At 37.6% G+C, this 144,179-nt stretch overlaps 1 protein-coding gene across 2 annotated transcripts; it reads left to right on the top strand.

Annotated features, from left to right (window-relative positions):
* The first annotated feature begins 32,037 nt into the window (after nt 1-32,037).
* Nucleotides 32,038-89,594, top strand: BMP5 (bone morphogenetic protein 5). Of its 2 annotated transcripts, XM_042017103.1 has the most exons (8): nt 32,038-32,265; nt 32,877-33,244; nt 56,993-57,185; nt 62,966-63,114; nt 73,456-73,653; nt 81,562-81,638; nt 83,497-83,607; nt 87,284-89,594. In XM_042017103.1, exons 2-8 carry the CDS (start codon nt 32,995-32,997, stop codon nt 87,431-87,433), a joined length of 1,128 nt encoding a protein of 375 aa, XP_041873037.1. In that variant the 5' UTR covers nt 32,038-32,265; nt 32,877-32,994; the 3' UTR covers nt 87,434-89,594. The 2 variants fall into 2 exon arrangements, with proteins under 2 accessions (XP_041873037.1, XP_041873036.1); XM_042017102.1 differs by having other exon boundaries at nt 32,038-33,244.
* Nucleotides 89,595-144,179: the final 54,585 nt, after the last annotated feature.

The following is a 144,179-nucleotide window of genomic DNA, read 5'->3' as shown; positions in this document are numbered from 1 at the left end:
TTTTCTTCTTTCCTTTCAAAGAAAACTAGCAATTTTCTTCTTGGCAAAATATTCAGTAGTAAGACAGTTGTTTACAGCCTGGCTTGCACGGGGGCTTTTGAGCTGTGCTTACAAATCATCTTTAAGATACAGTGGTCAGGATAGATGAACTGCAGTTCACAGTGGGGTACAGTATAGTCTTCAAATATTTATAACTGACACTCTACAAATACCTAGTTTTTAAATAAAATCAAGAAATCCTTGTATTAGCAAGAGCAGAGAGGGTGAAATAACACAGAGGATTTATTGGAAAATACTTGTGAGTGTTCAGGACAGGCTTAAAACATGTAGCCATATGGTCAACATATGTATACATTAGCTGAAACCAATATGTAGTTTCCACTGTCCAGGAAGATAAAATTTATTTTGTAAAAGCATTTTTATGCCAATAATTGTAGGACATAATTCTTCATATCAGTTATTTCTGTATTGACCAAGTAAGCAAGAGGAATCAGCACTTGTGCTAGCAAAACTTAGATGGCATCCCAGCGGCTCAGTTTCTGAGCCCAAATTTTTAATAACTGAGAGTGATATTTTGAGAAAGAAACAGTAAGACAAAAATACTATGTTTGTTAATATATGCTAAAAATGGAGGAAAATGAACCTGCTTTTGAAGATGTGTGATTTTGCTTGGGGATTAGGGTTTGGGTGTTTGTGGGGTGTTTTTTTGTTTGTTTGTTTGGGGCTTTAAAAATTTTAAATAGGGGATATCTTTGTGAATAGCTTTACATTTTAAAGGTATGTGGTTGTTTGTTTGGTTGGTTTTTCGTCTAAGCTGTTCCTTCTACATATATGCCACGACTTGAGAGAGGTACATCATGGCATTAACAATGGTTCCTGGTATATTACTCCTGGAATTTTTTTAGTTTTTGCTGGGGGGAAGTTTGTTCGTTGTATGATCTTCTAAGTGAATGGAAGGTTCACAATTCTCTGCAATGGATTTAGCCACTGCATCTTTTTGTCTCCACAGCCATGACTATTTGCCTCCAGGTTATACCTGCTCTTCAGGGACTTTGGAAAAGAGGTAGATTTAAACTGTTAGATATGCAGATACTGATTACTAGTAAAACTGTTTTAGAAGGAAATTAATATCATCTAAAATTTTTCAGAGCCTAAGAAGGTCTTTCTTATCTTGTTCCAAAGAACCCAAAGAGGTGTTTTGCTCCTAACTTCATGCACACACCCATGATTTTGGTTTCAAAAGTTAAGACAAACAAATGTGGCCCACAATTTTCCATTGTATTCTTAAGTGGATGAAGAATTTTTGGACATATTACCCTGAAAAGCCTTTTTTTGCAGAAAAGGTATAATTTGAGTGGACCTGAAGTAGCCATAAAGCAATACATACCTTAGGAAGCTGAAGTAGCAGTAAAGCCGATATTTGTGGTATAAATTAGGAAGAAAATGAGACCTGCAGTTCTTCAGTGAAAGTCTGGAATGTGCTGTGAATCAAGATAACACCTGAGATGCAAGAAGCTTTGAGCTCTGATCCCCTAAGAAAAAAGCAGGACTTCTGCTTTTTCCGAGAATGAAATTCTGATACGGGACAGAAATCTGTGGCAAGCAGAGTTATGGTCTAGCTGGGTGAAGCTGGTAAAAAGTGAAAGATAGGAACCTGTAATTTCAATGAAACAGGGCAGTTGAGATAAGCAGGATTAATACTGACTTCCAGCTGCGTGACTAAGACAGGGCCCTTAAAAGAGGCCATCAGGGGGTTTCCCAGCCACAGCTGTAGAAAAATAAGATCTGATTAAGAATCTGGAGAAAAAAGCTTGGATCCACACAGACTGTCTGATGACACATAAGTCCCTGCTACTGAGAGACAAAGATCACACGAACTGTAAAGGAAATGTTTGTGGCTGGAGATGGTGAAACTACAGTTTGCTGGAACAAACATTTGTTTGGATTACCCTTAGTGGGGAATGGTGTAATTCTCATCCCCACGTCTGAAGAATTTATTTCGGTTTTCTTCTCCACAGGAAGAACAATGCTAAAAAAAGTCACTGCATGGAGATCAAGGGAATTTCTGTGGGAAACAGTTTTAATTATTATGACAGTCTGCTAAATACTCGATTTGATTTTTAGGATTAAGCCTCTCTTTCCAGGATTGTAAAACGCACAGTCACCACGCAAAGCTGTATGGTTTAGCTGTTAGCTGTGTTACTCTGGGAAGAAAAAACTAAGAAATACTTTCTAGATTTTTTAAAAATTTTCACATAGAAGGAGATTTTTAGGTTTTCACATATGCCTTGACCTCTTCTGCTGCATATTGCTAGGCACCCTTCTTCGACAACTTTTTAGAGATTACAAGGTTTAGTACAAGGCTGAATGTTGTCAGATGAACCCTTGTAGATTTGCTGACTTGCTGCTGTCACTAACATTAACATTCCTTTGCTACAGCATTTTGTTCTGAGTATCCTTTTTCATGAGATATTTTCATTTTAGAAATTCTCCAAAAAAAAGTGCCTACAATGCAAGTGTTCATATAAACCTGAAATCTCAACTTGGAGTAATTGGAGTATATAATACCAAAAATTACCCTTTAAAATAGGAAATGGAAATTCCACCCTTTAGAAATAACATCTCTGCTGAGAGTTTCAGGTGGAGAGTCAGGTGAAATCTGTGCATTGGAGCAGTTCGATCAATGTCTTCTGAGTTGGTCTTATTTTCAGGTTAAGTACGGAGTAATAAGCAGCAATGATCTAACAATCTCCATGAAACAGTTCATTTAGACATTTTTAAGAATACATTGCCATCTGGTGTACAAAATTTCAAATTTCTTTATCAGTTTATTTAAAATCTAATGTTCTTGGGAAGAAAATCTTCCATAGTTTGATTCTAACTTTCTAAAATCAACCTATTGGCCTCAATGATCTTGAATCTACTGTACTTTCCAATGTGATCGTTTTGTAAAGGTTTTCTGAACATTTGTGAATTCACACTATGGAAATAGTACATTTAAATTGCTACAGAGACTACTTACATGTAGCAGCTTTGGTTCCCTGTGGCTGAAATATCTATCTTGGTTTATATCTAAGCTAAGAGAGGAAATCAAACACAATCCTACAAAAAAAAATCATGCTTATATTAGTAAGACAGGCACTGCACTGGAGTGCAGCATCCTTACTGCTTGTACCTTGTGCAAAACGAAGTTTAAAAACACAAAAAGCAGATCTTCATCCCAGACAGATTTTAGGGGATGTTTCACTGATTTAAATTAAGAAAAGGTTTGATTCCTAATTTCTAGTTTGATTAAACAGCAGATTTTGAGTAGGTATTTTCATTTGGTGTCACAATAAGCAACTCTGAGTTTGTATCAGCTTTTTAGTATATGTCTTTGGATCTTCCATAAGCATTGACCAAGGTTGATCATGGTATTATGAAAGCTAGTAAAACTGGCTCCTGAAATATTATGTTTGTCACATGGTAGGCATCATAAAATGATTTTCCTGTTAAAAATATTATCAATAATAATAATAAAAAGATGGCTTGCTTAAATATATACAGTTTTCTGAAGTGTAAATAAGATTCTAAATTCTCTTAAAAGCAAGCAAAAACTCACAGCCCTCAACCCCCTAATTGCATTCAGTCTGATGAGAAATGGAGCAGTTGCAGAATCACAGAATATTCTGAGTTGGAAGAGACCCAGAAGGATAATTTTAGGATTGTTTCTGAATTTCCATGTAAAGAATTTTTAAAATTATTCTAATGAAGTTTTCAAAAGTTGCTCTTTTTTTTAACAGTTGATTTCTAGTTTGGATAAATTTAAGGTAAACTGGCTGAGTGACTTTCTAATAATGGCACTACCCATTCTGCTTTGTGCCTCTACAATGTCTATCTACTACAATGGGGTCCAGCTCTCTTTGGTCATGAAAGACTGCCATGCTAATAAACATGTTTAGTACTAATCTTTCTTATCTTGGGTTTCTGAGGACCTCTTTTTCTCTTCTCATGGAATCTGAGGAACAAACACATGAGGTTACTGGGTCAGGCTCTAGTTCTTCTAACAATGAACTTTGATTTGTTTAATTCATCTGTCAGGATTTGTTTGGCTTTACATAATTACTTCCAGACTTATCTGTGATAACTTAATGGCTTACTTTTGTTGTGACCTTTTGGTAAGGTTGTATATAAAAAAAATTTCATTGATTGCTTAAGAGGATGTGGGCAGAATAATAAAAGACATTTGTTTGATTAAAAGGTAATTAAAAAGTGAATCCAATTAAAAATACAGTTATGACCAGCTCTTGTTCAGTATGACTTTTGTGGAGCTTAGAGGTCAGTTTATGCTCTTGCTTTTAGTGGTTATTACTATTTATTATGCATATGCTAGAGTAAGCACTGCATAAATGAAAAACTACAAAATACTTATTGCAATCCCTTTAGAAAAAATAATTGTTTAAAGTAAACTTCTAGTGGATTGCATTTTAAAATTCTACCTCATATTTATCCTGAAATTGTTTGCTGAAGTCAAATTGGAACTCATGGTATAAATCTGACCCTTAAAAAGATAGCAGTTTTCTACACAGAGAAATGCTTTGGCACAGGCTGCAGAAAGCTACAGTTGCCTTGATTTTTCTATGTTCTCTTTTGGGATTGATGCCTTTTCCTGGTCTTAAAATCAAGAGTCAAACACGGTTAGAAGGGAAAAAGGGATTTTACCTTGGTATTTAATTAAGGATCCCTAGGTGCACTACGTCCAGGTCATATGCACCAAAATGCACACCCCCAAAAGATCTGGTATAACATTATAGGTCTTACTAATTAGCATATCTATCAAAGATTCCCCAATGAGAGGCTCAAGTGAGCCCCCCTCCCCAAGGAACCTTCCCCTGGATGGTTCTATCTTAGTTTACAGAATGTTCTCTGGAGAGGAGCTTGGAGTCTGGGGCACACTAACCCCTACCTACGAAGCTTCTAAAATATTTAGTCTCCTAGCTGAACAAACAAGTCCAAGAATGTAGGCAAAAGCACTAAGAATACAGAAGTTGTAAAAAGGTATAACAGGGGTATAAAAGAAAAGGCAAAAAATCTTCACGGCATCAGGATAATTAATACTTCAAGGAAATCTAGTCCTGGCTCTGTATGAGAATATAAAGATATGGTTGCACAAGTATGGTTTGCACTTTCTGATGTAAGAAGGAAGACTTCCTAGATCCCCATCTCACTATGACATCTTTATCTTATCCCCATTAAACTATGCTTTGAACCTGATTGCTGGTGAGTCAGGAAAAATAAGGAGGAAAGCTTAGTACAAATTAGAGTTGTTTAATTATAAATGTAAATAAGAAAAATTAAAGCTGTTTGATCAGGCAAAAGAATCAAGAAAAAAATCAGTTTTAAGATCAAGTATAGACCTTTATTTCTGCTCCCTCAGAATGATTTGCAACATTATTTCTAATTCTATGATCACATTGTAATTTATAAATGAGACAGCAATCTCTTTTTTTCCAATATACCCATACAATCATACCAAGTTAATCAAGACATAAACTGAAGCATTTTATTTTCTCACTTGACTGCCTTTTCATGTGGGGCAGAAGCTAAGGTTGGAAGGAAGCCATGAAGTCTTGATTTCTGTTTCCACACTATTCTTCTTGGTCAATTTTAATACATTTAAAAAGTCTTACCTCATGAAGCTTTGCAACATATCAGACACGGTTGCAACACTTACATTTAACAGGGGAACAGAAAATTAAAGTGACATGTTCATCTAGAAACATGTTGCATAAATTGAAAGAACTTCCAGGTCATGGAATAAACTAGTTTTTCCTATTATTTCCAGGCCTTTTATTTGTTTGTTTGTTTGTTTTGTTTTGTTTGGTTATTATTATTTTGTTTCTACTTAGTTTTCATGGGAAAAAAATGTTTTTAGCCTACGCCGGTCATTATGTTATTTGAGAATAGTAAGTATTTGTACTTCTCTGTCAAAGATTTGTAATTCGCCTTGAATGGCAAGCTAGTTCAGTTATGTTTGGATGTTTAATGAAATAAAAGTCTTAATGGATCTGAAAATATTTAAAATAATAGTATTTTTTCTACAGACTCTAAGATGAAATTTTATTCCCTTTTGTGTTTTGCTAGCAGTTTTAGCTGTAAATTCATCTTGATCTATATCTTTAAGTAACTTTAATATTATAGTGCTGTTCCTAATCTGCTCTGCCAGTGCCAGATCTAGATCTCTCCTCATCTATATTTCTTCTTCTGGAGTTAAAATCCTAATTCAGGCCAGCTGCACAGGTAGCTTATGTCTAGGATTTTTTGCCAGTGAAAAACGGCAAATAGTAATAAGTGCTCACTGTGGATGTGGGAGATGGGCAGTTGAGTCTCTGCTCTAAATCAAGTGTGAGCTGTAACATCTGTAGCAGGTATTCACACGCCAGATGAATTTCCCAAATATTTTTGTGTTGACCTTTGGCTCTTAGTGTGCTCTGAACAAGTCCATAGGTTTAAGGTCCACTAACAAATCGGGTGTTTTCTATAACGTTACATCTGTAAATGACAGTAATTGTAAATTGCTTGAGAAGCTTCTTAGTGGAAAGCGCACCTTTCTGCATGACTTGAGAGGATGGCAGCTTTGAGACATAAGCTAATGCAACTTCGGCTGTCCCTTCCTTTTTCTTTGGATCATCTCCCATTAGAAGAAATATGTGATGTGAAGTTCAGATGTCAAAATAGAACAGTTTGTTTCATCTCTTCTTTCCTCTTGGAAGGCAGGGCAGTCGGGTAATCCTCATCTGAATGTTTGATTTTAAGTCATGTTCTGGTATGCCTCCACTGAATCTGCTTGCCCCCATCTCTACACGGCCACTTGAAAGAGAATTGTTCCTGTGGAGTATATAGGGACTTAAAGACTTAAGTTCAGAAAAGGGATCTTCAGGTGTTTTTCTTGAGCCTGTTTCAGAATTAGAGAATTGTCAAGATGGCCACAGAGAAGAGAACTGGATTCTGCTGTCATACCCAAGGCAAAGATGTTTTATCATCCAGAAGAAAATAATTCAGCCAGTATACTTGAAAATTTTGTTTCTGTTTTTACATTTGTTTGCAAGATTTAGAGTAAATGCTTAGACCATTGTGTCGCTTAAAAAACTGTGGGTTTGAGCCAGATAGGAACAGTAAACAAATATTTCCCTGATGCTTTTAGTTACTAGGGACCCCATGGAGGAAAAACAAATAATGCAACCTACACATGTATGGTTAGCTTTACACTAGGATTAATTTTATTTCTACTGTAATAACCTTCCCATGTAGGATGTATGATTTCCTTTACTGCTGCTTTCAATATTATAAAAGATAGCTATTTACAATCTAGATTGATATTAGTCAGCTCCTCTAGACCCCAAGGCTCCCAGTGGGGGCTCCATGAGGGGAGGCCGGGCTGCCCCAGCCAGACGAAGCCAGTTCCAGCCGGATCCAACCACCCACCGCAGGGCGCGGCTGAGCCCACGGCCGGGGCAGGGGCACCTCGGGGAAATGTATGCAAGAAGGAATAAAACACTGAGGGACATCCAGGGAGATAGGGAGATGGAGAGAGAGAGAGGAGGAGGAGGAGGAGGAGGGGACTGAGAAAAGGACAATCGAGGGAACATGCGGTCAGAGGAGTAGGAGGAACATTATGGCGGAACAGGCACATCCCCGAGGGACTCCAGCCCATGGAGCCATGGAGGGGACATGTCACGGGAGTTTGCATGGGCAAACTGAGAGAAGGAAGGATTGGCAGAGAGGAGCCACTGTGAACTGACCCCCATCCCCTATACCACCCCATCACCTCCACTACAGGGACTGAATGGACCTGCGGCAAGAACAAGGAGAGAGGAGAAAGGACTGGAGGGAAGAAGTGACATGGGGACCAGCTGAGGGGAGGAGAGGTGCCTGAAGAGGAGCTGAGCGTGGGAGAGGATGAGGGGTGTTTTTTTTCCTTTTTTTATTTTTGCCTTTTCCCCCCATTCTCTGGATCAGTTATTAAATGTTTATTTTAATTGACATTAAATCCCCCTGGTTGAATCTGTTTTGCCCAGGACAGTGCTTGGTAATTGATCTCCCTGTCTTCATCTCAATCCATGGGCTTTCTCTCTTCAATTTGTCATCTTCTGTCCCTGGTCCCGCTGGCTCAGGGGAATAAGCATGCAAGTGTGTGTGAGGGCTGGGGCCATCCCACCATACGAACCCTTTCTCAATGGCTGTTGCTGTGACACCAGGGTCTCTTACACCTTCATCCTGCAGGTGCATCCTTGTGGACAGAATTTGGCCCAGTTCTGGTGTCAGTGAGAAATAACAGCTCTCAGTGTTCAGAGAAATAACACCTCGCTAGTCAGCGGCACAATGAGGATAAAATCTCCGGTTTGGATAGGCCTGAATTGCGGTTCTTCATAGCTGGATGTGAATTGGAACAACCCTTTCTCTGCTGAGTTCAGAGCTCCTGAATCTAGCATTGGCCTTTCTCTGTGGACAGTCTTTATGGATATAAGCTGTAATTTCCTTTATTGCTTGACTGGGAATGTGGAGGAACGTTGCAGGAAGTCTATTGGGTTCCTGTCACTTTTCTCCAACAAAAGTCCCCAGCACAGCTTTCCAGGCTACACTGTGTATGTAAATACCAGAATCTATTGCCTCTTAGGACTGACAGTTCTGATTTGTGTATCTGAGATATTCAATCCCTTGGAAGGGATCTACAACTACTGGAAAGGAGGTTGTAGCCAAATGGGGTTTGGCCTTCTCTCCCAAGGAACCAGTGATAGGACCAGAGGACACAGTCTTAAACTGTGCCGGGGGAGGTTTAAGTTGGACATTAGGAAGAATTTCTTCATGGAAAGGGTGATTAGACATCGGAATGGGCTGCCCAGAGAGGCTGTAGGAGTCACCGTCTCTGGAAATGTTTAAGAAAAGACTGGACATGACACTTAGTCCCATGGTCTAGTTGACAAGGTGGTGTTCAGTCATAGGTTGGACTTGATGGTCTCAGAGGTCTTCCAACCTAATTGATTCTGTGATTCTGTGAAAACCAGCTAAGAGGAAAACTAATTCTTAGCTGTGCTACAATTATTATGTCTTCTAGCTTTGGACTAAATGTAAAATTCTCATCTCATTATATACTAGAGTATTTCTTTTTTTAGGTGGAATATATTGTATGTAATCATCTCCAAGAAACTGGGAGGATTTTTGAAAACACTGTACCATTATTTGGAAGAGGTTCTAACCAGTATATAGGTACACTAATGTTTAATCCTTTGCATTTTAACAGCAAACCATCTCAGGCTTTTAGTTGAAACTGAAGCTATTATTTTGGATTCTTCCTTCAGATTTCCTGCTATTATGATGTTTTGGTCCTTGGTACATACTTGATATCCTTAACTTGAATTATGCTCTGAAGTATTTCAAGAGATAAAACTATGGTAATAAACATATCCCGTGTTTAAATTTTGCCTTTATAGAATCCAGTATTAATGAAAAATTTTCTGGGTAGATACTTATCTCAAAGAAGATTTCTGAAGTGAGGCTGTTTTTCTGCTAAAGCTTTTCCAGTCAGTGCAAGTATTTATCTGCGACTTTTCCGAGCAGCAGGGAAGCAGTGCGCCTGAAGGCAGCCTGTGAGGAGCTTTTCCCACTAGATGGCAGAAGATACTTTGGACCAGAATGGTTAACAATTTGAACAACATAAAGAATTACTGGACTTATATACTATGTTTTGCCCACAAGTACAGGGATTTTATTTATTAAAAATTTATTTGGTTATACATTATCCAAATGCCTTTGAGTATACAACCCCACTCTCTTTCTACAAATAAAGTAAGTAATAAATAAATTAATAAGTAGAAAAGTAAGTAAATAAGTAAAATTAAGTTGCAAAAGTTTAGTTGCAAAAATCTCTTGTTACTTATGTGGCATTGAAATCAGAAATGCTTATAGAATGCTTATCTAAAAGAAGCTGCAAAGAAATGGATGCAAATACCATTGTTACAATGTTTCCATTATAATATGTACCATGTTTTGAGACTGTACATATAATACAATATTTTTATTTTAAGTGCTTTGTATTAGGTAGCATACTGAATCGATAAGCTTTTTACCTTGTAATAGTTTTCACTAACTTGTGCATGGATATTCAGTTTAACGTGGTTTAGGTACAGCACTGTGACAAGACAGCAATTCTTGTTTTGCCAGCTCTTCCTAGAGCATTTGCAGCTCCAGCAGCTGGAATCTTCATTGCATAATGCAGCAAATGTGCACTGCACATATACATAGATATAGAAATCTCCCTCTCTCTTGCATACATGCATTTATGTAAATATGGATCTGTGCTTTGACTTATTTTTCCCTAAGCGTTTCTCTCAGCATCAGACAAACTCCACCGTTGATAATGCAATGTTTTACTGTGAAAGTTTTTCTTACAAGTTTGGCTTCAATATCGTCTGCAGGCTGGAAACACTGAAAAACCCAGCTACCTCTCAGGCTGAAGGTGATAGAATGTTTTCTGAAAAGGTCAGTGGAAAGCAAAAGCATGTCAAAGACCTTAACTCCAGCTAAAATTATTTTATTGTTTTATATCTATTGGAACAGATGGACTGCTGAGTGTCAGTAGAAAGTTTCCAAACAGAAAAATACTTGGAGGTCAGTTTGATTTAATTAACTGATAGTTAGTTAACCTGTCTCTGTGACTTAAAAAATATCCTAGATATTATGTAAATTATTTATTATTCAGAGTAGTTGAGTCACCCATGCTTTTAATATTGCCAGTTCTAACCCCCATTTTTCATCTCCTTATGATTTCCTAAAATGTAACACTTTTTCAGGGTACTATTTTATATCCTGTGCCTTGGGCTGAAATTCCTGAAAATTTTTGACTGAGAAGGTTCAGTCATTTCTAATAAGGTCTAGGGAAGGTGAATTATTTGTTTCATGTTTTTTAAAAATAAAATCTGGGATCTTTTCTTTGAATGAGTCTTGCTGTCTGGTGCTCTGGAGTAAGGGATTTGAAATTCTAGTGAAGAGGAATTGTTAAGGAAAGGCATTTTGGAGTCAGAATGTAGTCTTTGCTACTCAAGGGGAAGTCTGTTACACAGGCCTCTGCAAAACCTTTCTTGCACATAGGTTGTATAATCTCCGTGGTTTTTCTGGGTGAATGTGTCCAGGAAACATATTTATGCATCCCAGGCCTGGCAGGAGGGCACACAGCACCCCCACAGCAGGATTGAGCACCCTGCCCTCCGTCCATCGTCCATGGGACTGTGGCCAGAGACAGGAAAGGATCAGGATGGATTCATCACTCCCCATTTAGTGCATCCATGTCAGCCACTGTGTGCTGCTCCCTGCATAGGCTTTCTTAGGCACAATACATGTCCTGTCTTTTCAAGTCTGCTGCCAGTGGGTGGGGTAACTCAGCTCAGATATATATATTTCTGATCTGGATGAATCTGATCTGATGACTCCAGTGAGAGAACTGGATGTGCAGTTCTGCAGAAGGAAAATTGGGCTGACTGAGCATAAAAGAATGCGTGTTCTCAGCATAAATTGGTTTCAGGTGCAATGTTTTGCTAGGCAAAGGAGACATCTCGACAATACCTGAAGGCACCTTGGTACTTTTGGCATCAGGCAGATGTAGCTCCTGCGGTTTAGTGACAATCCTCTCCTCTGGTCTGAGAAGGGCAGGCTGCTTGGAGTATGCTGGTCCATCGTGCCTTAAGAACTCCTAAACTACCACATCTCTTTAAGAATGGAAAATCTCTTACTCTTTTAAAATAAAGGTTTAAAGATTCATTTAAATGAAAGGAAACAGTTGCCAAAAGACAAGACAGTGATATGCTGCTGGAATTTAACTATGCTGTTTTCTCTCTAGCTTGTTTTGAGCCTTAGAAGGAGACTGTGTTCTTGCAAGAACTGTCTCATGCAGAATGATGTCAGTACCCTCACACTACCCTGAAAATTCTAAATTCTTGCATTGCATATGAAATAGCAAAACACAAACGTTTTTTCAAAGGATGCCCTTCCCCCATTGTGTAGTTTGAGGATGTCCACTGTATAACTTTTAACTACTGAAATGATATCCTGATACAAGAAAATTATTTTGTAACTTTTGGAAATTGCCCTTTATTTTGGATTTTGGTTTTATGCTGTTGTTTCTTAATCCTTTTATCAGGCAGAAAACATAAACATTTTCAAACTTGTTTCCCTTAACTCATGTCTCTTGTAGAATCATTGTGCTGCCAACCATTTTCTTAATTGAGCTCAACCTTGCTTTCTCTGCTACCATTTTCAGATTTACTATTTCACAAAGCATGCATCTCAAGAAACAACTCTTGTATAGATATCTTAACAGCACTGTAGACTTCAACACCTCATAGAGACCAATTAGGCTAAATAAACATATTTTATTCCTAGGTTGAAGAAGATTCTCTGGATAGTATAATGCTATTTCTCTCTACATTGCTTTAGGGAACTTTTTCAGTGAGGTCTGTAACACAGAATGGTATCCATGTCTAGAAATAGCCTTTCTTGGGTATGAGAAAATGTTTTAATATATATAAATAATTTTGTTGAAAAGATTGTCTAGGTGGTTTGGGTTTTTTTCTAGTTTTCTATTTGTAAACATAAAACAGAGGGCAAGTGTTCATCAAAGGGAAATTCCTTCTGTGAAATAACATTTCCAACTGATTGGGTATCCATTACAGTTCTGAGCAGACAGTAATGCTACATTGGGGTTGTGGCTCTAAGCAGATTTTAATGCTCTTGCTGATACCATATAAATATTCCAGAAATACTTACACTTAAAACCAGTTGAAAAAATCAACTATGTCACTTGGGGGTATATTTGGGTCTATATTCTCTTTGTTGTTGTTGTAAAAGATAACACAGCACTACTTTAAATATACGTTTCCTGTCTCCCATAAAAATCTTGGCTCTTAGTTTGCTTTCATGTTAGCAGAAGAGATTAGTTCCAAACAACATTAATAATCAAAGAAACTCGGCAAATTGAGGTGCCTTGAAATATCTGTCAAATAAATCCAATATAATGGGTTGTTTGGTCTTGATAGTGAAACAAAACAAACAAAAACAACATCCCATGTCTGCTAAAATTTCAGTACGGTGCTGGAATGGAGGTCAGAGCTTCCTCAATATGAAAAGAAATCTTGTTACGGGGATAAGTAATCAACCACCTGGGAGAATATAAAACTAAAATGAGAGGTGTCCATGGAGACACAGCAGTGCTGCCAAGTTAAAGATTTAAATCCAAATAAAATATTACAGTAGTCTCAGGTGATAGCATCCATAGAAGTTTGGACCTCATTAGGGGAATTGAAAAGCTTAGAGCTGTTTCCAGTAATAACACTCAATTTAGTTGGCTAAATTAAAGCCAAACTAATCTCCTTTCCATGAAGTGTTTGAGCAAGTTGTAGAAAACTCCCCCATCAGTTTTCTTGTAGGAGAAAGAAGTCTCATATAAATAGTGCTGCAAGACTGAAAAACTCTTTGCAGCAACCTAGCAATTCCCATTTACACTTTGGTGTGGTCTTATCTCTTCAGCTATTAAACAAATCTAGAGACCTTGCTGTTTCATCCTTCATCAGAGCTTATAAAATGAAGCTTCTGGGGAGTGTTGGGGTTCGCAAGTGTCAGCTTTCATAAAGAAAGTGGTGAGTACACGATTTCAACAGAAGCTGGTGGAATTTGGTTTGAGGGAACTGAAGTAGAGTTTTCCTATTCATGTGGCATCCTCGGTGTTTTTTCATTTAGACCTCAACTGCTTATAAAGATTCTTAGGAAACATTTAACTAGCCAGAGTTAAAGTGAAGAGATGACTTTAAAGGAGCTGTTGAAGTAAGGAGCAAAACATGTTTGATTCATTAGAAATCAGAGTTAAACTGAAAAATCAACCAAACTAAGGAAAAGCTATACTTCTTCATAATTCAAGGAATAACAATTACAGAAAATGACTCTGTACATACAGTATATGTGAATATCCATCAACAAAGCCTTTTCTATGAACCATACTGACAATGTGACGGTAAAATTATAAATTTTAAATGTGTATTGGTGATTACACTTAATCAGTCAGTCTTGGTCTACCCCACCTTAAACAGTACTATTGCCTCTCACCTTTTGCATTTTTCCATTTTTCCATGACACTTCCGGATCAAGTGTCAGTGGTACTGACAAATTTGGTTTTCCCATTTTCCTTGGCATTTTTGAATATATATACAGCCAGACTGAATAAATTTTCTGTGTTTAGATATACCAGATATTTTACTCTGACTAGAATTAGGACAATACAGCAAATGCTGGAGTGATATCATCATAGTAATTAGTTGTGGACACCATGAAGGCAAAATTACTTTGTTTTGTATACAGAGTTTTAGTAAATGTGTATAAATAAATCTTGAAACATATGACATATCTGTTGTCATTTTTTGTTGCTTACTGTGTTCTACAACTTGTCTTGGATCCAATAAAGTGCTTAAGAGGAATTGGCCTCAGTGGATTTTTGCATGTGTTTAAAGGTTAGCATATGCTGGAGGGCTTTGCTGAGCTAGATATCTTGGTTGTATCTTATGATTTATCATGCCTTTATTATGATGTCTAAGTTTCTCATGCTTGTCACCTTTGCTTTCACAGCTTAGATAATTTCCTACTTTAAAAATTCACTTTGCTCATGATAAGTAGTGAAAAATGTCACTTTTCAAAGCAAAAGGCATCCCATGGAAGCTGTGTACAGCAGGGATGAGAAACGAAAGACGAGAAGATCAATGAGAACTGTTGAGTCAGCCGGACTGAAATCAAGAAACTGCTTTCCTATCTTCTGAGATAAGGAGGCATTTTACTAAAATGTCTTGATCCTTCAGTGTGCTGCCACCATCATGTCAAAAACTCTTCAGTGTGGTCCATTCAAAGCTTTTTGTATGTCTTTGAAAATACGCTAAATGTGGTCAGGGATGAGGCTAGAGTAACAGAAGCCTGCAGAAATGAAGACATTGCACCATTAATGGATCCAACCCCCCCCCCCAGTATTCTTCTTGGGCAAGTTATGGTTACTTTTCATAGGAGAAATAGAAGATTACATGAATGGGTGCTTGAGACTGACCTATTCAAGTCACCGTTGCTCTGCATTTGTCTACAGTTTAGGTAGACTGTGCTGTTGATGAGGGCAAAGCTGTTGACTTTAACTTGCAAAACTTCAGCTTGACGTAAGTCTTGCAGGTATGGTCATGTAGTCACTGAACATACCAGTGATTTTAGAAAAAAACAAGTTTCTGCTTCAGTCACAGATGGGAAAAAGAACGTGTGAATGTGCTGTATGGGTTGGACTTAGCAGCCTAGAGTGTGACAGGAGCAGAAAGGCTCATTCCGGGGCCATGAATGTTTCTTTGCTGGCTAGCCCAGGCAGACCATGACCAGGACACTGCTAGTCATACCCCGAGTAACCTACACATGTGTCTAAAATCTATGATTATAAATGCCTTAATAACTTGAACAGTTATAGAGAAGAAAAATAATTAACAGCCTCATTTAAAAAATAAAGAACAATGTCAGAAAGTTCAAAGGTTAAGCTGATATTCCATTAAAATATACCCCGAGTTTTGCTTTTCAAAATAGCTTGTGTTAATCTATGTTACACAACACAGCCTTAAAGGCACAATGATGTTGTGTTGTTGATTCAGTGGGGTGTTGTTTAGTTACAAAAAATTTCCATGACTTCTTCAGTTCCCTTATTAAAGTCTATTTTTGCCCTTTGCTAAGTCTGCTGGTACACAAATTGAGGTACCATGAGGTAATTAAATAAATTTATTTTTAGGGCACAATTATTCCAAAGACTCATCCTAGATAAAAAATATTAAAATTAAGCTGTACTTACTTAAAAGCTACCCTACAAAAAGCCCAAGATAGCACTTCTCATTGAGACAAAATTTAGTGAAAGCTGTGCTGTTGAAAGGAATGCACACTTGGACCCCAAATAATCACAAAATTATAATGTGATTTCATTTTATTCCTGAAATTGCTAGTCAAAGGAATTAGATTATAGGTATGAATCATGTGCCTATGGAATACAGCACATTGGGAAACTAACTTCTCATTTATGTTTTATTCCTATTGTATACAGAGTCTAGAATGTTTTGGATTTTTTTTAATAACCATGTGTAGCTCTCTTAAACTGTGTGAGTCTCTTTGGAATATAAGCCTGTTTATTTTATTGTGCTCTGTTTAGTTATTCTAAAAGAGAGTTACAGACACATAATTGTAGCCATCTGTTGTGTTTTAAGTCCAATCTAGCCCAAAAGTCAAAAAAGTCATGGCAACAACTTATAAAAACAAAGGCAATAATATGAACTCACTATGGTTACTGGTGAACCTTTATTTCTCCCGTCAAATGAAGTAAGTTTCCTCAGAGAATTATTTTAATGTTTGATTTATTTCTTTATTAAATATGCCCACAGTATGACCAGCTTCTCTATAAAGATTGTCATATAGCTGTCTCCTTGATTATAAATCTGTGTTTCTCCAAAAACGTGAGCTCTCTTATGATAAAAAATGAAGCTCTAAGTTAAACCCCAGTGCTTGCCATATATTACTTTAGCATAAACCAGCAAACAGGATTAAGATTGTTTAAGAAAATTTATTAGTGGTGATGAATAATATTTATCATATAATACATTTAACCCATACTCTGACAGATTTAAAATTCATTATTTATACATTTTAGATATTTGATGTATTGGGTTTAATAATTCACTGAGATATTTAGTAAATAGTTTCCGCAATTAACTTAATCAAAATGTCAGCGACTTTTATGAGACATTGTTAATTTTCAGTATTATTCTGTCTTCTAGACATACAGAGTTTGTAAGTGTATCACATTTTTTAAGTGAGGAGCACTGCATTGGTACTTCCACAGTGATATATAAATGGCATGCGTGTGTTGAAAATGACCTCTACATGTATTGGATAAAGTCAGATAAATGCCTTCTACCACTGCAGATTATTGACATGGTATACCAATTCTCTTTTCTCTATATTTATGTAAAAATCCTAGCATAGAAAAAACCATGCACAACTATCTTTACTGAATCATTCACACACCTAGCTCCTGTTAAACAGAAAAACTGGAGTGTTGGGGGAGCAGCGCTGTCCTTTGAGGAGAATTACAGACTTCAGAATTCTACTGGCTTGTAATTTCTTGAGAAGGAATGAGGATGCCTGAGGAATGAAGTGCATCCTGGCTAGACCCATTCCTCTCTTTTGACTGTGAAGAGCCTAGCCTTATGCTTACCATTGGGCGGGATGGATATAAGTCCCAGCCACCTCCAGAGAGATGGTGGCCCAATGACAAATGGCTCTCTGTCCTACAGAGTTCCCTAATGGTCACCAACAGGGAACTAGGCTGTTTCTCTCAAACCAAATTGGGCACTGGAACGGTGAAGCTAAGATGAAAAATAACAGAGACCAATTTCCAGTTGTTCAAGCCACCTTAAGGGAAATAAGGGGAGATGTAAGCAATGGACAATTTGTAGATTGGTTTATTCAGGTAGTAATAATCTAAATAAAATGGCAGGTAGTTCACACTGCTGTAGATTGGAGGTGAAATAAGAAGCATAAATGATAGTGTCTGTGCAAATTTCACTCACAAGTATAAATGTCATGTTAAAGTGAACTGTTATGTTTTAACTTCTCATTTATTGAATTAAATGTATGTGGATATCTGTGCTTTTACTCTTGATTGTTTTGTTAAATATGCCTAGTGAGCATGGGAGTGAACCACTCCCATTGGTATCAGCCTCATACTACCATTAAATGTGATGGTGGAGACCTGCTAGTTTTTTTTTTCAAAGGTGTACAAAAATATTGGTTTGTAACCTGAAGGTGCCATATTTGAAGCATGACGGTAACCACAAAGCTTTGGTTCATAACATCAACTCTGATTTTCATTTTTTTCCTTAGAAACTTACACTGAACAATTTCTGTGTATTTTCTTGAGCTACAATGAAGAAATTTCTATAAAATATAATCTTGTTCAGGTGTCCTTGGAATCCCTCCCCTTTTTTTTGCTCTCCTACTTTTGCTTTTAACAGACTTTTGGTTCTCTCCTATTCTAAGTATTTTCCAAGTCTACCATTAATTCTTGTTTGTCTATGCATTTGTTCATCTCTAACTGTCTGTAGCCTCTAAGTCTTAATGACTGAAGTTTTTTTGTTTGATGCATTTATTTTATCACCTGTTATCAAATAGCACAGTAATTAAAAATAATATTATTTTTTGTCATCCATACAGGGCATTCATTTCTTTACTACTTTATCATATAAATATTTCTCTGACTTTGAATATTATTTCATTACAAATAAATCAATGGGTAAAAGTAGGGTGTGCCCATGGTTGAGGAAGTGAAAGGTTTGTGTGGCTGTGGAAAAGAAGCTGTGCCAGACTGGAATCTGATCAGTAACACTATTGCTAGCCTCACTCAGACATCACCCACAGACAGCTGGGGCCACCTGCAAGAGGTCCTGATTTTATGGATATTGTGTCATCTACAGCAGATAGGAGAAATAATTTAGGAAAAGTAAAGACCTTAGGACATTTTCAGTATTCAGCCCAGGAAACTGAAATACTGATGACACCAACTTAAATGCAGAATGGTTTGGGATGACTTAAAAATGAGGTTATTTCTTAAAAAAAATTGGTACTCCTCAAGACCAGAGACTTAAGTTTCAAATCAGAGATCTCATCTGTTAAGCAGGTGGTTGTACAAAACCATTTGAAAAGTATTAGTCGGATTAAAATATCGCAGTTGTGTGTTGCAGTGGTTGGAATGGCAGTTTGCTCTAAACCTCTCTCCCCCATTTCATCTTTTTCAGTCTCTGGTTAATACTAATCCAAGCTAATGGTGCAAACATTCTGGGTGTGATGGAACAAGGCATGAAAGCATGTTCATAATTTGGAGTATTTGAGTTATCCTTTCAACCGATAAGCACATGATTGAGTGCTCTGCTGGAATGGGGCCAGAGTACATTTTGCTGCTGATTAGAATGAGTTTGAGCATGTGCTGTAGCACACACCTTTCTATCCAACAGCACCCCTGCGAAGGATGGAGTTGGTGCATTGTGGACAGGGTTGTTATTGCATTAAACAGCCAGACAGTGTTCATATAATCCTTCAGTGCTGCACAAAAACAAACAAACAAAAGGTAAGAATCATGATCTCTGGGTGAATAAAGGCAACAGGCCCATTTCCACAGCTCAAATGAAGGGAAAATTTCTCACTGACTTAATTAGGTGCACTGCCTGACTAAAGCCTCCATGATTTGGCCAACATTTCCTATCATTCCAACGTTATGACGGAAGTTGCCAGAACAATTCCAGCTGAGAAGGAGTCATGCTCCACACTACATTCGGAGAACAAATGGAAGATGACTGTAGAACCTGAAAACGGATTCACAACTGATAATGAGAGCACATAATCTTGTTGCTCAGCTCCTGTTGAACTCTCAGGTGTAATGATCCTTCTATTTGCACATGACATGAGATAGAAAAGGTTTCCTGCCAGGTAAACAAAACGAAACTTTTGCTCTTACCTCTTGTACATTTTGTATAGGAAACTATGTTTTGACAAATCCTGTAAAAATAGTATTATATTTCCAATAAAAACCCTTAGTCTTTTATTCTACTTACTATATTTTTCCTGGTTTTGATATCTGGTGGCAGACATTTAGGTTCATCAGTTTTCTATTTGTATATAATTCTTGGGAGACTGATATCTAATTCTTGTTTTCTAGCAATCACTCCTAATAGTATTTTTAATTATCTCTCTTTTCTTCTTGAGTAGCCTAAATCTTTACAATAACTCAGGTTCACATTGCAAGATGCTTCAAGAGGAAATGCTGTTGGTTTTCAGGGACTTCTTTGTCTAACTGTCTTCCTCTTGATCACAGAAGAGACAATTATACTCTATTTGCTTTTTCTCACACACCTCTTTTTCTGTAAGTTTTGTTTCTAAAATACATGGGGTTTTTCAAAAATTTTTGTTGCTTTTAAAAGGGCTTATGAACTTCCCTTTGAACAAAATAACAAAGTGCTGCAGTCAAATACATACTCCAAGGAAATGGATTCTACTTGTTTCTACTTTCACCTTTGTAGGTATCCTTTTCTGGGAATTAGAAAAAGTTTCCCCGTAAAACATGTGGAATTGATAAACGTGATGTCAAGGCAATCAATCTATTCAGTTAGGATAAAGGAGTCAGATGATGGGGCTGGGCTTTTTCTTTTTCATTGTCACATCCAGCCTGTTTGTTGGTCTCTCTCATTTCCTGCATGATGAAATATTGCTCGAGCTGTATTTGGAGAATCAGATTGAAAAGGTCTTTTTACATATGACCAAGCAGAGAAAAAATTATGGTACTGAACCTACATTAGCACTTTCTGCAATAATACTTCATTAGCAGTCCTCAAATCTACTGGCTTTTGTAAGGTCTGGTGGTCATACCCCACCCTGATTCCTTGCTCTCAGCTCCATAACACTGCTTGAAAGATGCTGGGTGCCTCTCTCACTGGACAACTTGCCTGGAAAAAGTTGTTCCTTCCCTTGTGTAGCATCAGCTGACTGGAACTTGCTTGACATCTCACCTTACAACCTTCCCTCTTTCTCATGATTAAAAGCAGCATGCATGTCATCCAGAAAATGACCCACCAGTACATCAAATAGACTTTCCTTTTCCTAGGGACCCCACTAGGCTTTGACTAGATGTGGGCTTTCTAGGCTCAGACTCCAGCCTCTCGAGTCATCCCACAGATTATTGCTTGCTCATCAGTTCTTCTGACTGAACATTATCACTGAGGTATATTTTCCAGCTTTTTTGCCCTCACACAGTTGAAATCAATGCCACCTAATAAATAGCTGGTGGAGAGTGATATTTAAGATATTTGATTTCTCAAATATAGATATTTGAGAAAGGCTTGTGATATAATTTCTGTGTTTTCTATGAATTTTTTTGCTATTTCTTCCTTCACTTACCTTCACTTTGGATTTGTTCTCCAAGGACACAAAATATAAATAAAATTTTTTTTTGCATTTTTACTCATATGTTTGGCCAAAATTATAAATCTTTGGTAATGTAATACTGATAACTGCTTCAGAATCCAAAAGGAAATCACAAAACAATGCACTGTTTTCTAGATTTTTTTTTCCCTCCCCTGCCATGTAGTGGTAAATTATATCCTATGCTCTTCTTCCTGTGCTCCACTTGGAAGATCCAAAATCAGCAAAGTCTTGTGGAAAGGTCCTCTTGGCAGGAGGCAAACTTCTGTAGGTGGAAGCAGAGAGAGATCTGCTGGTAAGGCTGACTCCTTTGTCTCTTTTCTTAGTGTGCAAGTGTGTTGGAGAAAAGAAAGGAAGTGACATAATTAACTTTGATAATCTCTCTGGTTGGTAGACAGTCCTGGGGGAAAATGACTGAATAGTGTTAGTTAGAACAGCATTGTTCTGAGGCCAAACAGAGAGAGGGAAAAGGACTGTGAACAATGCTTTTAGCTGAGTCTGCTGTACTCAGTGCCAGTCAGGCATAGAAAAAAATTAATAATTTGAGAAAAATATTCTATTTGTTCGGAACTGCTTTAATTCATATGTTGTTTCCAGTTAAAAATGCTGAATGTTTCTATAGATCTCATTTGTACATGTGCCTGTGAAACTACAGCATATAAAAATGCAGATGTGCTGGTGTGACCTGCTTAATTTTGTGCATATCAAGGTCCTTCTCTGGACATCTAATTACCTCCTGTCAAAATTAGACACCTAGTGCTTGTGGACCAGGCATGTACGGAGCAGTTGCTGTTTGTGGAGGACACACACTCCTGCAACATGAACAACTGAAGAAATCAGGAAACAAAGGCAAAGCTGAAAAACTGAGGGCGTATGTTTGTAGCAGCAACTGCTGCAGAGGTAAAGAGCAAGGGTGAGGGCAAGGCAGGGGAAGCGTGGCCAGCAGAGGCCACTGAAGGTCTGAGGTACTGGCAGCAGCCCATGTGGCATTGCTCCCCTGCCTGGCTGTCTCCCCCCAACACTGACAAACAGCTGATGTTTCTCAGAGCAATAAGCAATTTTTTATTTCAGCAATGTACAAGGAGCTTGTAACGAGTAGGAAATATGCCTCAGTGCCAGGAATTGAACTTCTCTGTGGCATCTCAGAAGAGATGCCACATGGTGGGAGCTGACGCAATGCTCTTGCTGGGACAGCATGGAGACACTTTAAGTGTTTTGGTATCTCTGGGTAACAGGGTCTGTAGTACCTGCCTAGGGCATTAGGAGAGCATTGCCAAAGAACATGCTTTCTTATGGAAGGCCTGCATGGTACAGATTGAGGCAGATAACACAGATATTATAGTATTATACTTCTCAGAGACCTAAACTGTAAACCTTTTCTGGTCACAGATGAGAGGAACAAAAATCTCCATTAAAAAAAAATAGAACAACTGAAGTCATCAAGACAGTCAATAATGACCTATAAAATGCATGCAATCTTCTAGTCAAAATTATAAAATGTATTTAAAATATTTAACAAAGAAAGACTACTAGAGGCAAGAGTCTCTTGTAAAAGAGTGTCCTGGCAAGAGGGGCAGCATAACAGTCAATTATTACAAACAAAATCCAGGTTTCTTAATTAAAATACAAAATACTGGCTCTGCTGTGTAGCCTGTAATAAGTTATGTCTTGAGAAGACTGTAATTATGCTGGCGCCTGCTAGTGCTTGCCATAGTTAAGTTTGTCACCATTTCCATAATAAACCCCATTTTTAAGCAATTTATAATGTAGCCATAAAACATAATTTTAGATTGAACTTGGAAAATAAATTCTTAGACTGAAAAGTTTTGGTTTTTTTTTTTTTTAAATACAAATAATCTGTTTGATCATCTTTATGCTTTTTAGGAGAGCACTAAACAAGCCAGAAATTTTATGGCTTTGAGGGTCTCTGGCCATTCTGTAGTATAAACATATTTTATTTTTTTTCATCTGCGTTAGCAGGATCAGTCATTGCTTGAAAGCAGAGAGTTTTAGTTCTTTACACATCCATAAATACAGGAAAACAAACTTCACGATTCTTTACAGAAATAATGAAGACTGAGTAGCTTTGAATTACAATGAAGAAATGAGAACTCAGTTAACCTTGGGCCTCAGAACACATCATTGCAAAGTGCTTCTGCCATGAGACTGACCTTTCCTTTCTATCACCATGTCAAAGAAGGATGTCAGAGCTAGGAGGCAACAATGTCTCAAAGGTGGAAGCTTTCCTGGCAGGCCATTGCATCTGCTTCTCCGAGCAGTGCTCACAAGAGCATAAAGAAAATATCCAAAATCCCTGAAGGTCATAGGAAATTCTCATTGATTTGTCCCAGTGTATACTTCATCACCAAAAAGTGATAAAGAGGAGAAAATGAGCACAGAATATATTGGGCATCTGCTGTGAGAAATCATGGTGGGAAGGTACACCCATGTGCTCGGGCTATGCAGAAGTAAGTTTATCATGTGTATCATGCTAATCTAAGCTATTCATGAACAAGACTCTATTTTTTATGATTCAGTGCTTGTTTATAGAGAGGCAGGTATATTTTTTGATGATTAGTGCTAACAACAGATAGCAAAACCTATGAAAGTATCATTGGGAATCCACTTCCCAAAGGAAAAGACTGTTCTGCAGTCTCAGCATCTGTAGCTGTTTTAAAATTTGCATGGCTTAGCTAGAATTCCTTCAGGAAATACCATTTTTTCCAATTTAAATGTCTAAATATTAAGAAACAAGAACTGAAAGTAGTAAAGCTAAAAAAGCAGAAATGAAGGACTGCTCGTGTGTCTCTTCCATGTTTAGATTAAAATGCAGCTTCAGATGCGAGGGTTGCAATGTAAATCATGTTCCTCTTGCCTAAGCCTGCTTTACAAGAGGCTTGGATTACTCTATTTAATATCATGCAGGTCATGTTTTCAGACCTCTGGCTACGTAAAGGAAAGTTTAGCAGCTACAATAATCTTTCAACTTCAATGTAAAGATTTTAGTGCAAATTTACTGCAGATTTTAGGTATGTACTTTCTCCAGTATTTCAGTTTTTCTCAACCACCACAACAAATGTCTGAGGGAAAAAAATGGATTTTCTAGACCAGCAGCATGAACTGGTTTTCCACTTTATTCCTTTGCTTTGCCAGTTTATCAAATTCTGGTTTGAACAGACTGCTGTAGTAAATACTGGCAATGGTTACCCATTAAATAAATTTCATCAGCTGTTGCTGATAAATAATTTTGCAAGATCAAGGCATTAAATGCTAGAAGAGAGTAATATTTGAATGAGAGAAATCCAGGAAAACAGTATTTTATTTTAAAGACTTTTCTTGATCTGTGCTTTGACCATTGCCACCACAGTGCTACCACATGTTGGCTTATTAAATAGACCCCACACTGGAAACTTCAAATAGTTTCCATGACATATTTACATATCTGCCTGTCTCAATGCTGCTTGGTTGCCACAGTCTTTAAGGTTCTTATGATGATAATTTACTACAAACACATTGATAATATTTGTTCTGTCTGAGCTAATGTGGAAATGGTGCCAGCAGAACACCACTTACTAATATTACTAAAGAGTTAATAAAATCTCTGTATCGTATTGTCGATACTTAGCTGATTGCAATGTTGTCTTTTCTCTTTTTCTAAAAATGCCATTGTGGTGAAAAGCTTACAACATTTTGTAGCTGGGTTGTTGCCAATTCCTCGGCTGGGTCTGCCCTGCTTCCCTGATGGATCCCCATACCTGAAAGAGTCTGTGTCATGGGAATCAGCAGAACTGCTCCCTTGGACGCCCAGATGGCAGACTTTGGCCTGTTTAGCAGACTGGTTTGCAGAGTCCCTTGGGAAGCTGTCTTGAAGGGCAAAGGAGGCCAGAAAGGCTGGGTATAGGTCAAAAAGGAAATTGTAAAGGTGCAGGAATAGGCTGTCCCCATGTGTAGAAAGATGAAACGGTGGGAAAGAAGACTGGCCTGCCTGAACAGACACCTTTGCCTGGAACTCAGGGAAAAAACTTAAAAGAGGAGAGTTTATTCCCTTTGAAAGAAGGGGCAGGCACCTCAGGAAGACTACGAGGATGTCATGAGGCTGTGCAGGGAGAAAATTAGAAGGGCCAAAGCCCAGCTATAACTTAATGTGGACCCTGCTATAACAGACAACAAGAACAGTCCTATAAATATATTAGCAAAAAAAGGAGGGCTAAGAAGTCTCCATCCTTGACTGGATGTGAGGGGAAACATAGTGATGACAAAGGATGAGAAAAAGGCTGAGTTTACTTTACATTTACTTAATGTCTTCTCTACCTCAGGTTTTAATAACAAGACAAGTTGTACTCTGGGTACCAGCCTCCTGAGCTGGAAAACAGTGATGGGAAGTAGAGTGAAACCGTCATAATCCAAGGATTTAGCACCTGCTACACAGCTTAGACACACAAAAGTCCGTGGAGCCAGATGGAGCCAGATGGAGCCACCCAAGGGAAAGGAGGAACTGGCAGAAGTGCTCACAGAGCCACTTTCCATTATTTACCACAGTCTTGGCTAACCAGGGAGGTCCCAGCTCACTGGAGATTAGCAAATGTGATGTCCATCTTCAAGAAGGGTCAGAAGTAGGATTTCGAGAACTACAGGCCTGTCAGCCTGACTTCAGTGCCAGGCAAGGTCATGGAACAGGACACCTTCACAGAAACACACAGCACCTACAGGGCAACCAGGGGATCAGGCCCAACCAGCACAAATTCATGAAAGATAGGTCCTGCTTGAAGGACCTTATGTCCTTCTACTGACCAGGTGATGCCCCTATTGGATGAGGGAGAGTCTGTCGATGTTGTCCATCTGGACATCAGTAAAGTCTTTGATACTTTCTCCCATGATATTCTCCTGGAGAAACTGGCAGCCCACAGCTTGAACAGTTGCATTTTTTGCTGGATTAAAAACGGGATGGTTGGGCCCAGAGAGTAGTGCTGAATCCACTTGATAACTAGTCACTAGTGGGATTCCTCAGGGATCAGTATTTGGACCAGCCCTGTTTAATACCTTTATCAATGATCTGGATTAGAGTATCTAGTGCATCTCAGTCAGTCTGTGGATGACACCAAGTTGGGCAGGTGTGTTGATTTGCTGGATTGTAAGAAGGAGTTTGGACAGGCTTGATCAATGGGTCAAAGACAATTGTATGTGGTTCAACAAGGCCAAGTGTCGAGTCCTACACTTGGATTACAACAACCCCGTGCAGAACTACAGGCTGGGGACAGAGTGGCTGGAAAGCTGCCCAGTGGGAAACCTGGGGGTTGTGGTTTACATTTGGCTGAACATGAGCCAACATGTGCCCAGGTGGCCAAGAAGGCCAGTGGCATCCTGGCTTGTATCAGCAATAATGTGGCCACTAAGGACTAGGGCAGTGATTTTCCCACTGTACTCAGTACTGGTGAGGCCACACCTTGAATCTTGTGGCCAGACTGGAGCGAGTCCAGAGAAGGGCAATGGAGCTCGTGAAAGGCCTGGAGCACAAGTCTTATGAGGAGCATCTGAGGCATCTGGGGGTGTTTAGCCTGGAGGAGGCTCAGGGGAGACCTTATTGCTCTCTACAACTGCCTGAAAGGAGGGGTTAGCGAAGTGGGGGTCTATCTCTTCTCCCAAGTAACAAGCGACAGGACAATGGGAAGTGATCTCAAGTTGCACCAGGGGAAGTTTAGACAAAAAAATTTTTCGCAGAAAGGACTGTCAGTCAGTGAAATAGGCTGTCCCAGGGAAATGGCTGAGATACCATGCCCAGAGGTATTTAAAAGATGTAGATGTGGCACTTCAGGATACGGTTTAGTGGTGGACTTGGCAGTGCTTCATTAATGGTTGGACTTGATCATCTTAGAGGTCTTTTCCAACCTAAATTATTTGATGATTCTATGTAGGAAGATCAGTTAGCACATACCAAAGATTTTAGGGTGTATGTAGACTAGCAGTTGTCCCATGCACATCTTTTTCTTTCACAATCCTCCTCCAACAGCAGGAGATTACTAGTCTCTCAAGGACTGTGTGATTCATGGTAGTGATCACTTTCAATTGAAAGTACTGGAGCAGCAGCTCTTTTTTTACTGCCTGAGAGGCCAGCTGATCTCTTACAAAAGGGGAAACTTTGCTAAACAAAGGAAGTAATTTTAAAAGAAGAAAATAACATCTGTCTACAGATATGTGGGGAGGGAAAGAAGAAATGTGAAAATGGAGATGGTGGGGGAAAAAGATTTAAAGTTTAGAAAGCTGAAAAGAAAGTCCATGTGGGATCAGAGGCAGCACATTCAAGTGGCACACTAAATGTAGAGAGACGTAATAGGAGAAAGCATTGGGAAGAGAGGGAGAGTGTGTATAATATGAAGCACAGGAAAAAGGTATAAAACCCCCAATATAATTTAGAGATTAAAAGGCTGCTGCACCATCCCATTGCCAGTAGAGGTGCTAAAGCCACGGCTATGGAATAGAGTAGCAAAATGCTCAAGGGAAGAAATAATTCCTATATTTAGATAGGTAGAGTATTTCACGATATGAACAATAATGCAGTGCAGCTTCCTAGAAGGCATCTGTTTAGAAATTAATTTCTGTATGGATCTGTAGTTGAAAACAAAAAGAACTCCAGCAAGAGGCAGAAGAAGTTCCCTGGAAAAGCACTGCAGCCAGCCCAGGAACAGCTCAAGACACTTCTGGCCGTGCTGCAGCCAGAGAACAAGGAGACCAGCAGGTACCAGTCTGCAGCTGGGGCACAATAAAACCCTTCTACAAGCTGAGCCAAGAACAATCTTCTTTAAAAGTGCTTTACTACTTGCAAATGTTGTTGCTCTTGTCCAAGTGCTTTGTATTTGCTTCAGTGCAGTTCCTTTTTTTTTTCTTTAAGATAATTAGAGGCTTATTGTAAACCGAAGGGGATTTCTGGGAGCTCTTTGGGTTTTTAAATTATGCAAATGACAGTGATGTGATGTTGAATCATATTATTAATTGTATATTTTGTGGTTCTCATTTCTGAAGTGTATGTGTGAAACAAGAATTTTTATTTCCCAGTCCTTGAGTACAATAAGTTTCAAAAATAGTCCTCAGGCAGACTGCAAAATTATTTTTCTCAATTTTCTTAATGTTAAAGAAAAGTATAATTTTAATGCTGCAGAGTATTCTGTGCTGATAGTTTTACAGCATCATGTATGTACTGTGAATAGAACAAACTCCACAAATTATTGCACTTAAAGCTGGAGCCCTTCCTGTAAATTTTAAACAAAGTGCTCTATTAAATGCCATCTATAAAATGCTTGATGACTTACCTCCTAGGCTGATTTGTGATTTTGCCTGTGCTTTTGAGCGCCTGGATGAAAAACTCTTTTGCTACAGGAAACTGGTTGGTAACTGAATAAATAACACTATAATCTAAGTATTGAACACTTCCACATAGTAAGTGTTACTTTGCAATGCATTCCTCTTGCAGTAGCATAAAATGAAAGTACTCTATAAATAAATAATACTCTGAAAAAAAGGAGTTTACAAACATCATACTTAATTTATGTCTCAGCTGCCAATTTCTGCAGTTAATTCTACCAGTTTTCAAACTGTGCCCGTTACAAATGGATTTCTCTTTGTATGATGTATCTTTCAATGATGCAGAACAATCTATTTGTGCTTCATTCTTATGTTAGTAGGGTAAGAATACATCTGTCATGCAACATCTAACTCAATAAAATAAAAAACTGAGTGAAAGCCATCATACATGTTTTTTTGATTGGACATTTGGAACATTTGGACATATGCATACTTATGTCCAAAGGCTCAAATGCACACCTTATGCAGTCCATACCACTGTAAATCTTTCTTGGATACAGGCAGTGTAACAGGTTTGCCAAATTATAGTGTCAGTGTCATGTTTCTGCCCCAGGAGAAGTCCAGACTACTTGCTTTCTTTTTGCTGGGGAATCTGTAGCTTTAACAACTAATTATTCTCCAGCTCTCATGAAACCTTCTTATAGGAGTCTTTCTCCATGTACCTTTTGCAGCAATAGCCTTGCAGAGAGATAAGAACATCTCTCTTGCAGAGAGATAAGAACAGATTTAAGTATTTTTAATGCTGGGTCATCTGTTTATGCATAAAATTGATCTGAATGTCAAATTTAGCTGGTTATTAAGGCGGGAAAGAGCCATCAGAAACACTGTGTGCATGCATAGGTTTCAGATTTAGACTGCAAATTTCCTGAAGAGGGTCTGCATTTTAGCCTAATTTGTCAAATAGTTGCAGAGAACCATTGTGGTGGGGAATCACCCTCTGTTGATGTGATATTGAGAACCAGAAGGATCCTGCATGGAGTAGCTATCCACTGATTTTTGCATATTTTTGAGTAGTAGGCATTGCCCACAAAAACACTTGTACCTTTGACGATTACGGTGATCTGCTGGGTAGCTATAATTTTTTTCACCATTATAGCGAATGGTGATCCATTGGAATGCAAGATTGGCAAGATCTGGATTCCCAGGTTTCATTACTTCCCTTATGATATTTTCTCTAACATTGTTTAGATTAGTACAAACGTAATGAACTCTGAATTCACTCATCATGTACATACATGCCACATTGTTTAAGAAATTCATGCAGCTGCTTCCTATCTCGTACTGCCAGCGGTGCCTGCACGGTGCTCTGCTGCTTTCCTGCCTCTGAGTCCCTGCTCTCCAGGTGCACCACTGGTTATGCTCCTCTGTCAGATATCTGTCCCTAAGGGGAACTCATTTCTGGAGTCATTTTAGTCTTCCTTTTTTTTTCTAAAGGGCTGGGTAAGGGCTGGTCGGGCGATTTCTTATGTTGCTACCAGGTTTAACATCTGGGGAAGAAAGAAGACTGTCTATGTATATCTTGACATGCTGAAATTGTGCATGGTATTTTTTCTTTCGAAGTTCATTGTTTCACATTGGAAGTGCAAAATGGGGTCTACCAGCTATTACAGACACCTTTCACTTCACTAACAAAGACTTTCAGTTTTAGAGCTGTCTCTCCCCTGTATGAAATACCCATGCTAATGAGTGTTGATGGAATATACGATTATGCAAAAGGGCATTGTGTTTATAGTAATAAAAAATTATTTTTTATTTTTGTATTCTAGTGTGGGACATTTGGTGCCTCACTGTAGTGCAAGTTAATGTAAAATAAATGGTTTGTATTTACGTTACTTGTTTGGTTATGGCTCCATCAAAAAATAACAGGAGCTGTTTTCATCAAACATATGATTACTACTTTAGATGTGTTCTTACTTAGTTTCTGTTTGGAAAGATGTTTGCTACATAAAAGCATCCTCAAATTCGAGGGCATTTTTGGCTTCTTTAATGAAAAAAAATTAACTAATGTGGAACTTCAGACGCTCTAGTGGGATAATATAGGAAATTTCTCTTGCCGGACTGTAGCGGGTTCAGTTTGTAACTGGGCAGAACTGAGGGGCTGAGGACTTAAATCCTGGGAGAAATCAATCCACTGGCTTTTATGAATGCTTAGGGAAAAAAGGAAATGTATAGCTGGAAAAGAAGAAGAAATCTTGTTGCAGGATATGCGATGGCCAAATTCAAAAAAGACATATGGTAAAGTCTCATGTATCATTGCAACTGACCGAGCAGAACAAGTGAAAAGAAGAAAAAACAGGAAATAATACTTATAATGAATAGATTTTGAGGGAACACCTTAGTGAGGGAAAAAAAATGTATTCTGATTATGATTGTTCTTCTGCTAAGAAAAACAAGACTTTTGCTAAATATCTTCTTAATTTTAGTGCCAATTCAGCAGGCCTAGCATGAGAGAAATCCTTTCTTGGGACAAGCATTTTTCATTACATGTGCTGATTTATGACAGAGAATCAGCTGTATTTTGGTGATGGCTGGACTAGACTGTAAAGCTTGTTTGTGCTTAATATACTAGATAAATTGTTCCTGGCCTCCTAGGGCGTGACTATACTTGCTGTCACACTCCCAAGTTTACTCAAGGACTGTGTGATTTGCTGAGTAGGTGTCATGTAAAGGAATGCCCAGAGGGATGGATTTTATATACCTGGTTTTTCCCCCTAATTTCATCTTGACATAAAACCTTTTTTGTCCCTTTTTCAAAGGAAAGTCTCCTCAAGGTTAAAGACAAAATTTAGCAGCAAGGAAAATGACCACTAATAATCTGAACAATATGAAATTTAACACAGTAATTTTGTTTTAGTGAGAGGAAAACACCAGTTACTGGCTGTCAAAAAATTCTACACTGAACCTTAACTTCATGGGCAGCAGCTTTAAAATCTATTTAATATTCTTATTTCTTCAGTTAAGCTGTTTCCTTCTTCAGTTAAGAACAGGCTGTGGGATTAAATCTTAGCTTTTCATATTTAATGGGAAAAGTAGTATAGCAATTTATGAGTAAAAATGTACTTTGAATAAATTATCATTGCAAATTACAGTTTATGAAAGTTGTGACTATAACCATAATTACAACATTGGCTGTGCACAACTTGAAATCTTGCTTGCTGGATAAATTTGTTTTCATTCAGATTGCATTCCCAACATTTTTTAAAAAGAGTAAATCAAACCTCACTGATGAAATTTCCTACAGAGTTTATTAAAAAGGTCACCTTTGTTTGCTAAATTTACCTAAAACATAAACTTTTCTTGAATTAGTGAGATGCTATTTTAGTATGTTATGCGAGTTTCCTACTCAGATTTACTAAACCATAGACCCATAAGGAGACTCACAAGAGCTTCCATATTACACCATCTATATATCCTAAAATTGTTAAAATTAAAATTGATTGTGCAAGCTGTTACCAAAAAACAGCCGATAGCCAAAATGAGGTATATTACTGTAGATTGGAGAGACGGGGGAGAGGTTTAAAGCTCTATCTGGCAAGAGAAGGGTTAAGGACTTTTTTGCTATACCCGTTTCAAATTACAATGAGAAGCCTCTTCTTTCCCAGCAGGGTTGTGCTTACATTAGTCTTTAGATCTCTCTTGAAGAGAGCTGTTATATTTGTGCCTGCTACAGTTGGAAATAACAGTTCAGAAGCTGAAAAGGGTTGAATGGATTTACAGAAGGTTATTTTTTGCAAGTAAATTCATGGCAACACATTAATTTGATTAGTAAATGCTTTAGAATTACTTTACACTCAAGCGATTCAAAAGATGTTAAAGTTATCACCAGGCTGCTGGACAAATATGTGTTACACCACCAAGGTACAGATCAAGACAAATCTGTGACTCAGGATTTTATCTTGGGAAGAGCGCAAGGTGTACGAAGAACTCAGGATAACGAGGGAAGATAACTCTGGGAACTACAATGTGTCAGAAGAACATCTCTTGCTAATACAGCTCCCCACCAAAGACCTGGTTATCTAAGGTTTATATAGGAATGCCTAGGTCAGCTGACAAAATACTGGTCTTCTGCTCCATAAATGCAGAAAAAACGATAACAACAGTGGAAAATTGGAAGTCTGAATTTCAGCTTTCTTAGAAATAACTGCAACCTGACACATTCCATAATATTTAAACAGGGTGGGGGGAGAGGAATCACCAAAGATGTTACGATGTTATGTTTAGAGATGACATTGACATGAAAAATAGGTAAATTTTGTTTTTCAACTACTGGGAAAGCAGACCTCATAGGAACTCAGAACAAGTAGGAGCAAAGTTGTCGGTTTTTTTTTTTCCTTGTTCTTTTTCTTTTCAAAGATGAACCTAACTGCGCTCAAAACTTTCGTGGGCTTGCTCTGGAATTGCTGGGTTCTGGTGGGTCACGCACAGGGAGGTTTAGGAGACAATCATGTCCATTCAAGTTTTATTTACAGGAGGCTGCGGAACCATGAGAGAAGGGAGATTCAGAGAGAGATTCTCTCTATCCTGGGTTTACCTCACAGACCCAGACCATTTTCACCAGGAAAGCAGGCTTCTTCTGCACCCCTCTTCATGCTGGACCTGTATAATGCCATGACAAATGAAGAGGATTCTGAGGAGCTGGAGTATTCACTAAAGGGATCAATGGCAGGGGAGAGCAGAGGGATACGAAAAGGATACCCTGCCTCTCCAAATGGATATTCGCGGAGAATACAATTGTCTCGCATGACCCCCCTGACCACACAGAATCCTCCCTTAGCCAGCGTGCACGACACCAACTTTCTGAATGATGCTGACATGGTCATGAGCTTTGTCAATTTAGGTATGTGGAAATATTTTTTGTTTTTGCTCTCTTTGACAAACTGTTAGCCTGATCTTGTAAAGGGCAAACCTCTCGGCCGAACTGTAACCTGTTCTAAAACAGCAGGATTGGGCCCGGGCTGCTGTGCCACTGGTAAAAGAAAAATCATAACGGATGGTAAAGTAGCTACATTGTAGGTGGCCATGGAAAAAGATTTTTCTCACTGTTTATATAAAGTCAGTTTCTATAACTTCCCTCTGCTGGCTTCTGTTTTCTTTCTTTCATTGATGTAATGAAAATTCTAGCCTTAGGCCAGCTAACTCCTTTTTTTTTAAATCTCTAAAAATCAAACACTTATGCCTATTGCTCAGTTATTTCCCTCAGTGTTTTCTTTAAAGCTCACACATGAACAAACATCAGTTGTTAATATTTTAAAGCCTGGAAAGGTATGAAAAGGGAAAAGTGAAACCATTAAAAAAACCCCATTCTTAGGTTATTTAGTGGGGTTTTTTCTGTTGTTAAGAGTCAGAGTTTTACTATCTTTTCAGCTGGATGACTGTATTTGAAATAATCTGTTGCTGTTCCTTTGTTATTTCTATGTAATAACAACAGGCTGTGTTTTATTATACTGTTATGGTGCTCAGAATCTACAATGGTTCTTATTTTATCTGTCATAAATATGTTAAATGACAAGTGGAGTATTAAACACCAGAAAAATGCAAGCAAAGAATGCTTTTGAAAATTATATCAGTTCAGATACAAAACCTGATAAAACTAAATTATATTGGCTTCTGAGTGTAATAAACATGCTTGCCAGTTACATTGTAGGTAAAAAAAAGTGGTTACAGATTTCTTTACTAAAAGGCAACTTAAGTCTCATCTAGAAAGATGCAAATAATTAATGAAATTCATTTAGTATTTTTATAAGTATTTTAAATGCTGCAGGACTCATAAATTTGGCTAAAAAAACCCCTTCTCATTCGACCTTGAATAGCAAGAGATTTAATTGAAAACTGGAAGTTTCACAATAAGCTGGTACAAATTCTGATGAACTCTTGTTTTCCAGGATAATACTTTCTGTAGAAACTTTTTAACAGCAGCATATGTTCCAAAATACCTTCAGTTTATCACACACATTCTGTACTTTTTATGTCTACCCGGTTTTTAGTAAATACTAAATACTCCAAGTACTAAAATTCAAGGAAAGTAACACTCTAGAGTTTATTTGCTGTAATAATAAAATCACTTTTCATTAATTATTTGGCTGATAAGGAGGTGTTCAAGTCTGAGATCCTTTACCTTAAGAGTAACACATGTCCACACCTCTAAATACATTTGCTTGTTGTTTTTGCTCCGGAAATAACAGGTTAGGAAAAAAATGGAATCCATTTTTTGAATATGTTTTCCTTATCATTAAGAAACAGCTATATATTGCCCATGTATTACTTTTAAATTAACATTGCATGCCTCTATTTACCCAGAGTAACTGGAGTCAGCTGAATTTAAAATGGAAAAGTTATACAGAAAAATAGGAAATGCCCTTATCCTCAGCAGTAGTAAAGGCACAGATCCTGCAAAAATTTTCCTTGTGTGTCCTGAGAAGTACCATCTGTAAATATGTCAGGGACCATTCCATCAGCATCCCTGAGGACTATTTACATGGGACCTAGCCTTTGATTTCTTTGATTACAATAGGACTTCTTGCAATGAACAAGTAGAAGTCTTTGAAGTTTCAGTGTCAGATATGTCCTAGGCTGATCCTACTGTGCTTCCCCAGACAAAAACCTTCTCTGGAAGAACTCAAGTTTTGAGTGTCTTACCTTGGGTGGGAAATTTCTAATATTTGTCTTATTTTGTTGGGAAGCCACTGTTGCCTTAAGAAAGTAATTCTGAGAAGCTAAAGCCCATCTTATGTTTCGAGACTGCGAAAACTGGGGGTGAGATGCTGTATTTTTCTAGAGGTAAATATTAATAGACACCATTAACTTATAACAAAATACTGTGTAAATATCGGGTTTGATTTGGCATCTGTAAAATTAAAATGTGTCTCAGCTCTAAGTTAATTTAAATGCTAATTCACTTTAAATGCCCTTCCATACAAGTTGGATATTGTGGTATATCACACATTCCACCGTGTAACATGCGTAAAAAATATTGATGACCAATATAGATTAGCTTCAACATTTTTATTAAACAATCCTATGTTTCAGTATAATTAACATAAGAATGAAATAAATCATGGAAACAAGTAACCATTTTATATGATTTATGCAGTATGAGATTGTGACAGATGAGGGCAAGCTCTTTTAATGGAGAATGGGGAAAAATATGCAGTGATAAGTGAATGCTAATGCTGTACCTTAAAATCAATAAATGCTGATGAAGCACAGTAATAACTTAAATGGATTTAGAATTGAAGCCTCAGACAACTTGCATCAAATAAATCTGCTCTGAAAATAATATTCACCATGTTCATACTTGCACAGCATTAATTACAAAATGCGGAATAATAAAACTCTATTAATCATCATGATATTTTAAATTGAAATTTTGTACATAATTGTACCAATTATAACAATTTAAGACATATATATTGAAACAAGAAATATGTGGCTGAGATGTTGGATAGAAATTATTAAGCATAAGAATGGAAAAGACTGAACATGATTAAAAAGTAAAGAAAAAATAGACAAGACCAAATAATTTTATATTAAAGAATAAAAATTGGAACTTCTATGCTAATTTTGATTAAACCCACAACCTGTCAGAGCTGCAAATGCCTCAATTTCAAAAACAAATTTAGAAAATAGTCATCAAGGGAAGTGCAATCATAATTCTGTCAACCAACCAGGGAGAAAAATAAGAATGCATTTATTTCTCCTGAAGTTAAAATTGTAAACACCTGCTCTTTCTACTGGAATTTATATCAGAATTTCCATCTCTTTTTCTCTTGAAAGATACAGCAAGACAGAGACTTTGTCTTGTCCTGTGTTTTGTGTAAGACTGTGTGTGTTGGCAACTCTCCATAAATATTGATGAGTGTAACAGAGGAGTTAACTGGGTTTGGTCCAGCAGTCAAAAAATAAATCCTCCACTAAACACACTGGGATTTTCAAAGATCTGATTATATCACCTACAAATTCAGAACTTTGTTTTCCTAACTGGGTGTTTTTTTATCCTATTATTATATTTTATTATATTATTGCAAAGCCCTGACTCCTAAGAGTTCTGGCATCTTCTTTGTGGCTGGTCTCCCAAAATGACATATATAGGATACCCTGTTCCCCAGAGAACAGGCAAATAATACTTATGCACTCCTATTGCTTTTTGTCCACTCAAAATTTAGTCGGGGAAGGACTTTTTAAAGATAAATGTTAGTGTTCCCACTTCACCTCCTACAGAAAGAGGGGGATTGAATAAAATAGATCTACATGGATGAGGCTTGCAGAAACAGCACTTTTGTAAACTGCATTTAAACATTTCAAATACTGATTTTTCCATTATCATCAAAGTGATCATTAAATCTGCTATACTTAAGTGTTCCTTCTCATGCAATTCAAATGGTCTGTATTTTCATTTTTTTAATAACACCTCTGTTAGTTTTTCTCCTAACAGATTGTTTCATTTGCTAAGCAAGTCTGTTTGCTTTCTTCATGTTTTCCTGCTAATTGATATGAACCTTTCATAAAATGGGAGATATATATCTGGGTTTGTGGTTTTCTGTTATGTTTTCTTTTTTAGCATATAAAGTTAATTTCAAAAACTTGAATGTGAAGATCACAATAAAATTTGTGACCCTGATGTACACGTGCTAAGAAGTATACAATATTACTGAGATTTTTAAAGTAACCAGTATGCCCTAGAAAGACATTTTTTCTTCTTCACACACAATGTGACTGATTCCACAATCTTAGAATAATTTTAAAACTGCTCGTGCTGTATTCAGTTCTTAAACCAGACACTGAAATCAATGGAAATTTTGTCTGAGGCACGGAAGACTGTTCATATTTCTCCAACTTTTCTATCCCAAGTTTGAACACTGTTTTACAGATTATATTCTTTTTAAAAACCTGAATCATTGAGCAAATACGTAAATTTGAAAGATTTATAGTCCATTGTGTTCACTGGAGAACACTAACATGGCATAGAACAACTTTTTACAGCTACTTTGAGAAACCTATAGTCCATCAATCCACACCAAATACCTGTACAAATATATTTTTGTTACACACAAAAAAGAAAGGATTCCTTACTGCAATCAGACCTTGAGCATACATAGTAGCTCGTTTCTTAAATTAAACTAATTCAGTTTCTACAACCTTCCACTCACAGCTAACATATCATCAGCGAGGGATATGGAGTGCTAAGCTATAAAATGCCAGGAGCTGAGGAAGGGGTTTGAAGGATAGACGCAAAAAGGCCTCAGGATCATTAACTTCTGTCCTAAAGCTTAGGAATGAGCACACTTTCTTTCTTTTCCACAGGATTTCAGATGTAGCTGTCTTAATTTTAACCGTACGTGAATTTCCTTGGCTGTGGTACAGTTTTAGTATATAAATGCAGGCTTCTAATGAAAATATTGACACAGCCTTAGCTGAAGTGATGGAAATAGTGCTATTATCTTGCCTTGAACAGAGGGGTGCTATTACAGAGATAAAACTTGTTAAATAACAAATAGACCCCATGTCTTTAATTGAGGATTTGAATCAATACTGAGAAAAAAATGAGAAAACGTTTGTGAAGCTTTTATTTGATGGCAACCCCAAATCAATAAGGCATCATTTTCACTCTTTTACATTAAATTTAGAGCAAATTGGATCAAGCAGGTCTCACTTAATTTTCATCAGAAATAGACATCAGTTGGCATCTGGAAATCCTAAGATGTTTTTTTCCCCTTTATTAAAGTTTTGTCACCCAGTCAGTGAACACAATGAATTTCTTGTGACCTATTGCAGTCAGGCATTAGAAATAACTATGAATTATGAAATAATTTTCTATGATCCAGTTAAATATTAAGACAACTCTCTGCAAAAGAATTTTATTTGTTTTCAGAACAAAAGGACTTTACTCACAGGATGACATAAAAACTCTCGTCTAATACTTATAAACTCATTAGAATTTTAACCCATTTTTGTGCAACGACAGAGCAGGTTTTTAGAGATTACTTTTAATTTTTAGCAAGAAATATTCCACATATTCTTTTTTTGAATTGCACTACATTTGTTGTTTTATATTGAAATATTTTATATTTCCTTTGAAATCTCTCAAGTTACATGAATCTTAAGAACTACATAGCTCTACCTCAAAATAGGTTTGTGTGATCCATAAATATCATCTAACAAAATAATGTTTTTATAACTGTCAATTAATTTTTTTGCCAAAGTTAACACTTTAAATCCGAGTAAATTATTGTATCTACCCAGCCAAAAAAATGTCAAGCTCTCCATTAACTGGGGTATAAAACTGTCTGACTCTCCTTGCCGACAGGTTTGAAAGAAATTGCAGATAACTGAAGAGAAACTGATTTAGCAGATGGTTAGACGTGCATGGTGAAAAGCTATATATATGTATGGATATATATAAATATATATTATTATTAATATATTTCCCATTGGGAAGAATGGCTGACCCAGTTCCGCTTCTTCTTTAGAAAGTGTTCCTTTCCAGACTAAACACAGACTTTGGGTGGGGTTTTGGGGATTGTATGTATTGTACAGTGCATATTTTCCCAGGAAAACACAATCTGGCAGTGACTCTGGCTAACCATGAAAGAGAAAGAAGCAGGCTTGTGGAGACATCTCTGTGTGGAAATTATTAGGGGAGGAATCCTGCCATGGATTGGATGGAGAGTCTCTTGGTTCTCTCCCCAAACTCTGGGTTGTTTTCTTAGTTAACTGGACAACTTTGGCATCTCTGTCATCTCCCACACTCATTGGTCCTGTTGTTATTTTCTCTGGATGTTAAATTATGCAAAGAATTTTACCATGGCTACCTGCCTACTTACTGCCTGAGTTATGGTGGTAATTATGACAGGAGCAGTTCCTTTTTCTTTTCTTTTTAGCCATGGCAGTTCCTTTCAGATTGCTTTCATAGGCCCACAGACTAATAGAATTTGGAAAAAATTGATTGATTGCAGTCTGATCATTCTAGGTGTCGTCTGGTGTTTCCACATAGCTGAGAATGAACAGTTTATGAAGTGCCAATTGCAGCCTCCAGCTAAAGAAAGGCTCCCCAGGGCTTCAGGAGAGCTCTGGCTGCTACCAGACTTTATAATTATTTCCCACACTTTTCCCTATCCTCTCCTCCTTATCCTTTCCCTTGTCTCTAACCCCTGCTGTCTAGGCAGGGTCACTGAACTTTAGTTTTATGTCAGTGGCATTTGCCTGTAGAAAGGATTAAAGGCCGAGAAATGGTGAGACCAGGCGACAGTGCAGGAGGTGGAGAGAGAAGGAATGAGAGCAGGCATGAGAGAAAAACAGCAAAGCACAGGCTGGGCTTCAGAAGGAGGACATCCCTCTTCTCAGTAGGCAACAGCCAATGTGCAGGGCTGGATACAGACCTGCTGGGCATGGGAAAGGCTCACAACAGAGAAACAGCCTCTGCAGGAGCTGGTATTGCTGGAATATTCAGTCCTACTCCTCTGTGCCTCACATGGAGTGTGATGTAACAGCACTGAGATCATTTTCCATGCCAATAGAATTCCAAAAATAGAAGTTCATCATGATAGGGAGAAGGTGAATGAAGACGGAGAAAGAGCAAAGAGCATGATAAAGACAGATAATGTACAAATTAAAGGCAAAATTAATGCCAGTATGGGTTTCCTCTCTGAGTAAGTCTTGAAGGCAAAGGGAGCACTTTTCTTCTGAATCCCTTGTGGCAGAGCAGCTACCTCAGCCTTCTGAGGCACTTGGCTTCCTGGACAAAACTTTTCATCCTTGCAAAACAAAATGCAGCTTCCCCCACCCTTCGGTATGCGTGTGCCGGGAGTACACAGACGGGCTACTAACATTTGCAGCCATAAATAACTTAGAAGCTGCTTTTAAAAACCGCAGGTTAAAGGATGAGGGCTGCCATGACGCACACAGAGGTTGAGATCAGAGGAGCAGCTAAGAGGGGTCGAGAGAAACAATGAATCCCCTTGTTCTGAGTCATATTTATGAGTGCTCCATTGCACCTAAAGTTCATATTTATTGGCTAGGCCATGGGGTTTCCCCATTTGCTCATCTCTTAAAATAACACCCCTGGTTAAAATTTCCTATAAAACACAGAAATGCTACAGCAGGCAGAACTTGTCAACCCTGACAACTACATTATTTAAGTTTGTGGGTGGGGTACACCTAGCAAGAGCTGGTTTGTGTTTTGTACTGAATTATGAATTTGTTTCTATTCAAAACACGACTGTAATATAAGCAGAAAAGGAGAGATTTTATAGCTCCGCTCTCCACTCAGAAATTTCCCAGTTATTGAGAGATGCTACAAGAGGTGAATTCAAGTGTGTATTTCCCAGCTCTTTTTGGGTGATTATTCTGGTGCAATAGATCAAGAACCTGGCTTTATCAACCACTGCTATACAACTTAATGCCACATGTGGTACCTCACCAAAATGTGGTTCTACTTTTTTTCCCACTGTAATTCAAGGCAAACTGAGGCAAAAATTATTAATGAGTAAGAACCCAGAAAACTCACCAGGACAGATAGTGCTGGTTCATGATGTGTCTCTCTAGCTAATAACCAGTGACTTTGCAGAAGCAAAATTCCACATAATTCTTTTTCAAGGAGAATCAGGATGAGGAAGAAATTTGAACAACTGAAATTTCTGTAAGGTTTATCTTTATCTGGCTTAACAATATTACCTATGCAGACTCCATGAGAATCTTAAGTTCTTTTCCAGCTTCAATGATTCTGTAATTATATCCCTTTGTAGACTGGGTCAACTAAATGAAATTATTGTTGTTTTAATTCACAGGTATTTGATTGTAGTCAAGTTAATGAAGTTAAATTCATATGATCTGGTAAAGCTGTACCCCTATTCCAGAGTAATTATTGTAAATTAAGAGCAATTTGAATAGGCATATTCATTAAAACAATTATTTTTTTAAAATGGAGGAGAAATACCTGTGGGGTATGAGCTATAAGAAACTGCAAAATAATTTCAAAAATTTATTGTATTGGACTTGTTCAATGGTGAATGGCATAATTTTTGGAGGTAGAGGTATTAAATTCTGTTCTGACAAAGAACAAAATTCTGGAAAAAAAAAAAAGTGTTCTGTTTTGTTCTTGACCATAGAAAAAGAAGGAGCAGAGACACTGAATGAGCAGGGACTCTGATTTTGGAGCAGGGGGCAGATGGTATCTGATGGCATCTGGTGCCTAGAGCTGTGGGATTCTGGTGGCACAGTTTTCAAAAATACTAGCTGAGAAATTGAAAGAGTGGGAGAACAGTAGTGTGGATGATATTGCTATGGGAGCAAGTCCAAGCCCAGTGTACAACCCCATAACAGCTGTAGTCTTTGGGGTGATTTATGATGGTGGAGATCCAGCAGGAACATAGCTCTGGGAAGGTTGTTCCCAAGGTTAGCTCAGCTGGAATATTTGTCAAAAACTACAAGTCATAACATGTTAGTGATCCCAAAGGTTAATCTGCTGCTCCTGACCAGGTTACCCTGCTGCCTCATACATGCAAAGGAAATGTGTGCAAAGGTTTTGCAGTGAGTCAGTCCCGCCCCCAGCCAAGTCAAAACCTGAAAGTCAGAGAGTGAAATATCAGAACAACCTAACACGAGAATCCTGAAGAGCCTCAGATAGAGAATGAAAACAGTGTGCCTCTGTTTTCCAGTCCATAAAATGAGGATGGGCAAATACTCCTGTGTTCATTTTCTCTTCTGTGTGATGTCATTCTTTGAAGCTGCAGAGTACTGGTATAGCTTTCTTCTTGTGAAGCTGCTTTTTACTCTGGCTGTGTGCTCCGTAAAATACTTTGCTTCTAAAAGTCTCACACCACCTTGCATTTCATCATGGTGATCTCAAGTGTTATTTTAGAAAGGGCTAAAAAAGGCTTTCCTATAAGGGCAACAAGTTTGCTGTTCTTAGAACAGACAGTTTACAAAATACTGAAAATGAAAAAGAGACACGGGAATTTAAGCACCAAAACAGATTTGTCTTCTGTTGTAATGGAGAGAGGAAGTGTGGCTAGCTTAGCTGTTGTTCTTAGAATATAGGTTTGTGTCTCCCTGAATCATGTGTGCATGCATATCAGCCTGTGTGCATGGCTTTGTGTATGTAATATAGAAAGCATGTAAATCTCTTCAGTTTTAGTCATTGGGATTTTTTCCCCTTAAATCATAATATTCTTTCCCATCAATACTATGTGGCTTTAGCAGCCCTGACCTTTCAAGCTGCCTGTTTGGACCGGTGTTTATCAGATGACCATTTGACCTCCTTGTTAATTGTACTTAATTACATCCTGTTGTAACATTTTGAAATAAGGAGGAGAGTTTATGGATCTGCTCCAAAGACCTGAAGACTAAAATGGCAGCTGAAGTCAGTGGTATGAGGTGCTGAGTAATCTTGTAGTGAGGGTAATGAGAGCTGTGGCTCATCCAGTTGATGGCAAAATTAGTTCCTTAAACCAGTCCTTTCCCATTTAGGACCATTGGTACTTCTGTGAATAAAATCACACTTTTTTTTTTTTTGCTCTGTGAAGGGCTTCTCCTCTCTGACTAACAGCTTGGATATTTCTCCAAAGAGATCAAGAAAGGAGGGAGATATCAACAGTACTGCAAGGGCTGAAGTTCACATCTGGTGATATATAAGACACAAGCCTCTATTTCCACAAGTGATATCTTGGGTGGTTTTCCAAAACTTCAGAGTTTCTTACGCTTGCATAGACTTGCCAGTTGCCACGAGTTTTTTGAGACTTGTATAATATTCGCTACGAGATTTTCTGTGCATTGATGATTTATGAGCACATCTAAGGTTTCATTACAGAGCAGCAATTATCCCCTGTAGCTGCAGAAAAACAAAAATGAAAACAAATCAACATTCAGAAAGAGCCGCAGTTCTTGAAAATGGTCACTCTAAAGGTTCAGAAAGCAACTTCAAGCACTTTTTACAATGCTTTTCATGTAGTCAGTGGCTTTTGAAACACTTGGCATTGACCATATCACTTTTCTTCTCACTAGTGATGAGATATATATACATCTATATAGATATATATATATGCTTCTTTTACTGTTATTGTTCCATAGCTTACTTTCCACAAATTTTTAGTAAACTTGATTTCCTAACATGAATGAAGAAAAAAGGGAATAAAAGCTACAAAATTATCATTACCAAGTGAAAGTCTAGTCCCAAAACTTTAAGGAGCACAAGGCAAAAGAATACACCTTCCATTTTGTTTTATTATAACAGCGATATAATAGACTTATTGCAGAATGAAGTGCCATAAAGAATTAATTGTTTTTAGTGGTTAACTGCACATAATTATGGCATTATTGCAATGGTTTATCATCCAGCATGAGTCAAAATATAGATAAAAAAGACAAATTACTTAGGGCAATGCTGTGAGCCCTTAGGCTGATGCAGTACTGCCCATGGTTGTCACCGTGAACTGAACACTACTGTGAACACTAAAAGTCTGTACTGTATTTCATGTAGCAAAGGTTAAACCTATGGTTCAACTTGACACAATTGTTTTTACATAGTGAAATGGTTTTGATGTATTGATTTAAATCACAAGCTTATATGATTAAAAATAAAACACAGAATTTGCTGGATGTCATAATAAGGTATTCAAAAGATCATAATTTTTAAGTTCTTTTTGATATTAAGCAATAGAAAGTATACCTGAAAACATACTATTAAATATGATGACCTTCAGGAAGGGCTGGTTTATTTTTCAGAATTTTGAGAGGTAGTATAATGTGACACTATATAGTATTGTGCATCACAGGAATTTAAAATTACTTATTTCAGAACAAAGTTTTTTCTTCTCTTTAATTCTTTGGTTATCTCCTATATTATATTCTATAGCTATCAACTGTGCTTCTTCAAAAGGTAATTTTTTTCCCAGAATTTCTTAAACTATTGAATTAATAATCATGTTTAATGAGGCTGTGTACAATAATGACATCACATTTACAAGGACAAGCATTTTTAGATATATCAATTTTCAAAGTAAGCATATCTTAAATATATTTATAATTTTAGAAAATATATGTACATATATATTTTTCTATAGAAATACAGATATGTGTTAATGCAAAATCCAGAGGCGACTGATGCTGTGGAGTGAATTCTAAGACAGAGATCACAGAATATTCAGAGCTGAAAGGGACTCGCAAGGATCAAGTGCAACTCTTAAGTGAAGGGTTCATACGGGAATTGAATCCCCAACCCTGGTCATGTTAGTACCATGCTCTGACCAACTGAGCTAATCTTGAGGTCAAGTGGTTCAAGTTCATGCTGCAATTCATTGGGTCAGAAGGAAGAGAGTAATGTCATTAAGATTCACAGTGTATTGCCACCATTTTCATTGCCCAGCAGCTGTATTCTGCTCCCTCCATATTGTATGTATTCCTTATAAATGCAAAATACAAAAGATGTGCTTATTAGCATATGTGTGTGTACAGGGAGACCTCATATAAAAGGGGTTCATCACTCAGCTGGAACTGGTACACAGGCACACTCATGAACTGAAATCTTGGCTCCATGGGCACAGCTCCCAAACAAGTTATGAGATGTTCATCCTGTGTTTACATTACCATCTGCTGCTGCACAGTAATTAAGCTTCTTTTATTAACATACCACTATATCACTAACTTTACATCATTATATCAGTGAGATTTACCACAAACTCCATTAAATCACGCTGTTTCTCCTTGTCTGCAGGTAGGCAGTGTGTTTTCATTAAAATGGGAATAAAAACATGTCTCCAAAAGGAGAGACTGTGATACTCCCAGTTTTGGGGATGGACAAATGGAGCTGTCTATCCCCAAAGATTAGAGCAGTTGTCACTTCCAACCCTAGTGGAAACACAGATTTAGCGCAAACATGCAAAGGCAAAGGTTGATCAGCTGCTGCAAAAAGAATGTGAAATATTCTTAGTGGTGTTGTACCAAAAAGATTGCAGATCAGGTTCCCACTCCCTGCTCATTCTTACCTTCTGCTCAGAAACACACACAAGCTTTGTCTGGGGCACATCAGCTCAGCAGACAGTTCAAGCTTCAGGAGGCAATCTTTGCTGTTCCAGAGAAGTATTACACCTAAAGATACCTCTAGAATTGGATTGGGTGTTGTGTTTGTAAGTAACTGTGTGAGGAATATGAGAAATGCAGTCCCAGGTGGAGTAACAGTGAAAATGCAGAAATGTTAGAAGAATATCCACAGTCCTGGGCAACCAGCTCTAGGTGGCCGTGACTGAGCCAGGAGCAGATGACCTCCTCAAATTCATTCCAACTGCAGCCTCTCTGTGACTCTGTGACAGAGTAACTACAAAGAAGGGGGACCTTACTCTTATCTCATATGTATTGACATCGACCATTGGTTTTTTTTGGAGAGGAGTGATGATCTTGCATCAGACAATTGTTGGATGAACAGTACTGTGTGTGCAAAATGCCATACTTTCTCTTTCTAGTTTGGAAATTGTTTTCTTGCTTTTTATGTAATTTTGAGACTCCTGTGTCTCTCTGCCCAAGTCTGTCCAAAAGAACCTGCCGTGAGGGATCACGACCTACTGTTGTGTTACCTGGAGCTAATCTGAGCTCTTTCATGGCACAAACATTGTTCATGAAGATTATTTTTCCTTTCCTTTGGCAGTGCAGGTGTAATGCTGGATGGCATTACAGACGTATTTTATTCACTAATGGTCAGTGAGTTTCTGCCCAGAAAGAGGGTTGAAATGATCGTTAACTTTGGTAAGTTTTAAACTTCTTTCAGAAAAAAGCCCAACCCAAATGTTTTTTTCCTTCTTGTTAAGGGGACTTACTCCATATGGGGGTGAAATAATCTCTGTGGGAGTAAATCATGGTCAGATTAGACCGGCAGAGCTGCAGAGGAGAGGGTTTTGTATCAGTATTAACAAGCTGTTAAAACCACAGCCAGATCCCAAACTGGCTGTTAAAACCTGCTGTCTGAAAGTGCCGTTCCTCACCACACCTGGCCAGTCTTCTGTCTGCTCTTCCTCCTCATCTTCCTCCTGTTTGCCTCCAGTGTTGTGTCTGGGAGGGCCTGTCCCTGCTGTGCTTCTGTCCCCATTGCTGTTTCTCAGCACCGCTGCTTAGGCTCTCTTAGGTGGTTTCTTGGTGTTGGCCAACAGCAAGACTGTGCAGGACAAACCTTCAAAACAAGGGCCAACAGATTATAAAAGATGAAGTTTAGTCTCCCTACATTTTTAATTTTAAGGTGATGACTCAGTATAGTGATTAGCCCTGTATATATTTGTGCAACGAAAGTATAAATCAGAGGACCTCTGAATTTATATGAGCCAAGCTGACATAGTAACTATGTACATGGCCTGCGAGCAGCTATTTTTTGCAATTGTATTTAACATCCTATCTATAATATAGTCTGAAAAAATGTTTTGATTTGTTCTATGTAATGAAGCCTCCTTCTGCTCTCTAAATGAGACGTTCTTGAGGGCTTCCTTCCTTATCCTTGTTATGGCTGGACTGTTTTTATGAGATGTTTGGTCAGTGTTAATGGGTATGGGTAATACTAAAATACTCAGATGTGAGCACATAGTGAGCAGAAAATATTGCCTATCCAGTCGTATCCAGTTTAGCGTGCAGACACAACTTCCATGGAAGCATTTCCAACAAATTCCACAGCAGAAAATAGATGGAGTCTATGAGACAATATGAGTGAATGGTAAATGGTAGAGTGACTTGCCACCTCTGGGTGGAAGTGAGCAGAGGGTTAACATGAGCAGAAACTAAGGAGATGTGAGAAGATAGAGTGCACTTTAATGTTTAGCTTTTCCTCCCCTGCCAGTTGCCCTATGATGATATATGCCCTTTCACCCTCCTCAGAAGTTATGTTCCATCTGTATACTTTTACAGTGTCAAAACAGTTATAACTTACACCTATTTGCTGACCATTGGATCCCAGAGGTATAACTTTTGTTTCTATTCAGTTGCAGCTGCACCCAAGAGGGATCTTTTTTTCTGTCTTTTGCTAACCTTGAGGTTGTGTTGATCTGACATCCTGACTTTCACACACAGTCAGAAACCTGGCAATAATTGTTAGTTTTCTTTGTGATGATCTGTGATTATAGAAAAACAAAATTAAATGTGAGAAAAAAAAGGAAGTCTATTTACAGATGGTATCAAAATTTACTGGCTTTGCCAAAGGTGAGGCAAAATAGACATCATTGAAAACAGTAGATAAAATTAGCAACCTGAGGCATGGTGGTGTAAGCATTAGCTAATTTACCTATCCATTAGCTCAGAACTATGTAATAGAGGGATCTTTTCTCTGATTGGTTCTATTTTTCCAGGTAAAGATTTATTTATCACTGATGAAACTGAATGCAATCAGAAATTTAGTAGATTTAGATTAACATATGTATTTGTGACTGGACTGCCTTTGTAATACAGTGTGACTTAATAAAGAAACCACGGGGTCCTTACTTGTTAAAGATTAAATAGCACATACGCACAGTTGTATCTTTTGTTGTGATTTGTGCTACAGCTGAACAACTGGAGTGCATAATTTGCATTTGTGAGGTTGAAAGATACAGTGCATCATACTGTCAAAACGATCAGAAAAAGAGGATTTTGAGGAATTGCTTCACCAGCTATCTTTTATGTTAGGATTGTGATAATATCCAAACTTAGACCCTCAAAGTTCTGTTCACTTCCAAAACTCAATCTCTTTGTCTGGTTACTTACTCCTCCTTGTATTGGCTGGGTTCAAGGCAGCATAAGAAAAGCAGGGTGTTGCTTTCCCACTTATTTTGCATCAACAACTGAAAGCCTTCCAGCATTTAATTATTATTGGACCAGCTGCAGTGCAGCACTTGTTTTGACTTGTTGAGCAAGTGCATTTGACTTCGAAGAAGGGTAAATTGAGTGAATAACACGTTTAGCAATGAAATTTTTAACAAAACATTGGCTATTGAATGAAGACCAGCAATTTCATTAAAACTTCTATTTCATTGCATAATTTAATGTAAAGTAACAAGAAGGTATCATGGGTAATCTCACAGTATCCAGATCACCTGGAAGATTACATGTGAGAAAGCCAAGCCCAGTTATGCCTCTTTGATTGAGGCATTTCTTTATGTATCTGCTTATAAAAGTTGCTGGCAGGCACTGTTATATGATTTCTGGGATCTCTTTCTTTCTGGAAAAGCTGGAAGCTTTTAACTATTAACTGAGTTCTAATTCTTAAAATAAACCTTGAAAAAAAAAGAAACTTATCCTTTTATATATTCACTTATGTTCTAGTATGGGTGTGACTTTCATTATTTACCTGGGTGTGTAACTTTTATCATTTACTTTCTATCACTTACTAACAGGAGAACATTGCATGTGCATTTTGAGGGGATTAGAAAGTAGAAATCACATTTTCTCAAAGTACACCTTAATAATATTTTAGTCTTTCCACTATTTTGAGTTTTTCAAATGTGTGTTAATTGGTAAGGATCTATGAGATCTTATTGACTACAATAACAAAATGAAGAAATGAACATTTTAGTAACAGAACAGCACTCTCAAAAGGTGTAATACTAAGTGCTTGGTTAAAATACATTAATATAGTCGAACTTCTTCGTTTTTTATAAAGAATGGGATATTGAAATGCATTTTTTTGAGGGTTAAAGAAAGAAAACCAATAGGTGAAATATTTGCTTTGAAAAACGGCAATGGGATTTTTGTTGGTTTGATTTTTTAATTTGCTTTCTCTTTTCATTCTTGCTCTAGATTCTGTTGCCATTGTTGAAGGTTTTATTCATTGACTTTATTTTGATTTGAATTCCTTTGCAATTCAAAGAGTTCAGTAATTCTGTTCAATTATGGAAGGGATGTTCTACCGTAAAAAATTTGGATTTGATAAACAGTATTTCATTTACTAAAACTGTCACTAGCTGCACAGTATTTCATCAAACAATTTTCATACTGCCTCTAATTTTGGTAAACAAAATAGGAAAATGTTGGTCATTGATGTCAGTAGCTGACCTGAAAATACAGAATTTAGTGAAATAACTCTAAATTTACAGCAATAGATCTAGCTGCAGCATATAACTGACCAAACTTTATTCTTTTTGTTTTGAAAAGAAAGTATATTTCATGTGAAAGTAATTTACATCATTATTTCAAAACCACAACTCTAAATATGTAATTACTTTAATTACGACCAATACAATAATAATAAATGCAGAGAAACTCAAATATAAAGTACTGCAATAAAACAGTTTTTAAGAAACAGAACTGTTGCAATTAAAAAAAAAAATCTCCAGGCTTGCCCTTTCTAATTAAGCAAAATCCCCACGGATAATGGAAACAGCTTTTCTTCAGTTTGAGGGGGATCCAAATGTAGGTTAAGTTTCTGACGATGACTTTTGTGTCCAAGATAGGGTATGTGTGGAATGTAATTTTGGGGACACCTATTTTCAACCTCTGCCTACATATTTCATGTGAGATATCACAGAATCATAGAATCATTTCTATTGGGAAAGGCCTTTAAGACCATTGACTCCAAGAATTAAACATTCACCAACAAGTCCACCACTTTGAGGGCTTCGTTTTGCTCCCTGTACCTGTCTTCCATCTCAGGTAGCTTGCACTCAGAGGACAACTGGTCCAGCTCTATTAAAGGGTGAGGCAAAGATGACATTAAGTACCTCAGCCTTTTTCTCATCCTTTGTCACTCTGTTTTTTCCCACATCAAATAGAATGGAGTTTCTCCTTAGCATTTCATTTGTTGCTGATGTATTTACAGTAACCTTTTTACTGTGTTTTAAGGCAGTGTCCAGATTACATTATAGTTGGGCTTTGGCCCTTCTAATTTTCTCTCTGCATAATCTCATGACATTCTTGTAGTCCTCCTCATTTCCTGCCCCTTCTTCCAAGGTGCATAAACTCCCCTTTATTTTCTGATTTCCAGCCAAAGCTCTTTCATCAGGCAGGCTGCTCCTCTTCCCCACTGGCTGGTCTTTCAGCACACAGGTCTTTAAGATTTCTCTCTTGAAGGATGTCCATCCTTCCTGGACTCCTTTGCCCTTCAGGTCTGCCTCCCAAGGGACTCTGCCAACCAGCCTGCTAAACAGGCCAAAGTCTGATCTCAGGAAGTCCAAAGGAGCAGTTCTGCTGATCCCCTGCTTTACTTCTTCAAGAATTAAAAACTCCATTAAAGCTCCATAATTTTGTGTTTGCTGTGCCCAAGAGGCCTCCAACTATCACATCACCCACTAGTCATTTTCTGTTCACTAGCAGCATGTCCAGCAGGACACTTTCCTTAGCTGAATCCCTCACCATCTGTGTCAGGGATTTCTCTTTCACACATTCCAGGAACCTCCTAGACTGTTTTGTCTCTGCTGTGTTGTATTTCCAGCAGACATCTGGTAAGTTGAAGTCCCCCACGGGAACAAGGGCTGGTGATTGGGGGACTTCTCCCAGCTGCCTGTAGAACATTTCATCTGCCTCTTCATCCTGGCTAGATTGTATCTAAGAGACTTCTACCAAGATATCTGCCATTTGCCTTCCTTCTGATTCTTACCTATAAACACTCAATCCTGCTGTCACCATAATTAAGATCTAGGCAATGAAAACATTCCCTAATAGAGAGGGCTACCTCACTGCCTCTCCTTCCTTATCCCTTCTCAAGAGTTTATAGCCATCTTTTACAGCACTTCAGTTGTGAGAGCCATCCCACCATGTTTCTGAGCTGACAACTACTTCATACTAAAAGGAAGACACACAATGGGGTGCATGACTCTGAAGTTTTGTAGTTAAAACCCTCACCTGAATGATTATGGTAATGTAAATGGTAAATATCAAATGTCAAATAATAAAGAAAAAGTCAAGTGTGGGAACAAAAACTTATTTTATTCTCATTTTGGCCCTCAACCCCTGCATTTCTTCTGTGCAATGGCTGAGGATGTCCCACTGCTGGGCTACTCAGCATCATGGCAGTTAGGATCCAGTCATTGAAATCAGCTGATAAGGATTGAAATGTCCTTTTACTGAGCAAAGACTATCTCTTACTCTGATTCTCTGGAGCTGCAGCACACTAAAGGGGAAATGTAGATAAACTGCTTTGCTCTGTTTACTGGCTGGTACAAGACAGCTGACCCTTAACAAACAGAATTTTCTCTCCACTGACTGTATCAGGCAGGTATCTCTGGTGTCCAAAGCAATGCTTTAAGGACAGGTGACTATTTTATCAGTTCCAATGTCTAGCTCAAAACAGATTTCCTGAGTTCAGATCAGGAATCTTACCATTCTAAAACACAAATTAAATGTCGTAAAGCAGTAGTGCTTAGAGAAGTAGAATTATAGTCTGCTACTTTTTTGTCTTTTAATCACCAGTTCGGGAAGTTATTTTTCTTCATTCTTGGACTTTAAAATCCACTTGATTTAAAATCTTTTTTAGAAGACTGTATTGCTCATTCAATGACCAATGAGCAGAATGAAACAGCTGCTACTGACTTCAATATTAACTAGATTTTACATTTTTAGGACTTCCAGGGTGAAAAGATGAAAGGGATGCCTGCTGGGATAAGCTGATTTTCTAAAGTTGATATTAATTCTCTACAAGCCAAAAAAGTTACAAAGATTAAAAATATAAAAATACATCTTTTAGAATCTGTAACCTGGTGTCTCTCCAACTGAGAATGACATTCTAATGAATGTCCTTCTCTCAGATGCACTTCAATAAAATGTTTACACCTAGCATAGCTGTTTTATTTTGGCAGATTTTTTAAACACTGTATGCTTTTCTAGAATTCCTTTTCTCCTTTCCACACACCCTACAAAACATTTGTTGCCCTAATTTATAAAAGGTGAGTCACTTTAAACAGTCCCATCTATGATACTGGAATTTGAATGAGAGAAGAACAAGAATGAGGCAAACAGCTATTTGATGTCTGTCTTTTCACAGTAGCACAATAGCTAATTCCTAGGGCCTCTGACCTTTCAGTGTCCTGTAACAGAGTACTTGCATTAATCTGTTGCTTATCTGTCACCTACCACATTTGATATTTCCAGTCTCTGCTTTCAATTATCAGTCATTAGAGGCAGCACTGAGTAATTTCAGGAGAAAATGCCTGGAACCTTTGACCTGTTTTGGTCAGATAACCACAAATGTTCACTGTAGATAAACTATCATTTCATTATATTCAAGATGTAAATGAGTGTCGTTTGTAGTGTATCAGCTTACTGTAAACTTTATCACCTTGGAGTGATTAAAACTGACTGGTTTACTTAGTACTTATACAAAGAATTTCGAGTCAAACAGTGAAATCCAGTGAGATGAGTGTAAATGACCCTTTATAGTTACACAGGTCTGTAAAACCCTCCATTTTGCCTTGGTACATTTAGTAGTTAAAAAGTGACATTAATTTGATTAGTGAGGCTTCACTGTTTGTGAACCTCCTTGGGACCCTGGGATCTTATATTGTAAAATCAGCTTATTATAACATATCTTTCAGCATATCTTTGGTTTGTTACTCATTCGCCAAAGCAGCTTTCACTTCACCTATGTGTCACAGCCACACACCAACATCTTCAGAAAAAGTGAAGCACATATCAGTGTGGAGCTAAGCACTAATGAAAGAGCACATCTAATAGTCCCTCATGCACTATGACCTAAACTCTTTGCTAGCAGTTTTTATATTTTTAAGTTCAGTTAACATAATCAGATACTTATAGCTGAATTTCTGAAATACTGATTACTAGTTATACAGTCTATCCATATGAGTACTTTGGATATTTTTTAGTTGTTGTTTTTTTTTTTTTTCCCCATAAGATAAATAGTTTTCTTAATGAAAATCACTGCATGATATTTTCTCTTGGTGTAAAAAGGTATTTTTCCAAAATACCTTTTTCATGTAAATTTGACTTTTTTCTTGTCAGAGTTGGACTTAGTGTTAATACAGTGTGAATGTTTCATCAGTTTGCCACATGGGTGGAAAATATCATTCTTTCCCATCTTACACACAGGTGTTTGTGATATTCCCCTGAGCCATGATTTGTCTGATGTAACCATAGTGCTGCATATATTAGTTTCAGGTGGTATAAAAATAATTTAAAAGTCAATGCGAAGAATCCTCACCAATGAGAGCAAAGGAATAATTTTTTTGTAATCAGCATTTACCCTAATATTCAACATACTTTTTACTTAGAAAAATTATATTCCTCCAATGATTAAAAGAATACTTACTGATTTTCTGGTCAACTGGTTTTTAGATGCTGTGATTTGTCCCACAGAAACGCAGATGTACTGAGCAGAGCTGGAATGACATGAGAATATTCTGAAAGGATTGAATACTTGAAAATCTTAACCTGTGTTTTTCAGGCTGCCAGTGCTGAAAAGCTCTCACCTGTGAAATAAAAGTATTTGAGACATGATGCCTCCCTGCACTTCATGCCTTTTCAGCAGGACAAAGGACCTGAGAGATACCCTACTAAACATTCACAGTCTTGCCTAACTAGGCATTTATTAGATGCAGAAAGGATCAAGATTTGTGTAGTATTTTCAGTATTAAAATATTCAGTATCATTAAATAATATTTTACTTTTTTAGCTTGGCTACCATTCTAACCATTGATCATTATTGCAACATCACCATCACCATCTTTTTCAGTCTGCTATGTAATGCAAGATTTTAACTTGTCTACATTTGTGCACAATTTTTTTTTTTTCTTTGTACATTGGCTGACATAAATTTGCAGTTAGAGATTCTGGCTTCATTGTGGGGAGTGGGACCTCCTTGAACTCAAGGGTTTTTGCAGTGCTGTTCAGTGCCTGTTTCCTACAACACTTCACTTCTGTAGACTGTTGCTACTCTGAAGTCCTGGCCTGCCTGTGAATGTTGTCTTGAACCAAAGAAATGTTGAACTCATATCCCTTTCAGATGACAGTGCTGCATCTTCCTTAGGTATATACATGGAAACACAGACTAGTACTACATGTGTGAGTTGTAACTATTACTTTGAGGCCCATCAGAAAGTGGCTATCAGTATTCTTTCAGCAGTTGTGAGTGGTCCTGAGAGGACCCCACTGATGCTATTAGGGGTATTATGGAGGTTTCTGTCCAAACTATAACATATAGGGAGACAACTACTGTTTCCAAACTGATGTTACTAATTAGAAAGTACTTGGTAGAAACTAGACAAAAAGAAGCTTCAAACCCAAATAAAAATCAATCAGTCCAGGAGCAGTGGCATTTAAACCTTTTATTCAGTGTCTAATTATTCAGTGTTTACTTGTAGTGAGTAGTGCTTAGTTACCCATGCACGCTGGTAAATACTTTTTGAATAAATACTATCCAGAGACAGCAGAAAGGGTTGCTACACTAAGTCTGTCTTACATAGTTCTCATTTGAAGGTTACTGACATATCTGTTCCATGACAGTTTTGAAATGCTCAGTTATAACCTCAGAAACTTGCAGCAGACTCTTTGTATTAGAAAAAACCCTCTCGGCTCAGTGCTTTTGCATATGCTAATCTCTGCCAAGTTCCTCTGAAATGAAAGGCTTTACATGGGTATTTAAAAAAAAAAGCAAACAACTCCCAAACCTCAAGTCAGATCTCTGTATATATCTCACAGTTTAGAACCGGGCAGTGGAGCTGCTAAATAGACTGTATCCTGTTTCTCTTCAGCAGCAGCCCATTCATCTTCAGGTACAGAGCAGCCAGTTTACATGCTTCTGCTGCTTTTCTGCTTTACTTTTTCTACATAGTGTTCGATGGCAAACCCATGTAAGCTAAATATGCGCTTGAGCCAAGTGAACCTCACACTTAGCAGACAATTTTCCTTTTGTCAGCCAGGAGAAAGTTCATTTTCACTGAAGATAAAGTGTTCTTATTGCCTATATATTTTATTTTTGGTGGTTCTTAAGGCAACACATACTTGTACATAAAAACAACCTAATGAAAACAAGGAGAGTTTACATTTTTGGAAAGGTGACAGGGAATTACACTGTAAAGGGCTAGCTACGTGACCACAGGTGATTTAACTCGCAACTACTGCTCTGAAAATAATGTTAAATCCTTTTTCTTCAATAGCTCTCACTTTAATATGTCCATAACTGTACACTTGTATGTACAAAATCATTTTTTTTCCTTTTAGTGCATTTCTATTTTGTAAGACAACATATACATTATAATAATACAGATATGCAGGTTTATATAAAAAATTATATAATCATATGTATATACATACGAACACATACACATTATGTATGTAGAAAAAATTGTTTGGAAGAGATGTATATATGACCATGTAAATATAAATATCGTAATAATTTACACATTATTTATACATGTAGCATTTAGTAATCCAAATGTGTGCTTTTTCAGAATTGACATTGTTCCTCCCTCAGATCTGAGGACTACAATGCAATAAAAGAGCTGGAGTTACAGGAGGGAGTGTTTAGTGAAGCTGGGTGCAGCCATAAATGCTTAGTTGGTTGTCTAAACCAAATTCCAACTCTGAGTTTTAGACTTTGTCCACCATCAGTAAAACAACGCACCTATGTCATGAGGCAGGTAGAACTTTTCCAGAAGAGAGAAATTCTGTCATCCCACAGAGCACAGTTTATTCATAGGTCAATGATACATTGTACTCAGTGGAAGTGGAAACCATGGATCATTATCCTTTCCACATCCTTAAAATCTGAAGTATTAATCCCATAAGGTGATCATTAGCCAGTACTATGGCCTGTAGTGTCCATTGCCACATCAAAACATATATTCCATTGCAAAAGTTGCTCCTAACTCAGAGTCAGAACTGCAGCAGACAATGGAATTAGACCCAAACCAGTTGTAAATTAAAATCCTCTGGTTTGTTCCTCTTAAAATTCTGTAGAAACCTCAGTTAGGCAATAATGAGATTTACTTTTTTATTTTAAAAAGTGGCAGTGTCAGAAGCAGTAGGAGCTGCACCTGCCCACCCAGAACAGGTTTGAGGGGACTTCTCAAGCCAGAATTTTACTTCCTGTGCTGCTGGGATGCCAGAACCACTTGGCCCTGACCCTCAGTTCCTTCTTCTGACCACTGGAAAGCTGATGTGCATGCCATTAGAGTACAACTTGTGTTAATTTATACGACTTAACTGCTTCTTAAGTATAAAGTTGTTGCAGTGCACTTTAGTACCACTTTTATTATGTTAAACGGAAATGAGCTGCATTCCTCTCATCAGCCTGGTTATTAGTGGCAATTAGTGTTTTCCAAAGTCATCTATAGTTCTGACATTGCTATTGCTGTGCTTATGGCTACACTGAAGTCCTAAATCCTGTCACAGGTTTCAGTTTGTCCATATTTCTAGCTACTTTACAACATGCCCCCTTTCAGCTTTTCTTGATATTCTTTCCACTCCAGCTTCTGGAATTTATGTAAAAGCCACAGAGGTTTTTTCCTTTTGAACTGAAGACACTGGGCTGCTGGAATTTCCTTTAACTGGAAGTATGTCTGGGCTTGTGGTTTTATTATTTGCACAGTTTTATATTGTCATGTTTGTTTACCCCCAAACAGAGGGAATGCTGAATTAATCATGGGAAATAGGCATTTGTTTCACATCTTTAATTTACACTGAATTCTCTTTCTCACAGTTGAAAGGGACAAGGATTTCTCCCACCACCGAAGGCACTACAAAGAATTTCGCTTTGACCTTACTCAGATCCCTCACGGAGAGGCAGTGACGGCAGCCGAATTCCGGATATACAAAGATCGGAGCAACAGCCGCTTTGAGAATGAAACCATTCAGATTAGCATATATCAGATCATCAAGGAGTATCCCAACAGGTACCCTCTTGGCATGAACTCATCACATGTTGAATACCATCCCATTTGCCTGTCTTAAGTGGGAAGCAATAATGAATCGTAAGCGTACACCTGACAAGGCATCGTTGTTACCACTGTGGCTTGTGCAGTATTGATTGTTAGGCAACAACAGTAAACACTGAACAAGAATAACACTTATCTTAAATGTGATTTATTCCAGCTTTATGTCCAAGTTCAGTTCACCAGATAATCTGCCCATGCACAGAGCAGGTGAGGGTTAATGTTCTCAGTGAGCAAATGGTGGTGTCCTGTGCACAATCTAAGTGTCTGGATTTGGGAAAAGCACCATTTGCTGACACTGAGGTACTACAAGCCAAGATTCACTTAGCTCCTTAGAGGCAGAAAGACTGTGTAACTTTGATTACTTTTGAAGAAGCATGGCTTTTTTGCTTGTGTTTTACAGTTCTGCAGAATGTAATTAAAAGATAAACTCATGCACTAACTTTAAGATGACATGTGCATACTTGACACATAACTTTCACCATAACTGAAAATCATAGAATCATCTAGGTTGGAAAATATCTTTGAGATTGAGTCCAACCATAAACCTAACACTGCCAAATCTGCCATTAAACCACATCCCTAGGTGCCACATATGATGTTGCACATGAGCAAATCCCTGAATTTGAGTTTGCAGAGCTCTGTGTATGACATGCTTCCAAGACTCTACAAGATCTCAGTAAATTAGCGGATTTCACCAGGCAAAGTAGCCTGAAAATTATGATTGAAAACTAGTATCAATTCCAAGATGATTCTTAAAAAGCTACATAGACCCAAAATGGGGGGATTGAAATTAAATTAGTTTATGTCTTTTCTCAGAAAAGTGGGGGAAAAAAGTTCTGTTTTACGATAAACAAAAACTCGCCTTCATCTTGGAACTGATAAAACATTTCTATCCCAGGAAGGTTTGGCAAAACCAAAGAAAATGTCAGCTTAAACTTGCAGAATATCCTGGAGGAAATAAAAGCCCCATCACCAGTTAGCTTGAAGGCTGGGCTAGAATTCAAATCTCTTTTCTGCCCAAAGAACCTTGAGCTTGTACCCTCCAGAGATCTCTGAACATCAAGTTATAAAATATTTATGGCTATAAACAGGGATTCATTTTATACCAATGGAAACAACAGGAGGGAAAGCACTCATCCTTCCAGAATACCTAGTAAATTTGGGGATGAAGAAAACAGTGTGGGTTTTATTTTTTTTTTTACCTCTATCTTCAGCTTCCCAAAAGTTCTTTTGACATAGGTTCTAAAAGAAACTTCTTGGAGGGAGGAATAAAGCAGGAAGGAACAAAACACATCTTTTTGAAGCATACAGGTCGAGGCTGAGGTGATGAAAGCTCTTCACTGGAACACTCAGATTTTTTTATTGAACTAGTAGGAAAAGTTATCTTTTCTAAAACTTTTGATGTTTTCTTTTTTAGTTTTTTAATATTTTCACAGTAGGTGGTTTGTATTCTATTTCAGAGAAAGCAAAACTGTTTACCACTCTGATGAAAATCACAGTTAATATTATCTGACTTGTTCAAATGACAACTGTCTCTGTGAAGCCATTAAACAAGGCTTTTGATTTCTTTCAAGGCATAACCAGAAATTTATAAATGCTTTATATTTGCATTTATAATCATAAAAGTCCCCTGTCCTTTAATGGAAGCATGATGCTGAAAGGAGGAGCAGGGAATGATATGCCATGCACTTGATTTCATCAGTGTAACTACAGAAACTTTGATGTAGAATAAGTGTTTCTCTCCTATTGTTGATTTTGACAGTTTCTACTCATATATAGAGATATTATAGGCAACTGCCTCAGTGGAACAGGATGGGAGAAGATCTCAAGCTCTTCACAGTTCAAATTAGAAACAAGAAAACTTTTCCACAAGCCCCTTACTGTTTCCAGACAGAAGAGACCCCAAGATGAGCTCCCAAGAATTTTTTTTCCAACAAAGCCACACCTTTTGTTTTTGGGCCCAGACTTCACTCCTTCTTTTCTTGACTTTGTCACCTCAGGTTTGTCCTACATATGTACAAATTTTCAGAAGCTGCAGCTACAGAATGGGAGAGTGAGAGAACTGTGAAGATGGGGAAGCACTGGAACATGTTGCCCATGAAAGTTGTGAATACCACATTCCTGGAAGCTTTCAAGGCTGGTTGGATGGGGTTTTGAACCACATGTCCTAGTGGAAGGTGTCCCTGCCCATGGCAGGGGGGTTGGGACTTGATGATCTTTAAGGTCCGTTCCAACCCAAACCATTCTGTGATTCTGTGATTCTATGACGTCCCACAGTCCTTACTAGTGACATTGCACAGCAAAACTGCTCCTCCCCCCTTCTTTGCTTTGAACAGGAAACATGGGTGTCTGACAGGACTCTGCAATCCCAAACACAGTCCTCTAATATTTTCAGGCAAGGAATGATCAGGGTTCAGGTCTTCCAAGTTGCATACTAAGGATTGTGCTGTAGTCTCAGGCATTTTTCTGTCTCTATGGCAGCACGGCTACTGAAATGGGTGTGCTTAATTCCATTGGAGTTTGCTGAAGTTCCACTCTCTGGGATTGAAGTTTTCTATTTGGTCTAAGGAAGCATGTGCAGCACAGCCCATGGCAGGCTGATTTCCTATGGAGCCTTGCCAATGTTCTCCTACCCAGATCTTTTCTCATGACAAAAGTATACTCCAACATGCCAAATCTTTGTTCATGTTTTGGTGGCAGCTAGCCACTAATTTAAGTAAACCCTGAGGGCTCTTCCCGCATTAGGGAATCCTCAAGTGGCAGTAAGATACAAAAGCAGGTTTCTGGAATGAGGCGAGAAGTAGAACAGCGTTATTGGGATGGCCTATTACACTGTAATGATTATGTGATCTGATCAAGAACTGTTCTGGGTTTCAAGGAACATACAGATGGTTTGTTCCACCTTTACTTCCTTAAGTGACCCAGGAGATGTGGAGCTACTTAGACATTCTGCCTGCAGCCTCTTTGCTGAAATTCTTGACTGTGGTAGCATTTCTCCTGGAGACAGCTGGTCATTGGGGACCAGACTGAAATCACTAAACTTAAACAGCCTCCGTAAAGGTAAAGCCAATCAGCTGTATTCTGCCTGAATATATTCACTGTAACATTTCAGGCTATTTACGACACAATGCCTTAGTTTTTTATTACGTGTTGTGGGCTATTTTTTAAATAGAAATATTTTTTTAAATTACAGCCAAAATTTGCAGCTGTTTTTCATTTCGAGTGTGACTGTTTTTTTCTTTTCGCAGAATAAAGGAGAATTTTAAAATTAAAAATGTCACAAAATGTGATGAGCAGTTTGAATGAATGACACGAGCTAATGGGGGAACCCTGATCCCAGAACTCCTGCTGCCTTTTCAGTGGTCATGTTTTCACCCTATGTTTGTATCGATTGGGAAAGAAGTTGGTTTTTCCCTAACAAATACTTTGAATTTCTGTAGTAGCATGCTGTTATGTGGGCTAAATCATTAGTATTGGTCCAGATACATTTTCTCTGTTCTCCTATGTGCTCTCAAGAATCAGTTCTGGTTTTCTCTAGGTAACCCCAACTCACTTTTTTTTCATTTGCGAGTTAATGAGTAAGAGCAATCTGTCTCTATTTAAAGTCTATTACCTTAGCCAGATCACTATCCTTGCAGGAGGACAAACAAGAAAATTGACATATCAATACCAAAGACACTTTAGTTGGAGTTTCTACTACAATACAAAGTAATAAAGTCACATTGAGGAAAAATTTGTCCTTCATAGGAATTTCTGGACTGTACCATTTGTAGCGCCTTATTGGGCATGGGAAACATTGTGCATCCTGACTTTTGAGAACATTTAGTATCAATCCTGGATTTGGAATGGAAAGACTGTATATGGGAAAGCATTATGTATTCTAGGAGGAGAAAAGACAAGTGTGGAATTATATCACTGTGATATTGTAGTATTTTCTATTCCAAACAATTTTACAGTTTTCTATTAAATATACTGAGTGATGCAAAAGTATTTCTAAATAAACATCTCAAAGACTACTACAGTCAGAATTAAACTTTGCAGGTTTAAAGTTCTGATAAAACTACTTATTAGAGAAAAAAGTTGGCATTTAAGAGTCCAGAGAGTACTATTTATGAGCTTGTGGTACATTGTTAATTTGTTCAGTGCTAGCAGAGCAGGTCAGGCTCTTTTGAATGGTAAGATTTTCTTCATGTTAGCTCCAGAGGGGGAATGTATGTTTTCTCCTTGTGTGGTCATTAGCACAGTTCTACTAGAATGGAAGTGATAAGAGCCCAGCAAAAGATTGTCCTTTAACAGAAGGAATAAAAAAGGTGACTTGAATAAAAGCCCTTTCCTTTTCTTTTTCTTTTAATAATCTTCTTTCATAATTTCTGAACTCTTTAACCTGGTTTTGCAGATATATCTCACATGTAAGTAAACATATGCTTGTTATAGTTAATTTGGTCTTATTTTCCTCAGTATTTAGCAACCACAGTTTCAAAAAGTGCACTTGAAACTTTTTTCAGTATCAGACCTTCTAGGTGCATTTACTGTGTTTAGATAAGACAGGAACTAAGGTGTCATTGCGATTAAGCACTGTAAGAATACAGTGACAAGAACACTAGAAATTTTAAATCCACTTTTTACACAAAAATTCTATTCTATTCTTTCTGTCTGTCTTTCCTTTTAAAGCACATATTCATTCTGTCTGTAAGGCAATGGTACGATTCCCAGATCTGTGTCAGCCAAGTCTGAGTTCAGCTGACTTGTACAGTAAAAAAATAGAATAAAACATTTTTTCTTGTATCTTACTGTTTTGACTACTATTTATGGCATAAAAGACATAGATTTCTGTAACTATAGATTTAGGTTTAAAAGGTTAAATGGTGAAAACAGCTTTTAATAATGCACACTGCTTTGTAGAAGCATGTAAAATGAAACTGATGAGAGTTAAATATCTTGGGTTTAGTCTGGTCATTGTAGTAAACTATTTGTAATAGAGACGATGATCTGGAACCAATTGTGTCAGGAGATATGTGAAAACAGAAAAAATAAATGACCCATGCAAAAAATTTAGTAACACAATTATACTAACTCCCCTGAGCAGCCCTTCTGAATTACTGGAAGATTTCACGGGAACAAATTTGAAAATATACCAGGGAACTGAGGGTTAAAATGTAATAATTATATTATTGAATATATATGTAATTTCTGCTTTGATATAGAGCCTTATTTTCTAAACATCTGTAGTAATAGGAAACGGTCTGAACTGCCATCTATTCTAGTTTTGTCATAGGATACAGCTGCTGTGATATGTTATTAACAACAGATCTTTTTAGCAACGCTATGCCTCTGAGTTTTAGTTGAAATTGGAATGTGATTTTGACATTTTTTGTCTTTTACACTGAAAGGTTTATAAAAGTTAATTTTCCTGAGACTTTCTGATGTTGAAAGATGAATTTTTTATACACAGCCTTAATTATGTATTTTGTGTAGTTATATCAGGAAACTGTATTTTTCAGATTTTCCAGAGCTGTAGGTTTTTACATGCTGAAACTTATTTCAGAAAGGCCTCTTAGGGGAAATACCTGTATTATACTTAACAACTACTTGTTGACTACAGCACATGCTGTACTGTGTCATAATGAGGATATGTTAAATGATTATTAATTTGGACTCCAAGAAGTTATTGTCAGCAAGGAAATTCAGGACAAAAATAATAACATTTGAATGCCTTAACTCTATTTTCTTTAACTTAGGGATGCAGACTTGTTCCTGTTAGACACAAGAAAGGCTCAAGCTTCTGATGTGGGCTGGTTTGTCTTTGACATTACTGCGACCAGCAATCACTGGGTCATTAATCCACAGAACAACCTGGGCTTGCAACTCTGTGCTGAAACTGGGGACGGTAAGATTGAAGCCACAGATCATAATGCCATGTATGCTCTTGTCATACCTTGCTGGGACTCTTTTCTGGATGGGTGTTTTTTGACTTGACCGGGTGATAATTCACTGAGAGTTTATAAGCAAACAACACAAATCTTATCCTGCTGTTGCTGTGGTCTGAAAGCTTTCTATTACTTTTAATTCTGTAGAAGATGTCAATTATAAAACTAACTGAATCAAGTGAAATTGGGTTCAGGAGAAGTGCTCCTACACATGAAATTCAGTTCCATTTTAATGTTCTACCACTGATGACTACACTCATGAAACTCAGACAAATTTGCAGAACTTTCTGGGCGGAAGCATGGAGAAAGTTAAAAAATAACCTCAGAGCTGTTCAGAAGGCATAGCATCTGTTGATATTGATGTTGGAGAAAGGTTAACAATAGGGAAATGTGGGAACTGTTTTTCTTTAATTTAAAAAGATATTCTTTTTTATCTTGAAATGGGTTAGAAATTTGAAATCTTGAAAATTTTAGTTAGCTGAAAATTAGAAAAACCACTATCAAAACTGAAGTCCAAGCTGTGCGAGGTTTTAGTACAAATTTACTGGGCTACTGTGTTATTCATAGTTATGCTCTTCATTAAATTTGAAAATGCATCTAATGCAAAACAATATTTTTAGAAGAAATGTTCTTTACTTAGACTTTTTAGAAACTAATAAAAAGAGACTTATATACTGTTTTTTCTGTGATGGTTCACTTAATCCATACCACTTTACAAGCAAACTCAGATTTAACTCTTTTTGTCAAAAAGCTTTTTATGTCAGAGGTCAAGGGATCTATGATGCCAGTTAATCTAAACCTTAGCTGACATAATGTTAATGAGTAGCAGAAGAAACCCTGGTGTAAGGATTAGTGTTTTTTTCTTTGTTCTGGCTACATTTTCTCATTGGTTTTGATCTAAATTCTCCCTCAGGCTCAGCTGGGCTGTGAACAAAGCATCTCATACTTTTTCAGCAAGTGCCCCGGTTGCCGGAGAGTTATGCAAAAACTGTCCTTTAGGCACGATGCTTAATAAGGGAGCTGGCAGGCTTGCACCAAAGCACATGGCCATTTCATCTGATGTTACCTTTACGGTCAGAGTACAGTCAGTGGACAAGAGAGGCACCAGTACAAAGTAGACCACATTGTTGCTGCCTTCAACCAGCCTTTAAAGGCACCACTCCTGAGCCTGGGCTGCATAGGGAGTACATCTCTTAGGCAGCCTGGTTTAGTGAGGCCATTTTAAAGCTCTTACAATTCTGGGGACACCTCCGTCAGGAATCCAAATTAGGTGGGCTGGCTTCTGGCCAGCTTTCCTGCTCCAGAATAAACTCCATCCTTGCTTTTTTTTTTTTTTTTTTCCAGGAGATTTGAACAGAGAAATTGTTGAAAATTAAATATCCATGAAAGGCATTCATTAAGAAACCCTGCCACCAGCAATTTTTTGGTTCTAGCCTCAAAATTACATCCGTTCGGTAAACTACAGGGAAGTTTGTATGGGTAAAAGGAAACCTTTAGGTTAATACACTGAAGAAATTGTAAAATAATAGCTCAGGCAAATATTTCCCCTGTCCTACTCCTAAGATCAGAAAGGTGATAGATAATTTTCTATTTTAAGTTCCAAAGCCACAAGCAGCTTTACCTTTTGCATCTTACCTCTTTGACTTAATATAGCTGCTTCACTGAAGAAGGAATTTGCCTTTTCCCTCACTTTCTGTTCCCTTTTTCAGTTTATTCGTCCAAGGAGTCCAGTTCTGTGGACTAAAGTTTTCAAAACTATAGGATAGACCTGTGCTACACAACTTCAGCTTAGCACAAGCAAAATCATCCTTTCATGCTCTTACAATTTTGCTCTTAAGGCTTTGATTATTTTTATTGGGTTGCTGTTACTTCTGGAAGCTATTAGAAACACCAGCAGTTAAATGACACGTTTGTGTACAGATGGAACATGAATTTTTATACGACTCAGTATGTAGCAGACTCGGTTCGTAACCCAGAGAACCCCACCCACCCTCCCTCCAACCGGTTCTCTGTGAGAGCTCAGGGACTGGTTCAAATCAACTGAAAAACCTTCCCTTGGCTCAAGTGAACTTCAGGCCGGGCAGGTCTGAAGCACATTTCTTCATGCCTCCAGCTGTCAGCTGAGTTTACAGGAGGTATAGGACTTCTGCCCCCATAACTGGAGAGATATTTATGATAAGACCTGATCCATTAACCTTTCTATTGCAACAAATCATTAAACTAAATGGAATTCTATTAAGCAAGAGAATCCCTGATTGAGTTATTCAGGTGCTACACTGCGGATAATCAAGTCTGTAAATGCATACTAATTTTCCGATTTACTCATACAGCCAATAGGGGATGCCAATAGTGGCTGAGACTCCAGGGTATGACTACTTTGTTATCATTACCATTAAAAGTAATCTTTCTTACAGTTATCTATCAGAGACATTTTAGGCAATTACTTGTGTAGATATATTTCTTTGGATCCCTGAAGATGGCACATAAATAATAATAATGTCTACATAAGGAATAAAAAAATTTTGTAACTATTTAACATAACAGTGTGAAAAAAAAAACTTTGGAAAAATGTCTGGTTGCTGCAATTCATATTTTTCCCCCTTTGAAAACCCTGAAAAACTACAAAAGCCACATGACATTGGAATGTGTTCTCTTTTTTCTTTAGGACAGTATTTGGTATCATACGTCTCATTTTAGCATGAAATGTAGACTTTTTCTCTTAATGGGACATTTTATTTTGAACAGTAAGAATAAAGGTTTGCATGACACATATGGAAGCTGTCAACATATAATGCACTGTTTCCCTGAGGCCATGGTAAATTAAGGATCAGGTTTTTTCGATTCTCTTTTTTAATGTATCCTCAACATTCTGCAGCATCCCCTTTTGGCTGATTCCCTCCTTTTGACACCAAAACTCTGTTATGATTCAAATGAGAGGTGATCTTTTTCATGCTGATGGATGCATGGGTGTTGGAGGAATTGCAGCATGAAATCAATGCAGATGCACAAGCAGTTTGAAAAGCTCCATGCAATGCTTTTCCCATATATATATACCATATGTCTCCTAAGGCTTAAAACATGTTCCAGTGAATCAGCATCTTTATTTTAACATTTAGCATTTTTATAAGTGGACGTTAGCAGTGGTCTGAACATCAAGTTTGCTGAAGGGGTATAAACAGCTACAAGAATAATCCTTTTTCTGTTTCTGTCATTGCTGAGGAGAACCTAGAGTTGTTTACAGAAAATGGGAGAGGGAGATAACATGAAATGATGACTGTTGGTGACCCACAGAATAAAATGGATTCCAAATACACAGCTGTCAGTACAACATCCTGTAGCCCCACAGTCATGTAGTTCTGTGCCTTTTATTAGATTTCTGCAGCTCTCAGTTATTTTCCATCTACCTGCACATCAGAGCAGAAGAAACTGGTGGTGACTTTGAAAAGCCAAAGCAGATTAAGGTGATTTCTGTTGCCACATAGTCCCATAGAAGGTTTCTTTGGTCTTTCCTGCTGTTTGAGGTGGGCAGGCAGCAGGAACCCTCAGCTCCCTGACTCTGAGTCTTACTTTAAATATTTTTTTTCCTCAGAGCAAAGGGAAACTTGAAAAAAATAGGTTCCTTGATCCAAGTGAACTCTGTGGAAGGCCAATTCTCACTCCATCATGTATTTGGGTACACTCTGATCTGTGTCCCTGGAAGGGGGTTTGGATCTTAACCCTACATGAGGCATGAAGGATTGGTGAAGTTCTTCTCCAGAGATGTTGGGGAAGAAACCAAAAAACACACTCCCTCTTTTTTAGCCTCTCTTCCTTTTAGCCTGGATCTTTCAAGGTCCCTTTCACTAACTAAGCCTTCAGAAAGGCAGCACAACCATGTTCTTGGTGCCGCATGGAGTGGCTGGTTTGCTTTCAAGCCATGACAACCTGTGGAAGCACCCTGGCCTCTTCATGTACTTGGCTGCATATTTGACATTGTTTTGGCTTCACCATTACCACACGAAATGTCATCAGTTTATCCCACAGCTGCCCCCAGACAACTGTGACACCTTGCTTACATGACCACGGTAGCTATCAAGCACTCCGGAGGGTGCAGCTGGGTCATTACCTTTAAATCACTTGATGGATCTGGTATCTACAAGGCAAAGTATGAGGAGCAATTTCGCCTTCATTACTGTCCTTGTAGTGGGGGAACTTGGGATATATGTATTTATATTGATATGTATATGGACTTTGGCAGGCAATAGCTCTGACTAAATTCGGAGCCATCTGGAAGCCATATAGGCATGTTAGCACAGCACTGAACCCGAGCTAATACATCCTGCCCCTCAGCAGGTTTTATTAGCTTGGGCTCAAGCACTGCCTGAGTACAGCTACATTCATTTCTGGTTCAGAGCTGACTTTGGCCAAAATTGCACTAGTAAATTAAACATGCTCAGGAATACTGTGGTGTGAAACAAGCTGGAGGGATGACTCTCTCAGTCTCCAAAACAGGGTGATCCCATGACAGCTGTCCCCATGAGAAAGGTCCCATGCAGTGCTGCCTTGAGGTTCTGTTGACTCTGCAGTGGAGCTGGCACAGGATGTAAATGCACCAGGAGCACACTCCCAACCAGAGCAGAGCGGATGATCCACTTCCAGCACTCTTTAATTTGTTCAGATAGGTGAAACCTTTGTTTCCAGCTGAGTCACAAATATGGTCCTCATTGTGTCAGCTTCGAGCAAGTGAACACATCCTTTGTTAGTAAGGGCACACTCGCTTTAAGCAGAAGGGCCAAGGAGGGGAGTGAAATGGGCTCCCGCCCCTTCTCCTACCACCACTGGTGCACACTGGTCCTGGCTGTACAGCTGTGCAAATCCCCCCGCACCCTGCTCCCCAGACAGATGAAGGATACCTCTGCTTCTCAACACCATTAGTTTAGAGATAATGGCATTTGTGTTCCATTCCATTCAGAAGGCTTTTATCCATTTTATTCTTTGGTGGATGACCAATTAATCTAATCTCTCCTTGTTTTATTGTCTTCCTAAACACATTTTTTAATGGTGCAGAAAAGCCCCAGGACTCCCACAAGCCACTCATAGTTTAAGTGCATTAACTTGAAAGGATAAATCAAATACTTCCACAGCATTTTTGTGTCTAATTATATCTGATTTTTTGTGTAAGCGTATATGGTACTGCCATATTATACAGCATATCAGGGCTCCTTGCATGTTCCCAAGCACTTTCTTCAAGAACTTTACGAATATCAAAATTAACACAAAAAGATACACAAAATGAACTGAGTAAAAATAACTAAATGTAAGATTTGACAAACAAAAGATAAATCTAGTAGTGACTATAGCTGTGAAGCCTAAGAAAGGCAGAGCAGAGCATCCAAGACCACCCGTTTGTCAGAATTCCTTAAAGCCTCCAGGGAGAAAAAGAGTTAATAAAACACATAAAGCTTGTGTCAAAAGCATATTTTATGTTGTTACAGATGAATGTGTTCACCAAAGGAAAAGTTTGCATAGCAGTTTATGTAGATGATACAACAGAGACAGTAAAAAGTGCTTTGGAGTTGGAGTGTTGAGGATGTCTTATATATGGACCATCACATTGGTGTTACTAGCTTTTCTCTACTCTTTTTTAAAAATAAACTTAGGTAGCCAAAGTCTACCTCAGTTCTTTTGTTTCAAGTCCCATTGCTCTCAAGAGTTCTCTTTGGGCGTGAGAAACCACAAAAGTTTCTATCTAATTTTGAAAACTACTGTGTTCTTTCAGATTCAGAGCCTATGGGCAGTTTTTTTCTCAAATATTAGACATTTTTGGACCTTGGGTGCCCAGGATATTTCTTCAAAAGGCCTTTCCCAATCCTCATTTCAGGTGTCACTCCCCAAAAGAAGCAAACCATAGGTGTGGCATTGGAATTTTAATTTTTTTTTCAGCCAACCATGTTGAAATGAGTTCTGAGAATCACTAAATTTTTTATTTCTAAGTACAAATATGAAAAGTTATTACCAAAATAACTACTGTGACCTAGCAGTGGTGGTTAATCTGTAAAATGTGTTTTGTGGCTTCTCAAACACTTTTGAAAGTAAATAAGTTCTTGTTTTTCATAACAAAATGAGAGGTTTGCTACAGTCTGATGACTCAGGACAAAAGAATGGATTTTGGAATTACTCATTGTGCTGTGTTGCCAGTGTAAATCTGGCTGGGATGCATAATGACTGAAAGCTCTTGCAAAATTAGTGTCTGATCAATATTTTGCTTAAAATATATGCTGTCTGAGGAGATAAAGCCAAGGCACAAATCTTACCGCCGTCATTGGCATCCACACTGGCAATCTCAGAAAAAGTCAGCTTTCTGAATGTTATGGAAAACAAGGATATGTCTCCCAGTCAAGACTGCGAGACAGATTGTTACTGAATGCTTGAAGGGCTTTTGCATTTCCATTTGGAGCAGCTGGGGGGGAAATGAACTTTTAAGATAGAACTTGATCAGTTCACGAAAAGATTTGTATGATATGACTGCATGTGACATAGTGACACAGCAAATAGCTCTGCATTTATCACCTTGAGTGCTATTCCTAATTTCTGGGTAAAAAACCAAAAGGCACAAAATTGTGAGGATTGTTGAGATAGGACCTTTTTGTAAGCCGAACATCAGAGTTATTTTTGCAGCAGCGATTCCTTTATTGTTAGCTGAGGAAATGTGAAAAGGCAAATAATATTCATTCAGTTCAGTCAGTCAAACCTGAACTTCCATGCAAGCTTTTATGCAAACTGCTAAGGGCACTTTACTATCAAATAGTATAAAAGCCAATAAAAGGTTTAAATGCCAAGTCAAACAAATATATCTTGCCAAAGGCTCAGAATCCTATGAATAAGGACTAAGGAGTTCAGGAAATTTGGAACATAATGCTTTAAATAAGTTTTAGTCTCCAAATATACCTGCCAATATGTAGAAGAGATAATTAATTGTCACAGCAGTATTGAGAAATGCATGCCAGTACGTGAAGAATACAAAGGCTCTGGACTGTCACCGCATAGTGTAAATCCATCTATTATGTTTTTGGGGTTTTTTCCTAGGTGCAGGGGCAATTGCAGTGGCTAAGTTCAATGGAGCAGGCACAAGCAGACTGCTGGTTACTTGAACTTTCTTATTTTCTTCTGAAATCTGAAGAAAATCTTTGAAATCGTCAGAATTAAAAATATAATGAAAGGATAAAACCAAACCAATTTTCAGGAATGCTTGACCGAGTTCAATTCTTGTTCAGAGATGCTCAAGAGAAGCAGAAAGACAAACTTTGCTGTTTTGGTTTTACGAGTTTCATGTGGCTGAAGCTCCGAGTGTAGTTAAGCAGGTCAGCCTGAGTCATTCAGCTGATTTTAGAAAGTATTGCTTTAATGCCACAGTATGGAGCAACTACACGCCTGAGAGACGTGGATTTTCAGTTGTCATTGAAGCTAAGTGTTTTCTAAATGTTTACAAGAAACGATAGATTAAAACTACTTACAAAAATGAAGCCCATGAATGCTTCTTGCTGCAAGGGGAAATTCAGGATAGAGTAAAATTTTTCTTAATGTATTGTGAAATTGACACTACAGACAAGTTAAGGGCTAGCTGACAAGACTATGGCACACACAGTGGAGCTACTGCTGTGGCAGAAAGCTTGATGCTTTTCAGAGGCAGAATACTTTGAATAACCTGCTGTTCAAGAAGGGGCAATGCTTTTTAGACTGAAGGAAAATATCCCACATGCACTTTTTTTTTCTTTTTTCCTTTTTTTTTTTAAATAAAGGATAATAGAAGTTCTGTAAATGCAACCTTTTTCTGAAAAGAAGCAACCAAAAATGGAGATAACATATGTAGTTTGAATTTCCAAACCAAACAGTTCAGAGGTCCTCCTCAGAAGAAATATAGAGTCTCAAGGGCAGTGTATATTTTGATTGCTTCGTCTTCTGAAAGTTGCAGTTAAGCTAAGGTCTATGATAAACTGAGAGAGAAAAGTTTAACGATGAACCCACAGAAGTCAATAAAAGCTTTCCTCTGCACTAGAAGCAGATCCAGTGCATACACCATTTATGAATTAAACAAATGGGTCCTAAAAACTTATGCTGGCTGCTTAGAAGATCAAGCACATAGAGGAATAAAGTCACATAAGCTGTTTCTGTGTGTAAAAAGGCTGTGGGTTACAGGATTAATTTTTTATACTATATCCCTATACCCTGGATAACCAACTAAGCCTTAACTTGTGGAATTGTAATAGCCATCTCATTGCTGAAGTCTGAAGGAAACCCAGAGGAAACTTAATAATATTAAAAGTTATTTTAAAGGGAGTTCACATTGGTTTGAAGGATATTTTGCTTCACACACAATATCCACCATTGTAAATTCAGAGAACCTAGATTTAAATTCAGAAAAGCTTCACACACCTTTACAGTTCTCAATATATAAATATAATAGTATTCTTAAAATGTCCACCAGTAAAGCATTAATATTTTACAGATAAAATTAAAATTCTGAAAGTCATTGGAATGAAAAATAAAGAAAAATAGTAAAAATATTCCCTCTAGAAATGAAGGGAAATATGGAACTTTGTGGTAAGAAGCTAGCTTGTCCACGTTGTTATGAATAGAGAATAGTGTATACAGTTTTTCATATCTGGCTTGCAACAGAAGATTGGAACATACAGAAATTAATGTTACTGAATTATTTAATAGTAACTCAAACACATGAAAAGAAGAATTAAAGGAACAAAATACTAAAAAGGCATTTTAAATGAAATCAGAAGCTTCAACAAATATATTTTTCCCTTGTAGTCAAAAAAGTAATTATCAAAATTGTTCAGAATATGTTGCCAATTACTCTGCTCCGTAACTGCTAACTTTCTCAGTTCTTCTCTTGCCTTTGCTGGGCTCTCTGTCACTGGAAACATCTTAAACCAATTTAAAGTGCTACACCTGAATAAACATGTTGTAAAAGTGTTTATGTATTGAAGTGGGTCAGTTCAAGGTATGGTATTTGGCTGGAACTTCTAATTTCTCTTTTTACTGCAAAAGGGCTGCCAGAAGGAGGAAGTCTGAGCTGAATTAATACATTTGTTACAGTGGAAGTAGAATGGAAACTACTTTAACCACAAATCAAACTGCCTCTTTCATTTATGCCAGTGATAGAGTTTTTTTAAGAAATATAGACTCTGGCATGCAGCCACTGTAAGTTTGTGTTTGAAAAGGAAACCTATATGCTTATTTCTATAAGGTTTACTCCTATGCTTGTTTGCAAGTTCTTTTTCAGGGTGATTGAGTTAACAGCATTATACGTTTGTGAGGCAGATGCTCCTTCATTGCCCGCATAACAAACATTTCCAGTGGGTTTAGAAGAGCCCTGAGGCACCCCGATGCCGCCCAGCACACGCGGTGCCAGTGCCCATACCTTCCTGCTTAAAGGACCTCTGTGTCCCCCACCCTGCACAGCTGCACAGCTTCACATGACACTGTCTCATTTTCTGACGGTTGAATGGCTCTGCATAATACACGTACGCACAAAAGTGTTTATGCTGCCAAAATAAATTCTGTTAAGAGCAAGGGTTTATTTGCTAAAATGTCACTGATGCAGTTTCAGTGACTTGTTTTGCTTTCCTTTCTTTCAGTGAGGTTTAGATCACATAATATAGTGAGGTTACCACACAGTCCTGACTGAACAAATATTTTAAAGAAATATGCACATCCCCTGGGAACAGAACCAGAGTCAATAATGTACATATTTCAAACTCTCTTCTCTTGAACGACTGAATGGCTTTCCACCTTTACTGGTGAATGAACATCAGTTTGAGTAACACTGCACAATATTTATTTTTAAAGGAGAATTATATTTATTATCTACACTTCTATTTGCTACTGATTTGCTTTGGGGATATAAGGTTCCAGGTCACACTGAAACGATTCAAAATTAGAAGACTGCATTACATTATCCCTTCTATAGAAAATAGACTTTAATGGGGCTCATTTATTTTTCAGTTCTATAGATGTATGCACGAGACTGAATTAAAATGCTGTGGAATGAATAAGGTATATAGCACACAGAGACTGCAATTTTATGCAATAACAAATTGTACCTGTAAAGCTGTTGAAACTTTTGCAAATGGTTGAGCTTTTTGTCTTTTTAAGTTCTGTTCAACAAAACACAGATAGGACTCCTAATCATGTAAATTCAGGATTATAGCAAATTCCTTGCTATGAGTCAGTCAGCAGTTGAACTGCTGCTGTGGCTTAGGGAAGGGCAGAAGTTCACCTTTCAACTTGCAACTTCCATTGCTTTACAGGTCGAAGTATCAATGTTAAATCTGCTGGCCTGGTTGGAAGACATGGGCCTCAGTCAAAGCAACCATTCATGGTTGCATTCTTCAAGGCAAGTGAAGTGCTTTTCCGTTCTGTCCGAGCAGCCAACAATAAAAGGAAAAACCAGAACCGCAACAAATCCAGTAATCAACAGGAGTCCTCTAGGATGCCAAGCATTGGGGGTAAGATGGAGCAATGATTTATTAGTCTTTTCATAGGAATTATGGGCACCTGCTCAAATGCAATGCAGTCACGACAGCTCAAAAAGATGCTGCTCACTGGATGAATTGTCAGAAATCATGTTCCCACTCCTCTTTTGTTATGTTGGCCCTGGACACCATCTACCTTCTGTAAGTCAGATCAGTTACATGCATCATGGGCCCCAGGAAGGTGAAATGACCAAGTAGTTTAAGAAAGGCTGTGTCTGAACTTGAAACTAGGCCTATGCAGTACTCAGCTGGATGATATCTTTGTTACGTGTAACTAAAAAGTAGAGGGTAAAGAGAAGGATTGCACCCCTACTGCTTGTCTAGGAAGCCTCAGCAAAGGACGGTGTTTAGACTCTTGTTAAACTGCCTCCCAGCTGAAGACGACAAGATGTAACACAAAAATCTCAATACTGGAAATGAGGAAGCTTAACCTATCTGAAAAATTGTAAGCTGTTTAGGAGTTCAGATCAGCTGACAAGTACTGCTGTAAATATACAATATATCCCTCAATTGAGTGAATTTAGTCCCTTACCTGAAAGGTACTGACAATAATGCACATGAAAATGTTCTTAATCACTTTAGAGCCTGGAATAAATTTTGCTCCAGTTTTTCCTGAAATGGTCCTTTCAGCTAAAGGCACAAAGTAACTTTCTAAATATCCTCACTTTTGAACAAACATTTCTACTTTTAGGGAAAAGGGTGTGAAAGTGTATCTTTCTAGAAGCATGGCAGATTTAATAACAGCATATCAAAACCTTAATATAAGTGCTGTTCTTAAACCCCATGGATGTCTACAAGTAGGGAAATCAGTATTTTGTGGAAGGAATTTAGCCTGGGAGTGCGGCTCATCTATTTGAGGAGAAGTGTTATGAGCAATATGCCTTATTTATATCTGTCTCAGAACCTTGACAGAGGCAGGCTAGAGACCACTCTAATGCAACGCAAAAACCTTTCCCAGATCTTTTGCAGAAGGGTAATTTTACCATAACAACCAAAAACTACTACTGCATTGCTAAAGAAGTCAAAGAAATAACTTAAATAATTTTTCCTATTCCCTGGAAAAAGTCTGTTAACTTTGAGAATTGCATTCTTTTGGGTGAAGGGAAAATCATCTAAGTACATGGTACACACAAGATACCTAAATATAAATATCGCACTTTCATATTGAATCTTATGTATCTAGAGCATGAAAAAATGAGAATTGAACAGATTTCTTAATCCTCATTGATTGTAGCTGGAAAGCTGAACACAAACTCCTTCCTGGTTTAAACTGGGAAAAACACAACCTTATCAAATGCTGGCAAGTTGCATTGACATAAGAATTACCTCAGGGGGAGTTGTCTGTAAGTCTCAAAATACTTTTCAACCTTGTCTGTGAATTCAGTTGTGCTCCAGACCTGTTGTAAAACAAGAAAAATCAGAATATCTCTAGTGAAATGTGCATTATGAAACAAATTTTATCCTAATCTCTTTAAGGTCTACATAAGCACAGAGTAAATCACTACATATGTTGATCCATGGGCAGGTCTCTTTCAAAAGAGATTGAAGTTCAAGAAAACCATACTGTTTAAACAAGATCACGTTAAGAAGCAATTACTCATGCAATTTCATCAGAGTCATTGACCACTGCCTGGAGAGGGCTGCAGCAAGATATGGGCAGGCTGGAAAAGACGGCAAAACTGAAGGTTGATGAGTGACCACAGCTTCACACAGCAACATCCTCTGCAGCAGAACTGCTTGGAGGTGTAGCTCCTGCACTGTGGCAAATCAGCTTCCATGTTCTTGCCTTGCATTTTGCCTCAACAACCCCCATGTCACAAATAACAAACTTCTTTTATTTGGATGTCATTAATGATCGCTCACTGAACTTCTCACATTATAGGTGTCCAGAACACTTTTAATAACTATTGCAACAATACTCATCAACTGCTGTGGATGAGCATGCTGAAGGCTATGGATTCCATCCAGATGCTACCAGTGTGCGAAAACGACACACAGAAGAGAACATGTTCTAATTTCTCTGATCTTTGAGTCTTTTCAGAATATAGTCCCTCCATGTGGAGAGCCTGCTATCAGAGGCTCTATGCTCTGCTATGCTCTTTTTCTTCTCTTCACCAGTCCCAGGATCTGGGGGACATACTGCATCCTTTCAGGTTTGTGGGAGAAGGCTAATTGTCCAAGTTCTCTACAGCTTCAGTAATGAGCAGCACTTCAAAAGTATAATTCATCTCTTCATATTTAAACACAAAAGTTTTTGGGGAAAAAACCAAAGAATTGTGTCCATCCTCTTTCTCATGGAAGACTGTCAATAGACTGTATTCAATTCTCATTCACTCCCTGATGCAAGACACTTGACACAGTGATGGGCAAAGATAATTTTGTGATGTAGGTCTTTTCATTTCTAAGCTTCTTCCATAATCTTGTAGCTATAGCATCTAAGACAGACACTGACAGTGAAAAACGCTCACTTACATAGCCAGAGGTAGTGTAGCCAGACCCAGACAGGTATGTTGTCATTCATATGTGGCAGACTTTGGATATTTCTCTATACATCAGTCTCAACTTTACCACAATCTTGTCTTCATTTTCTCCTTGCTTCTTTCTTCTTCATTTTCTCTTCCTTTTTTTCCCTTTTCTTTTTTCTTTATCTTTTTTTCCGTGTTTCCCTTTGCCCTTGCCTTTTGTCATCTTTCTTTTGCCTCTTGCCTTTTGTATTTTGCCTTCTTCTTTTTCCCTTCTTATTTTTTAAGTTCTTCAATTTCAGCAATTAGCTTTACTGTCTTCTCAGCATGTCAAAAAGGAAAGCCTCACTGGGCAACTCAGCTCTTCCCTTCCAAAGGACAAGACATTTTTAAAATTATTAATGAATTTTCACAAAATCACAGAATAGGTTAGGGTGGAAGAGACCTGGTATAGTGGAAAATCAGGGGAGTCCCTGTCCCTGGCAGGGGAGTTGGAATTAGATGATCTTTAAGGTCACTTCCAACTAACATTCTATGATTCTGTCATATACACAATCGCAATATGAAGAAAATAAAATCTTATGTATTGCTTATTATAACACCTGGGAAATTGGGGTCACAGGTCATCATCCCTGTGTTGCTAAGAACTTCGAGATGACATCAATGCAGTGCAAAGACAGACAGAATTAAGCTTAGCATTCAGGCTCTGCCTGCCTGCTATGCACAGAGGATGGAACTCTATTGTTTACCCAGTTTTATTTTTGTCAAACTGTAGATAAAAGAAAAAATAATTAAAACCCCAAAACCAAACCAAAACAGACAGGTTGTTTACAAAGTACATAACATAGCTCTCCTCTAAAAAAAAGCTGGCTTAACTTTAATTTTTTTAACATTGTCTAAAAAGAGTTACAGTGTAATTGGCACTAGAGAATATCCACATTTAAATACTGAATAGTGACTTACACCAGGAAACTAAAAAATGAAGCTACATAATTTTTGTTTATATGGAGTGAAATAAAACCAGAAGACAATACTTAAGGCTGCATTTTGTGTATGTTATTGATTGGTGTCACACTAATTAATTCAAAATAGTATGTATATAATAGTATATAATTGTAATAGTATGTATAAGCATGTTTTTATGTCTTTATTTCCCCTGGAAAAAAAATCTCATTAAATTTCTTATACATATATTTTATTGCCCTCCTTCCACAGCTATTTCTCCTATGTAGGGGTTTAGATTCCAGCTGCAGTCCCTGAATAGCTGAGGAACAATGCTTTCTCAATCACAATAGCCTATGGTTTTGATTCTTGACAGAATAAGCATATGGGACTTGAAGCTACAGTATGTGAAATTGAATCCTTGGCACCAGATCTTATTATAAATGTCACATTTGATACTTACATGAAATGTTATATTACACACAACATTTGTCTTTCATGAAAGATAGAGTTCAAGGAAGGAATAGAGACCTTCCTGAGTCTCACTTTCTTTGTAGGTGAATGGATTAGATGGCTTACATTCTGTACACACAGGCCATTTTATCAGGTGTTCTGGTGTGACCACACATCATTTGAACCTATGTTCAAATGGCTCAGAATATCACAACAATGACGACATCTGTGCGATGACTTACATACGTATTATTCAGATTTTCTCCTTTAACTGTATGGACTTCTGCTACATCCTGGCAGTAAAACTTCTGTACATGTTCTTGAATATAAAAATGGCACTGCAGAGAAAACTGGCAAAAACACAATCTTCAGCTTTCATTTGTTTGCCTGCTTGTGTGCTATCTAAAACCATATTGTGACTTTCCTGACTTTCTCATGTTCATCTTTTCCACATTTTTCAGTTACAGTTTTTTTGCAAAGTGACTTGTATTCTATATGTATGAGTTTTAAATTCCCACTAATAGCTGAGACAGAAAAGCTCAATATTGACCTCGTATGAGCACTGATGTCAGTGAAAATGATCCTTGTGAAGAGTGACCAGTAGTCTCAGTTCCATTTTTTTAAGTTCCTTTACTTTCAACTACCCTCACTGTACTTCTAGAGTGTGTTCAGAACCCATTAGATTATTACAGACAACTCAGCACAAGGTATGACTTAGGGATTTTGGTTGTAATAAAGGCATATAGATTTTTGAAAACTTGTGATATCTTAGGGCATCCTGCCTCACTTCCAGTTGCTACTCCAAAAAGACACAGAACTCCCATGGGATGTGGGTGTATATTTCGACTCTGCATGCCCTGGGACAACTGAGAGTATCTGAGATGGCAACACATAACCAGCTATATGTGGAGATCCTTTAATGACTGTCATTGAAGGGCTAGGAAAATACCACAGGAAAGAATGTAGTGTTTGTCTTTAAAATTATGAGGATTTGAGGTGTTATAGCTTAGAAAGCCTAACTTAACATCCCTGATGCTTATTTAGTATTGCAAATGGACATATCTTGACTTGAGGACAGCTTTTGCCACAGTTTTGAGAGTCATATTGGGCTCATGTGTATTCAATAGAAAGTAGGTACATACCCTGTTTAAAAAATAAAGAAAAAGCCTATTCAAAGAGCATGTTAACAATAAGATAAAAATTTGTCTGTGTATTTTGAATGACATCTTGTTGAGTCTCTTCTGCATCTGGTTCAGTCCGACCTTTTATTGGTAACTTGGATGACTGAGCACTCCTCTCAGATCTCATACCCTCTGTGAACTTCCAGAGAACACATTCTGTTCTATTGTCCAAGTTACTAACAAAGATGTTAATACCAGTACTGATCCTTTAGGGACCCCCCTAGTCACCAGCTGCCATCTGGACTTTGTACCACTGATCCCAGCTATTTGGGCCCAGCAGTCTTGCTAAGTTTCCATCCATTATATTCTTACCTATCAAAATTATTCATTGGTTTGATCAATTTGACTCAAGGAATACTAGGGGAGACCATATCCAAAACCTTCCTAAAAGTAATAGGAACAACACCCAGAGCTTTTCAAAAGTCCACAAAGCTAGTCAGATCATCACAGAAAACAGTCAGATTGGTTAGGCCCAGTTTGAACTAGTAAATTCATGCTGACTGTTCCCAAAACACCTTTTTGTTCTTTGTGTGCCTGGACAGTTTCCATGAGAATTTGTTCCAAAGGCTTCTCAGAAACTGAGGTTAAGCTGACTGGCCGCCTTGAAGATGGGTGTGATATTTTCCATTTTGAATCATCAGAAATGTCTTTCAGTGTATGAATGCTCAAAAATGGCAGGAAGTGACTTTGCAGTGTTGGTCAGCTCAATCCCCACCCTGAAATTCATCCGTTCTGCTCACATGGACTCATGTATCTTCAAGTTGCTTAACTGATTCCTAACTCTATTACTGTGGGTAGAGCTTCAGCCACTAGGAACAGGGACTTGGGAGTCCTGAGGGCAAATCTTGCCAGTAAAAAACAAGACAAAGAAGTCATTGACTACATTAACCTGTTCTGAGTCCTTGTAACTATGTCCTTTGCTCTACAGAACAACAAAGCTGTATTTTTCTTATGTTTTCTTTTTACTGTGAATGTACCTATAGAAGTGCTTCTTGTTGACTTTCACATCCCTCATGTTTCAAGTCCAGCTTCAACTTTCCTAACATCCATCCCTGCATACCCAGGCAATTTTTTTATATTATTTCTGTGTAGTTCGTCCCAATTACACATTACTTTTGCTTCCTTTTTGAATTTGAGTTCAGTCAAGATTTTCCTAGTCAGCCACAGGGGATTTGTGCCATACTTGCTAGACTTGCAATGGGTTGCAGCACTGTTGTTGACGTCATCCCTCAGAACCATAACTCTACCATGGTTGCTGCAGCCTCATCATGCTACAGTTCTCATCAGCATCCTCATCCCCAATCTGTTCTTTATTAATTGATTTATATAACTACAAAAGACTCCTAAGGCTGACAAGGCAGGAATATATAAAAAAAAGTTTGGAAGCGGATCACTTGACAGTGTGGGTTTGCTGCAAAACTCCTATTCTGGGTTATACTACTAGAAAATAAGCCTGAAATAATATGAAACAACTATTTTACTTTATTTCACACTGTGTTTGGTTGTGACGATCACGTCTTCGGAAAGACACAGAGAAGCTGAAGAGAACCCAGAGAAGCAATGGTAGCAGAGGTCAGGATGGCTGACAAGAAGCACTTGGAAAATTTGCAGAAAAACTCCTCTAGACCAAATATTTAGAAGAGTTTTCTGTAAGAATAGTGATGAACTACACAGATTAGTTCATATACTGCAGAAGTTCCTTTCATTTTATGTGAAAAAGGAGTTTCTCTCTTAATTATCCTGAAATTTTTCAGAGACCTTCCCATTTCAGTCTCGAGTCTTACAATGTTAAAAAGAAATGTTCCTTAAAAAATTCTTTTCCTGAAACTGAAGGATTTGTTTCTTTTTCCATGTCTTCCTTGTTTGGGTTTTGTGGAGTTTTGCTTGTTTGTTTGCTCTTTCTTGTTGTTGTTTTTGTGAATTGTTTTGTGAATTTTTTTCCCAGAATGGTTATTTTGGTTCAAAAAAGTACCTTAAGAATTCTTGAATTGGAAACAGAGGAGACAGCCTGTACTCCCTGCTCTGTCACATGCCTCACATATGGCATCACATGAATAGCTCTATAAACCAAGTTTGGGGACTAATGTGATGAAGGCATGACCCTGTTCCCTTCCTTTCCTGTTACTTAGGAGCAGAAAGGAGCAAGTGCTAGAATTTCTCCAGGAGTAAGGTTGTTGTGCAGAAGCATGTATGAAAGGTTCTCTGTGTCCTCCTGTCCTGACACATCTCTGACAGTGAGCTTTCACTCCTTTAAATAGCACCTGTTAGTCTAGTTGTTTACATTAGTATTACCAGCCGAAGATCAACAAGTGGTGAATATTTCCACAAAATATGGTAAAAATTAAGAAGTATAAAATGTGCTACTACGTGTTTAACTAAGAGACTTTTGGAAATTCCCTTGTTTCAGGACATTTTTTATTGTTGTTAATTCATCTTTTGGATTGAGCTGCTTTCTTTACCTGGCTATAAAAAACATGCCAACCTACAGATGACTTCCCCATATTTTGGATCAGGCTCTCACTTGTCCTCTTTGATTACTTGTGTGGATATTATCAGAGGTGTTCCCCAGCTAGCCAGCAAATAGACATCTTGTAAACCTCTTTCCCCTAATGTTGTATGCATTGTACAGAATGTATGCCAGTGTACAGAAATTGTATCAGTCTGACTATGCTGATTCTGGGTTTCCAGGTTTACGTTGCCTTTACAACTAACCCTAGGAATATAAATGACAGTATGGTTTTCCTTTCCTTTATATAGCTTGGTCAGGATCTCAAAAATAGATAAAACTTGTCAGTTCTATCAATGCTTCCAAATAATTTATTAATGTTATTTACTTCCTGTAGATTATAACACAAGCGAGCAAAAGCAAGCATGTAAGAAACATGAACTTTATGTGAGTTTCCGAGACTTAGGATGGCAGGTAAGATGATAAATGCTCTTTCCCATCAGTTCAAACTGGGACAATCTATTTTGAAGTCTCTCATTATTTACACTCTGTTTTCTTTATGGAAATTCATATTTCAACAATGAGAGACAAATACTTTAAATGCATTTTAACAAATCCTTATCAGCATTGCTATCAATATAACTTTACCTGTTTAGTTGTTCTCTCAAAGATATTGCATACATTAGCGGCTTTATAATTTGGATTCATTTACATAAAGATAAATTTGAACTACTGCTCAAGAGACCAAATGAAACCAAATGAAACCAAAATCCCCACACCAAGTAATGAAACGTTTTAAATTTTCATTAGTTCAGATTTAAACCTCCCTGGTTCAGTGCTGTCTACTGCAGGCCATAGAGACTTCGCTGGGGTAGGGTCCTTGGGGAAATAAATCTTGGATCACTGCTCAGTGATCTTTGCAACACCATAGCTAATTTTATATAATTTCTGAGGAAAACTCATCCTGCCATACAGTAACAAAAAAATGTACTTACAGTAAAAGGTCATGAAGTCAAAGGCAGTGCATTATGGGAAAAGAAAATAGAGATCAATCTAGAGTTTTTTTCCAGAAAGCAAGGAACTCTCTGTAAAGAAACAACAAGAAGGCCATCAGCAACCTATAAGTATTGCATATGTAGGTAAGAACTCTGGGATGGCTGTCTATGCATTTCACATTTCTCTGAATTATTTTAAAACAACTCTCCAGGAGCAGAACAAGTCTATGAGGAGAAAAAGTATGCTACCTCCCTAGTGACAGCTCATCCTTTATGTATCCAGCTCAGATTCTCATATGGCCTCATTATCCTGTCTGATATTTTGTAGTATATTTATCCCCACAGCAGCCTGAAGAAGTAGGCAGAGGATGTTTTCCCAAGCCTGCAAAGCATAATTACTCTGTCCAGGGCCACAGAGCAGGCTTGTGGTATTGAACTCAGGCCACTGAACAAGTGAGCCATTGTCTCTAGATTACAGGGTTTTTTTTCAGCTATCAAAAGTTTTAAATTTTTTTTTAAACAATAAATTCTGGTATGCTCCAAGATGTGCCAGGCTCTCAGATCAGTGGCCATAGTGCCCAAGGTAGCCATAGAAAAAAGAAAATCTATTTTTAACACAAAAACTACCAGAAGAGTTAAAAGTTTCTGCTAGAAAGCCAGAGCTACACTGTACAATATCTGATCAGTGAAACCCGGAGTGAAATAAGATACAAAAAAAAAAAGATACAAATCCCAAGAAGTAGCTACTTGATCCTCTCCGGCCTTCCTGCAGCACCTCCATTACCTGGCAAAGGAGGAATTCAGAAAACTAAACACAGGGCTTTCATTAACATTTTTAAGTATTTTCCCTCTTGTGGTCTTTTGCCCATGCTGTGTTGCTTGAAATACTGAAAATGTATGATTCATTGACATGCCAACGGGTAATCACTAGCAACCCTCAGTCTCACGCAATAATACAGTTAACAGTATTGAGTAAGCTGAAGGAGGAGAATGCATTTTAATGACTTTTGTTGCACCAAGAAGTGCTCAAGATTTTTAGCCTGGAAGGGAAGGTATTCTGCAAATATTTTTTAATTTTTAATCTCCCTTATAGCCTCATTAGTTGGTATTCGGTACAGATTTTTAAGTTCAATTTAGTTTTCATCTCAATTTTCATGAACAAAGCAAGTATTTTTTTTAAAAAAAAACATTGTTTGTTCAAAAGATTAATTAACCCATTCATTTCACATGCCACCTTCTGAAGTTCATTTTCTCATTGAGCAAGTCTTAGTTTGATATAGTTATAAATTCCCTGAGCAAGAAAATATAATGAGTGGATTTATTTGTTCTTGTTTTAGGATTGGATTATTGCACCGGAGGGCTATGCTGCGTTTTACTGTGATGGAGAGTGTTCTTTCCCCCTCAATGCCCACATGAATGCAACAAACCATGCCATTGTTCAGACTCTGGTACGCCTCTGACTGTGTTATAGTTGCCTATGCTTCAGTTGTTTGTGTCTTTGCTTAGAGTCTGACTCTTCTGTTTACCACTACTGAATTTTGATTATTTCTGGGTAAATCATAGCTCATTTTGAAAACCTGCTTTAGTGATTTTGTTGGAGAGAGGATGAGCTGCTCAGAGTGGCCTGTGTGGTAGGCTTCACCTCCATTTCATGCATGCAATAGCACATGAGAAGACTGTGTTATATTACTGGAGAATTGTGTAGACAGGAAGCAAAGGGGCCCCCTGGTCTGACTTCCAAGAGTTTTTGCAGCTTATTGAAGCTCAGTGTTAACATCTACATGTTATACCTTCCAGAAATGATGACACTTGGCCACTTTGTGGACCTCTGTTGTCAACTGCTGGCAGAGATTCTTACACTGTAATTTAATGTGAAGCTTTGCAAACAGATGCATTTGCATGTAAGAAATTGTGTTCAGTCATGCCTGGCTTACAAATGCAATTTAAAAATAAGTGTGTTTGGATCTGTTGCTCTGCCTGGTACATGTAAAAGGGGATTTGCAGCCAGCTTTCTGCCTCTGCTAATTCTTATGTTAGTCCTGTGCCTCAGCTGGAGCAGCCAAAAAGATGATCTTAGTTGAGGCAGCTGGCTAGGCCTCCTCTACCCCAGCAGCATTCAGCTACAGAAATCATGATCTTTAGACTATGACTAAATGTAATGTTGTGAGGTCAAAGTCTGGTCAGTCTGGTCAAAAACTGATTTTTCCCCTGTGCCAGCTGAAGAACTGACTCTGAATAGCACTGGTATTAGCAGAATGATTTTAAGAAGTAGAGGAATGAGAGATTATACACAAGGAGGGAGCAACAGCATGAAATGAGAACAGGAAAGGGTTGCCATCCCCAGTTAGTTTCTGGAAAGACCAAGGCATTCAACTTCGATTAGAGAACCATGAATTTAAGGTTCCCTTTGATTTAAACTGATAATGGTAAGGTATCCTGACCATCAGATTATGCTGATGAGTCTGTCCATGGATAGTGATCTTTTTCTTTTATTTACACATTAAAAATCTGGACCTGAAAAGCCTTTCCCCCTTGAGAAATGAGTGGAGTTACTACCTGGGATACTGGCCCCAACATCCCCCTCAAATTTAAACCTCACATCAAAAACCAACCCAAAAACAAACAAGCAAACAAACAAAAATGAAGTTTGATTTCTTTCTGATCGAAAACAAATTCTGTTTGTGAAATTTGCCAAGAATTTCTACATGAGAGGGACATTTTTAAAAACTCAGCATGTGCTGAGACCTTTTCCCTTCCATTCAACTTTTCATTTACCTTCTCCAAGGCCAGTTACCAATGCAACATTATTCCTCTATACTAGAATTCAACTCAGCAAGATTTACAAAAAGAGGGGAAAATGTCAGAGGCTGAAAATACGTAGAAGTGTGTTAAGGGGTTCAGGTGAAAGGGAACAGAAAATGCCAGCTGGCAAGGAATATAGCAATATGCTTAGAAGACAATGAAGAACAGAATATCTGCAATCCTGAGCTGAAAAGACGCAGGTCAGCAAAGCGATAGTTTAGCATTATGCAAACATTGTCCAGAAAAGTTGCCAATATCGCTGAGATCCCCAGGTTAGAGCTCCCTCTTGCAATTATGGACTGTTAAATAAGAGTTGGCCCAGTGCTACTTTCTCGTGTGTCTTTCCTGTCCAAAAGTGGCTATTTTCCCATTGTTAAGAAATGTGTGTAGTTTGTCCTATTTTTTAAATTGGATACTTAATTTTCCCCCTTTTTATGGCCATTTTGGAATTGTGTGTATCCCTCTGCATGTACTGTACATGCATTCAGTTGTGCAGCCAAAAAATCATGAGGCTAATTAAATTTTAGCTGTACATAAATTAGATGAGATAACAGTAGTTGAATGCTTTCTGGTTTAAATTATACAAAATTCAGATTTACACAAGGTGTGCATATGGGGATGGCTTGGGAAGCAATTATTCATACGCTCCACCCTAATCCAAATGCAGTCATCTCCCAGCCATACTGATTACACCATTCTGAAAAAGCCTACTCTTTGGGCTGGGAAGTGATTGTTCCTTGGTACCCCTCCAAACTTTACTGCTTCTTTTTTATTTTCTTTTGTAACAAAAAATAGGAGAAACTGGGCCAGTACCTAACTCTCTCTCTCTCTTGTTTTTCTGCGAGTGAACTCAGGCAAACAGAGAATACAGATGTATATAAATGAAAGATAGGGTGCATTTAATGAGCTCTATAAACTGTCTTCTCCTCTCCTGCTTTCCATTACCCTCAGAACAGGCACAGGGGTAGCATTGACTTCCTGGTCATGCAAGGCAGTGGATCATCAGGTCGACTTGCACTGAATTTGGGGTAAACTCTTGAAAATGCTGTGGACATCACTTCCATGGGGGTATTGTGGGGCCACGGATCTTCCATCAGGGGTGGCAGGGGCTGGTGGGACCAGGATTTGTGGCAGGACAAACATCTGCCTAGGTGAAGCACAATCATTTTTTTCTCCAGTGCTTTGCTATTCATTTGTTAAATAGTTTTTAAATGTGTGCCTAAACTGTTACAAAACTGCTGCTTCAGGATTTATTATTACACATTTCAAAAGACCTTCTCATGGTAACTGTTATGTAAAACAGTCTATCGTTTCCTGATAGACTGTTCTCTGTTGTCTGGCAAAGGCTCTGGCTTTATATCACTGCAAGACAGATGGCTCTAACAGATTTACAAAGACTTAACATACAAATGAAACCTATTACTGCTGAAGTCTTCATCCATGCCTTAATAATCTCTTGCCCTCTCTATTACAACTCCCTCTTCTCTGGCCTCTCCAGTTTCCAAGTCTTCAGCATGTGTAGAATATTACATCCAACCTTCTTTCAAGTACAAAGAACTTGTATTTCCCCCATTTTATTTCCACTAGATCTTGTTTGTTCTGGGACACTTTTCAAAACTCTTTTCTTTCTCTTTAACCTTTCATTGATATATTTCAGCCTGGTGAACATGAAGACTTCTCTGCTTCAGCCCCTCCCCAAACATTCTGTCCAGCTGGCACCCACCTTATAAACCGATTTTTAATCCAGTGGAAGTAGAATTGGAGCCACTGGTACCTAGATTAAGACCTTAAAATGCACTCATACTGTCTGAGACCCCACATCTTACCGTTTCATAGGCTGAAAACAGTGTCTTTATGAGGCTTTGCCTGCATAGCCTTTGCTGTCTGCAATAGATTTTCCTCCACACGCAGCCCCCAAGACAGGAAAGCATTTTAGGACATGCTGGGGTCCTGGTGAGACCTGGGGCTTGAGCTTTGCTTCATATTATGCCCTGCCCTCAGCAAAGATGGTACAGAAAATATGTTTAAATGTTTTCCTAAGCAGCCGCCTAACTCCAATTCTTCTCTAAATTTCATCTGAAAACCAACTTTCTGTCTTGGCTGCTTCTCCTCATTTATCTCTGCATCTGCTTTTATTGTATGACTCTGCCCGTGCAATTGAAATCAGAGAAATGTGCTGGAGGTAAGCCATGCTTTAAAGTTGCTAACCGAGGAAAATTTGTGACCACAGCCCTCGCTGAATTGCAAAGACATGTTTTGCACTGACATTGTCCTTGTACCTCTCTGTTTGATATATGAGCTATGTATTCATCTGTCTTTCAGGTTCACTTGATGTTCCCTGATCACGTACCAAAGCCATGCTGTGCACCAACAAAACTGAACGCAATCTCCGTGCTCTACTTTGATGACAGTTCCAATGTTATTTTAAAAAAATACAGGAATATGGTGGTGCGTTCATGTGGCTGCCACTAAAATAAAAAAATAATCTAAAGCAGAGGGTTTTATTCAAAATTGTAATAAAGTCAAGATATGAGCCTTGCTGATGAAAAGGCAGGCCTAAATTTATTCCATTTCATGTCATCTCTCATTTAATTGTACAGTATAATGTATATAGTAGCTTTTATTTATTTAAAAGTATATAGTTTCTTTTGTATGAGCAAAATTTCAGAACCATTTATTTAATGGGTCACCTCACTATGCAATAGAAGTTCACAAATTAATTTTTCAATTGACCATGCTGAAATCTGCTTTATCCCATTCCAATATTGTAAAGTAAAGCCTTTTTGTATAGAATTTTTTTAAACTAGAAACTCCAGAACTTCTGTAACTGCTTTGTATTGTTAGAGGAACTAAAATGCATTTGGTCATATTGTGCCAATGAAAACTGTGGCAAGATATTTCTTTAGAAAAAGGCACAGGAGGAAAAAAACTAAACAAAACTTCTTGGCTGAACATATTTTTTCTTTTAGAAGTTCTGCTCCATTAGAAAAAGTGAAATGTTGAACCATGCTTAAGTAAATAAATAGCAGGTAAAAAATAGAAGTGAAAAAATTGCACATAATTGTTATAACTATTTTCTTTAACAAGATGAGTGTAATTGGAGGAGTATGTTACTTTTTGGCCTGTGTGATGAAGAGTTTGTAAATGGCTCCAGGCTTCAGAAATCCCATGTAGACAGACTTGCCTCTATCTATGACTTTCCAAGTTAACGCTAAAAATTGAACTACAACATTCTTACCTCAAATCATATCAGTTTGTTATCTACTACACTGCTCTGGCAGGTATCTTTATAATAGTGTAAACCAAGCCAAAATCAAACAAAAGCCTTCCCATTACATACACAAGTTACTATACACACAAAGTATACAGAATACAGGGTTTGGAAGTGCTTTGCTTTATTTAGCTCCCACTTCTGGATGTGTTTTATGAGTGTGCAAGGGAAGGTACATGGGGTGCAGCAGCTGTCACTTGTTTAATCAAAAATCTTATCCCCAGTGGTGGCTGTTTTCAGGAAAAGATAAAAAACATCTTTCATAAGAAGGTGCAGCCTACTTTCAGTCCCATCTGCTTTTCTATCAGGTGGGGATTGGTTTAAATAATGAGACTTAATATGGGATTTTTTTCCTTTTATTTAGCATTAATTATTGCAACTTTGATAGTTCTTAAATCCATATAAATAACTTTTTAATCCCACCAAATTTCGGCCCGAAGTTAAATCCTTTGGCTGTGAATTACACAACCAATTTCAGATTACCATTCCCACCACCACTGCACATATGTTTATTTTGAGTTAATTACATTTAATGTCTTTGGGTACCCCTTTATTTTAGTGTTATGAAAATGGGAAAATAAAAATGTTTTTCTCTCTATTACATGGCTAATTATAACATATGCTTTTATCATGAATTGCCTTCATTAAAAATGCTTCCTTTAAACAATTCTCAAATAGTTGCTGAAAATGGATAGAATTTGTAAGTTTCTTCTTAGTATATTCATGTAAACTCTGACTTCTCTGGTTATTTAAAACATATCTCAGAAAACTCAGATGATTACAGACTGATAAAATCAGCATGTGTGTGTGACTGCGTATGCATGTGAATAGGCAGCTGTCATTTTTGCAGAAACTAATTTATTTTATCTTGCTATTGGAGTAAAACATAAATCCTTTCTATGCATACACTCAATTAAAAAAAATTTATCAGTTCTGATTTCAGCCTTGGGAACTCTTTCCCCTTAACAGAACAGTACCATTTTACACTCCCATCTGTATTTTATACTGACATTACCTACATATCTACATTTAGTTGCAGTTCATGCACAAGAGTGTATAGGAAAATAGGTCTCCATCTGAATTACCTTCTTAGAAAAGTTAAAGTCCTCTGTTTTTTTTAAAAAAAATTACTGGTTTTTTGTATAAATTGGGTAGGTGGTTATGCTTTTTTTGAATTCAATTTATTCTAAATGGAATTTGATGGATCCTAAATTTTGGGTACATTAAGTAATATATTTTTAAATAATGGTGTACCATTTTGAGACTAAGAAGCTGAAGATTATTGTTATATTATTCTTTAAAATATGCTGTCGGAATATATTTCTATATTTTGAGACATAATAAACCTGTAATAATATTTTCCTCTGCTGTGGCTTTGCTTTTTAGACACATGACAAAATGACACTGACTTGATGTATCCTTTTAAAAGGAAAAGCAGATAACCAATGGTTATGGACAGCTTTTTTTATAGTTCATTTTTAGTACAAACATTTTGCAAAATTACTCTTATTTTGTTGTTTCTTAAACAGCAGATGGTGAACCATCTACACTACTAATAAAAATCATGCCTTCAAATCATACCTCCAAGTGCTAGTACTCTCCTCAAAATACACTAGAGAGGAGAAATGTTTTTTAAAATTCCCTATAAATCCATAACTGGTCATTCCTCTGGTTGAAATGAAGGATAGGGGCAGCAAACATTCTGCAGGCTCTGGAGAAGTAAATATATACATGTTTTCTTGTAAACTTCTTCAGGTAAGATATTCTTCAGTAGCACCTACTAATAGAAGACCTTTTGTTCTTTTGCTTGGTCCTATCAAATATCTGTTATTTTATATATATTTATGCATAATACATATACACTTGGATTTAATGCAATGGGTACATAATTATATGAAAATATACCCTTATCTGTAGGTACATCTATTCCTCTAGTCATAAAGACTATTCCGTTATCATTTAGGACACGAGCTTTATTTTTTTTCAAGCTGTTTAAGCTTTTGGCACCCTTAACAGTGGGAACCTCAATGGCTGAAAGCCAAAAACACCCAGTAGAAGTCCAGTACAGAATCAGTGTTTTAAAGCTGTCTGGTAGCTGACAACATAGCAATGTATCAGATTAGTGCAAAGCCCAGCTAGAGACATCTTGGAGAGTCGTTGGTGTGGATGTCTTCAAACAAAGTGATGATCATACTTCATTCCATGGTGCATCTATCTGAAAGGTTGTTTGGACTGATACGCCCTTAACAGTGCCATGACTCGTCCTGCTGCAGTGGTCTGTGTAGGTAAATATGTATTTGTGTGAGGGATTAGGTAGGGAGTGAAAATGGAGCCACACGAGGAGTCTGGGTATCTCTAGGAATAAGACACCAGTCCTTTTTAGCTGCACATGACAGCGCAGCTGTTTGGTTTGCATACTGGGACGTATAACACTATAGAAGAGTACTTAGTCTTTAGATTACGTGAATCAATTGTCAGACCATTTGGGGCCTCATTTTGGTAAATGGTAGATCCATGAGTGGTGTGAGTTACATCTATGCTGTAGACACCTTAACTGAGACTTTCTTTAGGGACAATATAGAGAAGTTGCTTTTTTGGATTGCAATTCACCTATTTCTCTCCAAAGACTAGAGAGTAGTTTTAGGACAGTGACTCTGCTTAGACCTTGTTTGAGCAACTGCAGTCAGTGACAATCCCTGACACCTTAAAAATAACATTACATTGTTGAAAAAGTTTTAGTCAGATGTTTATTTTGTATGTGAAGCTTTGAGAAATCTTTTGTTATCATGATGGGATGTCACACTTCTGTTTTGGAACATAATTTTCTCTACCATTTACTTGGGAAAGGTTGAATTGCTGACTGTGTTTTTCTTGTGTTTTGTTTTGGTTAGTTGTTGGTTTTTGGGCTTTTTTGTCAATTCCTCTTTTGGAAAAGTTTCATGATAAATTGAATTTGAGTCAAGGATTGTTAAAAAAAAATGGTTTAGGCTTGTACTCATAAGACTCTGAATTGTTTCAGCAATAACAAAAGCATTCTATTTACCAGGACCTTAAAACTATGTTATTTGCAGTCTCCTCAGCTTTTTTGCTCACACATTCAGCTGTGTATAGAGAGAATCTGACATGTGGTGCCTGAATGACAAACCAGCCACATGTGAATTATACAGCATTATCTTTTACTATCTCATCTGAAGTCACAGAACTTGCAAAATGTGATTTACAATGTGTTACTGAATTCTTACTCACAGGGCTTGAGCAAGAGCTTGATTAAAAACAAAAGAAAACTGAACTAAATAATTCAACAAAAAACAGTTAGAAGAGGTTTTCTGGCCGTCTTAATTCAAATAAATCAGCACCAAACATGGTATATGAGGGGTCATGAATCTCATGTGAATTAAATGGGCCTTTTGTATTCTGTTTTCCACATTTATAATACATGACAGAGACACTTCTCCCAACTGCTATATTTCCAGCTAAATACTTTCTGTTCTTTTCCCGTTTTTGCTTCCAATAGGCACCACTGATTATTCTTATTAATATGAATGAATATTTTCATTGCTTTAGCAGATGTTAATGCTTTATTAAAGAAGTATGTGCTATTAGTATTGCTAAGCATTATGTGTACAGAAAAGTGGACAGGCTTGGCAAAGAGAAGAGCAGATGAGAGGCAGTATAGGGAAGACAACCAGACCTGCAGTGTCCCAGTGCTCTAAACCCTGTTGCACACTCTTGGCGAGTGATGCATACACCTGGCACTTCTGTCCATGCAGCTCATAACCTTAAGGAAAGATAGGAAGTCTTAGGGGTTACCTGGACCTATACTTTGCATTTACAAAGTATTTTTCTATTTTCATTGTTATTTTTCTGCAGAATGTAGACCACACCTTTCCAAAGTGGGAGTGGTTATACTTAAAAGCTACTTTTAGGGAGCCAACAGAGATTATCTTGCAGCAGATCTTGGAGCACCTTTTCAGCAGGGTCATAAATCTGTACCAGTAGACTTGAAGGCGGTGTTACATCCCTCTCTTTTCTTACATTTTCCGCCTCCTCAGTGGGAAGTTCAGCAATGTGTTAAGACTGGGACTGTATTCATATCTGTGTAGCAGGGGTTCTCGGGCCAGATGTTGGCTGGAGATGTGAGAGCAACATATTTTCTAGGGAACAGCTCTCAGAGAATAATATTGAAGCAGAGATATGGGAGCAGATCTCTGTAAAACTTGTCCTGGTCTTTTCTGGGTTTCCAGCTGACTTATGAGCAGAAACACTTGTGAAAATGAAAAAGGTCTTTGACTACATTGTAAGGAGGAAACTTTGTGGGGGATCTTTCTGGCATCTCTGCCCCCATAAATTCTTTGACAAAGGAGAAGTCCAGACTTGAACCTGGAGCTACTCAACTGCAGAGACACCAAAGGTTGGACAAGACATGGTAGAGAAACACAGTGCATATATCAAACTCCCTAAACTGATCTAATTGGAAAATAAAGCTTTTCATGCCTGGTTATTTTCTTGGTTGCTGAGCTGTTCTGCCACAAGAACATGTTCCCTTTTACTCGGGCCAATTTTACATCCACCACTGGGATTCCTTTCCAAAATTAGTGTTTCTCCCTTAACCTCTGCAATGGCTCTTTTCAGCCTTCTCTACACGTTATCTGTTTTATTATTCAAGACTAACAGCTCCCACTGGGAGTGCTCTTTCCTAGACTGTGCTGCAGGGACAGAACAAAGACAAGACCTGCCAAGTCAGTTACTTGTTTAACTGGGATGTGAATCTTTGAGAAAACTTTTTGCTTACTTTTTCTTTCATTTTTGCATGCATTTGGATTTTTCTTGGTTTGGTGTCTTGGTATGAATTCTTGTGGATAGAAATATGTAGGTAAGTGCATAGGGTTCCACAAAGCCTGTCTGTGAAAAGGTTTGTGCATTTAGCAAGAAAAAACTCCCTATTTAGTTTCCTCTTTGGAAATGGAATTAATATAGCTACTTCTATTCCCTGTAAAGCAAACAGTTTTTAGCAAATAGTTTTTAACACACTACTGAGCCTGATTATATTTCATGCTTTGAAATTTAATCAAAATGTAAGAGTTCCTCGTTAGCAGGACCTACGTTGTGCACCTCAGGACATGTATCCAAGGACCAGAACAATATTCTCAGATATATTGGTGTATATACAAAACCTATCAAAATTAACAGTGCCCTTGAAATATTCATAAACGTATTTCTTATTCTTTCTGTTTACCCATATTGGACAGTGAAGTAATGAGAATGTTATTCATGCCAGAATACAATTAACTCCTTAATACTCAGATTTCCTCTCCTTATAAATAACGCCTTATGTTTTTACTCTTTCTTCTCACTTATCAACAACAAAATACAGCTGAAAGTAACTTAAAATTATGGGAAATTAATTTCTCGCTTCAGAATTGAACTGAATGTGGAAGTTCCCAAACTTTATTTAGAAGTTTTAAAAACAATAATGAAAGCAGTTATTAATAAGTTTTTTAAAAGATTATTGGAGTTCTGCACAGCTCGCACCAGTGCCGCAGAAGTGGCCATTGACGCAGAGAAGCCAGGACTGTGTTGACACCTGGCAGGAGCCCCATCAGCCTGGCAGAGGCTGTGGCTGCAGGGCACTGACATACTCGGTGAGGAGCCAGCAGCCCACATTCATGGAAAGGAGCCGGGAAGCTGCAGGGTTCCCTTCTCCAACCCAGTGCAGACACAGGGGCTGTCCGGCAAGGAGACAGAAGTGTCTCGTAGAATGGTGCACAGTAGAGCCCACTGAAAATTCTTGCATTCAATCATAAAAGTGCTTAAAAGTATGGCTCTATTTCAAAACCAAAAACGTATTCATTGTGAAATTCCCACTCTGGCTAAAATATCTCCTGGCATTTCTGAGTGAAGCTTCACTGACATTTTCACAGAGGTTTGCTCATTTTTGGCAGGAAAGAATTTGACCCTTCTCTTCAATCACGTTACACCCCATTTCCACTGACTGTCTCTTTTCCCATTCCCTTAGTTTTTCCCATGATGTAAACACACACGGCAGTAGAAGCAGCAGTGTTCCTCTGGATTTACTCTAGAATAGCTAAGTAACTAATAATAGCTAAGAATAGCGAATTGCAAAATATTTCCTACAAGGTTTCCTGCTTATTCCTCGGAATCTTTTCCCTTAGCTGACCTTTGCTGTTGAAAAAAGCTGTAAGAAATGAGCCAAATAATAATTGTTAAAGCAGAAATCAGGTGAAATGTACATATTTAAATTGTTTTAATTATGTAACTAAACATGATATACAGCTTTTATATCATTCTCCTTGCAGTCATTAGTTTCATGGCACTGCCCTAAACACTAAGGCCTATCAGCCTTCCAGGAGAGCAGTCTGCTTGAACTTTGAAGGAATACCAGGCTATCAAGCTGTTTCATCTCACAGATATGATTTTTGCAATTTTTTTAACAGATTGTTCCACTAAAAGCTTAGTCAATAGAGTGACATTCTTCAGAGGGGCACTAGAGTACAGCCAGGAGTGGTAACCTCTTTCATTAACATATTTGCATCATGATGAGAACACCTGTCCCCAGTTTGTTCTTCTTTATGTACATGTACATTCATTATATTCTAGATATTAAGAACAGCACTATGAATTTTCTAGCAAGGAAGAGATCTCTGTCAGACAGTAAAACGCATCTGTGGTCTTTTCTACTTAGTGGTTCTGCCTTTTTCTCTATAATCTAGTTTTCACAATTGGCCAAAGACTACAGAATCCATATCACTCATCATATCAATTATGATAATTAGCTTTCCTGCTCTAATTTCATGCATTTCTAATCACCCATTTGTTGTGTAGGTAATTACCATGCTCATTTACTTGCATCCAGATGTTTTAGTAATTATATGTTTGTTTCCTCATTTTCCCACCAACATCAGCTTTTTCTCCTTCACAGTCAAAATGCAATCTTTTCACATTGCAGAAAATTTTGTATTCTGTTTATGAAGATTTGGGCAACCTCCATTTTTTCCCCTTATGAAGACAAAAGGAAGTGTTTTCAAAGCTATTTCTATATGACACAAAACAGTGGTTCTATGTAGATATTTGAGCTAATAATGCTCCAGAAGCCATAAAATTGTATTACTGCCTGTTTCCAGGTTGTTTGCAATGCCAGCAGCAATTCAGTCAGAACCTATATATTGACATGGAAATACACTATGTGGTACAGAAATACATAAAAATGTTGTTGATCATTTGAGGGTCACTAAAATGGGCTAAGATCCAAGTGGGTGTGGAAAAGTTTGTGAATGGCAATTTAAAGTGTGTTCTCTGGTGCATTTCCCCTTTGATGCAAGCAAACCAAGGTGTAGACTTAAAGGGTGTCCTAGTGAGTGCATTTCTGTGAGGTGTATTCAGTGACAGGCAGAGCATCAGCTCACAGTGAAATCAGCTTTTAATTTACACTTGGGGTTTACTTTTGCATTTTCCTGTAGAGACTCAGCTGCCTTAGAAGTTCTGTTATAATAGCACCATCTTCTGACTAACATCCTGACAGGAGTACTTCTGAGTATTTTTATCTGTGGTTCATTGGAACTCTGAGAGTCCTACTTCCGTGAAGAAGGTGACCGCTCTCCTGCTTTATGCAGTGCTCCAGAGATGCAGTGAAGTGGTTAACCACACAGTACAATCATCTGTGCAGAGCTGAGAATTCCTTAACTTTGGCAGCCTAATGTTGAAATGTACACACATTTCCAATGAAAATGTTGAGAGAATTAATTTAAAACAGAAAATGTTCTGCTGACATTTTTGATGCTGACTCAGTTTTGTATAAGTACTTTACTGTCAGTACCACTGACAACACTTGCATTTTCAGTCTCTTCCAAGGTCAAGACTGTATGCTGGATATTTTGAAGAGTCTACTACAGTATAAATACAGCCCAGCTAGTAAAGTTTCAACCTTATTTAACCTCTGCTTATGCACAAAGATGTAGATCTTCAAATTACTAGAAATTGTTGGATAGATTTTCCAAGAGGAAACAGTATCATTTTCATATCTGACTCACTTTAACTCTTGGCTATGTTCTAATACATATGTGTCTTTTCTTCCCATTTCTATCTGGACAGTAAAGAAATGACAGAAGTGAGTGTCAGCTGACTATAAAAGCAATTTAGTCAATTAATTTTTGATATTTGAAGTCACTTATCCAGTTGACTTCATAAAAATTATTAAAACTTAAGATACAGTTTAAAGGGCATAAAAGCAGAGTCAGAAGCTTAATTGGTGCAAGAAAATGAGATGGCCTTAAAAGTTCTGGATTGCTTCCCTGCTTCAATCATTGATTCACAATGAAACTTTGGAAAACAAATATTCCATATCTGCATGGATTTGTCACGCATTTATAAAGGGCAAGTGAAATTAATTAGGCTTTGTGAGACATTTTGACATTCGATCCATTAAGCAGAGCAAAAATAGTGCTATTTGTGGCATTAGATGCTGTTGGTTTTTTTCTGAATTCTTATCTGCCATACACTTCTTTTTGTGATAAACCAAAATTTTCAAGGATATATTTGACTCTTTCAGTTCTCATTTTTAATACAATAATAAAACATTTACCAGTATCTGTTGAGGCCGACAGCAGGTCTGGAGTCTTCACAGACCTTAATTTGGACATGGTTAACCTCTATTCATGAGAAAAGCCCATGAGAAGAAAAGCAGTTAGTTTTTATCCATGAGAATATAGTATCAACAGAAGCATGAAAGTTAAACAACAGGAGAAAAACAGCAACATATCTGCACCTGTTATTTTTCTGAATGCTTGGACGCTTATGCCATAGGTAGCCAATGACTGTATGTTTTAGTTAACAGCAGCCAGTAGGAGTATTGTAGTAGTTTAGCAGCCAATGAATCTGTAACACGAATGACAACATACAGAATGTTTATGAAAGAGGCTGCTTTGTTAAATAAATGGCTTTTGGCACTTAATCCAAGGCACTGTCCATGTGTGTCATGATCGCCACAACAGCGACAAGTATCAAAGAAGAATTTAGAGCATAAATACCTTAATATTAACGAGGGGCTCAGGTAACAGATAGTCCTGTTTGTGTGTATTTGTTATTTGCATATACAAATGCAAGTGCGTAAACACATGCCATCTGATAGATATCTGAATTAGAGGAATATTCCTTCATTAGAAAATTGTTTATTTTTTCTAATTTGCTCACTTCAATTCAAGGTATTACTTTTTTTAATCCTAAAGAGCTCCTTTAGTCATTAACAAAAAAAATTATCTGCTCAACCTATTTTTGTTGTTTATTCCCTTCAAGTGACTTTCTCCAGTCTATGAAATGTTACTCTTCCTGTTCTCAGAATATCCTAGATATTGTGAAAAAGTCTGAAAAACATAATATGCAAAGCTGATGACTCACTGAATCTGAGAGTTTTCTCTAATTAGTGACTTAGTGGGATGATTCATTGCACTGTAGCAGTCTTCGCAGAGGCTCACGTGTTAATGCAAGGTACAGGGCAGAGAGAACTGAAATAAATGCCTCAATAGACACTGTAGTTGTGTTGATCTTTATTCCCCTCATGACCTAAAAGTAAATAAATGAAAAGGAAATATATGTCATTGGTTATAGTAATATCCTTTACTGTATAGCTCCATCAGGATATTGAGTGTCACTAAAAATGAAATAGTCTGGGGCTTGTGCACACTCAGGGCCATCTACAGTTGTTCACTTCAGAAGCCTATCTCCAGAGTCATGGTGAACTTGCTGGATCAGAATACTCACTGCTACCATTTCTTGCATCTTCAGAACAAAAAGAAATGTAGAAGTAACTGTAGACCTCATCTAAAAGGTCAAGAAAAAAAGAACTATCTTAGCTTGGAGCAAGAAGACTGTGTATTCAATTAACATATTAGTGAGATGATACCCCAGATGGATTTAGTTTTTATGTTGGTTTCTAGCTATACATATTTGTTTCATCTTCTGCACAACAAAAAGTAGGGTCAGAACACCCCAAGGGACCAAAAGCCCATAGTGAAGAATACAGATGCCCCAAAAAACATATTTCTCTTAATTTTTTTCTTAACTTTCCTGGCTCTAACCCTGTTTACACTGGTGAACTGTAATGCATATTGAATTCGTATTCAATACATTATTGACTCTACCATGCACATCCCTTTGATATCTAAGCACTTTTCCTCTTCACACATTATCATTGAAAAATGGTTTTAGATGTCTATTTGTTAACATATGTTCTCAGCACTTGTATATCTGTGTCTTTCCATGTGATATTTATTTTTACTGTACTTTATTTGCATGTATAAATAAAGAAAACATCTGTTGTTGGGATACAGATTGGTCTTTGGAAAGGATGTAAAAATAGATGGAGCCTTTTTCACTACATCCATTTCAAAAAACCAGAGAACCACTGAGCAAAACGAATCAGTTTATGGACTCAGTATACTGCTGGAAAGGTCAGAACACAATGTGAAGGTCCCAAGCTCTACATTTTGCTTTCATCTTTCTGAATTCCCTGGAATATAGGTAAAAATCACATGGAAAAATCCATGTCTCTCTGGGTGACGGATCTGTGCTTGGCTGATTTGTGGGTTCTCCAGACAGTGTATGCAACACTGTGTGTTCAAGAGTAGAACAAGACTTCTCCCTGAAGGACTGCGCATGTAACCCATGCTTTAGGGCTCCCCTGTCCTCCTTTGAACAAGTTTTGCCGTTATTTTGGGACTGTTGACCACAGGTATCAGCTCAAATTCACATTGTCAAAAGGCATCAACGCCTTTGCAGGAAAAAAGTAGTGCTTGGGCTTCTATTTTGTTACCACTTTCTATTACTTTGCTAATTATGCATAAGACTCGAAGCTTTGGTCCTTGGGCTAGATCTGCAGCTGGGACATTTTGGAGCAGTGCTACTATGTTTGACTGGCATCCCCTAGAGATTTTACACTGTCATTTCATTGCAGCAGTGAAAAATGAAGCTTTCCTATGTCATATAGTGCTGTGTGCACAGAAAGAAAACCTGGGTTCATAGTTTATCCAACAGCAAGCATTTATCTCAATGACAAATAATGGAAAGATATAAAAAGCCCAGATTTTAATTCCATGGGTTGTACTGGCAATTGAAAATTCTTTAATTTCGATTATTTCTAATCTTACTCTTGTTGTTTTGATGAAAAGCTACATATGTTGTAAGTTAACAATTTTAATAGGTGATGGAAATCTGAACAGAATGCTAGTATAAACTCTTTTTCCTCTTGGTTCCCATGAATTTTTCTGTTTTAATTTGAAATAGAATTTGAGAATTTAGCCTTCCTCTTATATTTTTTTTGTACGTGATATTCAGATTTTTTTCTCACTTCTCAGAGATCAGACATCCACAGGAAGATATTATTAATAATAAAATGCATGAAAATGCATAAAGATATGATCCTCCATTGTCCTTTTGGCTAACATATTTTTTGCTATGACTGCTATAATTGCATTTCAAATTTCTTCATGAAGGTCTGAAGAATAAGTAAAAGTATGGGAATGGCAGACTGTTGGCCTTGCTGGATGCTCCATAGGGCAGCATCACTCAGAAAGTGAGAGAAATCTAATCAAGGTTTGGATAAATGTGCCTAATGAAGAATAGGAAATTAGGGGTTGTGTTTTTTAAAATGTCTTTCTTAAGAATTGGGAAACAAGATTGTATGAGACTAAGTTAATAAAGTAAGCACTGTAAGTTATACAATCAAAATTGATTCATATAAATGTATTTTTCAACCACTTATTCTGGCACTGTAGTAATAGCTATCAGAAAACAACTTATCACACTCAATTACAATCTGTCTTTCAAAAAGGCTCTAGCTGAGTATTAGAAAAAATAGTGCTTAGTAACATATGGCACTTGGAATCAGGAGTCTCTTGTACAACATAGAAATTATTACAGCCTTTATAATTAGCCTTGAATGGCTTGGAAATAGAATGGCTAAAATTCTCAAAAATACTCAGGCTAATTAAGGACTTCCATAACATTTTCAAAAGTACCTTTGATATCATGAGTCAGAAACCTCAGACTGATATAGGAAACCAAATGCTATTTAAATGCTGCAAAAACCATCGTCCAAACATAAGTTCAGATAAACATTCGTGTAGGCATCACTAAACCCTTAAGTTGCCTGAACTCTAATTTCTTCTGGCAAAGATCCATAAAATGCTTAAATACCTCCCCTTGAGAGCTTTAGTACTGGCTACACTTGCTTAGTAGCCTGACGCCTCAATGCTTACAGCAGGCATTCCCTACCTGTTTCCTTGCTGGTTCAATGGGCTGGTGTGCAAGCATAACCTGCCTTAGCTTTTCCAAGATCACACCCTTTGCCAGGGTCCTAACCTCTCCCTTTCAGAGTTTGTTTGGCCTTGTCTGTGCTGAATCATTTCAGCATGCAAATGCAACAGAAAATGTTGGATGTGAAAAAAGGCACTTCTTGCCTCAGCATGCTGACCAGGATCAACACAACACCAACCAAATGCTCAGGTGAGTGTAGTAGAAAGGGTAGAAGCAAAGGGTGGGCAGAACTATCTGGCTCAGCCTGCTGTGGGAACCCAACATCAGCAAATGCTGGATTAGACCATATGGAAAAAGCAGGAATGAAGATGTTTTCTTCACCCTGGTGGTTGTGAAGGTTGTTTCCAGTCACTTAAACCATGGAAGATTTGCACATTCATTTTTCCATCTGTCTTTATTTGCTCATGAGCAGTATAAGTTAGGCTCTCATTTGGAGGCCAAATCACCTGACCCTGTCACATGAGCTACTGTGCATCCCAAATTTTTTCTGTGGTAGCAGGTGACTCGAGAACTGAAGCAGACACTGCCAGACCTTCATGGAACCTAGCTGAGCATCCAGCCCAGCTTACTCCACCCTATGGAATCTGGGCAGCCAGTGTCATCTTCCAACCACGGACTATTCCTGCAGCTCCTCCATGCCCTCTCTGCTTTCCCAGGTATGTGCCACACTTCTTGCCATTCTCAGCCACATGGGCCTTAACTAGGTATTGCAAGTTGACTCTCTGTTCTGAAGGATATTTTGGGATAAAATGGTCTCCGTATTGTCTGACAGAATTGTTCTTCTTTCAGTAGCATACTTAAATCTTTGTGTAGCAGAGAAAATATGTTTATGATTATGAAGGTCATTGCCTTCATGGCTGAAGAACTCACATGGGATGTGTGGGCTGTAACCTCCTCAGGCTGCTCTGAACCCCACGTTACTGCATCTTGCTCTCTAACACTGTGTTTTGGATAAAAACGAACACTGGCATGACTACTTTTTACCACCAATACCACACTTTTTTTTCCCTAAGACTGCAAAAATATTAGTTCACAAAGGAATTGATGGCAGGAATTCCAGTTACACAGGGCCTTCTTTTCTGGCAAATCTTCAAAACTTTCTTTAGCAGTATCTGTTCATTAGCTTAGTCAGTTCTCCACTCAGTTTCTGCTCAGAGACAGCAACTTCAGTCTTGCTGATTACTCTTGGGGATAGTGAGATATGCAAACCCTTGGGGTTATGGCGCTTAGCTTTTTGGTGAGTATATCCTATATAGAGACCGGGGTCCTGGCTGGAAAGGGAGCTTACAACTTCTAAGTCCCTTAGAAGCTTTTGAAAGTATCATTGCCTGCCATATTAGTTGAAAAATGTTTTATACAGAATGTGATACTCCCTGGTTGCTTCAGGATATGTAATCTGGACTCTGAACCCTGTGGTCACTGTGAAGCCTCCCATTCACAGACACGTTAGAGAGATGTAGACCAAGAAAGCTTATTGCATTTCTCTGGCAACTGTAATGTGAGACCCTCACATAGTAGCTGATCTAATTTTCATCAGGTTCAGCTCCCTATTTTAGGAGATTTCACTGCAGAAAATAAAGGAATTGCTTCCATGACTGTATTTCAGCAAGCAGTTTAAAAGTATGGGAGCTTTTTCTTCTTGTTTTGCATTGTTAGCTTTAGTTCAATTCTATGGTTGCCAGTAAAAATTGTGTTTTCCTTGTGACTATGGTGTTTGAGAATTGCCTATAACTAGAAAAGTATAAGACCATGAACATTAGATCTGAAAATGCTCACAAAAGTTTTGTCCATTTGCCTCATCTTGAAATATGAAGCAGAATGGCAATTTTAGTCACTGTAACTATGTCTGCACTAGGTTAACACGGATGGGGCATGGGATCAGCTTGTTTCTGTGTTCTTCTGTTGTCCATCTCCAAACTGCTGGTTAATAATTGCAGGTTTTTCTCTGGACACAGTTTTGGCTCATACTAGCTAGGCTTGTCTCATAGGCTCAGTTCAGGGATGGTATGTGCTAGAGGACTGCTGCCAACAGGCAGGATGTATGAGGCCATCCTGCATAGGAGACGAGTACACAGTAGACTTGTCTCTATGGACATCACCCTGCCAAACCATTTGTCCTTTGAGCCCTCAGTGATTTTATTCATTAGTATGGATCTACAGAGGGCAACAGCCCACTGCCAGGATGAAAAACAACATTCAGCAAGGGTGAGACCTTTTTTTCAGACAGAGAAGACTGATATGTCCAGACTTCTCAAATAGCAGAGTATAGAAAGAGTAGCCAATTGAACATGGCCATTTGATAACAGGCCATTTCACTTTTTTCCCTCCAGATTGTTTTCCCACTTGATTTCACCTTGATGTTTTAAGAGAGCTGGGAGAGGTGCCACTGTCAGGTGGAAAAGGTTATAATGAACAAAGGAGCAGCAATCCAGGACTCTCCATGCTTCCTGCAGAGACCAGGGAAGAACAAAGTAGATAGTTAAAAAGAACAGGAAAAAAATTAATGAAATTGGGCAACTCTTCCCTCATTTAGACATGATTGACATTTTCTGATTGAATCCTAATGATTTCTGAATTAAAAGAAAAGAAATATTTAAAATACTAATTATCCAGACTGCTTAACTTCATGTTTCTTTTTCATTTTGAGTTGCACATGTCATATTGGATCGAATTCATATGACATTTGATCTCAGAACATTGTTTAAATTTTTGTTTAATATCAGCTGGCTCATTAAATTGGCTTAGAAGGATTTTATATTCCTCTTAGGATATACAACTATTTTCATTAATCTTTACTAAATTATATATCAGTATATATATCAATACTACAATATTACAGTATATATATTGTAATAATCATATTGATTGTAATACTGAATTTCACAAGTTAATGTTAAAAATATTTCTTTATATTTTCTATTTTTGTTCTCCTTTAAATTTTTCAATATTCTACAATAAAAATATTGTACCCAGAGTGCCTAAAAGAGACATGATGATAGAAGAGAAAATCAGAACCAAACATTAACACATATGCGTCAAAGAAAAATCTTCCTTAACTGAAAAAATGGAAGATATTAAGAATTCTTTGTCTTAATCAGAAAATACCAGGTCATTGGGGGAAAAAAAGTTCCAAGAGTTCTCTGAACAGAATACTATAGTCTGGATGTCTTTGTGCATGCTAAAGGAAGATTTGAAATTTTTTTTCATTAGTTTGGGACTGGATTTAAAATTTAATAATGCATTCCTTTAATCAACTTCTGCTGAAGATGGCAAAAATGTAACTTTTGGAGTGCATTTTCTGCTAATCCAGTCACTTAAGTTTGCACAGCTGGGAGATTTCTATTTTTTCCTGCAGCCTTTTCTCCCCCTCCCCCATTCTGATTTGTTATTGTTTGAAATTCTGAGAATGTTTTACACACATTTTCAGTGTACAACATTTGGATACTGATAAACGAATGACAAGTATGATATAAAGCCTTCTGGAAGACCCTGTAGGGTCTGCCCAGAGAGAAGAACACATCTGTCTCCAGCTGTGCAGTTATTTAGGAGTGAAATTACTTATCCTGGGTTGGGCAAAGATAGTAATTATACTTTTTTTGTTGATGTGAAGATCAAAGGTTATTCTTGGGAAGTAGGGACAAGGACTGTGATATTTAGCAGGAGAGATTTATCCAGTACATAATTTAGTACATGGTTTGCATGTTAACCTGGTGCTAATGCATGTAGATGGCAGAGAAATTGTAAACAGTCTGATGTAAGATAAATTATAATTGGTGAAAAGTAAATTAATCTACTGGTCATGAATCTTCCACAGTTAGCAGAATCTTGAGCAGCTGCTACATTCCACAATCACACTTTGAAAAGAGGCTACTTGATCTGAGGATTTTTTGCTGCAGTGCAAATAACTTGTTCCTTCTGTCCCTGTGAGGCTTTCTGTTTATTTATGTATTTATTTATTTATGTATTTTAATAATGTAACCCTGGTTTTAAGAGCAGTATCCAGTTTTAGACTGATATAACTCACAAATTTCTTCCCATAAGAGCAAATACCTTGGTTTTGTGATTTGCAGCGTGCAAACTAAGAATACCCTCCCCCTCCTTCAAAACCACAGAGGTAGGAGCTTATAAATATAAATGACTTTTCATAACTGGGTGTAGTATGACCTCATGGTCAGAGATGAGATAGAATTTTTATTTCTCCACAATTTCCTGATGCTGTTTCTATGAAATGGCTTTCTCATGTTTCTCATTTCTAAATTTGACTTATATATGCAAATACCTTTACTCTTCTAGAAGTAACTCAGTATAAAATACAAATATACAAATTGTGTGAGCAAAGTGGAAAAAAAAGCTGCAGAAATGATTGAAATCCCTTACAGCAAACCAAGATTTAATGAATATTTATGCACTAACTATTGTGACACAAAACATTTTTCAATAGTATTGACATAGGCATAGAGCTTTTTCGTTTGAAAAAAAATTGCTTTCACTATTCATAGAACCTCCATACTTCTCTTTACTAAGTTATACACTGCTGAGATTTGTACTGTTTTAAATAAGGAAAAATGCCATGAACTAAAATGAGATATACTGATATAAACCCAGAATAAATTAGCTTAAATTTATGCTTAAGCATAAAATGTTTATGGCCAATTCCCATGACAAAAAATAGTCCGCCTGGAAGAGGCTTGGCAAAAGAATCAGAGACAGCAAAACAGTTTCATAATTGTAGCTCATTCACAAATATTAATGAAAACATGTTTTGCCATGTATATTAAAATTCAGTCATTTATCTCTTGAATAATTGCTAGGCTATGGAGAAACAGTGAAGAGAATGAAGTTCTAGACTTTTTCTGTTCTTTCTCTGTCTTTGTTTTCATTTGAATATAATCAAGAAGCTCATCCAAGGGATCAAAATAAATGACTTCTCAGATGGCTTTGCTATTATTCAGTCATCAGATGTCTGAGGAAGACAAGTAGTGGCGGATTGCACCGAGAATACCTAAGCGGGCTTTGACATGGTAGAGAAGTTTCCACCATGAGCAGATTTGGTTTTCTAATTTTGTGCAGAGCCTGATAAGTCTCTCAGCATAGACTAATCTGCTATTACAACAAGTGCAGCCAAAATCCAGAAATTTTCCAGCTAATTCTGGCTGCAAACCAAACTTCACTGTTTCCCCACTGTACTGCCCTCCCACAGAATAAAATCTTACTGGGCTCCATTAAAATAGCAAATGAACTTTGAATTCATTGAGGGAAAACCGGCTCCAACCAATGAAAGACAAGCTACCAAGTCTTCCTATGGATTACTCTTAGTTTACCATATAAGGCCTAAATATAACATATATTTTATCATGTCAAGAATGTGGATAAATGCAGCATTTCTGTGCATTTAAACCATTAAGAAGGGGTGGATCAATGGGTCCACAATGGAAAGTCAGCAACAGTATGGCTTGGAAGAGGAGACTCCACCACTGGGCTTTTTTCAAATACACCGAGCAGAAACCAGCAGGTACAGTAAGGCTCAAGGTGAGGAGATTAGCAGCTGGTACAGGACTGAGGTAATTTAAAGCTGACATGCCACAAAATTCAGCAACTGAAACGGTGGCTTCCTTATTTACCTTGGTGATGAAGTGCTTCCATGTTGAAAGATTTCAATGGTGCCAGCACTCCATAGTGTCAAATTACTGGGAAAGGAGGGTGGTGAAAACAATAGCAGAGTTTGTGGGCATGCAAAGATGATTCCTGTCAAGCAAAGCCAGGTCATATCAGGTGGAGTAGCTGCCATGGTATCTCTGGGAGTGAAACAGCTGTGTGTGCTTTCTGCCTTTGCTGACAGCAGTTGTGGTACGATGCCAAAACTATTATAAACGTAATAAAATTTGGGAAAAGGTTATCCATGCTCCCACTGATTAGAAGATATAGAAGAAGTTTTGTCTACATAACTACCAACTATTAATTTTTTAAAACCCATTAAAAAGTCTTGTATTTTCTGTAACTTCCTGTTCTTTTTTAAAATATTTCTTTTTAATTTTCAGAATGTTTTCATGTATGTCTTTTTAATGTATTTGTTTGATTTTGCACTTATTACTCAGTTAACACTATTTTTAAAATTTCCCTGAGTAAGACTGAAGAAAAATTGTTTTGTATCACTGTCTATTCCACGGAAGAAAAAAAAAAGACTCCACACTTGTCTCCTTCAAATGTTCCGTAACGACAAAAGGGCAAAACCTTCAAAAATATTTTGGAAAAAATTTGCTACCCTTCAGCTCTCAAGAGATCGCATAATGGACACTTTATACGCACGCAAAAAAAAGCATGTGGAATAAATGTATGCATAATTAACCTCTCAAGTACAGGGTGAACATTTTCCATGTATGTTGTGTTTTCCAGGATGAATCTATTCGCTATGATTTTACCTATGTTACATATCTTGTGGTAGAAACTCATAAAAGTTAATATAACACTGTTTGTCACTTAATAAAGACTAATACCGTTAGTTGGCCAGAAAGTTGGGGAAAGCATCTGAAACAGGTCATGCTACTGACCAAGCCAGATTTCACAACAACTTTCAACAAATATGTAGAATGTGAATAAACTCCTTAGAGGACAATTTGATCTTAAAAAAACTAAAAATAAAAAAAGACAGTGTCATTATAAGCATCCAAATTTTGCCTTGCAAACCGCATAGCTTCCTAGTATCACAAAAACATAGTTGTTTCATAATGTCACTGGGGAAAGTGTGTTAAACACATACTGTTTTAAACTGAAAAAGCAACCAAAACATCATCAGATTCAGTGCACCAGAAAAAAATTTTAAAAAGAAAAACAAAACAAAAGAAAAAAAGACTGCTTCCTTCAAGCCATGCAGATTTTACATTTTTTTTTCTTTCCAAGACAATCGCTGATGATCTGCTAATGAGGCCTCTTATTATGCAGGAATGTTTACACTTGTTAGTCTTCAGGCAAAGTTCAAAGGAATACAGACAACTACTTTAAAAATACCTGTGGCACTTAAAAAAATACCTCAATGACGATTAACTCATCTACTTTCAAACCACAAACTAGTTCTACAGGTTACTACAGAATCTGTCTGCAAAGAAAGCCATGGTGCATGTTGTAGATCAGGCCTCCAAACCCATGGATCTGCTTCTGCCTCGGTACAAAATCCCATGTTTCACCACATTCCTCTCCGTGTGAATCACAGCCAGTCACAGCTGCTAGGTCTGGGTGGATCACCTTGTTCAGTAGAAAGATCAACTGGCTGAAATAAAGAAGGAAAAACAGTGATTTCCTGCCAGCAACTGCAAAGAAAAGTGACATATCGGAATGTTTCTTCATACCAGTCATGGTTAGCTGGTGGAATTCATTGCTGCAAGACTTCGTTGAGACTGGATCTGAGGGAGGCTGGATATCTACCAGTATATTTCTAACCCTCAAGAATTAGAGTAGTAAAGCCCAAATATCCAGATGAGAATGCTAGGGGACATAAAACATCACATATTTCAGGAAATAAGCTTGGGATCCTGTTGGACTACAAGCTGTCCATGAGCTAGAGCTTGCCCTTGTTGCTAAGAAAGCAAATGTGCTCTATTATGTAGAGCATTGCCAGCAGGTTGAGGGAGCTGATCCTGCCCATTTGCTCAGCCCTGGTGAGGCCACATCTGGAGTGCTGTGTCCAGTTCCAGGATCCTCAGTACAAGAGAGACATGGAGCTCCTGGATTGTGTCCAGTGGGGGCTATGAAGATGATTGAGGGACTGGACCAATTCTTATGAAAAAAGCCTGAGGGAGCTGGGCCTGTTCACCTCAAGAAGAGACATCTGAGGTAGAACCTCATCAATGTCTATGAGTATCTGAAGGGAGGGTATCAAGAGGGTGTTTCCAGGCTCTTCTTGGTGGTGCCAAGCAAAAGGACAAGAGGGAACAGGCAGAAACTGATGCATAGGAAATTCCACCTGAATCTGAGAAAGTTACCAAAAGTGATCACATATGGGAAGAGATTGACCAGAGATGTTGAGGAGTCTCCCTCATTGGAGATACTCAAGAACCATCTGGATGCAATTCCATGCAATGTGCTCTAGGATGGCTCTTCTTGAGCAGGGAAGTTGGACTCATGTTCCTTTCCAACCTTACCCATTCTGTCATTCTGTGACTTGCAGGAGCATCTTCTGACATTGCATATTTATTTCACCAGTATTTGTAATTGGATTAGAAACAGTGGTTGGACCAATCTTGTCAGGTGACTGACAGTGTGATAATTTGACAGCTGCTTACAATACAATTTGGGCCTTACCAAAAACTTCTGCAGCAGTCTGCATCAAAAATAAATTGGTATTGTCACAGAATATCTCAAGTTAGAAGGGACCTGTAAGGATCACCAAGTCCATCTCCTGACTCCTTGCAGGACTACCTAGAATTAAACCGTATGACTACGAACCTCATCCAGATGCTCCTGGAGCTCTGACATGCTTGGCACTGTGACCACTTCCCATCAAGTACATATGCCACCATTTTTGAGACCTAACACTAGTTTTAATGCTATGGTGTTTAACTAGCAAACCATCTTAGTTTCTAGCTTCTGTGAACAATCTCGGTTTTTCTCCTTATTGTATCAAAACCTTTTGTCCTGATGATAACCTGATTTGTCTGTTCTCCATGCCTGAGATAAGACCACCAAATGTTAAAAATAGTGGAAATCACGTGGTGAACTTATATTCTGCTTCACGTTGCATTAATTAGATCCAGCAAAGTTCAGGGGATAAAGATCTCTTAATTTAAAATGCAATGTAGTGACAATTCATACAGAGGTATTGATCTGTGTGAGAGCAGAGCCAGTCAGGAGGAATCCTTATAGTTACGCTATTCATGCTGCTTTCTGAAATCTACTGTTCATTCTAATGTTACTACTTTATGGCATCTGTACCCATTTGGTGTTTAAAGTAGATGAAAAAAAATTCTATTCCATTTTCTCTGAAAATACTTTACATGTGTTACTGAACTCTTATAATGAAACAACAGCTAAACCATTTGTAGAAGTGAAATTTGAAATCTGAGAAAAGCCTAAGTTTTAGCATCAAGGCACCATTCAGTCTTTGTGGCTATAACTATTCACTACACTCAAATTTAGCACTGAGAGTCTTCTCCTGTTCTGGTCTTGTAGTATTGTTGTTGGGAACTCTTCATAATGGGAAAAGGCAAAAGAACCAAGCTCTGCTCCACATCAGGGCACTACTTACCTGCACCCTTAGGCAGAGTATGGATTATACAGAAGCACAGTTCGTGGTCCTATCTTGCATTTTTTCAACTTCTTCCTCCCCATATACAAGGGTCCTTAAACGTCCCATTTTTAAAGGGTTTTGTCTCCAAATGATCAGTATGTGTTACAGAGGTTTAAGAGAATTTTCCAAAGATTTAAGAAAATAAAAGTATTTTCAATCCTCCTCCAATATAGCACTTAAATCTTTCTTACAATACCTGAGCACATATACTGGAAAAGTATACATGATTGAAAACACAGGATTTAGCACTAGAAAGATTTTTATGCAGCATTATATAAGTAAATCTCTGCACAAGTTTATTGCTATAAATTCAATCCCATAGCAGAGCATTGTCTGGTGGTGCACCATTCCCTGTTACAGGAGCATAGTAGCAGTAGGAAGTCATATTTACCCCAACTCACAGTCTCCCTCAGCTGTGTTAATAAATATCTTTGAGTAGCTATAATATTTATTTTAAATTTAATAATTTACTTCTTATGCATCTTTATTTTCTGTCCTTTTTGTACTTTTATCTTTTTTTGTGCTTGAGAAAAGAGAAAACAAATAATAGTTTTCATTATCTGTTTTTCACATGTTATCTCAGTGGTTGCTTGGCCAAAATTTCTTGGCTAGAAGGAGTGTAGGAGAATATGTAGACAAGGGTGTGCCACAAAATTTTATGGAAACATCGTGAAATCTATGCATTTGGGTCAATTTTCAACCTGTGCTGTGTAGTGTAGAGGCATTGTCTGTCCCAGCAAGAAACTTGCTTTAGAATAGCACTTCCACTGAGCAGTGGAAATTCTGTATTTCCCACTACCAGGGAAAGAGATTGCCTTGTCCCAGTCTGAGAGCAGAGTATAAACAACTCTGAACTGGGCAGCACAGTTCGGCTAAAACCACAGAAGAAGAAAAGAAAGATTGACTGATGTGTTAAATTAGAAAGGGAAATTATAAAGGAAAAAATTCTTTGGAAATATTTCAAGAAATAATGAAGCACTGTAACCCCCCTAAAATTTATCTATATTATATGGTTTGTATTGCATTTTTATATTGCAGCTCTTGTACTGCAAAAAAATGCTTGTACAAAATGTTTGAAAAATATTACTGTACAGTTAATGAATACTCCAAAAAATTATTTGGAGGATGAATCATGTATAATTCAGAGTGCAAATACACATTCACTTTGGTGTAGCAGAAGAAATAAAACTTTTCAAGATTAAAATACAGTTTCTCAAGTTGCACTTTTAGAATGACTTTCCATATATTATATGGATTCAGATTAATCTTAATTTTAAATTGGTTTGAGAGCCCTTCTGTATTAATCAACAGATTTTTCCAAGTAACATATTTTTTCTACCTTCCTTTCTTTGAGTCCTTAAATTTAATAATGTTGGGATTTCCTCCTCCAAAGAGGGATCTGCTAAATAAATTTAAATGAAATAAAACACTTAAAAGAAGAATGAAACGTGTGAAAAATACAGTCTGATAAGATCAAGAGTCTGAATCTATAATCCTCAGAACATGACAATTTGAAATTAAATCTGAATTGATGTGTTCTTGAATTGCTATTCAGAAACATTTACTTCTTTCTTTAAAAAAACATTTCCCCAAGTCCATAACCCGAACATGAAGTTCATATAGGAAAATATTCTAGAATAAGGCTTTTATTATGCAAGCCCCATAACTCCCACAGGATTTCCCTTATGAAAGGGAACTCCAGACTGGCCAGTTGGCTTTCCAGTCATCATTACTGGTAGACACATTCAGTGGGGTTATTATTGTGGGTAATGCCCCATATGCTTCCTGCATTAAGAAGGTGAGGGGAGATGAACACCTGCCATGACATAAGTCATAATGAAATTCACTTCACAAAGTAGAAAAGTCCTAAAAAATGAGTGGAAAATCTCTATTTCTGAATTTGAAAGTGGAGTTGTAGAGGGGACTTCCAGCCAAAAACCGATCAGGTTTTGAAATGGATGACAGGGATAGCCTGCATCTTGCATTTGCAAGATTGTGGAAAGGGTTAGAAAAGAAAAAGAGACAAGTTGCCAGATTTTTAAAACAGGACGGTGAGTTCTGGTTTTGGATGGCAGCACTGACAGGTCTCACCACTTCCTTGGTGTTAAGCACCAGGCAAACAGAAATGTTCAAGAGTAAAAGTATTTTCCCACATGCCCCACCACAGATGTTTTGTAGACATGGCAGAATGAATTGACAGTAATATAACTGTACTTAGAAGCAGGTAAAAAACTGCACTTTTATGATGCCAAGTACAGTATACATCTGCTAAAATGCAACTGTAAAGGAAGAAAAAGAGAAATTACAGATCTCAGCTCATTTCTATGGTGTACATGTGGGACAATGCTATGACAGTAGCTGGGAGGCATGGCAGGAGGGGGCAGAGGGATCACTTTTCTCTAAGCAGGCAGATGCTGAGCTTGGACAAATATCTGGTCTGACCTATCTGTGGCTTTTCATATTTTAAAAAATGAGCAAACAAAAAGGACATACGAATTGACTCCTCCGCTGTTTTAATTTTAGTTGGTTCATGCAACATTTCAAACCGAGCTATATGAATGATGGGGTTTTTTTAAATGAACAATACTTTTACCTCTAAACCTTTTCCAGATTTGATTTCACAGGGTGAAATTAAGCCAGTGTGAAAGCCTGAGATGCCCAGAATGGAAATGCTGACAAACTTTCAGCTATAGATGTGCTAGGAAACCAACTCAGAAGTATTGTCATTAATTAAGCAGATGAAACAGAAAACAGAGAAAAATTAGCTGAAGTTCAGTGTTCAGTGGAGTTCTTGTTGCAAATTTGTAAATGGGGTCTCTACCACAGACATATATTAAATAATGGTCCTGTTAAAAGTTATGTGGAAAATATAGGTTCTCAGCAAGCTAATTTTACTCTGTTAACAAAGCATGGTTTCAAGCTATTCTTGTTAACCATCCACCCACCTTCTTTTCCTTCACCACCTCAGATTTGCAGATAGGAGGTACAGTTACAGTCCTTTGTTTCATCCTGAGATCTCTTTACAAAATAAAGTCTGCTTTTATCCTGTTGAAACCTATGTGCTTTCCTTCATTGTGTAAAGCTAAAGGAGCTGAGGTCTAACTTTAAAGTAATCCTTTGTGTTGTTCCACCCCCCCCCCCCCCCGCCTTTCTGTTGTATGTATAGCCTGACTGTGTGCCTTCAATTGAACTTTTTCCCTGCCAAATCACACACTTAAAGCAGGAAAAAAGAGGCTGGGGTGAAATCCTGGCCCCACTATACTTCTTGGGCTTTAACGGGTTTAGGTTTCCACGCTAGTGGCCACTGCTCTTTGATTTGCTCCTTTTATTCCTGCCTGAGATGTTTTACCCCTCCTGGAATGGAAGTGTTCTGGTGGACATTTCTGGCGCAGATGGTCTGCTGCAGTGAACAGGAGTGCCAGGAATTTGGGTGATTTAACTGGCTTTGACACGGGCAGTTGACACCATAGTGGGATCATGATCCGAGAATTTAAAGACCCCACTCTTAACAAATGTGCAATTTCCAATATGACTCCAAAAGAGTGATGATAAAGAAACTATATATTTGTAATTATATTTGCATTTTTATTCTTCTAACAGCCTTTTTTACATCTGCCAGGGCATGCCAGGAAGTTGACTTTTCCAGTGTACTTAATGGGATGTTCTGGGCATTTGTAATGGAAGAGGATGCTGCAAAACAAAAAGAAAAGGGTGTAGAAATAAAGTTAGCAGGAAACCACGCCCACTACTAATAATAAGAATAGTCATCATCATCAAGATAAGGCTGACAACAGTGGTAGGAATCTTGTCCACTTGCCTGTGCAGAAGGAAGGTGTTTGTCTGCAAGATCAATGTAGTGGTGCTACAGGGACATAAAATTTGGAATGTTAATGCTGGGCTGTTTCTCGTGGTAGACTTTGCTTTCTCTTTTACGGCTGTGACACAGCTGTTCTCCAAAGGAGCCACAGGAGATGGGTCTAAAGGCAGGCTTGTCGAAAGAGTGTGTACCTGAAGACTAAACCCTTCCCCCTTCCTCTGCAAGTAGCTTCAGAATGTGCTGATTTCCAGGCCATCTCCTTCATTTCCATTACTTAAATACCAGTAAGCACACACTGAGCCCTTAAGGCAGCACATGCTTTGTGTTCAGTCAAATCCACAGGGATGTAGAGATTGAAGTAGATATGTTTGATCAAATAGAATGGGCAGTTTCACATTTCTGTATCTTTACCTTCATTCCTCAGGGAGACCACAATCCTCGGAGAAACTGCTTCTTCCTCATTCAGTATCAGTTTGCTTCTGAAACTGAGGCAGCACCTTTCTGAAATCAGTGCTGTGCTAGTGATGTTTAAAAGGTACAAGTCTTCATACTGCTTCCAAAGAAATGTGCAGGATGTGCTGAACTTGTTCACAGAAAACTTGCTTCACTGCCCACAGACACAGCCGTAATCTTCCTACCATCTATACTCATCCTCAGCTGAAAGGGAAGAGTAGTTCCACTATGTTTACAGTGTCTCTTGATATTTTGAATTTTCCCCAATATTATTTTCCTATCCTGTTCTCCTGACACACTAGGGAGCAGACTTTTAACTTCCAACTTCATCCACGAGATGGATACTAAAAAAACATCATAGACATCTATGGTGTTTGCATTTTGCGTAGGATGTTGAGAAATTGGAGGGGCTGCAACATGATTTGAGAGCTGGAGAAAATGTCTAAACCCCCTCAATCTGCTTAGGTTATCAAAAAGAAGACAAAGTGGTGACTTGCTCACTGTGTTTAAGTACATCTGCTGAAACGTTTTTGACCTAGTAAACTCATCCAGAGCAGGAGTTTCATGAGGACTGAAACCACTAGCAAATGTCAATGAATTCAGAGCATAGAGACGAAAGTGGAAAATCTTTTTGCTTTGGAACTTTTAAAGCTAAAGCTTATTTCTGCATTTGAAAAGATTTTAATTTAAAGATTGAACTAAGTGAAAAGAGTTAAATAAAAGAGCCTAGCTAATCATTTTGTATTGACCCAACCCTTTTGTTTGTTAAAGCAAACAAACAAACAAAAAAAAGCAGTGGGCTGACTCATTATGTCGATAATAACTCCTCTAGTGGTACAGCTACCACAGTGTTAATTATTCTAGTGCTTAAGAGAAATCCCCTGGGGTGGGTTTTGTACTTTGAAGCTGCTGTAATTAAAAAAATGCAGCAAGATTCTGGAGCTATCTGAAGGTTCTTGGATATGCAAATAACCACCATCTTCTAGCAATGAGAAAGTTAGAGCATGACCTACCCACATTTTATTCTGGTAGTTTTTACTGAAAAGGAGAGGGAAACCCTATTATTGTTATTACTGTTTTTCAGTCTTAGTAATAATTTAAATCTTTTCCATAAGAACCTTCTGATGTTATCAGCAATGTTCAGATGGAGTTTTCTTACACATCTAATATTTTTGATTTGAAGATGATTTGCTTTATTAAAAGTATTTGCTGAAATAATCATTATTAAGATTCCCGTACATTAATCAAAATATTTTAGATCATTTAAACTGTCACATGCAGGGTTTTATGGAATTCAAGAAAAATAGACATCAGGGTGAGAATGTTGAAACAATCAGAGAAATGGGCCCCTTAGGGAGACAGCCCAATCTTTTTTTCTGAAAGAGGAATCTCAAGCTTGGGGTCTAGGTGACAGAAAGAAAAAATGTGAAGTGAAAGAATACATTTTCAAAATTCTTATGAAGCAAAGTCTTGTTGTGTTTATGCAGCTCTTGTACCTGCACTCAACCTTTCGGAACAAGTGGAAGTATTTTTGTCTCACTCTACAGAATACCAAATCTAAAGACAATAAGATTAACAATCTCCAGCAACAGTACTTACATCTGCTCCATAGGCCAGCCAGCAACCCTGGACTCCTCCAAATAATTCTGAAAAAGAAAGCATTTGGATAATTGGACAAAGGTGCTTGGTGGAGTTCTAAAATAATCACTACCATCCCTCATCTTTCCCAGCCCTAAATATACATTTGAACTCTATCTTTTAATCCTGTTTTTTTGGCAGAACATCTTTAATCTCTTGCCCTCCATTTTAAGAAAAATTCATCCGCATGTGAGTTTAAGTAAAAGTTACTATTTATAGCAGTTTAAAGTGGTTTATATTGTCTAAATTTTTATTATACTGTCATGATAAATTCGTAGGCTTTTTTCCCAGTGTTTTGCTTTGAATAGAGGCTCAGATGTGCATTCTGCTTATGCTAACTACTGAAGCTGGATGATTTTTCTTCTTCCCATAACAATTACCTTTACCCCCTCATTTCCTTTTCTAAAATACAATTTGAGGGCATTTATAAAAAAGTTGCAAATTTGACTTGCATTTTTTTAATTGTTCCTGCCAAGTGAAAAATAAAGACAAATTTCGGTAATGAGAAATTTCTAAAGGCTTTAAATCCTATGGTTTTGTTCATAGCAAGTCTAAGGTGCCCTTCATAACTCTCTTGCCACTGTCAGTGCACCCATAGGTAAGATGCAACATGGTAGCTTGGATATTTGCTTAAAAGATGTCCTACTCAAGCCCTCTATCTTCACTTTTGAAGTGTTTCCAGCTTCTTCCAGTTGAATGCAGTGTGACAGTTCTCACTGGCACTCTTGGTGAACTCCTGTTTAAACTCCTAAAATATCTAAGAAACAATTATTTAATGTTACTTTGATTAGTGAGAGAAGAAATAAGAATTGCATTGTATATTCTGGTTCTGTGGTCATATAGAAAAAGGAATTATTTGCACAGCCTGCTACTCACACCCTAAATATTTGGGTGATGATTTCCTGGATACATTTCCATAATACAGAAATTCGACGCTGTGTTTTGGGTAGGAGAAGGTCTAAAAACTGGCTGGATTAATTACTGGCCTAAAGACTGCTTACTTCTTAGTGAGCAGTACATAGGAAAACCCAGGTTCTTAATGACTGTTTTATTTCGTTTTAATTCCATGGTTGCTGAGATAGGATGAATTATCGGATGTAGGGAAAAGCCACCTGGGTTTAATTAATCGTTAACCCCCTCAGCGTTTGCTGGGAGCTGTAGCAGGAGTAGAAAGAAGGCTCTGAAGCCTCTATAAGATGTACTCAACTCATGTACAGAGCAAGAGTTTTTCAGGAGTCTCTGAATTTAAAATAAAGGTCTTTTCTAATGTGAGATTAACAGACTGAAGGGCTCATTAAATAATCCTATTCTGATCAAGTCTTGCTGTGCCCAGTTTTATTCCTCACACTTCAGGAAAAAAGATGCATTTCAAATAATAAAGGAGAGCAGAGGTCTTGAAAATGTGATTTATCTGGGAAGAATGAATGAATAATGTTAAACTTCAAGAAGCGTGCTATCTTGTCTTCTACCACCAGGGAAGTTTTAAGTTTTGGTCATCCTCCTCCAGATGACTGCTGTAAACCTTAGACCAGTGGTTTCCAAACTGGGAGACAAGGCATGATCACAACAAATGTGAATGAGCAGTCAAGTCCCAACTAATGAGCTTCGTTTTTGCAGGACAGTATCAATATTGGTCTTGCGACTGGCCTGCGAGAGGGAGGAGACTAAGAAGTCACACCCACTACTGCATAGGACAGGGCTGGTTTATGTTCCTGACTCAGTAATATAAATTCTGGTTCTAGTTGAGTTACTCACACAACTGTTCATTGCTTGGATTTCAGTCCCTGATCTAGTGTATAAAACAGCAATGCTTCAACAGAAGAAGCTGAGTCTACCCACCTGCTCCCAGAAGGTTTCTAATTTTCAAGCCCTTCTTTAAAGATAAGTGTTAAAATCCTTTAACCCAGAAAATTCATTAGCTACTGCCTAGATTAGTGCTTTAACCCCTGAACTACTGAAAAAGAACAGAGAAAGGTTCTTCACACCAGATATTTTGTGCAAAATTTGGCTCGAAGCAAACCAAACAAAGCTATTGTATAGATTCAGCAGGATTTATATTTAGTTTTAGGTGACTGAAACTGAATTTTTCAAGGGAAAAAAAATGTGCCTTCTTACCGCTGTAAACTACTGCTAAGATGTTCTTCTAGCACTTTTAATTATGTTAAAGTGTTAACACATTTAGGTATACAAAGTTATACTTCATGTTTGGACATGATCTCGGTGAATATAATGTTTTCACTCTTTTCTGGAAAGATATGACCTGACAACAGCTGTTACTCTTATGAGAACAATGTCCTAAGTATTGTTTAGAGGTTTGATGATGTTCTAAATGTCATCAGGAGACCAGGGAACATTGCTTGTCTACAGTTTATTTTGCAAAGGGACAAAAAAGTTAACTGTGTCATGATCCTAGAAGATTAAAAACAAACAGAAAAAAGGATATCCTGTTTTATAATTAGAGCACACACAACGTATGCAAATACCTCTTTTTGACTCTGCCCTCTGGTATTAAATGCAGTACCAATTGCAACAGACTTAACTGTTTATAACATGACAATCTTTTTCCTTTCTTTGCCTATTTATCAAAGTACAACAGTATTAGAACAGTCTCTTGCACTCTTTACAAATGATAAGAACAAGTTTAAAATTATATCCCCACACGCTTTGTTGCTTAGGTATTTGGAGATTAAATGTGATACAGTAAAAGTTAAGTATTAGTAAATGGATGATTGGTTCCAACATATAGAACCCATACATTCCTCTGCCAGCCCAAACAAGTACTTATCTACTTCTTAATCCCCCATTGCCCAATGCAGAGAACAATTGTTTTCTGAGCCATGGATCTGACTACTGTTCAAATTTGATTTTCCTTTTTTTCTTTTTTTCCCCCCTCATAGCTATCAGTGATGGGATTGAAAGCCATCATGGAGAGAAAGTTGAGGCTACCACTGTAAAAAGAGAAATGCAATAAGCAATAGAAATACAAGCCAGGAAAAAAAAGCATGCAAAATAGAAACAGAAGAATATTTTTGGTATTTTCTCTTTCTATGTAAGCTTTTTTTTACTATTACTGCTCATTTCAAGAAAGAAGTTTTCCCATTATAAGCTACTTTTTTAAATTAAAAGAAAACAAAACTGGCACTAGTAAAGAGCTCTATGTGCAGTTTTTAGTGGGTGAAAAAAAGTTGCAAGAACCTCAAGAGTAGATGAAGGGCTGTCGAATCCTATAGCTGTGACAATGCTTGTGGGAAAGTCTGGAACAGCAGGGAGGAAAGTGTGAGCCAAGAAACCTGAAAAATAGTCCAAGTACTTTCATAAAGTCCTTCTTTTAATAATGTGGGTTTAATTTTCATAATACATTGCCATTTGGTTTGTTTCTTAGGGACCTGTGTTTATTAGAGAGCATTCCCTGAAGCTGTCAGTCCATGGGAGTTCCCCTAAACTCCCTCAACATGCAGCTTTAGTGGTTTTCCTCTGTTTTGAGAGGTTACATTAATAACCACACACTAGTCTAGGCATTAAATAGGCCACCCACCCTTCAAGAAGTACAGTTCACATTTCTCTCCACTCCTGATGGCAGCTAGCCTAATGGGAATGATGTCAAGGGGTGCAATGAAATACTCTGTGTGTCTCTTTACTCCTGTCTTCTTGAGGACCTTGTCCTGTTTGACAGCTATTTATTCAGTCAGGGAATATTACAGAGGGGTTTATTTAGTGCTGATGAGAAAGGAATGGTGCCACCCTCATTATTAAGCAGAACTGACATCCAGCTTGTGCTGTTGCCCTTTGGCCACGTCTGCACACATATGACCTGGAAGACGTTCTAAATACTCATAGCTCTCAAGTTTATCACTCACACATGCTGCACAACCACGACCTATGAGCAACATCTGCAGAGGTGGGAGCCTCATTTTCTGTCTGACTCCAGATTGTTTATTCCTGCTCTTGTAACTCTCTTCCCATCTTCCTCTGGCTGGCTCTGCTGAGTCTATCCAGGAGCAGACACATGGGCACAAATGAGGTTTCTGAGGAAGTGCATGTGTGTGCACTTGTGTATGTGCAATTTTTTATTATCGGCAGGGCTGGCAGCTCTGTTTATTTAAAGTTGCCTGGCAGTTTCCACCACAAAATCTAATTTCCAGTTGCTGAAATTGAACTATTTGGTCTGACACATTTCAAGTCAAGAGCCTACCTCCGATTCAAAAGTTTGTAAGAGGCATGTGCATATTTATTTGAAGTTATCAGACCCTTCAGTAGTTTTCTGAAAGTTAAGGACACCAATGCTTTGCTTTACAAGCAGTACTTTTCCCACATTAAAAACCACAGTTCTCTGGTGAGAACGGATGCCTTCACAGTAGCAGGAGTGCCTGCCAGCTCATTTGCTGGCATAGTGGCAGCTGCTAATCGAAGTGAATACTCTTTCATTGGTAATGTGTCCAAATCTGGCTGAGATTTAAGCAAACACATCAGAAATTGCAACCTGCCCTGTAACTGCAGCTTTGTATGCTGTTGCTACAGCCACCTGAAGGAAGATCTACTGGTTGTAGGCTGCACTCTAGCGTCCCTTGATTGACAGGGCTCCAGGTTCTACTGCTGCCAAAACTCAAGTGGCTGACACCCATCCTACAAGTCCTTAGGACATGCCTCACAATGCATCATGCATTTGTCAGCTCCACATTATGTTTGTGGCCAACATTCAGTGATCTAAAAGGGCCAGGAACTCTAGCTCTGACACCTGATAACTTGGCTGCATCCGTATCACATAACATTCAATCTAGGGTCCCCAAATACGGGCAATATATATGTGCACCTAATGGACAATTTTTTACTTGTGACATGCTAAAATTACTGCACTGATGTTTCTCTCTGATGTACTGAATTCACAACTCTTCTGAATCTGCCTCTGCATTGTAACCATTCCTTTGATGTTTCTCAGCATTCAGTAGCCCAAATAGCTACTTCTCTGACCAGAAAAGCAGACAGGCGGGGTATGCAAATCTCTCCAGGACAAAGATTCTTCGTGGAAGAAAAAAATAAGGGTATTTATAGCAAAACTCTGATATTCAGTAATCATATATTCAGACTTGATTGGTGAAGAGGCCAAAATCAAGGTGGCTCAGAAGACCAGAAGGGGCTACGTCACAGCAGGCAGTCCTTACTCACCAAAGGCAGCTCTTCCCTATCCAGACCCCAACACTTGTCCCTGCTATCACGCTGCTATCAGCAAATGCTAACAGTGTGACCTATCCCTTCCAGTGATAATCAACAAAGAAGAAGACCCATTCAAGTGTGATATCAAGTTACTTCATTTGTTCAAGTGGAAGAAACTTTGTCTGGTGTAGTGGGAGATCAAAGGGCTATTATATCAGGTTTCTCTTTTATCTTATTTATTTATTTATTTATTTATTTATTTATTAAATTTCCTTTAGAATTAAAAACCCAGACCTTCTTCATACATAAAAAATAGTAATCTAATAGTGTATTCAGATACTCATAATTTGGGAAATTCCAGATCAAAAGGCATTTCTAACCTTTTAGTACATATTTTAAATATGTGATTTTATTTATGATTTAATAAAACATTAATATAGAAAATACTATATAGTTTGCATCAGTATAAAACACAATCAGATTTTTTTACAAGTCTTAATCACAATGTGCATTATTCTCTGTTTCCCAACATGTAATCTTTTATTACGGTGTCTGCTTTACAAAATTTTCTTGAACTGTTTTATTCTTTTTTCAATTAACTATCTATTAGTTATCCAATATAAGTTTCCAATCAACTGCTGAAAAAAATCCTCAGTTTGATTGCTCCTTCTGACTAGAATTGCCTTCCATGGATAACAAACCTAGACATTTAGGTACTGGAAATAGCAGATTAAAAAGCCAATCAATCATTTCTAATAATTTTTAGTGTTGTGAAGGGAAGAAAAAAACCCCTAAAGCAGCACATGATGTTTTCAAGTAGAGCAGCTTTTAAAAAGCTTTTATCAACAGCAGCTGTCACAGATGGGTTATGTTAGTCAAGAAGGTTCCCAAACAGGAAAAAAAAGCCCCTGCTTAATAAATGAGAAGAATATCAGCTTGATTATAATATTCTTTCACTGAGACAATATACAATGTTTGACTCGTCTGTGTTTGCTCAAACATGAGTAAAGAAGTGTAGACCGTAAAAATATACTTCAGAGCCCTTTTTCCCATCTAAAAAACTCCCATCAATTGATATGCTCAGTGATTAAACAGAACTCCATATATCATTCTGCGTATTTTGAGGACTTCGTAGGAGCCTGGATGAGAGAAGAGCTAAGAAGATCTTGACGCCAAACACTGAATTCTTCAGTCAAAGCATAACAATTTATTGCCAGATTCATTGCTGAGCACTATAGATATTTCTATCTTAATGTATTACAAATTGATGTAGTTACTCATTTTTATTTGTATCTTTACAGAACTTTAATTAAAGAAAACTGTTATGCATAAAATTAGCATAGACAATCACAAGCCAAAAGATATTAATACTCTGAAATTAATAGAACTTTCTCTGACATGAGCTCACATTTCCTGGGTTTAGTCATGTCAATAGAATTAAGTGTAGTGTAGTCAGTGATTCTAGTAATCTGTGTTATAACATAGCTCTTCATGAAGTGAAAATGATGATGGTTATATTTGTCAAGTTCATGGAAGAACCAATTAGCATCAGAATACTGATTTAAAAAAAATATTTCTCTAGCCAAATCTATCAGCATAATCTAATAACAAACTATCTGTTTTAGTCTTTGCTATCAAGATTATGTTCTTTATTCTGTCTATGCATGTAAAGTATATAGATACAAAACGCAAGAATGTTCTTGATCTTATGTACACAGCACTTGTACAATCATAGAATTGTTTGGGTTGGAGAGAACCTTAAAAATAATCTAGTGCTAAACCCCCTGCCATGAGCAGGGACATCTTCCGGGTTGCTCAAATTCTCATCCAACCTGGGCTTGAACACTTCCAGAGATGGGGCATCCACATCTTCTCTAGGCAATATATTCCAGCGTCTCTCCACCCTTATTTTAAGAACCATAATTCCTTTAGATTCCACAATTTATGTTCTTGGCAGGCCAGAAGGTCAGTCACTAAGTGGTTTCATCTTCTGAAGAAGATAAGGATCCAGATCACCTGAGGTTAAGGTGGGACCTTGGCTGCATACCATAGGCATCAGAATACTACTGAATGATGGTAGTACTACTGTCACCTCTTATCTGAAGAACAGGCCAACCACTGGCATCAAAAAACCAAATGTAACATTTTAGGACAGCAGTTTCAACATCTGCGTCCACATTAAAGAGCAGGTGAAGTATGTGTGAGGGTCAGAAGTCTGGGCACTCTCCTTTGGTTGTGTCACATGTAGGTTGGTGTTATCCACTACTTCCCAAGGAGGCTATTTTTCTCAATTTGTTCTATAGGGAATGCAGAGTCTTGACTCAGTGTTATAATTCCAGTTCCTAAAACTGGCACCTGCAAATCAGATGTAGTTAAGCCACATCAATATGCTCTTCTCAGAATGTTCCAAAGCAAAAGAGTTATCACTCACACCAAGTGCACATTACAATGTACTGCGGTTGGAATTGCACAGGTTGTTGCATGCAGAGGATCGGCTGGAGAACAACTCATCTCTGCATTCATTTATATTGCTTTCCAAACTTTTTTTCCCCCCTTATACCTGATATTTTGGTATCCTGAATATATTAGAAAGGTTTCTTTAACTACCTGCCTGACATAACAATTGGCTTGCTTTGAGCAAGGAGGTGTTGGGGGAGTCAGGACAGAAGTTGTTCACTGTAATGGATAGAATAGAATATTCTACATTCCATTTCAGCTACATTCAAAAAAACCCCCTAACTGTGAACTACAATCCTTCAGAAAACATGGTTCCTTACTATGTCTCTCTTGGCTCTTTAAGGACTACAAACTTCCTAAGTTTTCCTGTGGCTGACACCCTCCTTTATTCAAATAGTCTGAACAATATAATTAATTCAGGAGAGTTAAAATCAGTCTGCAATTAATTTGAAGTTTGCTGCCTGCATTTCAGATCAGACAGATCCTGTGTTTCTAAGTGTATCTGTTATTTCTAACACCATTGACCTAGTAAATACCTACTCCCCCTAAAATCCTTGTCCTGTATTATTGAAAACCACAGACTAAGGAATCTGTAGGAGATCTATTCTGAGCTTGTCTGTAAATTCATTTTGGATATCTGCTAAATATACAGAGTTTTCTAAATTCTTTTAAAGATAAAACATGGGCAATTCTATGTGGGAACTATCATGTAACACATTGTAAAACTTTTAAAAGTTTAAAATGTTTCACTGTATCAAGATGCCAGAAAGATAAGAAAGGAATGTGTTAGCTTGCTTTTAATAAAGACAAAAGGATGGGTCACTAAGTAATGAATAGTAAAGCTGCTAGAGATTAAGAGGCGCAAAATTATAAATAAAATGATAATACAATTTAACGGGAATTACATTCACTGTCAGATTTTGTATATTTTGTTCTTTATGTCCACAACAGCAATATATTTAATATTAAAAGTAATGTTATTTTGATAAAGAACTATTTTGCAAAATTAAAATGTATGAATAAAGATGATAAAAAAGGTAATTAACAGTAGAACTGTCCTAAATGGCTCATAAATCCAACCTCTAAATAAAACCCCAAAATGTAGTTCAAACTGATGGTAAAATTGAATTTGTTTGAATATGAAGTCTCCAAGTAGTCAATGAACCATTAAACCTGAAAAGCTCTTGAATGTACATCAAGATATCATTGAAAGAACTCACTACAGCTAAAAGGGGGAGAGACTATCAATGAATTCTGCTTAGGAGTGAATGATATAAATGGCAAGAAATGCAAACAGAAATGTTATTTATTTTTCTTCTTCAGTACACAGTAAAAATTTTAAAATCTTAATCAAACACAGTAAAAATTTAAGATTGCTACTTCTCAAAACATATTCGGAACGGAATATCAAGGCAACCCATCCTTTTGCCTGGCAATTTCTTTCTCTTTTCCCTTTTTTCTTGTTTGTGCTGTGGGAGGATCCTAGCCTAGCTCTTACTGAGTACTAGCCATGACTATCATATTCTTTTTCTTATTTTTCTTAAGCTGTGATTTAAAAAGGTCTAGCAGTAACATTTCCAATTATATAGCTGTAGTGGAAAAGCTATAGAGGTAGCAAAGACACCAGCCTTCTTGTTCTCACTTCTATCACGTAAATGCCATTGTTTGGTAGACCAGAGGAAGAAATTCAGGCTGTACGTAATATTTTCACCCAATTTCCTCTTCAAAGTCTTTAGCTTAGTTAGCAGAGTTGTAGTCATTCTGCCAAAACACTGTGTATCTTTGGCATTCCCAGATAACCAGACATAGAATATATTCCTGTAGGTATAACTGAATTCTGAAATAAGTACTTACTGTAGTAATACACTTGGGCAGCATTTTCATTACAGCACTTAATCCAGCTGAATTCTGTATGAGTGCCTCAGACTTCCTCTGAACAGTATCATATTTGCAAAATAGATTTGACAGATGTACAAAAGTTCAGGAAGTATTTAACAGAGATAACACCTCCAAAACGTAATTACTTCCAAAATGAAATGAATAAAAAAAGAGGCTTCAATATAATGAATCTGAAAGCCTACACGTTTTATTAAAGTATCTAAGAGAAACCAATCTTTCCAAGAAAAGTGCTGAACCTTCTTAAAACGGGAGATGGAACAGCTGCACTTTAAACAGGGCTTCCAAAATAGCAATTTTTTGATGCGACTTTAGGACTTTTAAGACATAAATTGGGAGGAGAATTATTTTGGTTGGGTTTTAAAATGAACTCCTAAGGTTTGTGAAAATTATTCTAATGAATGATTTGTTTTCAAAACCTCTACAGTTCATTACAAGACATAACAAACATTCTGAATAGGTACAGTTGCCAAACCGGTTTATCAATTAAGGTAAATCTGAAGCCTTTTTTTTTCTGCTGTCTTTCTGAGATTCCAAAATTTTGCAAAGCTATACTTAAAGAGACACTTATTTCCTTTTAATTACTTCAGATGGTGTTTCTGTCTTTGCTGAAGAGATTGCAAACTACGGAAAGCATATCTGGGTAAAAAAAATTGCTAAAAAGACAGGAATCTGATAAGATCTTTCATTAGGATATATTTAAATTCCCTTATGTCTAAAAAGAAATATTTAATAATATATGAAACAGATGTTTTCAGAATGGAAAAATGTAGAAATTTTATGCAATTATCAAAATTAGGTATAGCATCCTTTTTCAGTTTATACAACATCAAAATGCTGCAATGCTAGGTGTCTGATCTACATAACCACATATAGCTGTTCCTTAACTATGTAGTTGGTAAATCTGTTGGCTCTTGTTGCCCAGTAACAGCTGCCAGGTGATCAGTGGAGTAACTGGCATTATTATATATTTCTTCTTCAAGAGTCATGAGCTGAATAGGCAGATCTCTACTAGTGGTGCCTCCTGCCCAGAAGCTTTTCAGAAATGTCAAGACCCTGGGCAGCAGTTTCTCTCCTCCTCCCCTCTCTTCAGTGCAGGCAACAACCCCCAGCATAACCCAACACAATGCAACCCAACCCTACCCAACCCAACTCAACTCCATAGTCCATGAAAGAGAAAGAAAATCTTATTCCCTCCACACCTAACTCTGTGGCAAGTGGAATCATTGGAAGTTTTCCCAATGACCTCAGTAGGAGCAGCACTCTCTAAACCTTCTTTATTCCAGCAGGCCAATAAACTTATTTGCGCAGTGACAGCGACATATTTGTACCACATATTTTTGCTTACAGTTAGACTAACTTAACAGTGGGAAAAGTTATACAGTCATAAATTCTGAAAGCGTTTAATAGGTCTTTTAGATATATAATCTTCTGCAAAACAACAGCGATTATGCAGCTGAAACCTGATGTTCGCTCTGAAAGTGCTATTGAGTATCATTTTCTTGTACATAGTATGGTTGTTAGTAGACATATGGGCTTTTATATCAGAATAATGAATGAAAACTAGACACCGTTTGTTTGTAATAAATGCTATTGAGCATCTGAATTAATGAGATGGAATTTATGGAGGGATAGCATGTCCAAGGAAGTAGAAAAACATTACTGCTCATAATTCAACAAAGAATGGCTGAGACAGAATTTTGATGCCTTGCTGGCTTTTTTGTCTCTTCCTGAGAAATTCTTGTTTCAGTAATAACTTCAGCTTTGGAGGAGGGAGAGCAAATATCCATGTTATGAGCATAATTAGAAAGTAGACCAATTTAGGCAAAGCTTCTTTCCAAACATCAGTCTACCTCAGTGCAGATGGAAAAGGGCATCATAGACTGAGGTTCCAGTTGGATGCAGCCTTTTCTGACTGGAGAAAGAGAAAAAGGCAACTGTGATGGAGTTCTAGGGTGACCACATCTGCCCATTAGAGGCTGGATATCCATCTCTCTTTAGACAGAGTTGCCCAGCAGCCATCATTCACATAAAAACTCTTAGTCCATTACCAACAGTTGACCTTGCGACCTTACATTAAATGCTTCACATCCCATTACTTTCCTCCCAAGTCATCTATTTTCCTAATATTTTACAATAATGCACTTCAGCTTTGTCACACATTTCTGGATTTAGTTCTGGAAAATGTTTCTGTTCAAGAAAACACTCCACTGTGTGCTTTATTTTGCTTATCTCCTGAAATCAAAATGAAGCATGCTGTTACCGTTTGCTCTCCATAGAGATAGAACGAAAGCACACTTAAAGGCTTCTCTATTCTGGGCTCTGAATGATGGCAGTTATTTTTTCCAGTCTGCTTCAAACAGAAGAACTAATGTAATCATACATGCATTGAAATTAAATCCTAATAAAGGCTCTTCAGAAGAATATTCATGTTCCCAGTTAAAAAAAAGGTTTATTATACTTGTAAAAGATATTTGAAGCATTCCAGCTTTCTAAAGCATTGCAGTATACTTCTGCAATAGCTTGCTACCCATTACAGAATAGATTTAATTATACTTTCTCTGTAGTAGAATTACAGTTACAGATGTTTTTTTGCTACTGATTGGAACGTCAGTAATAATTTAATTAGATATTATGACAGTTTCCATGGCTTATATGTTAACACAGTTAAATTCTCTCTGTAAACTAATTTTGAGAACAAATGTTTCTGTTCAAAATCTTTTACAGTGGAAATGTTTCAGAGGTAGAAAAAGTTAATTACAAGACTTTTTCCCTCCCCCCTTCTAAATCCTCTGAAGGAGCAGGAACATTTTCCATGGAAATATGGTCAGTCACTGAAATGTCAAAGAGGCTCTAACTGAACAGTCTACGGAAAGTCTATGAAATTTAAACTACCTCACAATCTAAGTTAAATGGTACTACTTATTTATATAACTAGAGTGACCCTCAGTGTGCAAAAGATATGCTTTTTACTGCGTGGTTTTCATGCATGCAAGAACATTGAATGGCTGTATTATATTTAATTAAAAGCAATAGTGGGCCTACCCAGATGTTAAAAGGGCTTGATCTGAACAGTGTGTTGACATCAGATGAATAGGAGAGGCCACCTGCTAGCTCCACTTTTGGCTTTGTGGATGATTTGCATTCCTGTGGCCTGTTGCTCTGCATGATTGCTCTCAGCACTTCACAGCCCCATGAACTGTTTAATATCATGGATACCTTCCAGCCATGCAGGCTATCTCCTTTTGTAACATCAGTGCAAAAGAAAGAGTGACCACTTGCATGATTCTGATGGGTAGAGCATGATGTTTTCACTTAGCATATACCACATCAAAGAGGAGGAAATGCTTTTCTATAAACCAGATTAAGATAAAAATTAATCCATTCTTGCCTAAGAGTGCTAACAGACCTTTTTTCTCTTCTGAAAGATGGTCATCATTTGAACCTGAGTACAGTACAGTTCAGACTGTATACTCGTTTTTTCCCTTGAGCACAGAATGTTTCTTGTTTAAATATGTAAAAGTTAAATAATTCAATAAATATGTGTATTGTTTGAACACTGAGATACCCCTCAGTAGCATAAATGTATTTATGAACACAAAGGCAACTATTAGAGTTCATGTGCTTTATCACTGTTAGACTGCCAGTGCATTCCTAATTGCTGTCATCTTTCTGAAAAACTACAAATATTCTAAAGAGAGAGGCAAGAAAAATGTAATTAAAAAGAAAAAGAAATCATTTAACCATTTTCCAGCAGGTAATACTAAAAGACAAAAGAAAAATTTCAGATCCATATTTCTGTATACTGTCCTTTCTTCAGATTATACATGCCACAAGGATCTCAGTCCAAGTTCCTTGTAAGTTCCCCAGTTGAAGGTTATTGTATCATCATCCAAGGAATGGAAGGATGCCATTATCTAAAAATAGCCATAGTTATTTTCCAGATTCCCTTGTATTTCCAATCTATATTTATTTCTGCAGTGATTAGCTGACTTCATTCCAGCAAGCACTCAGTGACATTTTCTTACAGTTTTATACTTCAGTACTAAATAATAAAATAATATGCTTGCTTTTGTGATTGTGTTTGATGTTTCTTTTTCCTTATTCAGTATAATGATTTAAGGTACAAGACAGAAAAATCAAATGTTAATCCACCACTTACTTATATACAAAATGTGATAATTCACTTCTAACTTGAGGTTAAAAGATTTTAAAAATTTTGAACATTTAAATCAACTTTTTTTTCTGTAACCAGACAATTACCTTCCTGAAAAATTATTTAGTTACTTAAGAACTGGGCTAATGGAGATTAAAGAGGAATTTATTTACCTAAATGTCTCTTTACAAGCTTAACTCTAAAGCACAGATCTTCTGACTCCTTACTCAACTAACTGCAGTATATAAAATTCCTATGGATTTAAGCTTATAATTTCAAGGTTGTTCTAGTATCACAAATTTTATTTCTCAGCATATCCACAGACAATTTGGTTTAATGAGAAGAGAGAGCAGAGATTTAATTTTGAATTTCACAGTATACAGTGCACTTATCACTATTGAGAAATGTGGTTTCAGTTCCATCCCTTGGATGAAAGGCTCTGAATCTAACAGTGTTTCTAAACTGCCAGGCTTCAGAGGTTTCAGGGAATAGGAGCTGTCAGTTTCTCCTGCTTAATTAATGTTTTCCACTGCCTGATTAAATGTTTTCTAGTCAGTGGCTGTGATTAAGTAAGTCAGTAACTCCACAGCCTACTGATTCATATTGCCCCTGGAAAAATTATAGTGATGGCTAGGGAACTTCTGCAGAGTGCTCAACTCTGGATCGCTACCACTGAACTATGGACTAAGTAGAAGGTATTTGATCTGGTTTCCTTGAAAGAGAAAAAATTGCTCTCAGTTTTCAAACTGAAACACCATGAGAGAGAATTATCTCTTTAATCTGTAATTACCCATCCCAAACTTTCAAAGGGATGAAGCTGAAGATAAACTCCTATTTATAGCATTTTAATTTGAGGTGCTCAGGGATGTCCAAGACATCTGTGGCATGTTTGACAGATGTCACAGGGCCTTCAGGAGACTATCCTCTAGATGGGCATCCAGGGGACTATGCCATATCGAATTTTGTAAGCAGGCATGTTAAATTTAGGCAACTGAATCCCAATAAGGGCGTTTAAGCTGGTGTGATAGCAGTTATCTAATCAGCACAGGATAGAGAGTGATTTAATTCTCTTTGTGCCTGGAGCTGGGAATGGCTTTTCCATCTCCAAGGACTGCATTTGCTAAGTTTTTCCTGGCTGCCACTGGAGCTCATGAGCCTAGCACAAGGAGAGACATTTGCATGTAGATATATTTTTTTCATATATTATTTTGCATATAAATTCAGATGTCTTAATTGTGCACTGAATCTTATAATTAGTTGCCATATTTTCCACTACTTTCACTGTGATCAGTAAAACTATTAGGGTTTAGATAACATATTGCTACAAAAGAAAATGCTGAAAATCACCTAACTCTAAGTTGGCCATGGAAGACAGGTATTGTACATGTGGACTTCCACAAAATCTGCAATTATTTACGCATGTCATCTCCACAGCATCAGGAAAGTGCAAAGAGAAGAGAACACATTGATATTATTCCCCCAGTGAGCTATCTAGCAGCGCTGGGTTCAACCAACAGCTAATAGAGCTCATGTCCACCACACTTCTGGAAGGGCCCTCCAGTCCTAAAAAAGCTGAAGGACTTGAGATTGGCAGCAAATTAAAGTTTAATATGTACTGCAATTTGTATCTTTTAGAATCCTACATCACTTCCCCATCATAATTGTGTGTTAACTGCGATTACATCCAAGTATATGAAGTAATAAATAGGTCCCAACTGCCAAGTAAATGCTAAAAAAAATCTGAGGCATTTCTTCTCCATGTGGGAACCATCTCTAGTGAACTGTGCTTCTGTAAAAGGAAAGTTATTACTGCTGTTCTAAAAGTGCTTTCCTTCATTAGAAAGCTGCCATGGAAAATGACAAAGAGTTTACTCTTTTGTTGAGTGCTCTGTAAATGCTGTATGCCTTCTCCAGATACTGCATTGCAGAAGGAAATGTTTGAGGTGAGGCTGAATGCGTTACTGAATTGTGACCTGCTATAATGTAAGTTTTCTTCTCAGCCTAATTCTCTCTGGTTTGCGCTACTCAGGTGCTGCAAAACAGCTGCTGGATTAGCTGATCTATGCAGATTTGAATTCTCTTGTGAGTATAAATCCCCATGTTATAGGGATGGAAAAGGAATGAAAAGCTATTTACCAACTGACTCCCAGCCATTAAAAAAAGAAGTGGGCTCTACCTGAAGAAGTGATAGTCCACAGCATTTCTGCACTCCACTGATTCCTGTATCTTTGGCTCTATGCACAGATTTGTGTAATTTTGAAGCAGAGCTAACTTCTACAACAGTCAAAATAGTTTCTGCTGAACCTCAAGAACAGCGAAAGTGACATAAAATCATCTTTCACACTCATACATGACAGAGGCTTGTGTTTAATCAGCACTTAGTAAGGAATTTAAGTAGAAAAGAATATGATTATATAAATTTCACTTTTAAAACAAACTAGATTATCATCCCTTTGACAATATCATGGAGACAGCTTTATGATAGTATCTCCAAATATATCCAAACATGATAAGGAATTGATAGTGGATGTTTTTGTTGTTATAGCAAATGGAGTGGTAAGGCATGATGATAACTGCTGCTAAGCATTGCTGTTGTATATATAATGATGGGGTTGCTGGGCACCACACTCTTTAGGGCTTATCTTTGTCTATTTTTAAGCAAAGTGTTAATTGACTGCAAATGTGTCTGATTCTCTGATGTAGAGAACTGTTCTTTGTTGACAGTTCTTAGTCTCTTGATTGTTCTTTTGGTATTGGCCAGCTGTGGTCTTGAGTGATGAGATACCTTAAAATATGAACTGTACCTTCTTCAAAGTATGTATTTTGCCTTCAATATGGTGAAGCAATCAAACTCTAACACATAGCTTACAGGAAGAGAACAACTTTGCTATAATAAGTACGGGGGGGCCTCAGTTCAAGGAAAGAGAGGATGCTGAGGAATGTTAAAAGCAGACACTGTTATCACTCCCTTTGAGTACTGACTTTACCTTCACCTATAGTTGCTTCAGTTCTTCCCCCTCTAACCTTGAAGAAAGCTGTTCACAAATATAGTGACATGATTTATGGAAGGTGTAGCACTGGGGAAGGACAGAAAAGAGAATATCTCCATCTTCTCTTCACAGTGTTTTTAAAGAAAATGTATAGGCAACCCTCTGTATTCCATGTAGGTTTTAAAAGTTCTGCCTTCTGCTAAAAAGGAAAAAAAGGATCTCCCCCTGCTAACTTAGTAGGGGATTAAACCCAGTTTTGCTGACATTCTGACAGGAGATGCACATCATGAATGGATTCTTTTTGAGAAAGACCCTCTTAGTATCATTCCCCAATTCAAAACCTTAAAATTTCAGGACCTTCCTGATTACAAAATAAATTGTCCCCAACCTTGCCAACACCCTCTTACTCTCTAAATCCTCATCTAGGTGAAAACTGAAAGCCCAGTGAAGTCTATGTCTTCCCTTCATCTGGAAGGAGTCCACTGATTTCAATAGAGCTACTCAAAAGGAACGTGAATTCACAGGACTGAGCACTGTGCACGTGCTTGTCCCATGTAGAGAAAATATCTCTCCCTCTCTCCCAGATACAACTCGTTACTTGTATTTTCTCTTCAGTGTATTCCCTGAAGTACCTCACAATATTTCTTCTTTGTCCTTGAAAAATAAATGTAATGATCATATTTGTGGCTCATGTCCAGTCCCATGGGATTCTTGCTTCCTAGCTCTTCTGGAATGCTAATCACATATTTCCCACTCTCTGACATTCTCTCTTACCTTCATTTCACATCAGTGGGAGCAAGTGAACCCTTCTGTGACTCTCATGAGGAGCATTTGGTTCCCTCATTCTCTGACTTGTATTTCTTACCTGTTGAAGGCAAGAAAGTTTTTCTCTTCTGATTTAATAATTTTACCAGCTATACTTTCTGCTGTCTTCCTTCAATAGAAAGAGTTGAAGGCCTCCTGGTCCCACACCTTGCTTACTAGTGCTTTGCAGAGATTCACTGCTGTGGGCAGAGTGCAAATGTCAACAGCTGGAAATCGACAGTTATAGGAAGAATTTGGTGCAGTTCTTAACAAACTGAGCTGTGGAAGACAGTTGTTTAAAAAAAAAAAATTATGCTTTTGAATCAAAAAGCCACCAGATTTGCCTTTTTATTTTCAGTGATCACAGGAATTGGTAAACTTTAAGTTGTAAAAGTCTTTCACATACACAGCACAAGTTTATATACATCTATGAGACTCCATCTTGCACCTGGTAAGATGGTATCAACAGTAATGCTAGGAAGGAGTAGTATTTGATACTTTTTTTCTGGATTTTCTGTAAATCTTTAGTTATGTCATAACTTCAAGACATAACTTGGATAGTTCCCTTGAGATCATGTTTACAGATTTCCTTCTGCTGTTGCTGGTGAAACTCAGTAGGAAACACAATTATTCCACAGGATATAAGCTTGGGTAGGCCATACAGAAATTTCTTGCAACTGGTGACTGGAGAAGGGCAAAGAAGGAAGGAAGGAAAAGGAGAAGGGGTTAGAAATGGAGCATGCTATTCCTTTTCCTTCCAATATGAGATCTGGAAAAACAGGACTACTTTCAAGACTGTGTTTTCAACCTACAGAAGAGAACCTGGACTACAAAAATGAGGGCTGTTTTCCATCTTTCAGCCTCCTGTAATATTTCAGTGAAACCAACACAGGATAGCACCCACCAAATAAAGGAACTAGTATGGAGTTTGAAAAAAAAGAATTTAAAATTCTGTTGTCAAAAAGAAATGGTATTCCTCAATCACTTCATTTTGCTTAATTACCCAGTAGAAATGTTACCTTTGAGGATTTGAATTTTTTTCCCTCTCTGGTACTTATATGCACATTAGCAGGTATCCTGAATCTGGAATATCTCTTCTTGTAACATGACTGTAGTTATCTACAGTCTTGAAGCACTGCACTTTTCACAGTTAAGAAGGCAGAGCAAAGGTCAATGGAAGCTCAGCTCATGACTTTTTACAGTCCGGCTTTTTCTTCAGCACACAGTTTGAGGAAGTCCAAGCTGTGGTGTTTCAGTCTCATGAATGTCTTTTGGCTTTTATTTCAGCTTGTATTTAAGGCTGGATAACTGTTTTAAAGGGCACTTGAATTCAGTGTCCTTTGTAGCACACTGATCTGCATCTGTTTAAGAGGTGTTCCATGTGCTTTTGGCAGATGATATTTCCAGCCATTCTACAATGTTTAAAGAGGCCAGTTTTCTGAACTGCCTGCTGATATGCTGTAATTCAAATCTGGGCTTTTGGAGTTATGGATAAATTCAGTATTTTAGATGTACTTTGTTGTGAAAATAACAATAAAAATAAAATACCTCTTCAAAATATAAATAGAGGAAAAATATAAAAATATAGGTTTAATATTTTTATGGTTTATCTTTTTTAATTTGGAAAACTAAGTTTTTGAGGTTTTTTGACACTGCTGGCACCCAAAAAAATCAGTTCTCACTGTAGCAATATGGAAGTTGCCAGGCCCAAAATTTATAATTGCAAAAGAACAAATTGTTAATTCTGGCTGAACAAAACACTGGGGATGTTTCTCAGAATGAGAAGAGCAAATCTTTATGAGATTATATTACAGATTTTGACACTCCCCACTGCCACATAAGAGACATGAAATCAAAAAGACTGATCAAACAGAAAAGCTGTTTGACCTTGCTTTATTATGCAAAATACATAGCTGAATAAGTAAGATGGGATGATATATATGGATGCCCTTTCTTTCCTTTCTGTTTTGTTCATTAGAAAATAAAACCAGAAATTGTTGTGACAGAGCATGACACAGCCTAAAATCCAGAGGATCTGGAACTGCTTATCTCTTTGCTAGTTTTAAACCACTCGTTAGGCAACTAAGGCTGATGAACAGCCATTCTAGAAAAGCACAGGTCACAGTCCCATGTCTGCCAATCCCACTCAAAGCGTGTATCCTCTCTAATTTTGTCTGTTAGCCTTACACAAATGTCTTGTTAACTACAATGCTTAAAGACATCAGACATCAATGTTTATGAACCTAAGTCACTGCTGAACTAATTGTGAAGAAGCCATAAGGGAAACTGGTCCTTGCAAGTATTTATAAAGTATGGTTCACTGGTTATGTCTGATGCTGCTTTCATGGGTAAACAAGTACCCTGTGTGTAATTTAGATATAGTAAATGTAAATATATCAATATGTAAATATTGGTAAAAATATATGTGAATGATGTGCAAGCTCATGTCTCAATATTAATAATATCTCCCTCATGTGTGTATGTTCATGCACTTACATGTGCAAATTTTCTCCCTAGAAAATATATTATTGGAAATCCTAATCTAGTACATTTTCACACATACAGAGAAGGTACTATTCCTTTAAACTAAACATACATTATTGATATGCATTATATATCATCTTCTAACTCACATGCTTATAAAATCCAATTGGGATCAATAGGTATCCTTCCTATGTACAAATTGCTACATTGATTTAGATTTCTAAATTTTACTTTAAACACAGTAGCTAATGTTTTTCTAGTGTAACAGCCTAGTTACATAGAACAAAGTAATAATACTGAATCTGCTCAGACACTGGAGGTGTTGAGGGACTTAAGGACTTGATGCTTTTAAGTTTCAATAGCTTTCATATAAAGTTGGTATATAGGATATATGCACTCAAGCTCTATTATTTTGGTTAATTAGACCTGATGACATATTGATATGTTGTTTTGCCTTGCACTCTTCATTATAAAATATTATGTCTTAAGAGTGCTCAGCACCTCACAAAAGAGAGTCCTTAGGCAGCACAGTCATAAAGTTGCATTTCATTATGTTAACATTCAACATTCTTTTCAGAACTGGGATCAATTTTATACTGTTCACATGTTTTGGTGGCTTGCTGTTTTCAGGTTTGTTGCTTTTGTTTTACAGTAAGAGGCCAGTTTACAATGTTGCACAACCAGCTGCATTTTGGTAAAAACAAATATATTGCAGAAATGCTAAGCAACATCCCTAGTACTGCTTTCCTCTTGCACTTTGCTTCTGATCAGCCACACCAGGATTATCACAGACCTGAGCCTGCCAATTTTGCTGAGCTGTCAAATTTGGGTGGCAAGTCTCTGGAGCATTCATCCAACACGAGGGAGGTTTCATCCATATGGAGGCTTTCCCCTAAACAAAATGGGTCAAATTGAAAGCAGTTATAATTTAGAGTGTAACTCATACATCAGATAACACAACTGAAGTTTGCCTGTCATTTTTCATGAAAAAAATATGCATAACTGGTATTTTGCTGAAAAATACTTAAGTAGGCTTTAAATATAAAAGAGAATGGTTGCTTTAATAGAAGACTGGTGTTTCATCTGAGAAAGCATACTTTATCACTAAGATTAATAGAGGTATTCAAACCAGTATGGGTCTGTAGAATTCCAGAATTATTTGAAATAAATTCCAGTTGGACAGCAAGGCCCACCTCAGACTGGTTTCCACACTCTGTGACTTGCAGATGAGGGTCTAAAAAGTTTACATCTCAGTGGGAAATGTCCTTTATCTACTTTCACAGCAGGTGAGTCTGTCAAAGGTGAAGAATGATACCAAGAAGACGTTTTCCAGTCCACTTTGTCTTTCAGTCTTGTTTTGCTTTATTAAATTTTTTAAACAGTTCATCAGGTTAGTCACCAAGCTTTATTCTCTATGATTACACTAATTTTAAAATGATACTATTTTGACTGCAGGAATAATGAGAAAAAGTCACTGGGGATCAGCTGTGGATATATTGCCACTCCTTTGCTCATGTTCTCGTGGGGTGGATTAGTCATGTGTTGGTTTAAAACATCCCTACAGGCAATGTCTTATTGCTTAAGGTTCAGAAATATGAATAATAATAAAACTAGAACATAAGCTATTTAGCTTGCTAGAAATTAAATTTAACAGCTTCAGCTCATGAAACCAGCTGTAAAAGTACATACAAAGCATTAAATTAACAGCAACACATGGAAGTCTATAGGATCATATTCCAGAGGAACCAAGTTTTGTGTTTGTTTTACCAGTTAATCTGGTAAGACTAGACAAAACAGATTTTTTTTTTTAATAACATTAAACTTCTTATTCCATTAACAAAATCCTTCTGTGAAGAAACTTGCTGCTGCAAAACAACATTCGTAACTCTGACTTGTCTTTTGCTCATAAAAACACTGAATCTGTCAACTAGTCAACTTCCTTAACCATGTAGCAAGAAGGAATTAATGGACTAGGAAGGCTTAATGTGCCTGATATCATCTTTTTTTTTCCAAATATATTGATGAATACTGCTAAAGGTATTGCACCTGACCAAAAACTTCTGCATATCCTTCACAGTCACAGCACTGCTTCTAGTGTTAGCATTTGAGAATATATCCATATAAACAACATTTAGCAACTATAATCTTGCATCTCAAGAACAAAGTCTAGTCCAAAGTGAGTTTATTTTTTTTCCAAAGCAATTGCTGTTATCGATTCTATATTTGAAGCAATCAAACACTGCAGGAAGAGGCAGCAGTGTAAAATCCCAGGGACAGAGAGTTTCACAGATATTATCATAAGGTATATTTGAGCCTTATGTGGCAGAAGAAGTTTCATGTAGTAAATTTCCGTGTTAAATGATATGACAGCTCTTAAGATAGGGATAAGTAAGGAAGTAGGGGTGACAGTATACTGGGCTTCATAAAAAGGTGAGCTTTGCATCTATTATGAATACTATTACCCAATATGAAGATGACACCAAGCTGGGGGGAATGTCAATCTGCTGGAGGGTAGGAAGGCTCTGGGAGGGATCTGGATGGGTTGGATAGATGGGCTAAATCCAACAATAGGAGGTTTAAGAAGACCAGGTGCTGGGTCCTGCACTTTGGCAACAACAACCCCCTGCAGGCTGGGGACAGAGTGGCTGGACAACAGGCAGAAAGGGAGCTGGGGGTACTGATTGACAGCAGACTGAACATGAGCCAGTGTGTACCCAGGTGGCCAGGAAGGCCAGTGACATACCGGCCTGTATCAGAAATAGTGTGGCCAGCAGGTCTAGGGAAGTGATTCTTTCACTTGACTTGGCACTGGTGAGGCCACACCTTGAGTACTATGTCCAGTGCTGGGCCCCTCAATTTAGGAACAATGTTGAGATGCAGGAGCATGTCCAGAGAAGGGCAACAAAGCTGATGAAGGGTCTAGAAAAAAAGTCCTATGAGAAGCAGCTGAGGGAGCTGGGGTTGTTCAGAAAAGGAGGCTCAGGGAAGACCTTATCACTCTCCACAACTGCCTGAAAGGAGGCTGTAGCCAGGCGAGGGTTGGTCTCTTCTCCCAGACAACCAGCAACAGGACAAGAGAACACAGTCTTAAGCTGCACCAGGGGAGGTTTAGGCTGGACACTAGGAAGAAGTTTTCACAGAAAGGGTGATTGGGCATTGGAATGGGCTGCCCAGGGAGGTGTGGAGTCACCATCCCTGGGGGTGTTTAAGGAAAGACTGGATGTTACATTCAGTCTCACAGTCTAGTCAACAAGGTAGTGTTTGGTGATAGGTTGGACTCGATGATCTCAAAGGTCTTTTCCAACCTGATTGATTCTGTGAATACTTGTTGGGGTAGTACAAGAGCAGAGCAAAAGTGAACGTGTGGCAACCTGTCTTCCTCCAGACCCTAGAAGCAACAGCTGTACAAAGGGCAATTACCTTGTCATTACACAGGATTTCAGGACTTCTTATTTTGCAAGAGGGAAAAGGTTCATTTCCTCCTTTTTTCTCCTTTTTCCCTTTGCCTAGGGGCAAATCCTAATTCTGCTTCTGAGGCCAAGATAACTCCTTTTGCATTGCACTTGTACTTTGGCAGCACAGGGCAGGACAACAGACTTTGAGGGTACGTCTCTGTACAGACCAGTGTACCAGTAATGGCTAAGAATGGGAACCAGGCCAATGACCAGCTGCTAGCAAGCTCTCTTCCTTCTGTAGAGTACTGAGTTGTTGCTGCCTGTTCTGATCTTCCCCTCCCAAAGACAAGTGCTCCTGCCCATGTGCTCCGAGCTCCTTTGTTCTAAGCCCGGGCAAAACCAAATGTAACTCAGACTCTTTAGCAGTGTCTCACTGGCCGCTCACCCCGGGTCTGCCCCCAGTCCTCCCCTTTCCCCTTCTCCGAATAAAAGATGGTCGAGGGGAGGCTCCGCCCCCTCTCTCAGCTCAGCTATCTTCCTGTGAACATCTCTGGTTGTCTGCCTCATTTGAAAGCTTCTAACTGCAGGAAATTGAGCGAGCAGGGAGCTATACTTCTCCCTGTTTGCTTCTGCTGATGGTATTTGCTCTGCAGCTGATTCAGATACCGATTCTAGAGCTACTAAAGTGCTAGATCGCCCTTGCTACCTCTCAAGGCTGCTCGAGGCTTTCTAAGGCATTGAAATACAAGCGCTAGCCGGTATAAAGCTGAAAAGATACCTTCCACACTGAGTGACACCAAGAATAGGATGCTCTGCTTACTTATCCCTCCCCCAAGATGAATCATTATCAAAGTCTTGATTCTTATCTTTTATGAAATCAGGTGTCCCTTGTTGCCTGGATATCCTTTACTGCTAGGCAGCCTTTTCAGGAGAAAGTTGGTTTTATGAAAGCCACATATCCATCAAGTTTTTTGTCTTCTGACATCATCCCTCACTGCTGTTGCTAGGTGAAATTACGATTGAGCATGTGTTGTTCATGTTACCATGGTTATTGTCTTTTCAGCTATTGTATATAGTCTTTTGTAGTGCTACAGATGGAAGGGCTTCCTTATGGTACCATAAAAGGGAGCAATTAAGTCTTTAAAATTATGACCTGATTAGTACCCATATTAAAAACATAACATTGCATATTGGTGCACATGATGTGCTTTGTTTACATCAGAAGTATGAATTAAGATACCTTTTTCTGTCCATATTAAGATACAACTAACACCAGCTGTAAGGTCTAGCTAGAAAGTAACCTGTCTCAGGATCTGGAATCCATTGGTTACTACAGGAATTTAAATACTAAAGTAATTTAAATATGCTTCTAAATAGAACTCTCTAATTCCACCTAGTGTCAACTGAGTAAATAATTATTAAATTTTTGAACTTTCTTTTGTAGCTATCTTTTCATGCATACAGACAGTAGTAGTCCTTCTTAGAATTCTGCTAAGCTCTTAGCTTCCAAGATATCTTAACCAAGGAAAATAATCCCTACAAGTTAAGAATTGCCTAAATATATACTGTACTAAGAACATTTTAATGAGTTTGAAGTGTTCTGCCTGACACAGGATTATGTGCTTGTTTTTAAGTTTTAAGGGAAAATGTGACACATTCAATTTTAACATTGGTTAAAAAAATCATAATTTTCTGATTTGTCATGATGATGTATTAGGAATCAAAGGAATCACTTGTTTTCTTAATGGTATGGGGATATCATTTGCAATTTGTTTTTAAAAACTGAATCACTGTTTTCAGATATTATTCCTAGGAAATACGTTTTCAATTATATCTCCCTCCCCTTTATCTCTCAGACTAGTGACAAAATCCATTTAAGCAAGGTATATTATTTTTTTCATAAAGATTTCTTTCAAACAACATCTTTGCCAAGTCTCCATTTCTTGTTGGAATATGTGGAATAATAAGACACTTATTAAATGCCCAGTTAATCCTGGATGTGCATCTCATTGATTGTGGACTTAATTCACTCTCACTTTAATTTGTACTTTGGAAAGCCCAAATCATTGGTGTTGTTCGTAAAGACCTTTAAGGCCCACTGACAATAAAAATTTTATATTTCTTTAATTCTTTAATGAATTCTTTTGTTCCATGTCTGTATATAGTAAGAGCTGCACAATAATTCATGACTGTACATTTTAGATAAACCACATTTTGAATATAATACAACAATTACTGCCCTTAACAGGCCATTTATGTTTCTACAGAACAATCCCAAATCTGTCTGGACAGACTAGAGGATTAATGAGAATAATGGTGGTGAATTATTCATCAGGCAGTGCTCATTGATTTAGCTGATTGCTGCACATTTTCCAGCAGAAAAGACACTTCAGCTATTTTTGTTTTTTCCATACAACTGTTTTCTGGGTGGAGACTTAATCAAATTTATCCCTTGATAATTGATCCCTTGATAATTGATCCCTTATGCCTTGGTTAGAATTTTAACTCCAACTTCAGAGACCCCCACCTACTGCACTGCTGCTAGAGCTGGCTTTGACCTCTCTTCCCTCTGAGAATGGTTGAACTAACTCCCTTCATACCATATCAGTATTCAAATGCCGTAGCAATGATTTGTTCAGATATCTAACTACGACAAATAAAAATTATTTCTTGGTTTTCTTAAAATGTTTTTAACAATGCACCCACTTCTTCATAATTAATATGCTAACTCCTAAAATCTTGTCACAGATAAACCAAGAACAGCAAGAGATTCTGTACCCTGCCTATCATATTTTCCTAGCTGCCTCTGTCTAAAAGGAACAGGGCTGGCTATATTTTATATTCTTTTGTCAATGATAGGCTTTTAAAAGTTGCTTTTTTTTCTGACTACCTTTCTTTAACCATATTTCTGTTCTCTGTGGATAAACTGGGATAGGGAACATGTTTTATTTTATGTCTGGATACAGTCAATCTCAAGGGAAGCATGCAAGTGTGGTTATATTTTCATATGTTCATCAATAGCATCTTATACACATTACCTGAATGATCTCTTGCTGGAAATCATTGTTTTAGTAGAAATAAAATAGTCCACAGGTACAACCAAATTCCTTTAGAACTCGCATTCTCTGAATTAGCATTCAATGAACTTTCTATCGATACTATAAAAAACATATGCATCAGATGTGTAATCTCTGAAGCACAGCATCCTGTCTGTGATGGTAGCCAGCACCAGATGTTTTACATAAAGGTGCAAAATCCCCCTACAGTGGGCAGATGTCGGATTATTTCTCTATTAAAGAGGTCTCATCCTAAACCCTAATACTTAAGAGATTGTCTGAAGCCCAAAAGCATGGAGTTTTATTTCTATTTCCAGAACTTCTCTTTAATGTCTCACTAAGCTTTACTCCTTGAGAGTATTTGTTGTGGAGCAGTGGCAGGAATTGAGTTATGTGGGCTCCAGATGTAGGTTCAGTATTGTTTCCTATGCTGGAATAACATGCAAGAACAAAATCTGCTCAGAGCAACTGGAATATTAAACTGCTTAGTTGTTAGTCTCTGGCAAACATAAAAGAGTAAAACATAGCTAGAAAATCACATTTCTCAACATTTTAGAAATTAAAGTGTGATTCACTGAGACAACAGAGGACATGTTCCTGACTCCAGGCTATACCGCTGCTGAACTCCAAATTCTTGCTACAAGACATGGAGATCTCCTTTTAGAAACAGTTGGACGTACTTTTGTAACAGAAAAGATTTGGCAACTTAAACAGAGTGGTCACTACATCAGGCCCAGATGTACCATGGGTAAACACCACTGTGTTTACAATGAGAACACAAGGTCATTGTCTCATGAACATATGTGGTGACGACACTATGGGAAGGAGCAGGAAATGGATGTTAATGAGGCTGAAGATCCAAAGTCTCTCTGGGACCAATTGTGAAAGAAAGTTAAAGCTCCCCTTCCTGGCTGTCAAGTACTGGAGCAGTCCTACTGCCTCTGTGGCTGCAATGCTGTCGGTCCTGTCTGTGCTGGGTCTTCTGGCACCCCATGGTGACCTGTTCCACTTCGCTCGTGCTCCTCAAAAGACCCACTAAAAGAGAATTATAAAAACCCATACTACCTCCAATCTCTGTTAGCGCTCTCCTTGAGCTAAGGTAACAAATCTGATTTATAATAATTGAGGCATTGTGTCAAATGATGCTCCTTAACATGGCACAAAACATCTCAAAAATTTTAATTAAAGTTCTGTATGAGCAGAAAGGGACGAAAAGTTTTTACCAAAAAAACCGCCACCAAAACTGAAACCAAAAAAACCCCCAGCACAATAGTTTAAAGTCCAAAAGTCTGTTTACCTGTTGACCTCATGGAAAACTATAGATCTTAAAGAAACTTTCTGCACTAGAACCCGCAATACATAATGCTCAAAGAAAAGTCAGAACTGTAACACTAATGTATTACTATAAAACTTAATGAAATATTCTATGCATTGCTTTTGATTCCTTATCACTCAAATTCCTGGCTGTACAGTGATGCAGTGTCAACATTTGGTTTGGCATTTAGGATTCTCTCCTAGGAGATGGGAAGTGTAGGTCCAATACTCTGAAGGCTTCTCAAACTCAGCCAGGAACTTTGTAGCTATTCCTCTGTGTTTGATGTTTCCTACTGGCCAAAATTCAGTGGCTACCTGTTCAACATATGCACGTTGCCCTGCCTAGAAAACACCTAAGTTTCCTTCATTGCACTGGAAAAGCAAGTCTGTAGTTAAACTGGAGCAAATGCTTCCCTGAGGGTGGTATGGACACCTACTTTCACTCCACTTACTTCAGAAAAAATGTAGCTTAGGCAGCTTAAATCTCTCTAAAGGCTTATAAATGCTGCAATGTCTAATTTAAGTGCCTAAAGTAGGAGATTTGACTAATGCTGTCCATGTCTATTTTTATCCTCTGCAGTCTCATGCAGATTGTATCTGTTTGTTGTGAGTTAACCCTGGTATGCAGTTGAGTCCTACATAGCCACTTTCTGACTTCCCCACAGTGAGATGGGGGAGAGAAACAAAAGCACAAAAGTGAGAAAACTTGTGGGTTGAGATAAAGACAGT

The sequence above is a fragment of the Corvus kubaryi genome, unplaced genomic scaffold (genome assembly GCF_017639235.1).
Source record: "Corvus kubaryi isolate FWS band 111438036 unplaced genomic scaffold, C.kubaryi_AGA036_p1.0 split3-73, whole genome shotgun sequence".
NCBI classification, from domain to species: domain Eukaryota; kingdom Metazoa; phylum Chordata; class Aves; order Passeriformes; family Corvidae; genus Corvus; species Corvus kubaryi.
Note: the sequence above shows the minus strand (reverse complement) of the source record. Positions and strands in the feature narration are given on the sequence as shown.

What these genes read in the sequence shown, in the direction of transcription:
- BMP5 (XM_042017102.1), top strand. Translation starts at nt 32,761, where the DNA reads ATGAACCTAACTGCGCTCAAAACTTTCGTGGGCTTGCTCTGGAATTGC. An exon ending in TCCGAGACTTAGGATGGCAG is followed by an intron (nt 81,639 to 83,496) that starts GTAAGATGATAA and finishes TTCTTGTTTTAG; the next exon opens with GATTGGATTATTGCACCGGA. An exon ending in ATGCCATTGTTCAGACTCTG is followed by an intron (nt 83,608 to 87,283) that starts GTACGCCTCTGA and finishes TCTGTCTTTCAG; the next exon opens with GTTCACTTGATGTTCCCTGA.